This window comes from Gordionus sp. m RMFG-2023, chromosome 3, assembly GCF_954871325.1.
Source record: "Gordionus sp. m RMFG-2023 chromosome 3, tfGorSpeb1-WG-v2, whole genome shotgun sequence".
NCBI classification, from domain to species: Eukaryota; Metazoa; Nematomorpha; class Gordioida; order Chordodea; family Parachordodidae; genus Gordionus; species Gordionus sp. m RMFG-2023.
Genome location: NC_088777.1, coordinates 35949250 through 36066915, shown reverse-complemented (window position 1 = coordinate 36066915; position 117666 = coordinate 35949250). Strand labels below are relative to the sequence as shown.

Sequence of the window (117666 nt, the reverse complement as noted above, 5' to 3'; positions counted from 1 at the left end):
ACAAAAAGACCTATATTTATTTTAGAATTGGGTTGTTCCGATAATAAATGTATTTTTAACTCAGTGATTTCTAAACTTGATCCTTTTTTTTCTAGCCCTTTCTAGACATCTCATGATGGTTAGATCAACCGTTTTATTTCATGTTTCATTATTGCAGGTAAATTCAGATTCTTAATTTTACTCTCAATATTTTCTTATAATTAGTAAAAAAAATGTGAAAATATATTATTAAAAAAAATACTTACCATGATCTAGAGATGACATGGAGGAGCGGCATGGCGCAGCAATAATATCATAGGCATGACATGACATAACGATAACATGGCATATCAATGGTGTGAGGTAGAGATGACATGATGTAGCAATGACACGATATCATAGAAGTGGGAGACAATATGATAGATTTATCTTTCATGGGGAAATCTTATTTTTTAGGGTTAATGATAATGCACCCTGTCAAATTTATTGAATTAATTGAATTGTCCTTTTTGAGTTATGATTTATCGTCTTTTAGTATTTCTCGTATTGTCCATTTCGTACCGTTATATAGTAAATGTCCCTGAAATATTTGTTCCTTTATTTATTTTGGTATATCTTTATAATATACGATTCATGACATACTTGCATATTTATTTATTTTACTACCAATTATAATAGATATACTTAACTTGGCAAATTAAAATAGTTGTGGAATTCCTTATACCATAAACATAAAATTTTATCCACTATGTATTGACTTCGATATATGTATGTAAAAAAATATATAAAATATACAAATAAATACCGAAAAAAACTTCATAGGTTCTATAGAAATTTATTGCCCGTATGTAATTTTTGTTCTCATTCTTCGATTTCACGGTAATTGAGGTAATTGAGCAACAATCCATTTCCAAAAAAAATTTTTATATTTGTTTTAATGGTTAATTGTACAAAAAAACTTGTTTGAGAATCACATTGATAATATAATTAATGCAAGTAAATTTATTTCTTTAATTCCATGTACTTATGAATATTATATCTCTAAACATATGTCATTTTTTTAATAATGCGAACTGAAATAATAAAAACCATATATCAAACGATTTTATGAATTCAATATCTCTTCGATACCAAAATCAACTAACCAACTATTTAAAATTAAAGTCAGTCATACCCAGAGTTGTTAAACTCTATAAAAGTAGCGCGCTACCGCTATCGATTTCCATCAAAAAGGTAGCTCGCTATTAGCTACTATTTTTTAAAAGTAGCTTTGGCTACTTTTTATAAAAAAATTTAGAAATAAATTTGTACTATTTTTTGCTTATAAAATAAATTCATTATTTATAAATATTATAGTTAGTTTTGATTATAAAGAAATTTCTGTAAAAAGACTGATTTATGTAATAAAATAACTATTTATGATAATATTCATTTTTTTGCATTTTAATAATAAAATCATTTTTATACTATCATCCTCAAGTCTAGAGGGACGATCAGAAAGTATAGGTTTCGCCTTACTAAATAATCTTTCAACATTACCAATCAGGCGCGTACGCAGGAATTTGGTCTGGGGGGGGGGGGGGGGTAATAAATTTTTTAAAGAAATATTATTGTTTTTTAAAAATATCAAGCATAAATTTATTAGGACTAATAACCATTCCTAATACACAATTTTAAATTAATGTGAATTATAAAAAAATTATATGCAAAGAATCACTTAAATGAACCAAAATAGAAATTTGAATTTTTTGAGCCTTTACACAAAAAGTTTCTTAGGATAATTGTATTTTGTATGTTATATATTTACAATGTAAAATCCAATCTTCGTTGGGATTGAGCTAATTTTTCAATTATCTCCTCCTTGCTTGTCGTCAAATGCCTATGAATATTCAAAAGATCCAAACCTTTCAATCTACTTTCACATGTTGTACTTCTTGGTATGTTTTTCAGAGACCTGCAGGCTTGGCCCCTGGGCCGGACAGTATTTTAATTTTTTTAAATATACCCGGGCCGGGCCCGTAATTTTTTTAAACAAACACCCAAGCCGGGCCTGAATTATTTTAAAAAAACACCCAGGCCGAGCTGTATTTTTTAAAACAGCCTATATTTGAAATCATTATTATTAGCTATAAAAATCAAAAATAAATATAATTTATTTTAAAAAAATCCGGGCCTGAAAATTTTGAAAAAAAAGCCGAGCCGGGCCAAAAATTTTTTTTAAAAAAGCCGGGCCGGGCCGTAAAAAATCTTTAAAAAAAATAAGGGCCGTGCCCTGCAAATGGTACTTCTCCAAGCCTTTGTTATTCTTTTTAAAAAAGAGAGTGTTCTTTCATTAGTTTACTAATGGGAAGAGTTTATAAACCCTTTTAATACATTGGGAATTTAATCTAAAATGTGTTTGAAATAATGCAGAGCATCCATAGCAATTTTTGGGACTATATCAACTATAGTTAATCTTATAAACATAGTTTTTCAGCTAGTAAGGCATCATAAGATACTTTAACATCTTCATAATAAAAATCTAACAAATATTTTTTTTTCTATCACCATCTGAAAAAGGTTGGGAAGGCCTTTGTGGAAGTAATATTTGCAGATGTAAGTGCTGCATGATGAATAAGAATTCATTTATTTGGGTTATAAATGTATCTGCATCTAAGATATACTCTTCTACTGATCCTATATTAATGTTTTAACGATGAGCTTGCCTTGCTACAAGTCGAGGGAGACAAATTTTAAACACGTATAGCTTTGCTTTTGACTCAACAATAAAATATGAAATTCTTCATCAACATTAGCCCTAATTTCCTCAAGTTCTAATAAAATACTCTCAGCTATTCTCATCTTCTAAATCAAATCAATGTCATGTTTTTGAAAAGTAATACTTAAAATAGTTGTATAATTAAATAATACATTCTAATGAGAAATAAAATTTGGAATAAGCATTGAATCCAATTTTCTTGCTTCTGAGTAGATATTTCCTTCAGGCCATTGTGATATTTCAGTAATAGCAAATAATTGGCCCTTCTAACTCCTTAATAGCTGTTAGTGCTTGATGGAAGAGACTCTATCTCGTTGGACAAGGTTGCAATTTCTTTTTCCCTGTTGGACCAGAAGTTTCAGAAATAATTAATATTTGACTAGAAATTTGAAAATGGTAGATAAATATTACGCCACTAAAAATTTGAAAAGAAAGTAAATATTAGGCCGGAAAACTTGAAATCGAAATTAATTGATAAAATAACTTATGAATGTGATAATAAATGTAATAAAATGTATATTTAATATGAGATACGAATAAATATTAACAAATATAAATTAATATAAACAATAATATTTTTGAAAAATATTTCCGGCATCTGCATTTTTTGGCATGGGGGGGGGGAATTTGTCCACCTGCCCCCCCCCCCGCTGCGTACGCCAATGTTACCACTTGAAGACAAGGCAGTATTTAATTTTATATACATATTTTTAATATAAGAAAAATTATAAAAAATACTCATTTGTATTTTTAGATTTAAAAAAAGCGCCTAGGGGATTTTATATTCTATTATATCCTTTATTTCGTAAAAAATTTTCAATGGAAGTCGTTTTTATGGTTCTAACTAGGGCATTTTTGTTTGTTCTCTCAATCATTAGGGTCTGGCGACAAAAAATTGTTGTACCAGAGGATAGAGTTTTAATGATCATGGTAAATGATGGATTATAAACTAATGACATTGGCTGAACTGTATCAATTATAATAAAATCAACAATAACTTTATCAGCCAGTTTCTGAGAAATATTCGCATGTGCAATATTATTAATCAACTTAGCTTGAATTGATTTGATCTTTTTAAATTTAGTCTCCCCTATACCAAAATTATTAAGATATTTTTCTATCTCTTTAAAACTGTTAGTCTCCTTAAAGCTGTTGGCATGGCCATTTTTACAAAATAAAAATAATATTAGAATTTAAAAATGAATACCTTTAGGTGTGTTTGAGTTTATAGCTATTAGATTTATTTGAAGATATATTTTACAGTTTGAACAAATAAATTTGAACCCACCTTTTGTTTTTACATATATTCAAAAATAAATTTTGGAAATGAAAAATTTGTATTATTGTTATAAAAAATATTTTCTTCCAGGGAACTTTACATTTCATTAATATCATAATTGTCTGACTTACATCGATTAGGATATCCATTTGCGATGACATTTTAAATACACCGATGATTTAGGTTTATAATACAAATTAAAAATATAAATTACAAATTGATTGAAAATTTTTATTTTAAAATTAAATAATTAATTATAATTAAATAATTAATTATAATTAATTATGACATTATATTTAAATTTTCATGTTTATAGTTACATTCATTATATTAAAAAATAGCCCGCTAAAAAAATAAATAATTAGAAAATTAACATGCTATTAGCTATAGCTATCAAAAAAATTGCGCGCTTATCTAGCGAGCTTCTCTAACAACTCTGTCATACCCATTATAGTAATTAAATATATGCGCAGTTCTAGCGTATAGGCTATGCTTTGCCCAATTCATTTTATCCCCGTAGTCGTTTAAGCAGTAGTAGAACTACTGGGGGAAATTAAGTGCGGATCGCCCACAAAAATGTGAAAGGCTCCTCATTTCTTTCCCAATAAAGATCCAGTTTGATGGATTTGAGGAAAATCTAGCATAGGTCTGTTGATTGTCAACACTAGAAGTCTTAGCGCTTAAATCACGTATTACGCAATAATGAAAACTAAGATAGAGGGGAAAAGACAATTGTATAAGTAATAAAGATGGAATATATCATTTTTTATGAAAATACAAATTTCATAAAAAATAAGATAGGAGAATCTTGATATAACTATTGGAAAGGGAAGAGAGAAAATGCAATTTTATAATAAATAAATCAGCGAGTGGATATATTTTCTATGAGGAATTTTTTACAAAGAAAAGAGGAGAATCTTGATAACACAACTATTGGAAAAGGAATAAAAAAAATGAAATATTTTATGAACAAGCGTGAATATACATGAAAATTTTTTTTAATACAATTAGTTTTCCTTTTAGAGGCCCTAATTATATTATTTTCTAATTACTTTTTTATATCATTTTTTATGTATTTTAATTTATTTTAAATAAATCATAAACTTATTTGACACAAATATAGTGTCAATGATTGGTGCAGGTCAGACAGTTATCAAATTAAAATGTCACTTGATAGTATTTAGCCTAGTTCATATATATTCTAGCAAAAATGATAATTCTTGAAATTATTGTGCAATAATGGACTATAGTTCGAATAGTATTGGAAATAACATCACGACATCATCTCAGTGGGTTCGATTAAATGTTGGAGGGACCCTATTTATTACAACAAAAACGACCTTATCAAAGCATATGGACTCTTTTCTTTATAGATTGATTAAAGAAGATCCTAACCTTAGCACGGATAAAGTAAATGCAAAAAAAATTTTTACGGTTAATTTTATCTTAACTATACATTATCATAATCATTTTAAGTAATATAATATATATCACATTACAAATATTAAATAAAATTTTTTAAAAATATATATTAAACTTTTTATTAGGATGAGATGGGTTCATATCTTATTGATAGAGATCCAACATACTTTGCTCCAATTTTAAATTATTTAAGACATGGAAAAATGATTATTGATAAAAATTTATCAGAAGAAGGTTATGTATAAAATTATATATATAAACATATTTAACCCTTAAGTTGTACATGTAAAAATTACAATTAGATTTGTATAGCTTATTATTTTTCATATTTTCAATTGTTCTTCAAAATCCCCACCCCCCCCCCCCCAACCCCCAGTCATACCTTATTTAAAGAATAATTTTATAAAAAAAATCTTTACAAATTATGCAAAAGTTTTTTAGGAAATATATTTAAAGTAGTGGCTTATACAAGTGACAAATAAGTATCAGGCCCAATTGGATTTTGGGCTGGTGAGGGAAAACAACTACACTCATTATGGGTATATTGTAGTGTTGTTAAAGTTACTTTTAAAACATAACTAGTTACATTGGTAAAAATATAACTAGTTACAGTTACATTAGGAGTTACTTTCTGGTTCTTATAAATTTTAAAATGGTCTATTAATTCTAGAAATGGGTTTCTGGTTATGTATTAAGAATTAATGATTTTTTCACTCAAATATTTGCAAATATGATATTTATATAACTAGTTGTTGCAAATATTTATTTTAAACTTATTGCAAATATATATTTTTTAATGTTAATTCAAATAGAACTATATAATATTTGAGTTTTTTTTGTCAAGAAAATTGTGATTATAAGAGTAAGGGAAGGGTATAGATAATTTATTTTTTATTTAATTATATATGCATGCATCATCCTATTGTATAATTTGGAAAACACTTTAGATCATAGAATTTTCCTATTTTTTTTAGAAGGCAATAAAATCCTGAACAAGAGGACCATGAATACCCTAGATAATTCCTTAATTTTTTAAAAAATTAAATTAGCCTATAGAATGAGGGTTATTTCATTTATCTTTTGTTGAAGGAAATGATATTTGATATCTAAGTTTTATGCTCTAATTTAGTAAAATTTAAAAAAAATACATTTATAACTTATGAAATTCCAAAGTATAAATATTGCCAGCAACTTGAGGGCAAAAAATATTGAAAATATTGTGTTAAATTTGTAAGAAAATATAATATTAAAAAATAGGTTTATTACTTGAATTTGGTTGCAAAATTATAAAACCCAGCAATGTAACAATTTAAGAAAAGAAAATCTATTTGGACATATCCTTTGTGAACACAATCAGATATTTAAACAAAATTTAAAACTAATTTAGCACAAAGCTAGTCCCTTGGAACCAAGGTTTATCACAAGCTTGGGATTAAACACTTGTAGATCATTTTGCCAGATATTTTAATGTTAACTCCATCACTAAAGCTGAGAATACAAAAATAAATATAGCCACCTTAATAATCTTTTGTTTGTTCGGATAGTCTCAGACACCTGTGGATCATTTGGACCCCAAGCCCTAAAATTATTTAAAATAATAAGGCAAAGGTTATGTTTCACAGGTGATTTAAAAGAAGGCTTCTACCTACAACAAAGAATATCAGTTAATTTGTCGATCCAACTGTCTATCTATACCTGGGTCATTAAGCCCCACCAACTAAACTTAAAATATATTATTTATTTTTTTTATTTCTCTTCTTTTAATTATATATTTTTATAAAGTTATAGTATATTAATTATAATTTTAATATTCTTTTAATAAATGATCAATTCACATATTAAAAATAAAATAATTATTTGAATATATTATTTAGATTTATACATACATATTTTTAGAAGTAACTAGTTACTTTTGGCAGTTACATTTCAAAAAAGATAACTAGTTACTTTAACAACACTAGTATATTGGGACAATGAAACCTGTTTTCATTATGGATTTAATAATATCAAATGGTTGATATTAGAATTCAAATAAAAAAGGATGAAAACTTTGACACTAATTTTAAATTTATCACTACTATCAAAAGTTGTGTCTAACAACACACCACACTTTCACTATATTTCAAAAACATAGTGTGATAATTATAAATTTTTGTAAAAAAAAATGAAATTCAATATTTAGATAAATTTTATTAATATTTTATGAATAGTGACTTGAATGAAATAAGAAAAAATAAATGCTTTATTTATATATTAAATTATAATAACAAAATAATTTCTATATTTTTGAGGGTTGGTAAGTTGGTCAATTGACCAGAGGAGTATTTGACCTGGTCAAATACAGTTAAATACTCCTATAAAAAAAATTAAAAATATTTTTGAAAAAAGTAAAATGGATCACAATGCTGCTTATTTATTGGGTCCCCAATATCAAGAGTTCTCATTAATAGTGAATTTAATGAAGTATTTGACATAATCAAGAATTAGGCATTTTACAAGGTGATGATGATCAATATATTTCAAGTGATATCCTAAATTTCAGAAGTAAACGTGGCATGTTTAATAGCAAATTATATGGAAACAGTAACTTCCATAAGAAACAAGCCGATTCCGGCCTCAAATTAGTGGAATGTGCTTTGCCCACCATGCCTATGTAGAGAAGTGGCATTTTACTAAAAATTCCTAGTTCTACTTCTTCAGAGAGAAATTGGTCAATTTGGGTTAATATTCTTATTAAAACAGAAATCGACAACATAAAAATTGATTAAAAAATATTAAAGAAAATTGTAATATGAATCAGAACAAGACTGCCACGGAGAGCTAAACTAGTTATTGAATGACAATGAATTTAAAAAATATTATAAAATTAATATTTATATACAAAATAAAGTTAATATTGTCTTAGAAAAACATTTATTTGAATTTGACCAGTCAAATATTGCTCTCAATTGACCAAAACGTATTTGACCAATAAAATACACAACCCTTATATTTTAACCCCCAAGCCTTGAGCAGCTATCACCAAATATAAATTAGTGTGGCTAAATAAACTCAACACTAGCACTTGACATAGTGGTGTGTTTAATTTAATTCCCAAAATCCTACCTTCAGCCTCATCGTGGCAAGGGAGTAGCAACGTCTTATGGCGGCTAATGGAGGTCTAAAAGGTTCCTTGTGATCTGGGTCTAGAATAGGAACACCGTCTCCTCGGCGGGGTGTAAAAACCACTTAAAAAGTTTGATGTCAGGAAGGGCATTTGATTGTAAAATCCTTGCTAAAAAATTCCCCTATGGTTACAACAAAGCATGCGCAGGGTACAGCCCAAAGTACCCCGTGGGCCTCCTCATTGGGAAACCTGGTGGAACCACTATTTATGAAAATGAAACTTATGACGGCCATAAACGACCTGATAAAAAGTGGAGAAACCAGTTTACAGGTGATCGAGTTAGGGTCACGACATGGAATGTTGGGAGTATGACGGGAAGAGTGGGAGAAGACGTCGATGTATTGCACAGAAGGCATGTATATGTGTGCTGCATACAGGTGACTAGATGGAAAGGAAATGAGACCAGAATGATTGGCAAGACTAGCAAAAAGTATAAATTCGTTTGGCAAGGAGGTAATTATGGTAAGACTGGAGTTGGGGTATTGGTTGCGGAGAAATTGGTAGACAAAGTAGTCAAAGTGAGAAGGCTAGACAACCAGATAATGGTTATCAAGATGATTTTTGGTAGAAAGCTATATAATATTATCTCGGCATATGTTCCTCAGGTTGGAAGAAGTGAAGAAGAGAAAGATATATTTTGGGACAGTCTATTGGGGGTGACATCGAGACTGGCAAATGAAGAGGGGATTATCCTGGCTGGTGATCTGAATGGACATGTGGGAGCGAGTAGTGATGGTTATGAAGGAGTACATGGAGGGTTCAGTTACGGCATGAGAAATTTGGAAGGAGAGAGGATTTTAGATTTTAGTGATGCTATGGATATGATTGTCTGTAATACAATGTTTAAGAAAGAATCAGAGGAGCTGGTGACTTATAAGTCGGGTAGTACCAAAAGTGCAGTGGATTACTTGTTATTAAGAAGATGTGATCGATGTATAGTAAAAAATGTGAAAGTGATACCGGGAGAGGAATGTATAAATCAGCATCGACTAGTTGTAGAAGATCTCACTCTTAAAGGTGCCAGGGTCACTAAAAGAAAGTTTGTCCCAAGGCTGAAGGTTTGGAAATTGAAGGAGTAGAGTGCTAGACATCAATTCAATATGGCATTGGCGATTAGGGAGGCGGAGATGGCACAAGCATCTGGGGTGAATGACAAGTGGGAAGCCATGAAGAAAGCCTGGGTAATGACAAATGAGGAGGTATGTGGATGGATAAAAGGGCCGCCTAGACATAAGGAGACTTGGTGGTGGAACCCGGAGGTAGCGAAAGCCGTATAGAGAAACGGAGGTGTTTCAAAGTATGGTATAATAGCAAAGAAAATAGTCATAATGATATTTATAAGATGGCTAAAAGAAATGCTAAGAAATTAATAGCGAAGACTCAAGAAGAAAAAAGACATGTTGCTAAAGAAATGGAATGCACTGATGGAATTGGAAATATGGTTCAAATGGCAAAACAGATGTCAAAAAAGAGGCAGGATGTGATAGGTGTAAAGTGTGTGAAAAATATGGAAGGAAAAATGGCGATTGATGGTAGTGGTATTAAGAACACCTGGAAGATTTACATGATAGGACTTTTGAATGAAGAAAATGAATGGGATAATAAATTAGTTGTGCAAAGGTATAGAAGGTCCAGGGTGTAAATTTGGCAAGGATGAGATAAAGAGAGCAATGAAAAAGATAAAGAAAGGGAAGGCATCGGGTTTAACGATGGTGGTATCAGAGATGTTTAAAGGTTCTGATGATTTAGGGATTGAATGGTTAATGAATTTAGTCAATCAAATTGTCACAGAAGGTACTATTCCCAAGGACTGGCGAAGAAGTATAATTATCCCAGTATACAAGGGGAAAGGTGATCCTATAGATTGCGGGTCTTACAGAGCTATTAAACTCTTAGAACATGCAATGAAAGTATTTGAGAGAGTGTTAGAGAAGCGGTTAAGGGAACAATGGCTATTTTAATTTTTTCAAAGTTTTTCATCACTGAAAAATTAATCATGTTTACACTATATATTTTTATCTATCTGCTTCATTTAAATTGAAAAAAGTTCAAAAATGACGATTATGAAAATTGTCACTTTCCTATGGTACATCTTCAACGATATTTTAATTTTACATGTTTACAAAATATATTTTTACCCATTTGCCTTAAAAAAATTCAAAAAAGTTCAAAAATGACGATTATGACAATTATCACTTTCCAAGGTACATCTTCAATGAAATTTTAATTTAACATATTTACAAAATATATTTTTACCCATTTGCCTTAAAAAAGTTCAAAAATGACGATTATGACAATTGTCACTTTCCTATGGTACATCTTCAATGAAATTTTATTTTAACATGTTTGCTACCCATTTGTCTAAAAAAAATTGAAAAAAGCTTAAAAATGATGATTATGACAATTGTCATTTTCCTATGGTACATCTTCACTGAAATTATAATTTAATATGTTTGCAAAATATATTTTTAAACATTGGCCTAAAAAAACTTCAAGTCTGAGTCGAAAAAACGACCCATATTTTGGGTCGAGGTCGTTTTTCGGCTTGGACTCGGGTTAGGTCGAAAAAAACGACCCAAAATTTGGGTCAGCTCTGTTCGAGCCGACTCGGCTAAGCCGATTAACAACACTAAATACCACCATTCCTACCAAAATTATTCAAAAGAGAAAAAAAATCAAGACAATGCCACATATTACTAGACCTGTGCGCCGACAAAATATCGGCGGCCGGCGCAATTTTTAAAAAATCTAACTGACGACCGGCCGCGCGCCGATTTTCAGCTGCCGTCAACAAAATCGGCGCAGTTATAAATTTTTATGACATTAATTTTTTTAATTGCTTATTATTTAAAAAAACAAACAAATATACACTACTCTATAGATATCTCGGCATATTTTTTAATATTTATTTAATAGAAAACTCATAAATCCAAAATCGATTTCATAATTTTATAATTATCATGTATAAAAATTATTTTATTTAAATTTTTGGGACATAATGATGATCTCCTTGAATTTAACGTCAATCCAGCGGTAGAGAAAACTCTTTCACTAGGTATGCTAGTCGCCGAAATGCAGAGAATTTTTGGCGAGCCTGGAAAAATTGGGAAGTTCACTCTTCTTTTCTCTCCAAAAATTTAGAACGTCCATATCTTGTGAATGTCGTTTTCCAAGAAAACTGTGGCATTCTTGTTCTAAGTCACCTAACTTGGATTCATAATTTATATTTGTGATGTTTATTTGCCAATTTTGTCAAATAACTTGAATTTAAAAGATGTGTTATTATAAATTCTGAAGCTGAGCAATTTTGCTCTATTAAATACTTTGACACAATTGTCAATTTTTAAAATCTTGGATCTAAAAGAGAAGCCAATACTTAGATAATTTTAAATAAAAAATAAAAGAATATACTTATATAATATTACTTGCAGATTACAAACCGGAAATCTTAACGCAAGTTTTTTTAGCATATTTTCCTTAAGTGAAATAATTTCAGAACTATCACTATCATTTACTATTAAATGTGTTTCAATTTCACTACTAAAAAGTAACAAGTTTAAAGTAGGCCCTTTTTGTACTGAAAGAAATTCGACAGTTTCTTTAAATTTTGAAAGAAATGCTAATAGTCTTCTACCAGTTCAGATTCATAATTTGAGAAAGTGCTTCCCATTTCTTTTCAAAACATTATTAATTAAATTCTTATTTAATCCAGATATGCTTTCTAGCATAATTAATATACTAGCCAACGTGTTGGGACATTTAATTTTTTTCATATGCGTGGAATTATTGTTATTATTATCATTGGAATTGCCAATGAAAACGCCTATCCGCGTATAGAAATGCTGTCAAGATCAAACATGTCTGATGTTAAATCTATTGTACTTAGGTATTTTCTTTGATATTCCTCGTATTCAAATTCAACCTCTGCAGTTTTATATTTTAGAGCAGTAATAAATTCTCTAATTCTTTTGCAAAAAATTTCCAGACTTTGGATTTTTTATTATCCAAAGTTAGGATACTAAAATTATTCATAGAATTATTAAAGTAGATGCATCCATTTAAAAATGTAAAATTATGGTAACTTTTGGAATTTTTGATTGATTGAATTCTAAAATGACATCAATATAATTATGATTTTAAAATAGTAGAAAATAAAAATTCATCAAAATCCTGATTGACATTAAAAAATTACAAGAGTGATGCTGACCAATTATTAGAATAAAAAGGTAGAAAGAAATTTCTGCGCCGGCCGTGATTTTTTTAAACGGCGGCTTTTTCGGCGTAACCAAAAAAAATCGGCGGCCGGCCGGCTCACAGGTCTACATATTACTAATATTGAATTGTTATAATATGCATAAAACGGAACAAAAACCTTTAATCTAGAAGAAATTTGTTTAAAAAACTAGTCAAATCCATGGTTAAAAATCAAACAAAAACTTTTAGGTGCTCTGTACAATATTCCACTTAAGATTTTTAAGAGACGATATATCAAGCCTAAAAAGATATCACGAGGTGTTGATTAGTAGTCATTGTAAGGTTTGTCCCCCAAATGAGACATATGAGTATTTTCAAATATCATGACAAAAAAGGTGTCATCATCAAGCTAAATTATGTGTTTAATTTCTTAATTTTTATAATAAATGAGGATTATTTTAATTTTTTCGTTATATTGTTTTTATCAAAACTTATTAATATTTTATAAAAAAATCGTAAATTTTACTTATTATATGATTTTATGTCAGAAAATAAAATGAGTATATGACTTAAGGGTTAACATTATTTAACAATCTCATTTACATACTACACGAGATTTACCGGATCCGATTTTTTCAACGATATCGGTTTTGGTACTGGATCTTAAATTTTTTTAATTGCCCAGCTTATGCTGTAGTACCCGATCTAATATATTTATTAACACTTTATACGCATAATGTAGATTCATTCGATAAACAGAACTTGAAATTTTTTTTTAGCAAACATCTTTGATTTCATTTTGAAAGATTTTATATGCCTGAAAATTACAAAAGATTTTGGCATTTTTGGTAAAATTCGATGAAAAATCTCTTTAAAAAAAGATCTTATAAGATTTTTGCTCAAACTATAATAAAAACATATTTAAATTATTAGTATATTTTTAACAGTAGATATTAATATAATTTATCCAGTGGCGTAGCCAGGATTTTATCATGGTAGGGGGGGGGGGGCTAAAATTTTTGGGGGAGGCGAATTCCTTATATTTTTGGATTTGTTAAAATTGTTTTATATTTTCATATAACAAAATTTTAGGGTATTTTATTATATATTTTACATTCCTTTATTTAATCATGTATATATTTTTATTAATTAAAATATTTTCAAAATGTTGATATTTTATATAATACAGATTTTAATATTAAAAATTATAATGTATAAAGACTCTATTTAAAAAAAAGTAATTTTTTACAATTATATAAAAAATGTGTAATTCTTATGCAAATAATGGTTTAAAAAAATATGATGATATTATCTTATAAATAATATTTTTTTTACAAAAAAAAATTGATTATATATTAAAACTAATAAAATATTATTGCTATTTTTTGATTTGAATCTAAAAAGAGAGATCTACTTTTCTCTGAGATTTCGCTAATTCATCTAGAATCAAATTTTTATCTAAAATAATCTCCTTATAAATATTCAATAGGGCTCATCCATTTAAACGTTTTTCACCGGTTGTGTTTCTTAAATAGGTTTTTAACCTTTTTAAAGTTGAAAAAGACCTTTCATTAGTGCAGGTACTAATTGGCTAGGTAGCTAAAATAATTAATAATGTTTTGATATTAGGCAGGGAATCTAAAATGCAATTACACATGGAAAGGGCCTGCAGAGCATTTTTTGGTCTCAAAGAATACCATATTCTGTCAAGATTTTTATACCAAAATTCGACATCACAAAGTAACTTATATGAACCTACTAAATCATCAGCATAAAACTGAGATTTTTTTAATATCCTCTCGTGTTTCAAGTGTAATCAACAGTTTAGACTCAATCGGCAAAAGAAAATAAAAGCTTTTTAAAATATAATTATGACCAGGGTTGTGCATTTGACCGGTCAAATACAATTCGGTCAATTGACCGATATTTGACCGGTCAAATATGGTCAAATTCAAATAAATGTTTTTTACACCAATATTAACTTTATTTTGCATTTATATAATATTATAATAAATCTATGTATAATAATAAATATCATAATATTTTTTAATTCATTCTATAGTCAATGTTTCACCCTCCGTGGCAGAGTCTTGTTCCGATTCATATTCAATATCATTATTTTCTTTAATATTTTTAATCAATCTTAAATTATGATACACTCTTACTAATTTTCCTGCTGTAGAAGCCTTTAATCTATTTCTGTTTTTCGTGTGAATATTGCCCCAAACCGACCAATTTCTTTCAGAAGAAGAAGTCGAACTAGGAAATGTTAGTAAAATATTAGCGACTTCTCTTAATGGGCAAGGTGGGCAAAATGCATTCCACCAACTTGAGGCCGAAATTTGATTGTTTCTTATGGAAGTTACAACTTTCCACATATTATGGCTATTAAATATACCGCTTTTGCTTCTGAAATTTACTATATTACTCAAAATATTTTGATTATCACCACCTTGTAAAATACCCAATTCTTGTATTATATTACATGCTTCATCAAATTCAGTATTAGTAAGATGCTCCCCTTGATATTGGGGGTCCAATAAATAAGCAGCATTGTGAGCACATGTATTTATATCAGTTTTTCTCTTTTCAAACATAACCTTAATTTTTTTTTCTTGAGATGGAGAAAATATAGAATCATGGCATGATTGTATTATGTGTTTTTCCAAATTAAGCATCTCGTTTTTTACTTGGGCCAAAGTACATTTATCCCCTTGCACTTTCAACAATGAGGTAGCTAAAGGTTGGAGTATAGCTAAAAATTTTAAATTTTTCGTCCAAAATTCTTCGTTTAATATATTATTGGTAATTTCTATGGGACAATTATCACAAACAGCTTCTTCAACAACTGATGCTTTTAGAGCTTTCTTGCATATTTGAATTTGCTCCATACATTTTATTGACGATGCCCATCTTGTTTGGCTAATTGTACTTAATGTAGATGGTATGCCATGAAGATTCTTATTACGGGAAAATACTGCAGCTGGTATGTGTTTATTCTTGAAAAATTTAACAATTTTTTTAATTATTGAAATATGGTCACTGAAGGCGTCCAATCGTTCAAAATCGTGAAAGAATAACTGCAATGTATGCGCTGCACAACCATAACATTGTATATGATTATAAATAGATTCAGATTTTAGAATTCTCCAGGCTGCTTTCATGTTAGCGGCATTATCAGTAACTAAAGAATATACTTTTACCGGATTCAATTCATGAATTACATTTTTAAATTCCTGGGCAATATAATCTGCCGTATGGCGATTTTCCTCAGTATTTAGAAATTTGTAGAACACTGGAACAGGCGTCATCACCATAAAATTAATAATACTCTCGTTTCTAATGTTGCTCCAGCCATCTGATACAATTGATAAGTAAGGAGCTTTATCTATTATATCTGCAACTCTCACCTCCATATCACCTGACGCTTTGTCTAGAAGATATCCAGCCAGCTGCCTTCTCCTGGGTAATGTGTAAATAGGACGTATTTTTTTAAAAAATTCTTGGATGTAGGGATTTTCAGTGATGTGGAAAGGTAAATTGCTCGCATATACAGCCTTTGCAAACAATTGATCCAACTCATTTTTTTCTTTGGGATTAATTCTATCTATGAAACCGGTTATACAAGATTGAGATTTATATTTAATCGCCTTGCTTGTAGATTGATTAGAAATAAGGGAATCAAATTCTCCTGAGTCACAAGACAAAATATTGTTCATTTGATAATCATTCTCACTAATTTCACCCAATTCTTCATTAGAGTTAGACTTAGAAGTATTACAAATTACATTTGTGATATTTTTTGTAGGGGTTGATATTTTGGAATTTGAATAAAATTTTTCCTTAATTATAACAGGGCACATAGTACAGCTGCTTAATAAATGTTTGACCATTCTATCAACGTGGGTGATATAGGACATCTTGCAAAACTTGCACACCGTTTTAACTGATTTACCATCGCGTACTTCTTGAAAATGTTTCCAAACATGATGCTTTGGTTTGACCATAATCCCTAATATATTAAAATTTAACAAAAAATGATTTTGATTATTGTAAAGTTAATCAATCTTAACTATTTTATAATTATCGACCAATTATTCCAATAATTTCTTAATATTATAAATATAATATAATAAACTTTTTACCAGAATTGAATAATATTCCGTAAATCTGACCAGAACAATTAAAATGAAAATTAATTTTAAAAACCAAATATAGCAAGTGTAAGTAAAACAAATGAGAATTTATATAATTTATACTCGGCTAAATATTAAATAAAATTTAAATTTATTAAAAAATAAGAATGAAAAAATTATATTATGATTATAATAAATCAGGTATTTTTATTTTTTTTAAGAAAAATGAATTGAAAAAAATAAAGAAGGCGAGAAACGGCAATGATTAGGCAAAAAAATAATAAGATTGATAAACATGCTTTTAATGCATACTAGTTAATTATATCAAAATATTTATTCGCCATTAATATTTTAGAGTATTTGACCGTATTTGACCAGTCAAATATTCCTCCGGTCAATTGACCAGGCAATTGACCGAATTTGACCGGTCAATTGACCGACATGCCAACCCTGATTATGACTAATAAATCTTTCTTTTAATTGAAATAAAAATGTATCAATAAGGGGAATAAAAATGTATTTTATAATAATCCTCAATCGTAGATGTATTTGATCGATTGTTGTCTAGAGACTACTCTAGGTTTATGAAATGCAAAATAATAAAAAATTTATTTAATAAATATAAAAATAATCAAATGTGTATATCTATTATTATTTATAATAAATTTAAAACATAAAAATCAAGCGTTTATTAAAAATTTATTAAATTAAAATTTAAAAAAAAAAAATTTTTTAAAATAAAATTTAAACCCCCCCCCCCCTATGCCTATGCCACTGAATTTATCAACAGTATCCAATATTTTATATTTCAAGAGATTATTTTAGTGTTGTAAACTGCTTTGTTTATTAATTTTACATATTTTAAACAAAATTATTTATGATTTATAAATTATCATTTTTTAAAAATAAATGCGTTAATATATATTTTTAAATGAACCAACCGGATCCAACGCGGGAAGATCCGGGCCTAACCTTTACCAGGGATATGGTACATTTCTATTAACTATACTTTATATTAATTAATATTTCATTTTATAATTTAGTACTCATTCATTATTTTAGGTGTATTAGAAGAATCCGAATTCTACAATATTACAGAATTAGTAAAATTAATAAAATTAAGGATACAAGAACGTAATTACAAGCCTATTCAAGTAGTTATTTTTTTTATGTAATTCATGTTTTTAACCAAGGGTATCACCAATTTTTTATTGGGGGGTTTTTTCAACCTGAAGCTTAGGCCACTCCAATAATGTCACTGTTTTTAATTCTATTTTCATTATCCTCATTAATTTATGTTTTAATAATTAATAAATTTTGAATATTAAATAGTTTTTAAATATATGTCTCATTTTGTTAAAATTAATGTTATTTCACCCAATATAGGTTTGTTAATCGATCCATTTAACCCGTTACTGGTTAACGGTGCATATATGCACCACCTCCTATATACCTTATTTAACATAGTAGTTTTTATTTTAAAAAATAATAAAAAAGATTTTTATATAGTTTAGACATTGTTAATCAAAACTGGAAAAGAAAAATATGAAAAAAATATTTTTTTATGTCCCTAAGAAACCCTCAAACTTTGCGAATTTATGAAGTCTAAAATGCAAAATTTTCTAAGTGATCTCACAAGCATATTATAAAATTATTTCGATGAAAACTAGTGTGTAGATATTATAGATATATCAATATTTATCAATCATTTTTGAATTTTTAAATAATTAAAATTTTAATAGGTAACCACATAAAGTTGACTGGTGCATATATGCACCGTTAACCATCTAGCAGTATAAATTATTTAAAAAAATTTAAACAAATGAAATTTAACATAATGAATTATAATTTTTTATATTACACTTAAAACCATTACCATCACTAAGGGTTGGGGGAGGAGGGGTGGGTGGCTCGAGCCCCCTAAGATTTTTTTTTAAAAAATTTTATACCCAAAAAAAGACCTTTTGAAAATAATTAAAAAAAAATTTTTAGCCCCCTGAGATTAAATCGAATAATATAATGTTCCTATTATAATTTTTTATCCCGATCAAATTATATGAAATTATTAGGTTCATAAATATTCAAAGTTTAAAATTATTTTTAGCCTCTTCCTTTCTGAAGATTTAATTTTATTTATATAAAATATGCACCTGTTTTGTCAATTCAATCAAAATTATCAAAATAATAGATGACTAATAAAAAAATCAAGATTCTACGAAAATAATTTGTCTAGATATTTAATTTTTAATAAATTTTTTTAATGAAACGTTTTCCAACAATTGAACAAGCGCTTTCTCAACTTTTTGAAGAGGAACCAATTGAAGAAAGAGATATGGTTATAATTCCGCCAAACCCCTCTGCAGTTAGTGATGAAGAAGATTTCGATGAAAATGATTTAACAAATGTCGGAGTTTTGCCTTCAGATACAGCTGTAGAATTGGAGATTCAGTTGATGACGACCTTCCAGAACCATATTCTACAAGAAGCTATTCTCGAATTTCTCACAATTTAAAATGGAGAAAAACGGATGCAATATATTCTTCAAGCCCTTTCAATGGAGAAAAGGAAGATGTAATAAAACTTGAAAATGATTTACATGGTAAAAGTCAATCAGATATATTTTCTTTAATTTTCAACAAGACTTATATTCCCTAATTGTAGAACAAAGTAATAATTATTCTAAACAAATGAATAGACCTAACATATGCATAACCATCCAATATATTCAGAGATTTATTGGAATTCTATTATTTACTGGATATCATTCTCTCCCACAAGAAAGAATGTACTGGTCTAATGATAGCGATATTTCTATTCCAATAATCCGGGATACAATGACCCAATTACAATTTCGAAATTTGAAATATAATATCCATTTGGCAGACAATACTAAAATAGATATACATGATAGATTTTATAAAGTTAGGCCTTACATTAATATATTGAATAATAAATTTCAGCAATTCGGAATTTTCAAACATCATTTATCAATAGATGAACAGATGATACCATATCGAGGAAGACATTCTTGCAAAATGTTCATAAAAGGAAAACCAATTAGATTCGGATACAAGTCTTGGATATTGGCTTCTTCCGACGGTTACGTATTCTCATTTGATATATATCAAGGAAAAAGCGAAAATAAATATGAATATGGATTAGGTGGAAATGTAATCATAAAATTATTAAAGGCATTGCAAAAACCAAATTATCATAAAATATATTTTGATAATTTCTTTACATCATTTAAACTCTTGTCATACTTAAAACAAATGGGATATTTTGCAACTGGAACTGTGAGGGACAATAGAATAGAGCATTGCCCAGTTGAATCTATAAAGGTTGTAGCAAAAAAAGAAAGAGGATATTATGATTATAGGTTTGAAAAATTAAACGAAATATTTGTAGTTCGTTTGAATGATAATTCGGTGGTGACCGTTGCATCGACATGCCACACTATCTCTTTGCTTTCTAATATTTCAAGGTATTCTAAGAAAATATCTTCTAAAATAAAAATTCCTCAGCCAAATATGGTAACTGCTTATAACAAACACATGGGTGGAGTTGATCTATGTGATAATCTAATATCTACATATAGAATAAAAATAAGAGGAAAAAAATGGTGGTGGCCAATATTCACCAATTTTATTGATGCAGCTTTGGTAAATTCATGGAAAATCTGGAAATTCGTGAATCGAGATGACAAGAAGAGTTTGCTTGCATTTAGACGAGGAGTTACTAACTACCTCCTTCGAACGCCAGTAAAAATTGAAAAAAATTCAAGTACAGGTCACGCCAGCCAGTTTGCATTACAGTGTGAAAACCCTATTGATTCATCTGGACATTATTTATTCAAAATTATAGATGGAAAAAGACGAAGATGCAGATATTGCCATACGCACTCAAGATATATGTGCCAAACATGTCAAATCGCACTCCATATTAAATGTTTCAAGGATTTTCATAATATATAAACATTTTCTCGTTTTTATTATAAATTACAAAAAAAAGAATAAAGATATTTGTTGTTTTTTAATCTTATAGTATTTTATATAATTTTTATCTTTTTTAACCTCTTAATGGTTAACGGTGCATATATGCACCAGGCTAGATTTTCTATTTAGGATTATTTTTTTAGAATATCATATTTGAGCATTAATCAATATAATTTGAAAAAATTGAGCATTTTTATCCACTAGAAGAATCTTGACCATTAATGGGCTAAAAAGGAATCAAATCTTTTAAAAAAGAAGTTATTATGTTCCAGGATCTTATTTTTTCCAAAAAAGGATCCCTATCACGATTATTCATATTTTCCCCATGAGATATTTTTTAAATTCTGGATTGCTTATTTTTATAAAAGAAAATTTATACTCTATTCAAACATAAATATTTTAAAAAAAACAAATTAAAAAGCAAATAATGTCTAGAGATAAATATGCTAAAAATATATTATGAAAATACATTATTCTAATATTTATAAACTAAAAACCTTATGAAACTGTATAAATCGGTTATATATTTCTAGCTCATTTTTTTAAAACGGTTTGCTTCTGATTCATTAAAAAATAAATATAAATTCGGTTCAAGTTCATTGGGAGGGGGCACCAAATACTCCCCTCTAATTACTGCCCTGTACATTACCAATAAATGTTCTTTGATAAACAAATTCTTGTCTAAACATCATAAATTTAATCTAATCACACACTTCCTCCGTAAGTATCTTATTATCCAATAGTTTGATCTGGTAATAAGAATTCTAATGAATCTTATTAGGAGCTATAAGATACATCTCCATTTTTACTAAAAGAATATCCATCATTTTATCCTATATATATTCTGTTTGTTAACCGCAAATGCTAGCCTTTTTTAAAAATTTTCAGCTTTTTTTTGTATCGTTCGTTGCAATAAGATTTAGATTATGGAAATAGCAGCCTTGATATTTTGGTTGATTAATGGTGACAGTTATTGAGGATATTAACAGATGAAATATTATCGAGATCTACGCAACTCTTCATTATTTTTTACGGCAACTATATCGTTTTTTACAAAGATTAAATGTTGTATTGTTGAAATTTATATGAAAAATCAACCGGAAATTGATTATGATTTCGGTTGGATACTAAAATAAGATGAGATATATTTTTTTTAAATTTTAAATAATTTTTAATTTGATTTTAAACATTTTATTTTAGGAAAATAATTAATTGCAGTATTTTCATTTTTTTTATTAAGTGTTCTTACCTGATTATAAATTAATGATTCTTCAATTAACAAGATTGAATTAGCTAAAAAGTGTTTTATCATGTTTGTCATTATTTAATAGTTGCATATTTATAATTAAATTTTAATGGTAAACATATTTTATTCTTTTTTTAAAATAACATTTTTTTACTGCACCTGAAATAAATTATTATAGTTCCAACAAAATATTGAATCAATATTTAACTTAATTTCTATAAGAATCATTTTTATTGTTAAAATTTAAGGAGATATAAAAAATCTTCAAATTTATGCCCTGTTCAAAAATTAATTCAGCAATAACATAATAAAATTTAGCGATTTTATCAAAATTCATTGTTCAAAATATAGTAAAATGATTTATTTGAAAACAAAAGCTAAACATTATTTGTTCAATAAATCATTGATATAAATCGCTGTTTAAAAATCAATTTGATTTAATTATGCCAACACTATTTGATATAATTTAAATTTCTTTTTAATGATTGCACCCTTGCCCCGATTTATGTATTGTTTTTAGGCCTAGCTTATGTTTATAATTTTTATTTAGACCCAGGCCAGCTTGGATTTTTTAGATTATACTATTATGACTAAGATGGATTTCAGTATAGGTCTTTAGATCTCTTATATATAATAAAAAATAACGTGCAGATATAATAGTCTGACATGATGATTTAATAAGTCGTTATAGTTTTATGTTTTTAGCGATTATTTTTATATCAAATTTAAATCATATTTTAAAAATAAAGAATAACGTTAAACACGTATATAGAGTGATACATTGTCAAGAGGATGAATTAACTCATACTATTTCCTCTCTCTCTGATGGTTGGAAGTTTAAACAAGTTATAATAATACTCATTATATTACATATATTATAAAAGATTATTTTCATATTATAAATTATTTATATAAAATATATAGGGTTTCCACTTCATATAATTTTTGTTACCTGCTTTTAGTTATGTTATCATTTTCTGCTTATAAAATTACAATAATTTATATTCTTTATGAATTCTATAAAAATTGTGATTTCATATATTTATAGGCAGATAGGTATAAAATATTGTTATTTATTTCTCCAATATTTTCTTCGAAACCTTGCATTTAAAAAAAATATTTTTTCCTTATAATAAAAAAAATTGTTGGACGTGCTCTAGGTCTGCTTAATTTAGATACTTAATTGCTTTTTAGTATAGGCTAGAGAGTATTTGATCGAGAACATCCTATTCGGGTTTATTTATATATTTGGTGGCATTGTTATTTTTCGTATTTTATTCTCGTTCTTTTGGTTATGCTTTTTCGTTTTTTTTAAATGTTATCTTTTGCTTTTTTTGGCTTTTGAGTATTAGACCCACCTAGGACACGGTCTTAGTATGTTATTAATTTTACCAGTATAAATTAAATAATGTCAGTATCTTAAGGTTAAGGCTGGGTATGAAATTTAAGTAAATATTCATTTTTTCATTTTAATATTTGCCAATATATATATATTTTCCTCAATTATTTTAATTGTATTACTAGCAAAATGAGTTCATAAATTAAATTAATTTTTCTGTTTGATATGAAAATAAAAATTTTAATTATTACCATTAAAACGTCTAATTTTTTAAAGTTGTCCAAAAATTTATTAGCTTGGAATATTATATTTATCAGAGACCTGCAGAGGTACCATTTGCACGGCCCGGCCCGGATTTAAAAAAAATCGATCCGGCCCGGAAATTTTTTTCAAAAATTTTTTACGGCCCAGCCCGGATATTTAAAAAAAAAATTTGGGCCGGCCCGGATTTTTTTAAAAATTTTTTTTAGGCCCGGCTATGAATTTTTTACAATTATATTCGACCTGGTATATTAAAAATTGACCTATTTGATATTTTATCATATTTTTCGGCGAGTATTATCATTTAATAAGCAAGCATATTAGCTAATGTTGTTAAACGGCTTGTTTTGATCCGATTTTTAAAAACGGCTAACTCAATATTTTCGCCAGAAAAACACTGACTAAGCCTCGAAATTTCGATACTAAATGTCTAGACCTTTGCTCCCTCTATGAGCAAGATTTTCAGGCTTGCATACTATTTTTCTGGATAAAAAACTGAGTTAGGCTGCATTCATATTGGAGACGGATCCGATTTTTACATCCGTTCCGTCAAAAGTCAATCTCATTAAAAATGATATATATGTTCATAGTGCGTCCGTTCCGATACCTTCCGTCTTAAAAACGGATCCGGCAAATTTTGAAGTCAAAACATTTTGACTTTTTGATCCGGCAAATCTTATAGAGTGTTATAACGTTACTTACAATTTTTTTATAGTCTATGAACATTTATATCATTTTTAATGAGTTTGACTTTTGACGGAACGGATGTAAAAACGGATCCGTCTCCACTATGAATGCAGCCTTAGCCGTTTTTAAAAATCGGCTCAAAACGAGCCGTTTAACAACTATCATATTTTATTTATTTTTTTATTCTAAACAGATATTTAGTATATTACAAATTGATATTATAAAAAATTTGTGTAAATAATATTTTGAGAATATACTATATTAATTGTATTTATAAAAAAAATAAAACTGATATTTTAATTAATAAAAAATATAACATATATTATATAATAATGTTTAATCCTTTGCGTATTTATTCCATGGCAGGAAAACTATAATTTTATGTAATAATAGATACTATGAGTGTTAGCTAGTGTTAACTCCAAACATTATATTAATCATAACTATATTTAATCATTATTACTATATCTAATTTACGAATATAATAATTCATGTTGTATAAATTTTTTAAAAAAATACGGCCCGCCCCGGGTGTTTTTTAGACCCGGCCCGGGTATATTTTAAAAATTTAAAATACGGGCCGGACTTAGGGCCGGGCCTGCAGGTCTCGATATTTATAATATTAAATAACAAACGCCACCTTGCGTATTAAGTATTATAAAGTTGAAATTACTCCAAACATGTTTTTATAGACATATAAACTCCTGAAAAATTCTGAAATTAATTCTAATATTTGGGAGGTGGGTGTTTATAAGATTACACTAAAAGGTTTATGGCATCTATTATTTGACTAAATAAAATATAATTATTAAAATATATTGCTTTATTATTAAACATATTTAGTATTAAATTTAAACTCGTTTATAATAAAAAAATGAAACTCAAATATAAATAAAAATAATTTTTACCTGCATAACCTACATTTTTCCTAGACATTTACAGTTCAGATAAATATCTTTCTAACCTTTAAACCTTGCCCAATAGGTTGATTTTTTGATTATTTTTTTTTTACCCTATACAGAGACATATATCTAATCCTTTAAGCAATCAGTGTGAGGGATTTGCGAAAGGGTGTTTTTTGACACTGAATGACTTATTACTAGATAATTTCATTATTAGTTATAAAGATTTTTTTGCTGAGAAAATTATATTTTAATGATCAGATTTTTTAACTCTAAAATACAGCCTATTTTATATTTAATACTGATATTCTATTTTATTACTAATTAAATTTACTGGTAAAAATTAAAAAAAGACTAAGAATTTTTTTAAAAAGTACTGGGTCAATTATTCGCCGTTATTTATAATTAGACCTGTACGCCGACGAAACTATCAGCGGCCAGAGTGAGTTTCGAAAATCTAATCGGGAGTCGGCGGCGCGCCTGTTTTTAGCCTCTGTCAACATAGGCGTCATAAATCGGTGCATCGTTATAAATTTTTTATAAAATTTTTTTTAAGAAAAATTAAATTATTAGATTTTTATTGAAGAGAAAAATATAAATTCAAAATCAATTTTATAATTGTCATTTATAAAAATGATTTTATTAAAATTTTCCGGACATAATAATGATCTCCTTGACTCTTTCCCTAAGTGTGCTAGTTGCCGGAAACCAGAGAATTTTTTCTAGCATGTAATGATTATGAATATCGATCCTCTTTTCTCTACAGAAATTTAAAACATCCATACTTGTGAATGGCGTTTTCCTTGAAGAATATGTCATTCTCTAAATCACTTAAAGTGGAATCATAATTTGTACTTGTTGAATATTAAGTTTCTAATTTTATCAAATAATTTGAATTTAATATTTTATCTTATTGCTATATTTACTACCTTAATATCATAATACTCTATACGTTTAAGATGTTTTACAATAAATTTCCACTCTGAGTAATTTTATTCTATCATATACATTCACACAATTTTTTATTTTTGACATATTATTTTTGAAATAAAAATAAATTTAAATGTATAACTTGCTGATCGCAAAAGAAAACGTAATCTATTTTTTTAGCTTATTTTCCTTTAGAGAAATGAATTCCGAGCTATCATTATCATTTACTATTAAATTTGTTTCAATTTCATATCTAAAAAATGATACCAGGTTAAAGGTAGTCCTTTTTCTGCTGATAAAAATTCAACTATTTCTTTCAATTTTGAAAGAAAAGCTAATAGTTCTTCTACTAGATCTGATTTATAGTGTGAGATATCCCAATTCTTTTCAAAACATTATTAATTAAATATTTATTTACTCCAGATATGCTTTAAACCATAATTAAGTTACTATTCCACATGGTTGGAACATTTATTTTTAACGTTTTCATATGTGGCATTATTGTTATTATCATCATTGGAATCGATAATTTGAAACTGATATTAGGGTGGAATCGTGTTATCCATATCTAGAATGTCTGATGTTAGATCTATTGTACCTTTTTCTTTAATCTGCCCCTAACTCAAATTCAGTTTATGCCGTTTTATATCTTGGAGCAGTAATAAATATTCTTTTGATAAGATTTTCAACTAAAGGTATTTAATGTCATCTACTGGGTCGGGTCGGGCCTTAGAAATTTTTTAAAATATATCTTAAATTTTTCAATCTTATGTTGAATTTTTTATTTAAAATAAAAATATGTGATTATATTTATAGAAAATAGACGCCATATATAATATATCGTTTATTAAATAAAATCGGGCCGAGGAAAACTTTATAAAAATAATTTCGGGCCGGGCCGAGCTTAAAAAATTAGGCCTGATGCAGATCACTAATGTAAACTATGACCCAAGCATGAGTGGTGTTCATATCACCTAATCAAACACTTAGATATGTAAAAATGGTAACTTTTGGAATTAGATTATTGATTGATTGAATTCATCAAAATCCTGATTGATATGATAATTATGACCAATTTTCAAAATAAAAATGCATAAAATATGGAAATTATTTTTAAAATAATTTTGCCCATCCCATGGGCCGCTGATATGAAAATCGATGGCGCGCGCCTACGCGATTTCCATAAACGACATCGTTTTCGGCATGGCAAAATGTTTATAATTATTATCAAAAAAAAATTATTTGAGAACTAGGGCATTCTATATTTTTTTCCCCCAATATTATGAAAAACGAAATATTTTTTAGCTTTCTTATATCCTCCATGATATTTCTTACTTAAATATTTTGAAAATATACATATCAAGTGAGGTTCATCATTCAAATTATGACGAGCCCACTATCATTTTACCGGGAAAGAATATTTTTAAATTTTAAACTTGTATCCCACCACCAACTTAGAGAGTCCATAATTTTGGATACATTTGAACTGAAGCTCAACTTTGATAATTTTTCATATGTATCAAAAAGATTTTGGATTGGTCCTATTTACTATTCATTTTATAATAAATAAAATAATAGATGAACATCATTAAATCATCAAAGTTACTGAATATTTAATTTTCATAACATTAAGGTAAAATAAATATTTTTTACTTTGTTATCTCTAAACAATTTTTCACAATTTCGGGCCAGAGGCCAGACATAAATCTCAAAAATATTTGCAACAAGGCTAAGAGTAGGATCAGGTAGTAAAATATTTAACAGAACTTTAGTTTGGATATTATAATATTTCGATAATAATAATTATAATATAACACTCACTACTCTTTATTACGCTAGACATAAATTTTTTTTCAAAATAACTAATTATGATTTGTATCTTAAAATTTTATTTAAAAACGTTAATATTTTTTAGCTGATAAGTGTGGGATCGTCTTATAATTACGACGGGACAAACGAATATTTATGCGTAGTTTACCGTGAATGTCCTATTGGTAAATATGAAAATGAGGATTTTGAATTCAAACATAATCACACCAAAATAAATATGAACTCTGAACCAAATTCAAATGGTAATTAAATATTTAAGATTTGTTTCCTTTTCCTTAAAAACATTTTTATAACCAGTTTTTTGGTTCATTTATAACTAAAGGCATCACTGAATTTTATATAAAAACTTATATTTAATTTTTTACAAATATTTTAATTATATTATAGGGATTTAAATTCAATCTAGAAATGATAGAATAATTAATTAAATATGCACACCTTATAGACGATATTTAGCATTTCACTTTATACTATATTATGTCCTTTTTATATATTCGCTCAAACCATTAAGTATTACAAACAATGTATCATGGATTCGCATTATATGCTTTTGTTTTTCTTTATATTTGCAATTTTGTTACATTTATTTATATCCAATTTACTTGCATATGTGTATTTCGAGGATTTAAAAGATGCACATAACATGTGATTTATGAAAAATGCAATCTCTGCCGAAAACTAAATTTTTATGCTCTGAAATTTCAAAGTTATTATAAAATCTTTAACATATTAATTTGAATATGAGAAATAGAAAGTGTATTTTAAAAATATATTACAATTATGTATGTTTAAATTTATTTAAAACTAAGCTTCTAATATATTTAAGATATAAAACAGATATTCTATATTTATTGAAATACCTTATAATTAATCTCTTAAAAGAATCCTAAACTAATGTATAACATAAAAACTTCTTTCGATATTTTTTTTAATATAAAATACTGGAATTTCTGTTAGCTATATCTGCATAATTAATTATCTAGCTGAACCCACAAAATTTAATATGCATAATATTATCTTTGGTTATCACTTAGCACATTTTTCATTTTAACTAGACAATGAACTATAAGTTATAGGTAATACTATATAATTTAAGGCAAATTTTCATACAATTGAATTGTTACATAGATGCTTAATATAAATAGTATGAAACTTTTTAAATTTTTAAACACATTAATTTTATTCTATTTATTTATTTTGAGAACTATTGAATTAATTTTTATGAGTAAGCCTTTGAATTTATATAAAGTTTATCTTAAAATCAGATTAAATTATTATTTATAGATTAAATTTTTATATATAAGATATATTTTATTTTTATAAATTGTGAATATAATCTATTTTAACTGGTAACTCATCCAAAGTTTGATCATGATCAGAAAACATTCTCTAAGTGATAACTTTTTAGTATTTATATAAAGCCATTGTAAAAATATTCCTCCTATTCCATTTTATAGATCAACACTCAGGCTATTTTCAAAAATATCAGATCAATACAATCTAATATTATTTTTTATGATTATATATATATTTAAATATTTTTTATTTTGTTTAGAATTTCCTAATAATAATAAATGAATGAAAGGAACTAAATTTCAATTTATCTTAATTATACTGTTTTAAAAAATGTTGATTTATTTTAAAATAAAAGTAGCTTAAAATTTTATATTAGTTTTACCAGCAAGAAAACACTTTAAAAATATTTGAAGATACAATCATCTATAATATTTTAAATATAACTTTTAGGGAGTAATATTGAAATACAATTAATCATTCATGACCATAAAAAACAGAAAATTTCAAAGTGTTTCTTGTTTTGCCCCATAGTTATTTTTTGCATGTAAAATTTATTTTTTGCATATAAAATATTATTTATTTTATCAAATTGGTTCAAAAATAGATGGGAAATAAAAATTAATCTAAATCTTAGTTATCTATCAGATCAGGTTTGCATCAATATTGGAATCAGCACAGCCTTATAAATATATTTATAGAAAATTACTTTTTCAAAAAAGGTGATTTATAAAACATGAAAATGTAAAAGTTTTTGATGAGTTATTAATTTGATTTTTAATTTAAATTAGAACTTTGCATAAACTGATCCTCCTTAAAATTTCAAATTTTTTCTTCTGCCTATGCCTGGCCCAAAATTCTTAACTTGGCTTAGCCCAGATTTATATTTTAAGTCTGGCCCAAATCTAAATTATTAATTTAAAATGTAAATTAAACGCATTTTTTGGATATAAAGTATAAATCACTAACTGCTTTATTCTTATCACAGTTAACATCTAATTATCATTTTATTTTGATAAAACTAGAGAACATGTGTACATTATTTTTTATATATATTTTTAGGCCCGAGCCTGGTCTAGTCCGAGTTTTAAAAAAAATTTAAGACCCGAGCTTGGCCTAAAATATTTAGCAGATTTGCAGGACTATTAATTCGAGTCCTATCCACCCTAACACTTTTGGTTGGACTCAGAGAGACATTTTTATTTTAAAATTTATTTTTTATCTCGACAAAATTTAATCTAGTAATTTTTTAATATTCATATCAAATTACTACAAATTGTTTATTATTCAATACTTATAATTTTTCCTAAGTTTAATACTGTATTCCTAATTAATAAAAAGAAAAAATTCGGATTAGATTGGGACATATTTATAAAAATAAATTTTCGACTGATATTTTAAAATAAATTTTGGGATCAATCTGACAAAAGATTTCTGATTAAGCGCCGCAAGGCACTAAGTTGGATTTATTTTTGCGGTCGTTCAGTACGAATTCACTTCATGACCTTGATTTTAGACATTGCCAAACATATTAGATACATATCAAAATAAAGAAATAATTACATGATTTTTTAAAATTAAATTTTGAAATAATTGCATGATTTTTTAAAATTAAATTTTGAAATAATCATATTCATTAAAGATAATTTTAAAATGTATCGATACCTATACATATTCTAAACAGGTCCGTAGATACTATGCCAAAATAAATGCATTTTCACCAGAATATTTTAATATTTGCACAATAAAACATTTTTTTATAGTAGGATATATCCCCACTTATTAGTAAAAACATTTTAGCGAGACTGAATAAGCTTTCAACAAATGCGCTGGAAGGAATGGTAGCATTTTAATAAATATTGTAATATTAGGAAAATTATAATAAATAGCGAAAATCTTTACTCTTTGTGCTAAAAAATGTATCACGGTTTTGTTTTATATTTAAACTATTTTCATCAATACATTTTTAATTTTGGATTAGGTTTATACCGATCCGATTCATCAAAATCTATCCGATATTTAGATATATTTTTACTTACCATCTATCTTTAAACCGATATTTTGTATGCAAAAAATTACTATACTTATAGGCAAAACAGAAAACGCTTAGAAATTTTCCGTTTTTTAAAGCCAATCCAATATTTGGCCCATTATCATGAATAATTAATTATATTTTATTATTCCCCAAAATCTATTGATCTCATGTAAAAATGGGTAATGTTTATGGCTGATTGTGACTTGTTTTAAATTCTTTTGCTGCAAAAAAAATATCTTTTTTTTAGCTGCATATTTGCAAAAATAAATAACTAATTTACTGTCTACATTTTTTGCAATACAACGACAAACGTAACCAGTTACTTTTTAAAATTATGTTATATATATATATGTATCATCTATTATCATTATAAGATTATTTCTCAGATTTAAAATTACTGTTTATTAAATATAATGTCTCACTCACATCGGCCGCTCCTGTAGATTAACAGATGTTTGGAACACTGGTAACCACATCAAATTTAAGTACACAAAACCTCTTTCAGAATTTTAGGATACAAAATAACTTTTTTATAGTCCAGGTTTCAAACATGAATTATATATCCAAATTATTTAGTAATGAATCACCTTTCATCAATTTAATTAATCAGAATGTCACAAAATAGAGATGAATTCAGGAATCTGATATATAATACATCCATATAATAAATTAAATAAATGTGTATAAGGAAAAGATCCTAGAATCTTTTTATTATAGTGTCTTCAAAACACTGAAATTATTCTATATATTTAGCCAGTTCCCTAATATCCGCTCAACATTAGACTATTTTTGTGGCTCGAACACTCATTATCTCGCACACAAACTCAGAAATATTAGTCAAATTAGCGTTCATCGAAATGTAGACGTGACAATCATAGGAGGTGGGTGTTTCGGGGCCAGTCTGGCTTACCATTTAACTCAGCTTAATCCGAAGCTAAAGGTCGTACTTCTAGAAAAAACTGAACTCACCGCTGGTTCTACTTGGCATGCTGTAATATATATTTTTTATATAAAATTGAGAGAAATTAAGAAAGAAGTAAAGGAAAAGTATGAAAGGAATATTTAATTTTTTAACTCCAACTTACAGAAAGCGAAAAATTAATTTGCATATTAAAGGCAGGCCTGGTCACCTACTTTCATCCTGGAATCAACATGAAAAAAGTTCATTACGATAGCTTATCTTGTTACCATTCCCTCTTCCCATCAGACACATTAGCTCAAAAAAGTATATAAAAATAGGTTTAGCTAAAAAAAATTAAGCAAATATTCTTTAATTAGATAATTATGACGAGTATTCTGGAGCTTTTCACATTCCTGGTAGTATTAGATTGGCTACCAATCAACTCAGACTTGAGGAAATGAAATATCAGATGAATAGATATTACGCTTGCGCACTGGCCACCAATCATAGAAGAGATGCTAAAAAATTAACGGGTAAAAAGTTATTGATCTATTTAAATTGATAAGAACAGCCATTAGAAATTAATTTTTTTAAACTAAATCAAATGTTTATTATTAAAGATAATCCCAAAGTATGGATTGATGACTCTAGTGTTGAACAGAGATTGATTACCCCTGAGGAAGTCAAGGAGATGTGTCCTATAATTGACACTAAAAATGTTTAAAAAATTACTTTATTAATAATATTATAAATATATTTTATTTTGAGAGTTCATATTTGGTATAAGTAAATAATTTTATTTGATAACATATATTTTTCAAATTTTTGGTTAATCTTCAAAATTTGGAAAATTTTATAGAGGATAAAATTAAAAATCTACCACAATAAATATATTTTCCTTATCTACCTTGTTATTTTTATAATGTTTTTTTATTATTATGTATTGACTATTTTCTCCCTCTTCTGAAAAATGCGTTTCGAGTATTCCAATTCTAAACCTAGGATATATTGTAAATTATTCTTATAACATTTTTCCTCTAGTCTCCGTAACTTTTCATCACATTACTAGAGATCATCCCATCTTGAGTACGCCATTTTAGTGGTAGCGTCCTTAGTGCTAATCTTTTTAGAAATAAAAGTGGTGTTTGATCTTTTCTACAAATTTTTAAAAATTTATTTTATTTTCCTTCAAAAGAAATCATTCATTAGAATATAACATGAAATTATAATGTTATTTTTATAATAATTCTTTATTATTTTTCTTTCTTTATTCTTTTCATTTAACTCCATCGATTATTTTTTTTAAACTACATATATTCCTGGGGAAAAATGGAATAATTTATGGGTAAGTGGATAGCTATCAGACCATAAATCATTAATTTCCATCTTAAAATATTTTAGGGAGATTTATTATTAACAATTACTTTTTTGGAATCCCACCTTCCCATTTTTTTTATTAATAGCGGCTCATTAGAGAAGTTGCCACCAGTGTTTTTAAACATTGCTATTGAAAGCAGCGCCATACCGCTACCGCCATTTTTTAAACAGTAGTGCGCTATTAGCTACTTTTTTAGAAAGTAGATTTCTCTACTCTTTAAGTTACTTTAAAAAAAAATTTAAATTATTTTTTATATATCTATCTAATCTATGTCCACAAATAAAAAAATATGACTAAAAAATTTAAAATATTATTTTCCATAAGTCTAGAGGGATGTTCATATAGGTAGTACAAGCTTTGCTTTTCTATATAAGTTTTCAACACTAAGATTTAAGATCAAGGCTATATTTAAATTTATATACCTATTTTTAATATAAGAAAAATACTCAAATGAGTTATTTTTTGATTTGAAAATTATTGTGTTATTAACATTTATTTCAAAGAAATCCTCCATTGTAGGTGATGTTCTTGATGTTTTGGCTATCGTATCTTATTTTGGTATAAGATTATTCAATATTATCCTATCTAGTTGCCCTTTGGATCCTGCAAAAAGGTGCTTGACAATGTCATTTCTTTGTTATATAATATAACATTCTTAAATTTTCGTATCTTCACCAAATATTTTAAAAAAAATTATAATTTAATTTAAAAGCTGTGAGAAATCCATCACCATCTTGCAAGCTATGTTCTGAATTTTTAAAACCTATGGATGTCAAAAATAATGTCTGTAATCATATCAAAAGACTGACATTCAATTATTATTTTCACCACTAATGTAACAGGGTGTCTTAAAATCTAGCTAATGGCCAGTTACTCCTAAATAAGATCTAAAAAATATGAATATCAAATAAGAAATCAAAAAGTTAATAGTTCAACAATCTACTGTTGTGCAGATATAAGAGATATTTGATAGATCTAACATTAATGACCTTCAGTTCTTGAAAATTAGCCAATTCATGCCATCAATATCTACCTGCAAAATATCTTGGTACCTGGAAATAATATTTTTATCAGATTGATAAACGAGGTATTCTCGACAAAGGAAATTGGTTGAATTGTATCATTTATGAAATTGATCATGACTATCAACCATTTTTTGTGAAACACTTAGTGGATTATTTTAGTTTGAATAAAATTTAATTTGGATGTAGTTTCCTCTAATAAACAAAATGATTAAGTTTTTCAATCTCAAATTTGAGATGTGGATATTCTAAATAAATATGAATAATTTTAATAATATTTATAAATAATATTTAAAATGTTTTTCCAAGTTGAAGCTACTTTATTGGATTAATCTCCGGCGTTTTTTTACATATAAACTTAAACCATGTTCTATTAAGTTCAAAATATTCCGCAAACTTGGGTGAATAAAATTCCACAATATCATTTTCAAGGGAAATTTCATTGCTATCTCTCAAAATTCTCTTACAGATCTATCTCGATTGGTGGCATTTTATATATTAAATTATAATAAATTAGATTTATAAATGCAGATTTTGAAATATAATTTCAAAATTAAATTAATTATGAAATTAAATAATATATTTTAATAAATGTATTAATTTAATATATTTTAATAAATGTATTAATTTATTATATAAAATGGAAAGTAGCCAAATAGCGCGCTACTTAACTACTCTCTAAAAAGAAGCTCACTACCTCTATCTCTATTTTTATAAGAAGCGCGCTATAGCTATCCTTACTGAAGAAAGTAGCGCGCTACTTTAACAATTCTGGTTGCCACCATAAGGAGATAGCTATTAGGAGAAACTTTTGGTCACTCTACATTGACTCAAAATTAAATCTTTTTTCTTTTTCCCATATATATTTTTTTAAATTATATATTAAAATCCCCCCCCCCTTTTTATATATTAAATTACCCCCCCCCCCTTCCGCCTTAAAAAATTTTTATCATCCGATAGCCACTCCTTACTAATTTAATAATTAATTAATTTCAGCCTAATATTTAAAATCTAGTGATTAGCGATAACTCGTATGGATTCATGCGTAAATATTTTGGAACAAAGATAAAATGTTTTGATATAGAAAAAATTAATTACACGTATGATTATAAATGGATCGTCGTATTTCCTCTCTCTCAAAATGGTCGCCTAATTTAATCTCAACATTATTGTTATATATTTATCCTTTTCATATCTCTTTGAGCAAGATTTTAGCCGGCATTTACACGGCTCGAGATGGTCACATAGATCCATATTCCCTGACCCAGGCCCTTGCCAAAAGAGCTAAAATGGCTGGGGCCGCTATCTTGCAAAATTGTCGCGTAACTAAGATTACATACGATGCCAGTGGAAGAGTTTGGGTTGTGACGGGGACGAACACAAATGTGGCGCCACAGCCTGCATCCGGCGAGAAAGTGGAAACATTAGTATGTATTATACAATATTATTTATTGAAATATTGTAAATCGGGTTTTTTAAGAGTTTTTTTTTGTTTTGTGTGAAATGATAAAGCCTTTATCAAAACAATTAATTTTGGAAAAAAAATTCAAAAAAGTTTTTCCCTTCCGTTAAATTAAGAGAAAAATATATCAAATTGCAAGCCGTAAATTAGACAAAATATTTGTTTATCCGGGTTAGAAGGAGTACAATTGGGCAGACACTTCCTCATAGGAATAATTAAAATTAAAGTTAACCAACAATTTAAATCAAGATTAATATATCAGTCGAGCCTATTCAAAATACCCTGTATTGACTGCGATATTAAGGCGCTTTTAAGCTGTTGCATCGATGTTAAAAAATTAAGTCAACTTTTTTATTTTAGTATGTTTTGAACTTAAGTCTTAAAGAATCATCATGCATAGGTTTAGATTTTAAACCCTGGCTCGGATTTTTTAAAAAATATTCACTTTAAAACCCTCCTCGATTTAAAAAAATTTTGGTTAAATTTTTTTATTTTAGATGCTCTGTTAGAGAAACATAGATTTAATATTCGTTTATGATCTCCACTAATTTGAATGATATTATTTAATTTACCTATGTATATCTATTTTACCATTAATCAATAATAATAATAGCAATATTATAATATATAAATTATATTTCAGACTATGTAAATTAACCAATTTATTAAGTTTACTACAGAGGTACCATTTGTGCGACCCTGATTTTTTTAAGATAAATTTTCAACCAGGCCCGTGTTTTATATTTTCAGGCCCCGCCCGGATTTTTAAAATATATATATTTTTAATTTTTATATATAATAGTGATTTAAAATATCCGGCCCGGGTAATTTAAAATAATTTTTTTAGATCCAGCCGGGTATTTATAATTTTTTTAGGCCCGGCCCGTATACCCGGGTCTGGCTTAGGGCCGGACCTGTTTGTCTCTGATAAACATAATCAAATCCCTAACTACCTGAAATTTATGAATAAATTTTTAAGATTTATCACTTTAACAAAACTTCGTTTTAGATTTTAATTTTTAGTTTACATCGATTTTCGATTTTATAATCCTTACACAAATGTTGAGATTATTTAAAGGGGCAATATATAATTCGATTCTTTTTTTCCTTTATAATGCCAAAATGATTGAGTTATATTGTATAATTTGTTTAATTTAAAGTTATCTTCAGACGCTACTTCAGAAAGTGTTAATTACGAAAAAGTGGAATATACTACTAAGCACGTTGTTAATTGCGCAGGTTTCTATTTTTTAAAATATTGTTGATTTCAACTGTAAACTATATATATATAATTAATCTCTTTTTCTGATTTTTATCGCATTGCGAGGTATATTTCTCCTTTTACTTGTCCTTTAGGTAAAGAGATTCTAATTTTTTTGACTGGGTAGTATAAGTAAATTTAGTCCAATCAATTTATCGAAAATTAGATTTAAAAAAAAAATCTTTCTTCAATATCATTAATACTTCATATATACTACCTTCTAGTTTTGTTTAGAACTATTTAAAGTTGCGTGCTGCTCCTTTTTAAACAAGGTAGCACGCTGCCGCTATTATTTAAAAAAGGTGACGCTCTAACCAGATTCAAATTTATTACGGGGAGAGGGGGACTTCTGGAAACTTCCCAATAAAATTTAGGAAATTTCCGTAACAAAATAATATAAGTCACATGTGTTCCTTAAAGAGACGACTTAATAAAGAATTAGTGGCTCTTTTAAGCATTTAACTTAGTCAAATAAAACGAAATCTTTTATCATGGTTTAACTAAGTGCCGGTATTGCCAAAATAATTTTAAAATTTCCCGTGTACGTATTTCTTGGAAAGTTGAAGTTTCTCATTTATCTTGAAATACCACAAAATTCCTTTTCTAAAACGAGAAAAAAAAATATTGAAATTTATCTTATTTAAATGTTTTTAAAATAAACTCATAATTAAATTTAGGGCTATGGGCTCACGAAGTTATGAAGCTTGTCGGAATCGAAAACATTCCTTTAGTACCTATCCACCACCAATATTTGATAACCGAAAGCTTGCCTTCCCTTATAGCATTCCCACCCGAAAGTGGTAGGGAAGAAATAGCCGTTATGAGGGATCTTGAGAATTCCTATTATATGAGACAAGAAAAGAATGCACTTTTGATAGGGCCTTACGAAAATTCGAAAATTATGGAACTTAGAGAGGATTGGATTACGCGGGGAGTACCAAAAGGTTTTAAAAAGTGAAGTGCAAATTCTTCTACATCATAAAATAAAATTTAAGGGGAAAATGCCTCCTTTAAGAGATACAGGTTAAGATGCCACCTATTAAGGAGGGAGCTGTCATGATTGTAACTTTAGATAATTTGTTAGAATTCAAAATTATGTCAATTAGACAAATGGTCTTCAATTATTTGAAGTATTTCAAATGACATTATATTAAGTTAGGCAGGATTTTACCAGTTTTTTCTTAACTTATTTTTTACATAAATTCAAATATTTTTTATATAAAGTATTTTACTTACATATTTCTACTATCTTTAAGATAATAATTGTTCATTGTTATTCGTATATTAAACTCAGAAACATTTGTTACTAAAAAAATCATCATTTTCTGGGTTATTAGATCCTAAATCTAATAGTATTATAGTTTGTACGACTAGTACTAAATTTAATGCTTCTTTTAATAATATATTTGGAAGTATTTTTTATCATCACACTTAATCCATAAATTATTAAAGTATTGATGTGATAATGATGTCAAAAAAAATTCAAATCATTTTCTTATGCCATCTTGGACAGCATTCTTACTAATTCATGTTTCTATAAATTTAAACGATAAAGTTTGCATTAATCAGAGTGTTTTTAAAAAATTAAAATAAATGGGTTTTTTTTTAAATTTAAATCTAATTTTTTTTTCAACTTTGATATTAATATATTAAAAAAATTTTACCATCTTATTTATATTATATCTTTGTTCATATTAAGGAGTTTTATTTATATATATATATTAAAAAGCACATTTTTAAACATTTTACAAATATGAGACAATTACATTTATAATATGAAAAAAGTGGTCTATTTATAAAATACAAAAATGATTTTTGTTACGGAGTAATTACGGATAACGCATAAAACATGTTAAAGAAGGGGTATGTTATTAGTATGAATTCTTATTTTGGAAATATTTTACCTCTTAGATATTCCTGATATATTTAATTTGCTCTATCTTATCTTATCTAGCACTTGGTTACAGACCTTCCCAAAATAAGCGAACGTGAATTTTATGATGTGCCTACCCTCCATATAATTATACCGATTTATTTTCTCAAGGATAGAAACAAACCTTGTAACTGATATATAATTATCAAAATGAGTGAAACTACGCTCTATCCAATTGTAGTATTAGAGTGAGGTATATATGAGTGTGAGAGAGAAAAGGGTAAGAAAGGAAACTATTTCTTCCAAATACAAATAGCTATTTATTTATTTAGTCAAATTTTCTGTTTAGGTATAATAAGTGTTTTGTAATCAGTAAAAGACACATAGTGGCGTAATAGATTATTCTTAGGTTATATTCTAATTTCACTTTGTAATCGGAAAAATTATTTATAAAGTTTCATTTGTTTCTCATAGTTTACTTCTAACTAATAATCAAATTTATATCTCTTAATCTACTAATTTCGGCCAATAAGTTTCCTAGTCATGAAGAATTTTAATCATTAAACTACGGATGATAATAAAATAACATTATCATATACAACAAAAAATAGAAAACTAGATATCATTCGTTTAGAAAACTAGCAGTCAATAGTGTATTAGAGATCTTTTCTTAAAAATAAATTTATTTACCTCTCAACTCAGCAGTCATTTTTCAGATGATCGTAGATTAGACTTGATCTGGTTATCCTGCCGAACCAACTATTTTTATATGTTATAAATGATTTGAGGGATGACTCCTCCTGGGATACTTTGACGAGTGTTTAATATATAAAGTTGTTTGGGGCCTACTAGTTTAATTTTACTATATTATCATTCTATATAATGGGAGAGTTTTTCATCTGGCTCATAGGATATTGTTTGTTGTATTCACAGAGAAGAAAGTTTTGGTGATATATCTTAGACATTTGTTAATAAATGTTTGTGACTTTTTGTTACCCAATTTTGTATCGTTCCATGTTTCAATGCCATAATGTAGGGAAGTGAGTATTAGAATTATAAAAAGTCGAATTTTTAACGGAATAAGTATTTGGTTTGATGACTATATCTTCATAAAGGACTTATATTTGGCTCTGGCTTTATTTAATATAACCATTAAATCTTGTTTGGCTTTCCTTTCCTATCTAGAATTACTCCTAGATATTTTAGGTGTTGTACTTCCGCATGATTGTGTAAAGGAACAAATAATAAATATTTTAGAAATCATCTTTTCGCATCCTAGTAGATATAGTAAACTAAAAGATATTATCGAAGCATATTCAAAAGCCAATACTGCTGAAAATTTATTAAATGTAGAGTTAAAACAAATAATAGTCTCTTCTGTTTCCGTTCGAAAACTCAAAAAGATAGGAATATTTTTTTACTTTAGTAAATCTCGAAAATAATATTGATAGATTATAGGTAAAATAATACTTATATTTCAGTTAGTATTAAATTGTATATTTTCATAAATTGCCAATAAACATTTTCAAATTGATAATATGTTGGATTTTTTTAAAAAACTGAATTGAAATATAAGTATATTACCTTCCCTAACTATCAATCAATATTATACCAATATTATCTTCGAGATTTTTTAGATATAATATAAAAAATTTATAAGTTTTTGGCTTTTTTAATTTCGCATTTTCGACCTCATACGAGTTTGGTTGATTGGATTGAACAATAATTAGATAATTAAAAGCTGAACTCCAAAAAAAAAGCGTCATATAGGCCCTCATCAAAGACGGGGCCGACATGAACTAGGATATGGGGCGAAGCCTCCAGAAATTTATGGACGGGTTCCAAAATTAAATCCTGGATACTTTGCTGATATTTTTACTCATTTGCATTTTTAGGGTGTCAAAAAAATGAAAAGTTTCATAATAAAAAAAATTAAGGCTCTATCCAAAATTTTCTTTCAATTTGGTAAGCTTGGCAAGAATTATGATTTACAACTTAAAAGTCGATTATCTCAGTTTAAACCAGGGTCCTGAAATTTATTTTGGATCGGATCGGACCTGAAAAAATAGGTCTGATTTAGGGCTCTAGGTTGAGCGAAAACACATTTAGAGTACTCGAATAATCGAACGACGAAATGTTTAATTTTTTTTAAACTTTAATAAAAATTTAAAAACTAGATTTTGGAAAACAGCTGTTTCCACCCGATATAGACCGGTTACTTCCTTATTTAGAAGCTGCTATAAAACGATTTCCGGTTCTGAAGGACCTTGGAATCAAGGTTTGTTTTACACATAATTCATATCCTCGAAGGATTAACTGTTTATTTTCAACTTTTGCTTTTAATTATATACTTTAAGAATTAGCTCAAATTAAGAATATCAGAATTCAGAAGTATCTTTATTAAATCAAACAACGCTATAATTCCAATAACATAATTTAAATTCAAAAAATGTAACTCATCGTTATATCTTAATATAAGAAACGATATTTTATTAACTTTTACAATTATCGATAATTTAAATATTTGATTTACTGTTCTGCGGCAGTACACAAACGTACATTGAAGTTAATATAATATAATATTATAAAAAACACTATTAAAATAAAACGTAAATAATATCACTTCATATACCATATTTTAAGGTTTGAGAGGAATAGAGCATAAATGCAAAAAAAACAGAACAATTTATATAATAAGGCGTCTTGTCCTTATTTAAATCTTGCGACATCCATTTCCATCGATTATAATAAATGACCAAATTATTAACAATTTTCCCAATCCAATAATTTTATAGGAAAAAGAAAATTTTAAATCTTAAATTTTACATACCTTTCGAAAAAAGAAAAAATCTTAACTTCTAATTATTAAAACACTTTTCTTTTCTTAATTAAAAGGGGGGGGGGGAGTATATTAATTTATGAGAACTTCATCTCATTAAAATAAATTCTTGAACATCATCGTGATTAATGTTTATTTTTTAAGTAGGTTGGTATTCATGTCCATCTTATTAGCCATTATCTGGATTGTATTGCCAGTCAGCACTGCTAAGAAATTTAAGATTTCTTTTTTATAATAATTATCGGGTTTTTAATTTTGGGGGGGGGGGGGATAAGCAGTGGCGTAACCACGATTTTCCTATAAGGGAGGGGGGATTTTAATAAATTTTGGAGGGCTTTGCTCCCAAACCTCTTTTTACCCGGCCTTCGGCCGGGTTCCTTCTGCAAAAAATTCTTATATATTAATTTTTCGGTGGTCTTTATATAATCTCCGTTAAAGTCCGCTTAACAAGCCTTAATTCTAAAATATGACAATGTTTTGTGCTTTTTAGTGTCTGACTTTAGCCAGTATAAAGGAAAATATTTTGGTACCAAGATTTTGGCCAAGCTTAAGATTAAAAGTGACTGAGCATTTTAAATTTTATCAATGTTTAGAACTTAATTATATATTATTATTCCTTTTGGTAGACAGTATAGAGAAAAAGGAAAATTGCCAAAATAGATAACGTGCCAAAATGGATAATATAAAAAATATATATTTGGCATACGCTAATATTTATTGCTTGACTAGTACTTTCAATTCCTCACTCAAATATGATAACCACAAAAAGAAATAGAGTTATAAACAATGAAAATTTTGACATGCTTTAAGCCTGAAGTGAGCCAAGCTTTTGGAAACACTAATTCTGAAACTTCTACTAAACTATTAAGTGGAACTTTATTAGTATATTTTATTGCTTTGTTCTGTGTAATAGTTGGAGGAAAAGAATTATAGATAAAAATTAAAAATTTTCAAAATTAGCATCATGTCAGAACCCAGAATATAAAAGTTCTAACTATGGTTTGCTTTAATATTTAGTGCCTTATCAATTCTTTAATCAATTTTGCCAGTCATTAAAAAAGTAAAAATTATGAACCAAAAACTAACTGTGATATCACGTCTTAGTCATAAGGTTAGCCAATCATCTGGAAGCATTATCTCGGAAATTTATGTCAATAATTAGTGCGTATTTCATACTTAGTGCTTCAACCCGTTTGGTGGATAGTAAAATGAAAAACATTTTTGGCGAAATAAAAATTTTTTCTAAGATTGGCATTATGCTAGAAGAAAAATTATAAGGCAAGGAACAATATGTAATGCATTATTAGGACTCACTAAAATACCCACCCCCTCTCATGCCTACGCCACTGGGGATCAGGAAATTAAGTAACACTATATAAAATATTAAACTTTAAACAACTAAATTCATGTTATGTTTTATCATCTACAACATCATTGTGGTGGTACAGGTGAAACATTTCAAAATTATTCCGTCAGATAACATTAGACGAACATAAAAAAAATTGGAACTTATTTTCTATATCAATGAAATCAATATAATGATTTTAAAAAAACTTCATTTGTTAAACACGTTAAATGAAGTAACAGCTATGAAAATAATACGAATGAATAAATTTTCATATTACGATTTAAGAACATTTATTCTTGATGGAGAGTATCTAAAAAATTGGTAATAACTATAATAAAAGAATTATGTAAAACTAAACAATAAAAACACAAAAGCAATACACGATTCATAACAAGAATCCGTTTAATAGACTCGTTGTACAATCCTATGATGATGTGATATTTTGTTTATTAATAGAGAACCTGATAATAATATACTGAATCGATTATAGGGCTCGAGGGAATTTAACTTAGATAATCTTGAAACAGTCGTCAAAATTTTTTTAAACTAAAACTGCAATCATCAAAACACCCAATATTACTATTTCTAATAATCCAGTAAACTGTGTCCAAAATAAATCTAAAATGTTAGACAGTCAAATATGACTAATTACAATAAAGGTATATCTGAATTTGCCCAAAACCTATTAATGGGTTAATATAAATATAAATATGGGCAAGGAATTATAAATTAAAATATCTAGGTTGCATACAACAATAAAGTTGGCATGTCATATAAAATAATGATGAATATAAATTTTAAAATATAAATATCGGAAAGATATAAAAACAACAATTTTATTGCACGAAAAAAAAATGTGGTTAAAAGTGCACTAATATTTCCATATCTTTTGTCAAGAAAATAAAAAAAATACTAAATTCTTTTGTAAATAAAATATCTTAGATACCGATTAAAATGTCAAAAAAATACAAAGTTTAAGATATATGTGTCTAAGATAAAGTATTTGCAGTTCTGTATACAATTCATACATCTTTATCATTAGTATATAGTGAATTATTCCATATTAAATCAACCAAAAAGTCGATTTTCAACCCGACTTCCTCCGATTTTCTTAAAATTTTGCATAATGATAGTGTATACTACAAGAAAAAATTTACTTCCTTTTACCCCTTACTCGCTAAGATATAGGTGTTTAAAGAGTGGGAAAATGGTACATTTTTCACAAAATGCACTTCATTTAACTTAATATCCCAAAAATAAATTAATTTAAAGCTTTAATTTAAATTTTACTATATATCTTAATAATGGATCTTTAAATGATATAAAATAAATATGATTGAAGCTTGATTAATACCCAAAACCGGAAGTACAAAACCAGAAATGGACATATAAAAAAATTGATGTATACCAGACTGCTTTGTATTTGTATAAAATCTTAGACTGTTGAACGTGGGGGAGTTATGACAAATGACTAAAATTGATCAAATTTAACATAAATATCATCATATGTAAATTTAATGAATACTTATTAATTTTTATTTAAAAATTATGTCCAAATGAAAATATTTAAAAAATATATTTAGAGGTGGAGGGAGGGATGTATATAATGGTTTGCTTGTAAATTTAGGCTAATTTATCTGAAAAATATTTAGAATATTTTATTTTCGCATAAATCGTAAATAAAAGAGACTTAATTTATTATTTGATGCAAATTCATAGATTATATAGAATTTATTGAAACGCTGACAAAATCCGCCAACTAATTTGTAGATTATTTAAAAAGATTAAATAATTTTGTTCTTCATTCTTATAGCTTCACAAATCACAACCATCCTTATTTCATAACTCATTAAAATCCAATTTATATGCTGGCGAATTATTGGTTATCTAACCCTTAAGAAAATTATGCATTTGCGCAGGACCACCCACAAGGATTCCTATGGACCAATAATCAGATTACTATTCACCTTTGAATGGTTTATTACTGTTGAGACAGGTGAATTAAACCAGTAAATTTTGTTGTTTTATGTGATTGTTTAAAAGACAACGTGTGCATTTTATCTATTTCACGCAAAATTCATCTTATCTTAAAGAAAGATTTAGCAGAGTGGCCAAAATTCATTATTTTATCTGATGGGGCAGTTACTTAATATAAAAATAAAAAAGGTTCATTGACCTCTACAAACAAGGAAATGATTTTGGGATAAAGATTGGCATTTATTTGCAATCTCACCTGAGAAACGTCCCTGCGACAGTTTCGGGAGCGTTACTAAACGGTTGGCAGCTCGAGAAAGCTTGCAACGTTCATATGATCATATATTGACAACAATGGATTTATACAACTATGCAAGAAATAATATCAGAGATAAATTATACATTTATGAGCAATGATGAATATCTAAATATGAAAAATCATCTTAAAAACAGATATTTGACAGCAAAATAAATTTCTGAAACACAAAATTTTCATACTTTTATTCCCATAGAAGAAATAAAATGAAAGTTTATTCAAATTCTTCGGGTGATTTAATATATGATAAATTTTTGATTGTATCACATGTAATTATAAAAATTATTTAGTCAAATAAATTTATAAAGTATGTTTAGAATATTTTGCCACGTAATTTCGAGAGAAAATTAACCAAACTGTTATAAACCACATTGCCCTCCCCCTTATATTATTTTTTTTAAATAATAAAGTAAGGCTAAGGGCCTTTCATTTACACATAATTTTTAAATATAAATTTTTACGTAAGTATTCATTAAATTTAAATATAAGAATATTTATGTTAAATTTGATCAATTTTAACCATATAAAGGGTGGTAGCTCCTAGACCCATGTTTATGCTAGTCTAGGATTTTGTACATATATAAAGCAGCCCTTGATACATCTTTAGGAAAAAAAATTTGAAAAATAAAATAACTTTTTTTCTATGCCCATTTTCGGTTTGGTATTAATTGGAATTTATCACATTTATTTATATGTCATATTAAAGATCCATTATTAAGCTATATAATAAAATTTAAATTATTGTTCTAACTTTATTTATTCTTGAGATATTTGAAAGCTAATGAAGTGCATTTTGACAAAAATGTTACCATTTTTCCACTCTTTAAACCCTTATATCTTAGCGAGTGAGTGGTATAAGTAAACTTTCATTTTTTTTTCTTAGTTATAATATATACAACTAATATACAAAATTATAAAAAATTCTAAGGGGGTCGTGTTGAAACCTTGGTTGATTTGATATGGAATTCACCATATATACATTAGCGTATTTTTTCGGCAATGTGTTATTTTTTCAACTTTTAATCATTTTTTGAGCGCGTTTTTTAAAATATAAAAATCTAATTTTACCGGAAATGTATTTCATCATGTTTAAAATATCTACCCCAGATAATTTTATTATGAAATTTTAATATAATTTATATTAGTTTTCCCAAATTCATAAGATAGGTATTCTAAACATGCTGGAATACATTACCGGTAAAATCAGATTTTTAAATTTAAAAAAAACGCGCTTAAAAAATGATTTAAAATTGAAAAATAACACATTGACGCTAAATATACAAAATACAGTTTTCGTTTAGTCAATTTTATAAAATCTGACATATTTGCCAATATTTTTTAACACTCGATCAAATTTAAATAGGTTTGCGTGCACGGTCCTATTATGTATACCCCAGATGTTCTGCCTTTGGTGGGTCCGGTATCTCATTTACCCAACAACTTTTGGATTGCAGCTGGTTCTGGGTTAGAATTTTTTTCGAAATCAATCAATTAATTCAAAATTTTATTATTAAAAGTTATGGTATCGTACATGCGGGGGGAATAGGAAAATACTTGGCAGAATGGATAATAAATGAAGAACCACCTTACGATTTGATAGAATGCGATCCAGATCGCTTCGATCCTGATAAATGGGCTGATAAGTTTATCTTTATAAAAAAAATAATTATTAAAAGACGGGTGATAAAGGAAGAAATAGGGTTCACTAATCCCACCCAATTTTTTTTAAAGAGATCTAAATCAATATTTTTAATACGATTTAAATTTGATCATGATATTTAATATAGGCAGATTAGTTCAAAATTTAGTTGTTTTTTATTTAATTGAAAAATACCAAATTTTACTAGTGAAATCAATCATTGCTTATTAGATAAAAAAAAATTATATTACTTTTCTTTCATTTTCTATTTTTTTAGCACAATATATAAAATTCGTTATTAATTCTAAACTCAATGTAGCGCGAAATTATTTAATATTCTGACTTTTAATTAATAATTTAAACTAATATCAATTCTTATTTTCTTATAGAATTTATTAATATTGTTAATGTAATACTTCTTTACAATAACAAAAAAATTGTAAAATTAAAATAAAATTACAATATTTATAGATTAAAAATCACAGTAATATCTATGTCCTCGACATTTATATTTGAATTTAATTGATTAAATAATAAAACTAATCTTCATTCCTTTGCAGTTCCTTATAAAATTTCTAAGTTTGAAATGAACCACTTCAAATAATGAAAATACCCTTTCTACTGAAGCTGAATGATAATAATTGTTTTATATTTCTATGATATTTTTATCTTGAATTAAATGTTTTTGTTGCTACACCAATCGATCGATTTACTTTATTTATTATTTTGTTTTAAAACATAATTTTATTGAATGGCTCAGATCTAGCTTTGAATTTTACCAATATAGGTAAGAGATTGTAGTGTATGGAAATTTGTCATGTTCCAATGATATTTTGGTCTCACTGGTTATTAAATTTTAAACATGTTTAGGGTTTATAATATAGGATAATTTATCGGTTGATCTTTGAAAGATCCTTCATGCTATTTCTTAATATTTAATTGACACATTATAAATCGTTGGCTGAATGCTATAGTGTTCTATATCCACTTTTTTACAATGCATTTTTTTCAATTAATCAGTCCTTTGGTACTCTACTTCCTTATCACCAATGAGTATGTTATAATATAATTTGGAAGAATTATTTATTTTCATTATAATAGTGTTATGTATCTCCTATCTAAAATATGAAATATATTTTTTTAAATTCTTTTCTGAAAAATTATCGACTAAATATAATATATAGTAAAATATTTAGCCCTATTTCGGTATTATGCTGGATTTTGACTTTTGAGACCAGCAGATCCTTGCTATCAATATACCATTATAAACTTATAATGTAAAATATGATAATAAATACGTGATAAATTTATTTTTGAATATTAAAACATTTATTCCTCTCAAGAAAATACGTTTTTGCGAAAGCGAGAGAAAGTTATGGTATGAACAACGCCATCTATTTCCCTAGAGAACAAAGAATAGCTGGTAGACCGACTAAAAGGTGTACGCCTTTGGCCCAATATCTTTCAAAGGAAAAAGGAGCCATAATGGGATTTAATAATGGTTAACTAATTTACTATTATTTATAAAATTTCACAATAAATCGAGTGGCCTGCATTTTGAGCTTAGATTAGATAGTTGCTTAAAATTTTGGAAGTTGTAGTTGCTCGAGAAATATTTTATGATAATTAGTTCCGGTGGGACAAAGTTTGTTCGCAACTATGAATAAATCAAATAAAATTGTAATTTTGCAGATCTTTTTTAAAATAATATTACGAGAAGATATATGGGAAATCTATAAAGTAATAAAAATAAATAGGGATATTTGAGAAAATGATGTAGCTTACAAATTTTAAATATCAGGTTGGGAACAGGCTCTATACTTTCTACCCCATAAAATGCGGCGAGACATCAGATGCAACGACTTGATAGCCAAAGAAAGCCAAAATATAAAAAATGACCAAATTTACCATAAATTCCACATGAATCCTTATTACGGCGTTCAATCAGAATGGTTTGACGCTATGAGGCAAGAAGTGCAAGACGTCACAAATTGTGTAGGCCTTAGCGATCTCACACCTTTCGGGAAATTTAGGATATCCGGATTTCGAGCACATGATTTTTTGGATTGGATTTTCGCTAATAAGTTGCCCAAAGTATAAAATGAATGAATTATTTGAGGGAATAAGAAATAAAGAAATTCAAAATTTAGTAATTTGAAAGAGGAAAATTTTGTTTTGGAGTAAACAAAATTTATATTTAAAAAAGATTCATTTATAAACACATATATTATACCTTAAGTATATTTCTTTAAATCTATATTGAATTTCTTCTTCTTCTTCGTTTAATGGCGATTTTCAAGTTGGACAGTTTTCCTTCTGATTTTTCTTTTCCATTTTTGACGGCCCTGTACATCAATATTTGTAAGATTCATTTTTCTTAAATCCGCCGCTATCACTTTTATCCACGTCATCTTGGGATTTCCTCTAGGTCTTGATCCTCCTACTTCCATCAAGGTGAATCTCTTTACCCAGTTATTTTTTGTCTTACGTTCCGCATGAATCTTAATATATATCTTCTCATTACCACTCCAATCACCCTTACCTATTCTTGCTTGCAATTCCTTGCTAGTTTTTCTTCTCTCACATAGATACCCCACACATCCATCTAATTATCCTCATCTCTGTTTCTTCCAATTTGGCTTCGTGGGCTGCTTTCATTGCCCGAAACTAAATAAGTACTCACACAGCTTACGTAAACTTCCCCTTTAACTTCGAAGCGACGTTTTTATATGTTAGAATAGACCAAATCTCTTTTTCTATGCTTGTCTATCCCTTGCACAGCAGAACTACACCACCTTCTGCATTTAACATAGCACCCAAATAGTAAAACTTTTTTACTTTTTCCAGGTTTAACCCATTGCCCACCGTTATCGACGTTATTAGTATTATGTACCCCTTATATGCACATTCTACAAATAAATGTCATTCTTGCTAATATCAGACTTCCTTTTTTCCCGTTACATCTTTTATGCACTCATTTCTGGCATCTGTAAATTGAATTCTAGCAACTCCTTCCCACATACACTACAAGCTCAGTTGCCGGATTCCTTCACTTTCAGATTATCACCACCAACCATCATTGTCTTAACTGCATTCATTTTCATACCCTTTGCTTCCATAGCCATATTCCATCTACTAATTTTATCCCTCAATTCTTTCTCACTGTTTGCCATTATTACAAGGTCATCTGCATATAATAGCTCCCAGGGAAGTCCTTTGCGCATTTCTCTAGCTACCACATTCATTTAAGATAAATGATAATGGACTCAGCACGGATCCCTGATAAAGTCCTACCTTCACATCAAAGCTTTCACTATCTCCATCATCCATACGTACCGCAGTTTGTGCTCCCACATACATTGCCATCACTAATATAACTAATTATTCTTCCACACCTGATTTTCTTCAAGGCCCTACGTGGCACCCTGTCAAATGCTTTCTCCAAGTCAACAAACCCATAATACAGTTTCTTTTCCTTTGCAAGAAACTTTTCTTGTATTTGTCTCACCACAAAAATTGCATGTTATGCCTTTTCCCAATCGATTTTTCTTTGTTCTTATTCACTTCTCTAATACCCTCTCAAAAATCATTACATGTTCGACCCGCAATCTAACGGATCACCTTTCCCCTTGTATACTGGAATAATTATATTTCTTCGCTAATCTTCGGGAATATTTCCTTCTGTGACAATTAGATTGGCTATCATTAACCATTCACTCCCTAAGTCATCAGAACCTTTAAACATTTCTGATACCACTCTCGTTAAACCCGCTGCCTTCCCTTTTTTCATCTTTTTCACTGCTCTTTTAATTTTGTCCTTGCCAAATTTACACACTGAACCTTTTACCTTTGCACAACTAACATCATTATCCTATTCATTCTCTTCGTTCAAAAGTCCTTCCATGTAGATTTTCCAATTGTTCTTAATACCACTACTATCAATTACCATTTTTCCTTCCATATTTTTCAAACATTTAACACCTACATCCTGCCTTTCATTTGCCATCTGCTTTACCATTCGGACCACATTTCACATTTCTTCCGCGCATTCCAATTCTTTAGCAAAATCCTGCCTTTGTTCTTCTTGCGCTATCGCTATTATTCTTTACGCCAAATTGTAAATATCGTTATCACTATTTTCTTTACTATTATACCATTCTTTCAAACACCTCCCTTTCTCGTCCACAACTTTCGCTCCAAATTCCACCACCATGACTCCTTATATCTAGACTGCCCTTTTGTCCATCCACCTACCTCGTCAGTTGTCCTCACCCAGGCTTTCTTCATGGCTTCCCACTTGTCATTTACCTTAGATGCTTATGCCACCTTTACTTCATCGCTAATATCATATTGAATTGACGTCTAGTAATCTCTTTCAATTTCCAAACCTTGAGCCTTGGCAGAAACTTTCTTTTAGCGATCCTGTTAAAAGTGAGATCTCTAATAACTAGTCGATGCCGTTCAATACACCCCCCCGTATCACTTTAACATCTTTTACTATGCTCCTATCACATCTTCTTCTAACAATTAATCCACCGTACCTCTAATACTATCCGACTTGTAAGTAAGCAGCTTCTCTGATTCTTTCATAAACATTGTATTACAAACAATCATAAGCATCACCAAAATCCAAAATTCTCTCCCCTTCCGGATTTCTTATGCGGTAACTAAATCCTCCATGTGCTCCCTCATAACTCTCACTACTCGCTCCTACATGTCCATCAGATCACCAGCCAGAATAATCCCTTCTCCATCCTGAGAAACATATGCCAAAATATTATTGCATAACTTTCTACCAAAAATCATCTTGATTATCATTGTCTGGTTACCTAGTCTTCTTACTTCTATTACTTTGCTCACCCATTTCACTGCAACCAATACGCCAATGTCAGCCTTACCATCATTACCTCCTTGCCTAAAATATTTATACTTTTCACTTCTCCTGCCAATCATTCTCGCGCCATTACCTTTCCATCTGGTCTCTTATATGCTACACCTACCTATCTATATGCTTCTATCCCATGCATCGACCGCTTCTCCCGTTCTTTCTGTCATACTCCCAACATTCCATATCGCAACTCTTACTCTATCCCCTGTAAACTGGTTTCTCTACATATTATCAGGTCGTTTATAGCCGTCATATGTTTCATTTTCACGAATCGTGATTCCACCAGGTTTCTCATCCTTTTCTTTATCGTAGGCAGATGAGGAGGCCTGCGGAGTACTTTGGGCTGTACGCCGCTCATGCTTTGTTGTAACCATTAGGAATTTTTGGAGCACGATCTTTACAATCGATTGCCCTTCCAGACATCAGCTTCTCTAGGTGGTTTCTACACCCCATTGAGGAGACGGTGATCCTATTCTAGAAACAGACCACAGGGATTCTTTTAAACCTCATTAGCCGTCAAAGGACGTTGCCACTTCCCTGCCGCAATGAGACTGAAGGTAGGATTTTGGGAGAGCTGTATTGAATTTAATAGAGAAAACATTTGAATAATATTACATAAAGATTTATTACAATCATATACCGAATAATATATTTCCTTGATATTTATCAGAGACCTGCAGAGTTATCATTTGCACAGCCCGGCCCGTTTTTAAAAAATCTGGTTAACACGTTGAGTTTATGCTAATATATTTATAAAAAAAATTAATATAAAGGGACGAAGATGAGTAAGAGGAACCCTAAGGATAAGGTTTTACCACTCAATTTACAAAACGTGAAGTTAGAACTTTATAATAAAAGTAAAATTTTTGTTTAAATATTTTTTGGTAAACATTTGGAATACTTTTAAGTTTAACCTTACATTTTTTTGAAAAAAAAAGAATAATTTTGAATATTCAATAACAACTATTATTATATATATAACGATAAATTTTCGCAATTTAAAATATTTTTTAAAAAAAGGAAGATAAAAATTAGCATTTATAACACTCCTCCCTCCTCAGAATAAGCTTCATTGGGGAAGGGATTAGAAGAAGAAATGGGTGTGAAAAAGGGACGGAGATATACAAAATCTTAGAGCCTCGCTTCGAACCTATTTTTCAGGTCCAACCCCATCAGAGAAAAAAATTTAAAAATTTTTGTTCTACGAGTTTCTCTCCGAAATTTTAGTTAGAAATAGATCCAATATATTGGTAGGGTTGTGCCGATATTAAATTCGGATCGGATCGCAAAAAATATCGAATCGGGCCGATACCTGTAAAAAACCGATCCGATCTTTTTACTTTTATTTTTTTATTAATAATAGTTTCTAAATAATTTTTTTTTAAACAATGCAACAACACCCCTTAAATTTTATTTATTTTTTTAAATAGATTTATAGTATTTTAAAAGTTTTTTATAAAAATAGAAAGGAACACCTTAAGTTTTATTTATTTTAAATCTTTTTATGGGAGGAATAATGAAAAATTCATTTAATACCACCAATATCCGTAAACTTTTTTTAATTATTGTAGAATTAAAGAAAATTAAATTAAATGCATTTTTGCATAAAAAATATTGATTTTTTAATTACATTTGGTTCACAGGGGGGTGATGTAAAATCAATATAAATATCGGATCTGTTTTGAACAATATCGGATAGGATTGGTGAAAAATATGTGGATCGGCACAGCTCTATATATTGGACATTTGAAAAGGCCCGATATTTCATCGAGATCAGGAAAGTTATAAATGCTTAAGAATAATAACCAATTTTCTGAATTTTTCTTAAAAATAATTTTAATAGTTAAACATTAAATAACAAGATAATTTAGAATTTTTAAATGGTTCGTACCGGTCCAGAATAAATTTTAAAATCAAATACCAAATCCTGGAAAATGTCTTACTGAGTCCTATCGACTTCGATCAGATAAGTTCGTAGCATAATTTTTTTTTGAGTAATTAATTAATTACTAGGAATTAGAATGATTGGATAAAAGTTATTTTACCATTTCGCCACACGGTAATTTTTTTTTCTTCTTCAAATATAATAAAGGTAGGTAGAACTACTATAGCTCATTGTATAGCACCTCAAAGTGGCAATGTGTTTAGCGAGATGACTATATCCCATCTTACACTTAACGATTATTTATTGGTTACTGGAGCTGGTTCAGAGTTGCACGATTTTAGGTTTGTATGAAAAAGAAAGAAGAAAAATGAAAGGAAGGAAATAAAAAAATGGGAGAGATGGAAGGAGAAAGAAAGAAAATGTAGATTGAATAAAAAAAATACTCTTAAAATAAAGGCATGTCATCGGCATCATCAAATTATTTTTGCCTTACCATGTTGGAATCTAACTATACTATAAATATAAACCATATCATTATTTATAATATTTTTTGATCTTATTTTCAAGATGGCTCAGCCATCAAGCATACAACTACGCCCTAGAAAATAATTTCCCGAAATCTAACGTCTTTCCTATTGATAACCAGGATTTATGCCTTTCGAATGTAACCGATGAATTGGGTTGTTTGAGCATAGCGGGTCCTCTCTCTAAAAATGTGATGGAAAGATTGACCGAAAATGGAAAATTGATCGATGATTGGAAATTTATGGAAAACAAGAATTTTAAAGTGGGCAATGACATGAATATCTTAGGCATACGGTTAAGTTATACGGGTGAAAAAAATCATGTTATTATTAATTTTATTATACCTATGCCCTTAGTTTATAGGGTACTAAAATTCCTTCGAATTTACGACCCTGTTTTCACTTAATTAATTTTCGCAAATGCTTATTCCCTTTTATTTTAATAAAAAGCCACGGGTTGCTCCATGATGCTGCTCCGGCCACTCCTACTAACCAACCAAATTCCCCTTTGATTTATCCCCTGTTAATTTACATGAATAATGCTTAATTCTAGGGAAAACGACAGGTTGCATTATGGGCGACTTAGGCCGCGCCTTGCTAATAAATCCCCATTTTCCTTTCTTATTCCCTTTTATAGATTCATCCTAGAAAAGCGCCATCTCTAAAGCCGGGTCGCTAAGTCTTCACCCTTGAAAATCTCGATGGAACGATCGTAATCGAACCCTCCCTCATCCCATCGTTCGGGAGCCTGTCAATATGGCCCCGAAATTTTCACTTGCGCCCAACCTGCATTTAATTATTTACGAGGAGGCCACTTAATATTATAAAGCTTTTTATTCATCCATCGGCATCAAACCGGGACAAAATACTTGTCGTTATTCCTATCTTTATGTGGTCACATATTATATACAAAACTAAAAACTGTATTCATCCTTAAACCGATGTTTGGACTGTCAATGGAAGACATAAAAACCATTATAATTATCAACAATATTAATAAAGGACTAGCAATTAGCAACACGTCTGCGAATCCAACAGGAGATTGAGAATATTGCAAAGTATTCTTAATTATTTATAAAAAGATAAATTTGCATCAGTATGATGCCGGTAGATTAATGAAAAGCATTCTAAATCATGTTCGGTGGCCTCCTCTTGATCGTCGTTGGGCGTCAGTAAAAATTTTGAGGCCATTGACAGGCTCCCCGAACGATGGCGTGAGGGAGGGTTCGATCACGATTGATCCTTCGGGATTTTCAAGAGTGAGGACTTGGGGACCCGGTTTTAGAGATGGCGCTATTCTAGGATGTATAATAGGTCAAAAGAAAGGAAACCGGGATTTATTAGCAAAGCTCGGCCTGAGTCCCACTACGGCGCAACCCGTAGTTTTTCTAGATGTAAACATTATTCACGTAAATTAACACGGAATAAATCAAAAGGGAATTGCTGGTTAGTAAGGAGCGGCCAGAGCCGCACCACGGAGTTACCCCTGGCTTTATATTAAAATAAAAGGGAGATAGGCATTCGCAAAAATTAATTAGAGGAAAGCATCACTCTTTAATTATCAAAATAGATTCCTTTTATTTAATCCAATTCGTCTTTATTAAATTTATAATCGTAAACAAATTTCGCAATCGCAATACAATAATAGATCTGAGAATTGAGCAAGATTTAAAACATTTTACGTAAAATAAAAATAAGATGATCGGTAATATTTTATCTTCTTATATATACAATTTTGGTCGAAAATAACTTTGTTCTCTCAATTACTTATCTGTTTGACTAGTTTATTGAGATTATTTGTCATGAGAAAAATTATATACAATGCACTATAAAACCGTTTACATGATAATTGTCGTGAAAAAAAACATGTAAACAATTTTTTTATAAAAAAGTGATATATTAAAAATAAGATTTCGAAAACACAAAACCTTTAAAAAAAGTGATAAAAAAAGATCTCGAAAAAAACAGTTTGGATTTGTATAAAAAAGGTTTTGAGATAGGTTATGTCCAACCTAAAAAACACATTTGATAACTTTCTAAACTTTAATAAAATAAATACTAAATAACTGTTTTTATTTTTAAAGCTGTGTCCTATATTTAAAAAATATAAATAAATTTATTAATTTTGAAGAAAAATATAACATAAGCTATTTTTAATGTAAAAATAAAATAGTGTTCTAAATCATTTTCCGATGATTACAAAATTTTTTTATTTGGGTAATTTTTATGAAAATTAGTAAGTAATATTAAAGTATTTTACTCTCGTTTTTTTGGGTTTTTTTTAGATTTTTTTTTGTAAAAAAAATAATGAAAGATTTCCGACATGTTTTATAATTTTATTAATTTGCGAAAATTTATAAATTTTGAGGTTTTTTTAAATATATTTAGGACACAACAAAAATAAAAAAGGGTCTAAAAACATATTTTTAGTTACGTTTCATTATTAATTTATGCAGTTTGAAAACATTTATGCACATCATAATTTATATTATAATATAAGCTAGACATAACCTTAATAATATTTCTATTACTCAAACTTATGTTGGATATTTATTTTTGGTGACTCTTTGGGTGATTATAGTTCAAACCTTGTTTAATTAAGTAATTTAACATTTAAGAAAAATTTACAGCTCAAGAATGAAAACTTTTTGGAACAGAGTTTCTCTAAAATATCAATTTCCTCATCTCTCGCTTAAGCACTTTAGCAATATCTTTATCAAGAACTTTTATGAATAATTTATTTGATACCACTAGTAAAGTTATTACAATCGTGCCCCCCTTCTTTTGAATATGTATAATGACGATGCTTCTCCACTCGTTCGGTATATTGTCCTCTGTTGATATTTGTACAAGTTAATGTCCTCATTTATCACTATAAATTTCATATGAATTTTAAAAAATTTATTAATGAAAAAAATGTTACATGAACATTTTCCTTTATTATTTCAACACAGGAGAATTAGGCTGGGAACTCTACCATCCCATAAACCGTACTATGCATCTCTACTCTTTAATTCATAACATTGGCCTTCCCTTAGGTATAACAGATTTTGGTGGGTATGCCACGAACTCCCTGAGGATTGAAAAAGGGTTTAAAGCCTGGTCTCATGAGGTTTAATTCAGTTTTATTATATTTAATATATACGTGGCAAATTGTGAATTGATATTCATAGCGTCAATTAAATTTATCCTATTTTTAAGGTACAGTCAAATAATTTGGGTTTTCTGTAGAAAGGTGTATAAACTTTTGTCTAAATCAATTTTAATATATTCGCTGCTAATTTAGTCAGTCTAGCACATTTAAGTAATAAAAAATTAACATCCGAACGAATAAATACTCGAAACGAGAAATAGATACTTTGTGTTATTTTAAAAAAATTGATATGAAAATTGATTAATTGTATTTTTTCGTAAAACATTTACAAAAAAATTATCCCTTTTTATATTCGCGTCTATGTTTAAGAAAAAAACAAATAAAGAAAACGGAATGAAAAAAAGAGATTTAAAATAAAATTTATCGGACCTTATGATTTTACTTTAATATACCAACCCTTACCACCAATAATTAAAATAAAAACTGTTTAAACTAAGGATATTGCATATTCAATTTGACATAAAAATTTACAATGGCGCTGACTAATTTATTTAATTCACAACATAACAGCTACATCCCGAAGCTTCCACAGATAATCTACCATATTAGAATATAATTGTATAGTATTATTTTACCTAGATTCACGAAAATTCTGAGCATTATTATTTTAATTAAATAATTATATTAGATGAATATGGATAAAAATCCGTTCCAAGCTGAATTGACTCCCTTCATCAAATTGGACAAGGTTTCATTAAATTATTCACATAAATTGCTTAAAAAATGTATTCTGTTATGAGTATATCTTTTAAAAAAATGGAGATTGCCGATTATTAGATTTATAAACAGCAGATTATTTAATCTAGGTGTCTTATTCCATTACTATCCACATACCAGGGATGTGAACCCGGACCCTGAACCCTCGTATTTTGGCTGAACCCGAACCCGGACCCGAACCCTTTTAAAAAGTGGAAGGTTCAGGGTAAAAATTTTAACATATAAATTTTTTTTTTAAATAATGTAAAAATATTATTTTTAAAAAATAATATAAAATTTTGATAATTTTATTAATTTTTTTCGTGGAATCATTTATTTTATATTCGCGCTTTTCTTTTGATTTTCTTCCTGGACTTCATTTCATTTTATTTAGAGATTGATACCATAAATTATTTTCTAGTGTAAGTAATAATATTTTATTATGTAAATTTATTAATATGCTATATTATAGAAATACGTTGATTTTTTTGAAAGTGAATTATTGTAGTGCAAGTAATAATATTTTAATTGTGATAATTTATTTGCTCTTATTAGAAATACTTGTATTTTGATTTGAAAGTGAAATATTTGGAATTATTTTGTACTGCAACTAATAATATTTTAATTTTAAAGACTAATTTATTAATATCTTATGATTTTTTAAGCAGTAAATTTAAATGAATCAAAATTGGCAGTGTTTTGCAAATATATATTTTGTTATAAGTTATTAAATATATTCTAATCATCATATCAAAAAATTAGTTATATGCTGCATCCAAAATATTTTGAAAAAATCTTTAAAATTTTCACAAATTAATAACAAAACACTTGGACACATTTAAGTTTAAAAAAATTAAAATATTCAAAATGCTTGATATGATTCAAATATTAGTATAATCAAAATAAAAGTTTTATAAATATTTAATTTTATATTACCTTTCAGTTATTAAGAACTTAGATTTTATTTATATACTTAATAAATACTATGTTGTGAATAATTATATCAATATTTAATAAACAGTTGGAAAACCAATAATATAACCTATTTTGAAAGATAATCTTTCCATAAAATATATATAAAATTATTATATTTGAGTTAATAAAATTTGATAGAAATAATATAATTTTCCAGCACCTTTTAAATTATAATTTTATATTTTTACCAGATTATAATTTATTAAATTTAGCACAGCTAAAAATTTTGATCATAATTCAAGTTTTGTTTTTCCTATTTCCTCCCAAATTTTCCTATTTTCTACAAAATATCTAATTTTTAAGTCATTTTTGCACCAGAGGTTCCTGTGCACTCTTATGCTTTCCATAATTATTTTCTGACACTAAAATATATTAATATAAAAGGCTATAATCATTTGGGTAGTAAATTTATAAAAATTAACAGCATTAAGAAAAATTGTACTTACTAATTTTTTTAAAAATTTCAATTTGTAAAATTTTTATAAAAATGAAATTGAACATATATTTTATTTTTACATTAAAAATAGATTATGTAATTTTTTTCTTCAAAATTTATTTATATTTTTAAGATTTTGGATGCAGCCATAATAAAAAATATATACATCCTATGTGTCTATACTTTTAAGTTTTAAACAAATTAAATTTTGTTTTTTTAGTATGAAAGTAAAAGATATTTTGTTAGAGTACTATAATGCAACTAAAGGGGATTCTGAGTGCAAAATCTGCCACATGATGATAAAAGGTTCACACAATACTAACCTGGAAAGACATTTAAAAAGACATCATTCTATAATCTTTGAGGAATATTTAAATAGAAAAACCAAATTTTTGGAAGAAGACATTGTTAAAAAGTCTACTACTATCAGTATTGTAAAGAAGGATCAAAATAATATTGAAAAATTTTGCTTAAAAAAAAGCATTCATATTCAAATGTCTGAGGAGAATTTGAGGAATGCTTTAGTTGAGCTTGTTACAATAAATGGAAGACCTTTCAATATTATTGAAGATTCTGGTTTAAAAAAATTATTGATCCTATTAGTAAGGCAATTGGAACATCAATTAACCGTTTTAAAATTAAGGACTTAGTGGTTGATGAATCGAAAAAAATACAAGCAAAAATTATAAAAGAAACAAAAAACAAATTAATTTCATTAAAAATAGATTCCGCCCAAAGATTAGGGAGAAATATTTTAGGAATAAATATACAATATATTAAAGGAAATAATATAATATTAAGAAATTTAACAATGAAGGAGATTAAAGAAAGTTCAACTTCTGAAAATATAAAAAGAATGATAATAGAAACTTTAAATAAATTCCATATTCCTTTAAGAAACGTTTATACCATTACTACGGATAATGGTGCTAATCTAGTCAAATCTATTAAATTATTAAATGAATGTTCATTGGACGAAATGGAATAGATTTCGATAATGATGATAATAATTTTGAGGACATAAGTGAATTTGATATACCGGAGATAATAAAAGATTTTTCCACGAAGATATACTGTATCAGATGTGCAGCCCACACACTACAATTAGCTATTAATGATTCCCTCAAAAATAATATTTTTATAAAACTATAATTGACAAAGCAAGGGATGTTGCTAAATATTTAAGAACTCCTACAATTGTACGAATATTAAAATCCATAAAAAGGCAAATGGCAATATTAGATTGCACAACCCGTTGGTCCTCTATCTGTATGATGCTAGAGCGATTAATAAGTTTAAAAGATTTCTGTGATGATTTTATTGTAGGATCATGTGAAATCATTTTGTCAGAGGATGATTGGAATCAAATTAAAGACCTTACTAGGGTGGTTCCTTTAAAAATTACTACATTACGATTGCAGTCAGAGCAGTTGTGTTTATCCAATTTTTATGGCATATGGGTGAGATGTCGATTAGAATTAGAAAAATTTACAAGTTCCTTTTCATACGAAATATTAGAAAACATGAAAATACGAGAGCAACAATATTTGAAAAATAGTGTTGTGTATGCCTCAATATATTTAGATCCTCGATATCAGGTTCTATTAAGTATTGAGCAAAAGCAAATGGCAATAGACCATCTCGAGGATTTATGGCATAACCATAACTCTATTATTAACAATATACTGGAGGCTTCAACATCTAATGGTTGTAGCGATAGTAATGATGATAGTAATATTGACGATCTCGAAATTTTATTATTAGATAGAGAAAAAAAATAAAATTATCATCAGGATCAGATAGAAAGGAGAAAAAAATAGGGATAAAAATATTTTAACATTCTGGGAGGAAAATTCTCTAATATATCCTGAATTGTATACCTTGTCTCGTCATGGCTGTACCGGCGACACAGGTACAATAATTTATATATTATAAAGATAACTATCTATTTTAGGTCAGCGTAGAACGTGGATTTTCTTCTTTGAAATACATATTGTCTAATTTACGTGGAAATCTCAAGGATGATATTTTAGAAGATATTATGATCGTTCGATTGAATAAAATATTTAAAATTTAAATTATTTCATTTTGAATTATGAATGTGTATATATATTGAAGTATAGTAAAAATGAATGAAAAAAAAGTCTTATTTTGAGTCATTAACCCGAACCCTGGACCCGGGTCCTTTAAAAATTTATTACAGGACCCGAACCCGGACCCTTTTTTTTGTTGAAGGGTTCACATCCCTGCCATATACCTTTTTCTTTATTACACTTCTATTCTACGTATTCCCTCATGGCCTAATTAGCTATTTTATATTTATCAATAACCCAGTTTATTCCATTATATATTTATTTTCAAAAAGTATATATCGTTCAAATAGGATTATTAGAAACTTAAAGCATATATTAGTATATTAATTTAGAATACCTACAGATGGGAATTTTTATTTAACCCTGCTTAGAATTTTAAAAAAAATAACCATTTAGTCCTCTCGAATTTGAGTTTTGTTTATTTTACGCTTCCCGGCCAACTTTGATTTTTACAATTTTTATTTTAATAATTTAGGCTAAATTTGTTAGTTGTTTCCAGAGTTGGGCAGGTCCTCCTGAAAAAGAATCTAGATACAGATACAGATTCTTTGTGAAAAAATGAATCTTAGATACAGATATTAGTATCTTTTTCAAAATATCAAAAAGATAAAAGATACTTGTATCTTTTTTCTAATTAGAGTATCTTAATTACAAGATACTTTTACCAATTAAATTAGAATAGTTAATAAAATACAATTTTTATTATTTATTTGTGAAGAACATAGCATACGCTTATAATAAGAATGAATATTAACAATAATTAATAAAATATTTAATGAAGAGTTAATTATAATAATCAGACATTTTAATATTAGTGATAGCCCATTTCTTAGCGTAGATAGGGAAGGAAGACTAGTATTTTTAATTTTGCAAAAGAATATTTAAAATAGATTCATTATTTTATAAAATAATTAAATTTTTCCAATAATTTATCATTAGTCCTTTGCCGTTTCGGCGTACTTAATATTGTGTCAAAACTAAATAACCTTTCAATTTAGGTACTGCATTATTATATTTATAAAAAATTTCCTTATAATGGAAGGATAATAATTAAACATTTATAATGTATTTCAACTTCCTTTAATATAATTTAAACCTCCAGTTCAATGTTATTTGTATTATTAAAGTCAGTAACATTTGTTTCACCAAAAGAAAAATAATCATCATTTTCTTTATTAGATGTTAAATTTATTGGTGTTATTTTGAGCTTGATTACTGGTACTATATTTAGGGCTTCTTTTATTAATATATTTTGAAAGTATTTTTTTTATCATCTGACTCAATCCTTAATTTCTTAAAATATGGATTTGATATTGATGTCAAAAAAGCCTCATTATATTCATATCACAGGAAAATTCTTTCTTTCTTTCTCATCTTGGGCAGCTTTAATAAGTAGACAATATTGTAAAAATGAATTTTTAAGATAACTCATGCCCCTTTTAACCACACATAAATAATATACTTTAATATGTTTAACAAAATTTGTGTTTAAACCTTTATCAATAAGTAAATGAATGTTAAACAATCCCATTATATTATTTTTCAATTGATTAATTGATAAAATATATATTTATTGTAAAAAAAACGGCCTGACCCGAGTTTGGAAAAATTTTTAGGGTCTATTCATTTAATTTTTTTTATTTTTAGGCCCGGACCGGGTTATAATTTTACTGGCGGAGTTCCGGAATTGGCCTACAGGTCTCTGATATTTAGTTTGAATCAAACCATTTATAATGATTAATGCCTATATTAGAGACATGCAAAATCGATTTTTTTCACAGCTCTAGCCCTCCTACGGCTCAGAGCCATATATGAAAAAAAAATTTCTAAAACTCAAGATAGTTATTTTATTCTTTTATTTTAATGTTTTTTGTATTGAATTTACAGTAATATCTTTGATAATTTAAAGATGTATTTATTACAAATAGGATATGAATAGTAAATATTTCCCATCTCCAGATCTTTTCATTTTATAATTATATGTTCAAAACAGGCAAAAAAAGGAGGAATATGAAGGGATAACTTTAATATTTTATCTGGCCATGGATCGGCCTGTTTTATTGATGATACCCTCAGCCGGTCCTGCTAGATTCTAACTTATAAAACATTTTAAATTAATAAAATAAATATTATTTTTTTCAAAGGAAAACGATTTCTTAGGAAAATCCACGTTAATTAATTTAAAATCCCAATTTTACAAGGACCCGGACAATAAAGTTTTGCGTTTTTTAACAGTTGAAAAGTTAATCGACAGCGATAAAGCGTCTGGAAAAGTATTTCAAGTAGATGAAATAGATCTGGAAGGAAATGAGAGCGTTTGGCACGAAAATAAAGTTTGTTATTTTGTAAAAATACCTCCATTACTAACTGATTTTTTGTTTGATAATAAATTTAATTTTATATAACTAAAATCAAAATTTTTTAAGGTTTATAAAAACTCCAATATCAATCAATCACTATAGTGGTAAAGAAAAATAATAACAAATTTGATCAAAGTTGAATTGTGCTTTAATTATATTTGACGTTGAATTCACCAGATCATTCTTTATATTCTCCATTTTTGTAGCTAAAAATTGAGTTAGACTTAGGATTAGAATCTTTTATCTATTTTCAATTCAAAAGAATTTTTTTAAATTATCTATAAATCAATATTTCTGTACTCATTGCCATTATATATATGCCCATTTTTTTAAAAAAAGGGCGCGATTCTGTAAAATTATATAAAATATTATCCTTTTTTAAAAAAAATAGTATATGCTACAAATTAATATATAAAAATTTATTTATTGTTAAAGATAATATTATAGGCATATATTTTGTATTACCTAAAAAAAATTATGTTTGACTCAATTAAAGAAGGTCAGATGTCCGTCGGAAAGGGAAAAAACGGGTCCCATTTGAGATTAGTGTCAGGAAGAAAAAAAGACTTTAAAAACTGATTAAGAATTTTTTATAAAAATTTATTTTTTAAAAGGTATGATTTTCTAACAATATTATTTATATATTTTTTATAATTGTTTGGAACAATTTTTAAATGGAAGAAAAAAATTTATAAAGGTGCCTTTACAAGTTCAACCTTAAAATAATAGTCAATTAAACTATACTAATAGACTAAAAATAGACTAACCTTGTATATTGAAAAGAAGGTTTATTATTATATATAATTTATGTTTTATAAACTCGTGGACCCATCCATTCTCATTAAATTTATTTTTAAACAGTGCGTAGGTTATACGACGAGTGGTTCTTACAGCTTTGCGATCGGCAAACACATCGCTATGGCATATATACCTTTGTACTTATGCCAAAATGATGATATTGTTAAGTTGAATTTCATGGGCAATTTCTACGAATGTAAAATTCACGCAAAGCCTTTGGTCAAAACCGTGGAACAGCTAAAAAAACAATTGAAGTGATAATTACTGGAGTGCATCGCAGATAAAAGGAAGAAAATATATAGCGTAATATAACCAAAAACGAAAGAACAAAATTATATAATATGCATTATTTATATTGGATTTAAACTATAAAATATTCTACTAGAAATGCTTATTGTAATTTCTAACAAAAAATTATATATTTTGCATTTATATGAAATCGTGATAAATTTATATAATTATACCCGTTATGATATTATGGTATTTATATTCTTTTTTAAACCACTTCGCCTAAATTATTTTTAATAATACACTTATTTACACTTATTTATTTATTCAAACCAAATTTTATATTCTATGACCTAACAACAGTATTATATTATTATTTAGAACAGTTTATGTCAAATTTATAATATAATAAAATTAATTTTTTAAAGTATCACGTAACTTTTACTAATTTGCATGTCATGTTTGTACATAATTTATATTTTTGAACTTGAAATGTATAATTTATATTGTAACTTCTAATTACATCTATAGATGATCTATTTAGTGATTCAGCCATCATTTTTCAACTTGGAAGGGGGCTTGGGGCTCTTTGCCTCTATATTTCTCTATTTTATGCCTTCGCCTAATGATTTCACTCAGGCTTTTGACGCCGGGGTGAAAATGAATTTGGCAGTCCTTTAAATCAGGGATCAAACCCTAATCTTTAACCGGTACTTTTTATCAATCTGAACCGTTAAATTTTCTAACCGACCTGAACTGAATCGCTAAAATGCTTGTGAATCGGTTTCACCTTCATGATTTTATGACTATAAAATAGTGTTATTGTTATTACTAGTATATAGCTAAAATTCTAATTTATATCCGAATTGTTTTAAAGATTATCAATCAGTTTAAATTGATAAGTTACAGTTTTTATAAATTTTTGTACATTGCAATTTTACAACATTTTCTAAATATTTTTAACTTTCTTCTTTTTGCTTTGATGAAATAAAAAAAAAAGTGCTTCTTTATATATAATTCTAATGTTAGTTTGTATACAAAAAAGTTCAAACCTGCTTTTAGAGATTAGAACCGAACCGAGATATTGTTATTTCATAAGAACCTAACCTGAACCCTGAACCTTTATTCTTATCTGAACCCGAGCTTGAACCGATATTCGTTTTGGCTCCGATCCATGCATTAAATACCCAAAATTTACCTAAGAAAATCAAATAATAACTAACTTCATCATTTCAGGGACCCAGAGCGAATCAAACCATTATACCTGTACTAATCTTTATAAATTTCTGAACCGTAACCCAACTTTTATGCCAAAGCGCTAAATGGAGCGAACCGAACCTTAATTTTTTGAAGCAGTGTAAACTCATTTTGTTTTTTTTATGTATAAATTATAACTTGGGCTATATAATATTTGATTACTTACACTTAACTAACTAGTATATTGTGCATTATCTTAATAAAATCATTTCGGTTTTTGTGTCATTTTGTTTTTTATTTAATTTTTTTAAATATAAATAAATATTATTAAACCTGAAAAAACCTTAATAAATTTTTTAAAACCTTCCTTTTTATATTAAGAAACTAAACCGTAACCTTATTAATTTTTTTGCACCATAACCGAACCGGATTCTTTGCATAGCGGTTCGGGCTCCTGTTTTACTTTTTTAATCATGGCACCACAGTTTTTATTAACAAATTTTATCCCCTTCACATCTTAAATTTAATTAGAGTTTGCCTCTGATTTAACTTAGTTATATTATTATAAAATGTTATTTATAAAAATGTTAAATTATATATTCTCTATTATCAAATGACCAAATTTTTTCAAAACTTGGCTTTAAAACATAATTTGCTTCGTTTGAAATGAAAATGACAATTATTGTTGTTAAATGGCTCGATTTGAACCGATATTTAAAAAAGGCTAACTCAATATTTTAGCCAGATAAATACTACTTAAGTCTCGAAATTTTGAATAGATATTCAAACCTTTCTACCATCTATGTCCAAAATCTTCAGGCTTGCGTAAAGTTGTTCTGGATAAAATATTAAGTTATCCGTTTTTATAAATCGCCTCAAATCGATGTTTAATAACACTAATGCCAACTTTAAGAACAACTCAATATAAAAAAAATTTACATTCAAAAAAATGTTGGATTTTGAAACTTTATTATCTCTATCTTTAGAATAAAACAAATAAAAAGCAATAAATAATAATAAAATCATTTTCTAATTTAGCATATTTAACTCATAAATAATACAATATTAATTTATTTAAACATTTTTTATCTATTATTCTTTATTTGCATTCACTCCAAGGACAACAATTCGGATACAATTTGCCTTTCCTAATGCCACATTTGATTATGAAATCAGTAGATCCACATCTGCAAATAATTATTTATATAACATGATTAGAGAAATAATTATTAAGTGCATATTTGTTTTCATTAATTTTTGAGTGATTTTAAAATAGGTTTTAAATTTCCAATTATTATGTTTCAATTTAATTATTTATTACTATGTTGTGTTAACTTCATTCTATATCAAATCTAACTTCTGGATATTTTAAACATAAATGTTTGAAAATAGGTGTTGCAGGAGAACCTCCAAAGATGGTCTCCTCTTATTTGACCCTTTACTACTTTTTCTGGTATAAATGCTTTTGCCGAAATTATTTTATAGATCTACCACCTCTTCAAGCTATGGTAACATCAGAGACCCGGCGGTCAATATTTTATGCCCAGCTCGAATTTTAAAATATTTTTAAGCCCAACCCCGCATTTTTTAAGGCGAGTTCTTCAACCCCCAATAGGTTCAATTTCACAAGATAACGATTTTAAAAATACCACTGGCAACGTTGCTTTTAAATTTTAGATATATATTTAATAAGTTTAGACAAATCTATTTTTTTTCCCTGAAAAAATTTAATCTCTTAATAAATTTGGTATTATAGTTTTCTTAGTCAAAAAAGGTATATGCCATTGAAGTTACTTGCCATATTTTTTTTTGTCACATTCGGGATCAAAAAATATCTTATAACTTTAAAAAATAATTAGTCATGGTGATTAGGGTATATTTTTGACAAAGAGAATTGCAATTCAATCGATTTCGTCGGTAATTTTGAAATTTTACGGTATCTTAGATTTGTCTCTTACATTTTCTCGAGATATGCAGATCCAATTTTATCTTCATCCTTGGTTCTCCAGATAATATTTAAAATATATCCTTTTAATCCCCCCACCCTTTTTTTTAAATGTTTATTCATATATACTTTTGTACTCCGGTAATGGGTTTGGCTGTTTAAACAAGATATTTTTGCGTAATTAATTACAGTGATATTTGCTTTATAAAAATTAAATGAATCTAAGATGTTGAATATTTGATTCTCATATGGACGCTGAAGGTAACTCTTTCTGCTAACCTTTTGGTAATGCTTGCCATCCGCTGTTACGAAAAAATGTCATTACGCTTTTTCCAAAATCAAGTTCATGATGGCTTAGATTATTCTTATATTGAGTTACTAAACCACCAGAAAGAGAATCATTTTTGATAAATTTTGATTTAAGAAAACCAATCATTTTCCTTAGAAAATTGGCCTTAAATCTGCAAAATTTACTAAAGTTCACTTTTATATCAATACGAGTTTCTTTAAAATTAAAATATAATTCCTTATGATTCCACAAAATGAGAATTTTTTTCTATTGGTTCTATCTTTTAACTTTATTTATATAAAATGGTGTTTTTTATGAGATTTTCCAATAATATCTATAATATGGTCGAATTACCAGCCTTTATATTATTTGGATTAAATAAAACACCCTTTTCCTTGACCAATTTTTTTGCTATTGCCATAGATTCGTCACAGAAAATTCTTCTTGTTTTTAGGGTCCAAGTATTTGGTAAAACCGTCAATATCTGAATTTTTTTTCATTTCTAGAATGTTTCAAATTTATTTTTTAATTGCTTAATGTCACATTATCTACTATAATATTAAAATTATCTTCTGAAAAAATTTTCAAGACATCTTTTATGTCAGATAATGCAAATTTTATCGTTAATTATTTATTCTGGTTAATCATCTAAGGAATTACATTTCATAGGCTTTCACAACATGTTTATTCAAAGGAAAATGCTCTTTTAATATTTTATGATAGTTTAAACATATCTTTTGTTCAAATAAAGAATAATTTTATATAGAATAGGTTTGATAGTTATTGGATAATTAAAACCTTTATTATTTTTTAATTTTGTTAAATTTTAGTAGTATTTAAAAAGTTAGTTTTGAGGGTTATATTGTATTTTATTATTTAAGTTTTATATATGATCTGATATTTAAAAAAAATTTATAGGCGCATATACATAATGTAATTATATATTTTTGGTAAAAAAATTAACCATTAGAGTAGAGTACTCTAGGAGAAACACCCAAGACTCGCAAGAACCTCAGGTTATAAGATGATAAAAGTAATATTTTTCGCAAGGAAATATCACATTTAATCGTAATTCTCTGTTTTTTAAATGATCCAAAAATTTAACCAGATTTTTTTATGAAAATTAAAAATTTGATGCTAGTATAAAATAACTTTGTATTTTTAGAAGAATATTTAAATTATCTTGATTGATAATGGTTAAATTCCCTAAAATTAATGTAATCTAAAAGCTATCATTTTATGAAAAATTACTTATTTTATTTCTTAAATATAATAGCCACATTTTTTAAATTTTACCCTGATTTTTGAAGGAAATAAGGGAGTTAGGGGTAAAGCGATTGACGGGATAACAATGTTAACGTGTAAATTCTTAACCCTTAAGCATAAAGACTTTAAATTTGGTGTGAAGATGTATTTTATATTCAATTCCTTACCTATATTCATCCTTTGAAAGACTTTCCCGGTTTGACATATTTTGCCATAAAACTGTTTTTTACCCAAGAATTATAAAAAAAAATTTCTCTGGGTAAAACGGTAACATGTGTGGTTTAAGCTCTAAAGAGATAATTTTTAAATATTAACGTTTACACCATATAAAAGATACTTTTGTGCAAAAATAAACATTAACAAAGTTTCTATTATTTGGAATAAAATTTATGAATATCTCATAGGGAAAGAATGATTTAATTGTACGATGTGCCTAAAATTGGCACATTCAAAATGTACCATTTTTGATATAATTTTTTACATTCAGGTATTGTATTTTATAAAAAGTGATGAATAGATGTCAAAATTGCAATATTTGTTCAATTTGACAATATAATTATGTTCAATTTTATATTAACTCCTCTACCCTGTTACTTGGCACTTTACCCAGGGTATGGGGTAAAATAGGGAAAATGCCATACTTTCATAAATCACAGCTCCTAAAATATAGGTAGAGAGCACACTTTTTTTTATTTTGTTGAGGGATTTGACTACATTAAATAATTTGTTCTGTTTTGTTAATTTTTCAAAGTATTAAGGCAAAAATGCAAATTACCCATTGTTTTTTTTACATCGGTGTCCCCTAATGCTTACTATATTTTTTTTAATATTTAAAAAATAAATCCATGACTAGTATTTTTTTATATATCTTTTAAAACATGTTCATAAGATAAAACATCATTTTTTTACAGATATTTTATTTATCAATAAATTGGGTTAAACAACCATAATTATTTTAAAATTTGTTTATCATAATATTTACGTTTGGCATTCATAAGTGAAAACTTTCCCATCTTTGTTACATACACATTCCATGCAATGCTTGGCTGATGAATATTTATCTCCTGAATTTATTGTTATATTATCGAAATTTCCAGGCAATATACATTTCCCTTCAAATATTAAAATACCAAGATTAATTATAGATATTAATATTCCGTACCTGTAAGTAGCGATTTTCCAGACATCACCGCACTAAAAACTGAATGGTATCGGCTTAAAGTATAAAATGCAAATAGTAATAATAGGTATTTAAACGTTAATATTAATATCATTATAATGTTAAATTAATTAGATTAGATTTTGATTTGGATAATATAATCGTTTTATTTATAATAAATGTTCTAAATAGAATAATTATTTAATAAGTATGTGCGCGCGAAAACACTCAAAATTTGGAACAATCGAGCTAGACCAAAAATTTAATTTAAGTATATACATTTTGATTTAAGAATAGGTCTAATGAGGGAAGAAAAATATAATATGATTAAAATCTATCAAAAATAACACGAATGTGTAAAAACATTGTTGTAGACCCTAACGCAAGCTTTTCCACGGACCCCTAGATTAAATAAATGTATGGCTTTATACACTACTGTTATGGGACCAAAAAATATGCGGTCAGGTCTCTATGCAACATGGGCCCTGTTGCCACATAACCAGACTACCCTGGTTATAATTAGTTTGTTAAAATACTTCGAATCAAGTAACCAAGAGGAGATCCACCCGCCAAGTTAAATTTAGTAAATTTATTAACAAATAAAAATAGATATTGCTAAACCCCTACACCTCCCCCTACCCCCTCTCATATAAAAATGAGCCATTATAAACAATTATCTTTAATAAAATATCAATTTCAGAAGAATAAATTGATTTTGAAAAGGTTAAGACATTTCCCACTTTCCCTTAAGGGTAAGGTGAACAAAGTTCCTCCCATCATTTTGTGCAATCTATTCTAACGCAGTCCATATTTTATCAAAGCAATATCAAATTAGCCAAGGCTAGTTCACATAAAAAAGTAGCGCGCAAGGCATCTTAGTAACGCGCTACCGGTATTTTTTTGAAAGGGTAACACGCTATTCGCTACTCATGCCATGTAAAAATACTCATTTGAGTATTTTTGGATTTAATAAAAGCGTTTAGGGTACACTGTATTATTATCATTTATTTCAAAAAAAATCCATAGTAGGTGACATTCTCTGTATTTTCTATTGTATCTTTGTTTGATATAAGATTACTAAATATCATCACTCGGAAAAATCAAATAATGACAGCTAACAGGTTATCATAATCAACTTCAAAATTTGAGAAGAGAAGAAGAAGAAAAAGAAAAAGAAGAAGAAGAAGAGAAGAGAAGAGAAGAGAAGAGAAGAGAAGAAGAAGAGAAGAAGAAGAAGAAGAAGAAGAGAAGAGAAGAAGAAGAGAAGAGAAGAGAAGAAGAAGAGAAGAGAAGAGAAGAGAAGAGAAGAGAAGAGAAGAGAAGAGAAGAAGAAGAAGAGAAGAGAAGAGAAGAGAAGAAGAAGAAGAAGAGAAGAGAGAGAGAAGAGAAGAGAAGAAGAAGAGAAGAGAGAGAGAAGAGAAGAGAAGAGAAGAGAAGAGAAACGTTACTCATTACTTTATATTTTTTCTTAAAAAATTCAAGAAAAAAAAAAACATATTTTATTGTATTATAAAATTACTTTTATATATTTTTTAATTATTAATATAAATAATTTAATCCGAGTTTTAATTCATATCCAACCACTGCCTTCATTTTTATTTTAAATTCTCGTTGTTAAATTTTCTGTAGAAATTAATATTCAATCAAAATTCAAAGTAAATGTTAATAATGATATTATTATTTTTATAATTTATTTTAAGAATATTATGTCCATAGTACTTACTTCTTCAGATGAAGATGATTTAACTCTTCCCACAACACATATATTTCAACCTAAAAGTCCAGCAGTTCAAACTTAAAAAAGCATTTGAAGGTAAAAAGATAAATTAATATATCATTACTTTAAATATTACTTTAATAATAGAATAATATTTTGAGCTTAATCATGGAATTAAAATATAAGTAGGGCTGTGTCGATATTAATTATCGGGATCGGCACCGATATTTAGAATTTCCCAAAAATATCGGATCGGGCCGATATCTGTAAAAAACAGATCCGATCTTTTTAATTTTCTTTTTTTTGTTATTTTTCTATGTTATGTATATTTATTTTACATTATTATAATATTTTCTAAATGTTTTTTTTAAACAATGCAAATGCCCAACATCCTTTAAATTTTATTCTTTTTTAAAATAGATTTATAGTATTTTAAAAGTTTTTTTTATTAAAATAGAAAGGAACACCCAAAGTTTTAATTATTTTAAATCTTTTTAAATAATAACGCTAATTTTATTAATTATAATTTAAATAAAGAATATTTTTAAATATGGTATCTGAATTATAGAAATATTTTACAAAAGACAAAGATAATTTTGCAAAATGCGTTATCTGTGGAATCATCTGAGTTTACCTTCCGTACGTCAGGGAATATAGATACTCCATATCGTAGAAGCTTATTGCCAGAAAATCTAGAGGCTCTCGTATTTATTAAAAAAATCTAATATACTATAATTTTATATATTAAATTAAATACAATTTTATAATTCATACCAACATAAAATGGATATATTATTAAACATATGTTTTTTGATTTTTTCCATAAAAAATATTGATTTCTTAATTACATTTGGTTCAAAGGGGGTGGTAAAAAATTAATATAAATATCGGATCGGTTTTAAACCAATATTGGAAACTATCGGATCGGATCGGTGAAAAATATGCGGATCGGCACAAACCTAAATATAAGCAATTAAATTATACTACAGTATTGGGCTGAAAACCAACATTAAAAACCCAAAATTAACATAATATTGGTGTTGGTTCAAAGTATTATATTGAGTTTTTTATATCTTCTATTTCCAGGGGCGTCGCTAGCCTTTACAATATCAGGGGGCTCAATTAAATAAATTTTATAAGGGGCGAAGCCCCCCATAATCTCAATTTGCGGGACTTCGGCGGCCGGGTATAATATTAATATATTATACTTTTTTTAAATTTGCTAACTCTAAACAATTGTTCTGAATTTCATATTTTGTCATTTATTATATTTTGCATACAAAATAAACTAACATATAAATGATTAAAACAAAACAAGACATATCTAAAAATATTACCCTGTATTGCATACTGTGTATCTCAAGCCACATACCACAAATTATATAATAAATATTTTATAAATAAATTTTAAATCAATTGCATGGTGTGTATTTGAAGCCATATTCTATATCTTCGATTGGAATTTTAATTTGGGCCACGTGATCAATTATTAATTTTTAATTTCGCATTTTAATAAACCCTATTTTTAAAAATGGCTATTTTTTTATAAAATTTTTCTTCTCAATTTTCTACACAGCGTAAAAGGATAAATAATATATTTGACAAAATTCAAAACATTTAAATTAGATAAATAAAAGGTAAAAATTAATGTTTATGAAATTATTTTATATATATTTATTATTTTTGATAATTATATTTTGTAATAATCATACGTTGCTTTAAAGACACATTATGCAAATAAGGTATTTTATTTGAGTTTTATATTTTTAGAATTATGAATTGTGGTACCATACCTAATGATAGTGAAGATTCAAATTTAAGTGAATCGTCTGATGAGGAGTTTCTGTCAACCCAAAATAATGATTTAGGTATATTTAAAATGTATGCTCTTATATAATCTATAAATATCTAGATTTCAATGAGAGTGATGAATCGGAAGAGGATGAAAATATAAATAATGAAAAAGGAATCGTGAGAAAAATGATTTGGAAAAATTGCTTAACTAATTTACCGTTAGTTATTCCAAAGTGGAAAGGAGAAAACCCAACGGTTGATAAAGTAAAAAAACCAATGGATTATTATAATACATATCTCACTGATTTATTACCTCTAATTGTTTACGAATCAAATATGCAATTCAATGCAATTCCAACAAACCTTTGAATTTATCGATAGATGAATTAGAAAAATTTATAGGAATTATTTTTTACATGTCAATTATTTTACTTCCCAGAGCACGTCTCTACTGGGCCACCAATACAAGACAGGCCAAGGTGGCTGATGTCATGACCCTAAATTGCTGGGAACAAATCAAATCATTCATTCATATAAATGATAATGACAAATTTATTCCACTTGGAAGTGAGGGCCATGACCCACTTCATAAAATAGACCCTTGATAACTATAACCAATAATATACTAAAATCTTTATCGATAGGGGAAAATATTTTCGTAGATGAGCAAATAATTCCATACAAAGGGATGAGCAGATTAAAGCAATATAACCCCCAAAAGCCCAAAAAATGGGGCTATAAAGTCTTCCTACTATGCGGAGATGATGGCCTTCTCCATAATTTTGAAGTATACTCTGGGAAAATACTACCAGCGGAAGGATTGCCTGTTGTTGGAGCAAGTGGCAATGCTGTGCTACGTTTAATTTCTTATATACCGCAGCAAATTAATTATAAATTATTTTTTGATAACTGGTTTTGTTCACCAAATTTGCAAGTCGTACTCGCTCAAAGAGGGATATTTTGCGCGGCCACGGTCAGAGGTAATCGACTACCAAATATCAACTTCCCAACAGATAAGGAGTTGAAAAAAAAGGGCGAGGATTTTTTGTTTCAAAAAAAACAATAATAAACGGGGTTGAGTTAAATTCAGTGAAGTGGCACGACAATCGTGCTGTGACCTTATTGAGCACTTTTGTAGGTGCACATCCTCTTATCGATTGCGAAAGATATGATAGAAAAAAAAGGATAAAATAATGATAAAATGTCCAAACATTGTTAAAGTTTGTAATAAATCAATGGGAGGTGTAGATCTTATGGATTCTTTACTTTCATTATATAGAATTCATACCAAATCAAGAAAATGGTACCATCGAATTTTATTTCATGTATTCGACATGTTGCTTATAAATTCTTGGTTGCTATACACACGATTATAATAGTATATCAATAGCAGGCAAGGATCTATTAAGTTTGTACAATTTCAAAATTTCGGTGGCGGAAGTCCTTTGCAAATATGGCAAATGCACTTCAAACAATATTCCAAAACGAAAATCAGTTCAAACTGGTTATCGGGAAAAATGTAAAAAAGGACCAGCCCAATCTTTACCAAATGAAGAGGTTAGGAAAGACCTCACAGCTCACTGGCCCAAATATAATGATAAAAAGGGTAGATGTAAAATTCCAGGTTGCATATTTATTACAAAAGTATCTTGCAAAAAATGTAGTGTATATTTATGTTTTACGCCCACAAATAATTGTTTTATAGATTTTCATGAAAATTAAAATGTTCAAACATTTAATATTTGTTGTATTTATATAAAATTATATATATATTTATAGTTTAGAGTATAATAAAAATTATTGTGAAAAAATTGAAATTGGTATCCTTAATTGCATAATGTGTATTTTAATCCACATACCGTTCATCTTCTAGGAAATTTAGAATTTTTTTAAAAAAAGTGAGCCATGAGATTATCAATAGTATCGAGAGAAATAAAAAATCTAGTTTGCCAAAAAAAAATTATTCTAACATAGTACATGCAATACAGGGTTAATACAAAATCTATTTATTACAGTATAAAATGTTTTCGATGGTTGATATAAAACAAATTTACGTCTAAAGAATTGCAAGTGATAAAAAAGGTTATTTATACATATGCCTCAATTGACAGAGTTGGTCAGTACCGCGAATACTTGTATCTAAGATACAAGATCCTTTTGTATCTTGTACTCAATATCTTATTGACATTTTTAATAAGATACTAGTATCTGTATCTAAGATCCTTTATTTTGAAAAGAATCTTGTATCTTTTTCATTTTCTTTAAAAAGATACAGATACAGATTCTTTTTAATATTCTTGTTTAAAACACTTACATATCACACAATGTAACTTTATTTTCTTCGTGAAATCTTGTATTATGTTGCGTTATTCCTTTATCTTATTTTTTGTTATTTGCATTTGAACTTTTATTATTTTTGTTATAATCTAATTTTATTTTATAAACGGCGTAACCTTACTTTTTTAATATTATTTTACTTTTTTGTATTTCGTTTTATATTCTAATTTATATGTTAGAAAATGTATAAATACCTTAACAAAAGAAAAAGAAATTAGTTAATAAAATATATTTTTACTGACTCGAACCTCGCACCATATCGTCACCACCCATATTCTTTGCATGGTGCCCTTTGGGTGGTGGACTAGAAAAAGATGACTACCTAATCTGCTGAGATGACCATCTAATCTATGACGATTGCTTAATCCATTGAGATGACTCTATTTATATGACTACCTATTGTGACGATTGTTTAATCCATTGAGATGACTCTATTTAGACTACCTATTGTGACGATTGTTTAATCCATTGAGATGACTCTATTTATATGACTACCTATTGTGTTGATTGCTTAACCTATGGAGATGACTACCTATTATGACTCTACCTTGTGCTTAACCTATGGAGATGACTACCTATTATGACTACCTTATCTATTGTGATGTTATGACTACCTTATCTATTGTGACTACCTAAACTACTGAGATGACCAAGAATCAAACCTTAGTACGTTCTTTCATGCAAAAAGCTTCTTTCTTTATGGTGTCCCGGCTCTGGATGTTGGACTGGAATATAATAGCCAGCACCTAACCTAATGTGACAACCTAGGAAGAACTGATATGGAAGTTGAACGATAGGTTATGAATTCTATTTTGTGAGACCAATGATGGTTACTTATTATTCTAATCCACGTAAGAAGTATTATAAATTAAAATTTTATGCCAGGATAAAGGCATGTTATAAATTTTTAAAATTACTAAAATGTAAAATCATAATGGATAATATTGATATTTTTTGATTTCTTGAATGATGACCAATTGTTGTAAATTAACATAAACCTAAAGATGAATTCTTAAATATAATTAAAAATATTAAAAATCCTAAACAAGAAGATAAAACTTAATTTTAAATATGTTAAAATGTAATTTTTAAATCACATGATTGATTCAAATAACCCTTATAAGTAATACTTAATATGATAAAAAGTTTTTGAAATTAAAAGCTTTGAAGACAAAAAGTTATGTAAAAAAACATTCATTTTAGAAAAATATATTTAAATTATGTGGTGAATTTTCAAAACATCTTATGAAGAATTTTTTTTTTTGAATTAAAATTAGGGTGTGAAATTTAAAATTTTATTTAAAGAGAGGGAAATGTGAATAATATATTATTTGCATATTTTAACCTGGGACATAGAAAATAAACAAAAATTAATTAAACACTAAAACACGAAAAATTAAACGCTTATAAAATATAAAACGCTAAAAATATAAAACGCATAAAACGCTAAAAGTATAAAACGCTATGATTAGCTTAAAAATAATATAATAATTATTATGATTTATCATTAAAATTTTATTCCTTATTCCATAAATTATCATTCCTTATTATATATTTTATTGTTCCAAAATTCAAAATTTTATTCGTGCATATTATTCATATATTTGATTTGATCAACTATTCCAAATTATATATTCCGATTTATTCCAAATTCCAATATTCGACTGGATTAATTATGAAATTTGAGAAATGTGATACAACTTGATTACCAAAATTATAAACCACTTGAACAACAAACTCTCTATGACTTCTCCGATGAAATTATCAGAAGAGGGAGAATGTTGCGTTATTCCTTTATCTTATTTTTTGTTTTTTGCATTTGAACTTTTATTATTTTTGTTATAATCTAATTTTATTTTATAAACGGCGTAACCTTACTTTTTTAATATTATTTTACTTTTTTGTATTTCGTTTTATATTCTAATTTATATGTTAGAAAATGTATAAATACCTTAACAAAAGAAAAAGAAATTAGTTAATAAAATATATTTTTACTGACTCGAACCTCGCACCATATCGTCACCACCCATATTCTTTGCATATTATTTTCTTTATTTTTTCCCGCTATATTTTAAATATATTGATAACCAAAATTAGTTGGAAATGTTATAGGTCATAAAGATAGATAGATTAAAAATAACAACACCAAAACTAAATAAGAGAAGGATATATTTTATATGTAATATTTTTTAATTTGTAAAATGTTTAACAATCATAGTAGTGAAGATGAAATTATGGAGATGGGTTCACCTGAATCAAATCCGAATCTTAAAATTCTAGATGGAAAATTTTATAAAGTAATTCATGTGAAAAAGAACAAAGTACAAGCTGAATGTCAATATTGCACAAGTAAAAAAGTTATTAAAGGTTCAACAAACTCCTTTACAAACTTTGTTAAACATATTAAAGTATATTATATTTTTATTTTATAATTATCAACATAATAATACATATACTTAAGTCCCTCTTAGATAATTGTTATTAAAAATTTTTATAGAAGATGTTTGATTACAAATTAAAATCATTTTGGATATATATTTTTTAGGGGTGTGTCAATACCACTTTTTGGAAGCCGATCCGATATTCCCGATATTAAATTGATATCGGCCGATTACCGATCCGATATCATATCTAATTTTGTATTCTCTAAAGATACCAATGCTTTTAATTTTTAATATACTTTATTAGTATAACATCTATAATTTAACTATACCATAACTTATGTCACTCAAATATATTATAATGATGAGTTATAGTTTATATTCATATTCAAATCAATTGCAATTCTAAAAGTATATAAAATATTTTTATTATTATATCACTTTTATATAATAATAATAACATTAATCTATATACATAATAAGTAATAAACAATTATATTATGAAATTTGAAATAAATATTTAACATTAATATAACGAAGATTTCTTTTTAAAAATACCAATATTTCCAATTTATCAGAGGTCATCTTGCGGCGATAATGTCAATATCACCAGCTTCACTAAAATCAGATTCTGAAGAGAATCTCGCACACCTTTATAAACAGAATGCGCAAAAAAAATAACAATATGGCAGAATATTTATTAATTAATTATTAAACATAATAATTTTCTTTAATGCATTTTAAATTGATTAAATTTTGTAAATAAATACTGTAATGTAATTTTACTTATATTATAAATAAATAAAAGTAACTAATAAAGTTAAATTCTACCTTATTATAATTATTTTATTAAGAGCCTTTTAAAATTATCTAATATTTTTATATATCAATTGTAGCTTAAATATTTTCTCTAATAAGAACTTAAAATAATTATATATAAAATATATTAGGGATGCGCCGATTTTTTATCGGATCGGATCGGGCCGGTTTTACCCATTTTAAAATATCGGTTGTCCGCCAATATTATAAAATTTGATCCGATATAAAATGGCTTCTTTAACAAAAATAAAATGTTATACAATTTTTTAAAAAATTATATATAAAATCATTTATTTTTATAAATAAAATCGAAATCCATTTTTATGTATATTTTTTTTTAATAATAATTATGTATTTAATATTTATAATATAAAGTTGTACATTATTATGATATTTTTTATATATAATTAATGATTTTGCAAGAAATATATAAAAAAAATTTGAAAAGATATTTACATGATATATATATATGATATTACAAACGCAAGAATTAATAAGTCATATTAGAAAATAAACTAATTTAAATAATACATAAAAATCACAAATAAGTAATGATAAATACTTATTAAAGATAATGAATAAAATAAAACTAATATATTTTTTTTAGAGATGCCATTTAGCCATATACTCCGAATATAAGCTATATTTAAAACAACACAGAAAATAACCTGCAATTCTAATAAATCATTTGATTTTATTTTTTTTCTTATTTGCAAATTTTCAACTCCCATTAACTATATTACTCTCCCTTCCCTGTTTAAGCTATTAATAGGTAAAAACTAATATTAAAATCCCTGGTTATTATAATTAATTTATTAATAAATATTTTATTAATTATTGCAAATAATTCTTATATGTGTTTGCTATGTTCTTCACAAATAAATAATAAAAACTGTATTTTATAAACTCATCTAATTTAATTGGTATTTATAATTTAAAAGGATCTTGTATTTAAGATACTCTAATTTAGTAAAAGATACAAGTATCTTTTATCTTGTATCTTTTGGATATTTTGAAAAAGATACTAGTATCTGTATCTAAGATTCATTTTTTTATAAAGAATCTGTATCTAGATTCTTTTTCTGGAGGACCTGCCCAACTCTGTCAATTGATAATGGTTTTTAAAAACCACATAAGGCTTTATAATTCTGAGCAACTTACATTGATAAAAGGTCATGAAACTAAACTCTCTGTTACCATTTTAGACAATGTTTTATAGAATGAACACTAATAAGAAAAAATTTATAGGCCTTACCAAATTAAAAATTCTTAAAGAAGAGAATATAAACGACCAATCCAAATCATAAAACTATATGGTACAGTGGCGTATCCAGGATTTTCTTATAGGGGGGGGGGGGGGGAATTTTTTGGGGGCTTCGCCCCCAAACCTCATTTACCTGGCCTTCGGCCAGCTTTCCCCCGGCCTTGGGTCTTATTTAGCTATTCTATTAAATTATTCATAATTTAATAATAATTATATTTCTATTTTTAACTATTATTTACTAATTCGTGCTTATGGATAGGATATTACAAGCCTCTTTTTATTATTTCAAGTTAGGTATATTATATTTAATAAAGTATTTTTAAATGTAAAGGTTTTAAATGTAAAGTTGAAATAAAGTGTAATGTCATTTTTTTTATAAAATTTGCATTAAAAACTAGCCTCAGCTTAAATTCTCATACAATATAAGTAGAATATAATTTTTTTATTGAAAATACTAATAGTAGTGTGTTTAAAATATTCATTAGAAAATAATTAAATTAACAAGTTTTTTTAACTTCTTATCAAATACAAGATTTTTAATTATTTCGTTTGTCGTTGGAACCAAATCTCTGTGTATATTTAACAGAGCTAACCCATTTAGCCGAGATTAAGTAATTCATAAATATGTTTTCAACCTTCTCAAGTTGGAAAAAGTCCTTTTATTCGTACATGTTGTAATAGGCAAACATGCAAGAATATAAAACAACTTCGAAATATTAGGAAATTGAGCCAAGGTTTCTTTACACCGATTGAGCGCATCAATAAAATGCTCAGGTAAAATAGCTAAACGTATAAATATTTATACCACAATTCGAATTCACTGATTAAATTTATTTCAGTATCAATCTCATAGGAATAAAATTTTTCTAAATATTAAATTTTACCAATAGTGGCATTAGAAAATGAAGAAGGATCTTTGAGTAATAAAACTTGAAGATTGCTAAAGACATGTTTTTTATCTAAAACCCGTACTTTTATTTGCGATAATAAAGTATCTAGGGATGAAAATGGATATATTATAATATTCCTCAGTTGAGCCAATATTTATTTTCATCTCAATAATGGCCTAGGTGCTAGACGAGGTTTAATTAGTGTTATATCATAAAATTTAGCCTTCGATTCAACGTCTAGATAAATATTATGAAACATTCATTCTTATTGTATCTACCTGTTCATGTATATTTTCCACCAAATCAATAACCTGAACCAAATCTAAATTTGGTTTTTGAAATTTCTACAAAGTAGTTAGCTAAAAATAATTTATTGACGCAACTAGCATCAATGATAAACTCTGATTGATCAATTGAATCCAATAATGATATCGCTGCTGACGACACATTACATTTTTTCATGCTCAGCCTTATTTATAAATTATCGTTTGATTTCAATCTCTTTGATTAAATATTTTTCCATTTTATTAATATTTTTGAATAATATGTTGGAAAATTGATATTCAAATATTTGTAAAATTTTGATTGGTGGTGGGGGGGGGGGGTAGGGGGTGGGGGGGGGGGGGTTAAATTTTTATTAGCTTAAAATGATATTTATGAAAACCCCTTTCCCCCCCATTGGTTACGCGCCTGATATGGTAGTTAAAGCTTCCTCTTAGATGACATGATGGAGATAATTAATCGAGAAAATTATTGTGAGATATTAAATTTCTAAAAGAGTATCTTCCATTTTTAATGATATATAAACGACTACACAGTTGAGACCATTATTGCATATCTAAAATATGCAATCATTTGCTCTCAGCAGCTGTAGTAATTATCTTAAATTACAGAGCCACACAAATAATAGATGCTGGTTAATTTACAGTCATAGCCATGACACTCACGATGATTTATTATGTTAGAATTGATGAAACAAAAACACTAAAAATCTTTAGAATAAATATGCAAATATATTGAAGCCTTGAGTAATTTACACGGCAAGGATGACATATTAGAAATGAAACATTTTGTAACTATAAAATAAGAACCAGTATGATATCATGAAAGCAATTAAAATTTTATATATTATTGTCGCACCATCTCTAGTTGGATATTATATGTTAAAATAATAGTAGTTTGTAAAAATATCTAAAATAGATTCGTATTAAAATTTTTAATCAAAACTGTTTTCCAAAGAAGAAAAAAATAGCATTCCTAAAAACACGTAAAAAAAGAGAAGAAAAGATATCTAATTTATTACATACATTGTGGGATAAAAAATAAGATGTTTAATTATAATAATATTTTAAATAAATAGATGGCGTTAAATAGTTGAAGGCAAATTGTTACTTATATTTATTATCAAAAGCATTGATTAGTAAAATTTTAAAAATATTAACTGTAATATATTATATAACTGTCAAATACGTCTGCAAAAGTAACATTTTACCTAATATTTTATAAATAATTATATATAATAGAGGATTATAAACTATATGCCTACTACTTTTTATAAATAAATCTTATACTTATTTGGATTTGGAATAATTTTAGAAAGAGACATGATAATTGAATTTAAAAATCAATAATATTCGGTTAATTACAAATTAAATTTGTTAATTTTCAATTAATTAATGATTATATTAATTTAATTGGGGTTATATAATAATTTAATTAATAAATGTCAATTAAGATTCAACTGTTAATGTTAAATTAATATTTAATGAGTGGATATTGATATATTTTTAACACAGAACTTGATCGCAAGCTAACATAGTGAAAATATAATTTATATGTATTAATCTAATCTAATAATTAAAATAGTATTCATTAAATAAGATAGTCTTATTAATTTTTAAATAATAAAATTAAATCTATATATTACTCAATAAAATTATGAAAGAAATTGTTCAGGGAGCAATTACAAAATTTAATCTTAATTCAAGGGGATATTAAGGAGTCCTTAAAAAAAAATTTTTTGCTTCAGAAGGCTATTCAAATTTTTCAGGGGCGAGCTCCTGCACGCCCTCTCTCCTAGCGACGCCACTATCTATTTCTTGTTTTAGTATTGCTATTGGTTTGACTATAATTGTTAATAAATTTAAAGAATAAAAGATAGTGATTTTAAAAAACTTTGTTTAAATAATAAATATATATGAAATGAAAGAGTGGCGTAGCCAGAATTTATCCAATAACAAAATTTTACAGAGAATTCCATTATAGATTTTATTTATTAAAATACTATATATAACATCCCATTATTTAACCAGCTGAGTTGAGCACTAAGCGCTCTTGTTTGTCTGATTAAAATTTTGAAATCAATTGTTACTAAAAATAAATAAAAAATTGTTACATGATGTTATCTTATAATATATTATTTTTGTATAATTTGATTTATATTATAATTAAATATATGAATATTTTTTTTATAAAACGATCTTATATATTCTTTTTGTATAGTTTTATTTTATTATATATTGTCCGAAAAAAATAAATATTATTTTTGTATATTTAATTTTTTAAGTAACGAGTACCCAGTTACTTTTTAGAAAAGTCAGTAACGCGCGTTTCTTTTTTGAAAAGGTATATAGTAACGGTAACGCGTTCCTTTTTCAGATGTAACGAGTAACGGTAACGCGTTTCTTTTTCAGATGTAACGAGTAACGGTAACGCGTTTCTTTTTTGCAGCAATACAACACTAGTGTTTTTCATAATTGTTAAGAAATAAACTCGGATAATACAAATAAAATAAAATAAAATATAAAAATATGATTGTGTCCAAAATATATATGCATTTTATTATTGATTACTAAAAATATCGATACTGTTACATTGCATAAGAGGGATCTGTATAATTATAGATAACAATTCTGGTTTATTTACCCTATCCGAATGAAATATAAAATTGTCTGATAAATCTCCCTTAATATAATTATTCAAATAATGTTTGTATCAATAAATAATAAGATTTAGGTTGTGTTGATTTACTTGATTGAAAATTGTATAACATAAACGGAATTAAATTTGTAGCCAAGTTATTAATTATTACATGAGGAAAAATTATAAAATATTATATAATGCCAGCCAATATTCGAAAACACCTTTGTATGATTATTTAACTAAATTATCTGCTTTTCAAGTTTTTAAATCATAAAAACAAACTAATATGGTCCTACCGTGAGTCACTATTGTTATTTATAAAAAGATAGAATAGGAGATATATGAAGATGATGTAAGCGTGTTATATTGCATCGATTCAAAAAATTTTGAATATTGTAAATGTTTTTATATCTCCATGGCAAATGCATAATAATTTAACAAATGGGGCTACATCTAATCTTGTATACCATGAAAAGCAAGTCAAAGAATTGTGTGCCTTACATTCCCTGAATAATCTAATGCAAAAACCAAATGCTTTTACTAAATATGAAATGGATTGTTTGTGTCAAAAGTATAATTTTATGAATTCAAATTTAATTTTTTTTTAAACAATATTTTTATTAAATTATGATGTATCTGTATCAAATTATTTAATGCAGATGTAAATTTATGAAAATATAAGTTCTGTGTATATAATAATAAATTAAAAAGGATATGAATTTTATTCTTGTTTATTTTCCATCAAGTAAAGTGGGGTACTGGGATAATATTCTAGAAAACCTATTTTCATATCTTGTTATTTAAACACTATATCAATTCTAATTTTTCACATATATAGGTTGTTTTAGTTGAAATTTATTTATAGAAATCAGCTTTTTATCAAACCTTAATCAATAAATATATTTTAACTTGTAAAATTTAAAACTTATATACAAAAGTATTTTATAAAGCTCATTATAATTTTCATATATTTTAAGACCTCATACTTATCCCAACCTCAGGAATATTTAGCCTAGAGATGAATTATCAAAATTTATTTTAATAAAAATTAAAATATTAATTTTTTTCTAATATAAAATAAGAAAAAATTAGCTTCAATTTAATTTTGAGTTAAGCATTTTTTTAAAGAAAAATATATACTTATAAAAGTATCTTATAAATTTTCAAAAATCTATATAATTTAATATATCCCAAGTGGTCTAGGGGCTAGGATTTCGCGTTCTCACCGCGACGGCCCGGGTTCGATTCCCGGCTTGGGAATGTTTTTTTTGTTGAAATATATTTATTATAATTTTTTTTATATTCTAACACAAGCATAAAAATTAAACTATTTTAATTTTATGAAATTGTTGTTATTTTAAACATTAATTATTGTTTTAATATTTTTAGAATTACACCGGGCAAAGTTTGGAACCCACATTGCAGTCTACTAGGTTTAGGAAATTACGACATAAACGTGATCATGTTAGCACTTCAAAACAAAGGTTATGAATGCGTGTGGTTCGATAAAAGAAAGTAATTCTTATTGTGTAAATTTTTTTTGTTAACGGTCAAAAATACCATTTATATATAATTTTGAGAAATTTTTTTTTTAAAAATGATGACCTAATTTCAAGGCCTCTGAGTTGATACTCCCCCCCCCAAGGCTTCCCCTTGAGCCTTAATGACCCCAGAAACTACCCATCTAGAAAATTTATTTTATCTAAATAGGATTTGGAATTAACATAATAAAGATTATTAAATTACCAAGAAATATAACATAACATATACAGAAAATAATCATTTTTCAAAAATTAGAATTTATTTCATAAATAAAAGGGTAAATTATTTAAAATTCTTCAAATGGTATCATGTAGTCTTTTTTTAAATATTTTAATCTCACTCATCACTCTTTTGTGATTAAGGTGATTTTGTTAAAACCTTGCTTAATCTGACCAATTCCTTTTTGAAACTATCTTGTATTTTAAATCTACAACTATTTTTTTAGTGTATAATTTTTATGAGTGGAGGTCAGCCCAGGAAAAAATTTTGACCGAAACCGGCAACTTATGCATAATTTTACAGGCAGGTGTGCCATTGAAAATCGGCTGTGACTTTCATCTTTCAAATCGCATTTTGAATTTTTTTGCACAATATTCGAAATAGCGAATAAGTGTAAAAAGAAGCGCTCTTAAAATAATCAGCAATTTGGTGTAATTATTATTTATAGGATAACACTTGCGAAAATCAGGGTTGTTAAAAGATATTTTTAAACCTTCATACTCCGGTTAAAAAAATGACGTTAGTACTCGGGTGTTGTTTAATAGACCCCAATTTCAAATGCATATATCTCCAGTTATATTCATTATTTTCAGATATATGATAGATCTAACCTTAAGCTTGATAAAATATTTTTATTTCTTAAGCCTAGATTAAAGATGATGAGGATAATTATAATTGTGCCAAAAAATTTTTTAAAAAGCTTACTTTTTTTAAATTTCTAATATAAAATTAAAAAAATAACTTATCCATCACATAATCATGATAATTCATAATATGGATCTTTATTCTTCAATATAAAAAAAAATATTCAAATATAAAAAAAATATAGAACATTGAAATATGCTAAATTTGACATGCAAAACATTTATTACATAAAATATTATTGTGTTCTAAACATAAATTTTTTTTATATATTTGACAAAAATATTTTGTTTGGGGAGTATAGTTTTATGTTATATTTTGATGGTTTATTTGGCATGTATTGCCTGAATGGGCATTTTCAAAATTAAAAAAATAACTTATCCATCACATAATCATGATAATTCATAATATGGATCTTTATTCTTCAATATAAAAAAAAATATTCAAATATAAAAAAAATATAGAACATTGAAATATGCTAAATTTGACATGCAAAACATTTATTACATAAAATATTATTGTGTTCTAAACATAAATTTTTTTTATATATTTGACAAAAATATTTTGTTTTTTTATAAGGGGAGTATAGTTTTATGTTATATTTTGATGGTTTATTTGGCATGTATTGCCTGAATGGGCATTTTCCACGAAATGCTGGAAGCATTTCATCTAGGGTTGCATATTCTGATATTGTATAAAATCTGTAGCAGTTATCAACAAATTCTTGAAAAATATTTCTAATGTGAGTTGCTTTGTCTGCCATTTTTCTCTCTCCTCTTGTCAATATGTCATCAATATTGTATGAATTAGAAATCTGAATCTTTTGAGTATTATTGTTACTCTAAATATCTCAATTCCAAACCCATCAGATTTCCATAAATCTGACATATTTTGATGATTTGATTTGAAAATTCCAGCTAAATAAAAAATTCCCAATAATGCCTTGAATTCTATTCATCAACTTCTTTAGTAGAACTTTCATATTGATCAGTGTAGTTTTTACTTATAATTTTAATTTTTTCATTTGTGATAAATAATTTCTTCACTCATTTTTGGTGATATAAACAAATCAAACCATTTTCCTGGGGTATCAGCTTCTTTCCCAAATTCTTTTACTCCTGGCATATGAAAAATTAAATTTTGTTGACGTGTTCTTACTCTTTGATTTACAATCCTTTTTCCATTGAGTCACCATTTTTAGCTACTTTTACAGAGAAATAGATATGATAAATAATTCTATATTTACCTAAATAATATTTAAGTTTATTGTCTGTTTCAACTAGCATATCTTCTTCATCTAATTCAGATTGTGTATCATGATCACTATCATAAATAAAATCTTATTCCTCATTATCAATTACATAGTCATAATCACCTCAAATAAAATTAAATAAATTTTTATTTACTACAATCTGCAAAAATCATAGTATATGATAAAAATAATTTGAGAAATGAGCCAGATGGTGAAAATAAGAATAAAATAACTCCACCAAAAAAAAATGTTTAAGTTTTCTTTTTCATATATCTCAATCAAAGTATAAGATATTTAAATTTTGTTTTAATAAATTTTATAATATAGTAGTATATATTTATAATTTTAAAAATTAAAAAAAAAAATTTCTTAAAAAATTACAAATTTACTCTGGTGGGGTCTCACAAACCCCAATCAGTCACAAAATGCTTATATCTTAAAAACTGCTCAACCGAAATATATGAAATTTGGAATATAGATTCTATGATATATTTGATGAAGCTACTGAAGAACCCAGATCATAATATTTTACCGTTTTTATGTATTATCATTTCTAGCATGCCTGGGGTTTCATATACCCCACCAGAGTATTGAAGGGTTAAATGGATCTAGATACAGATACATCATCTAAAAATGGATCTGGATGTAGATACAATTTTTACCATACTTTTATAGAGGGTTTCGCTTATTATGAGAGCTTAAAATATGTAAACAATATTTTTATATGGTGTTGGAATTGAAAAAATATTAATCCTATTTTTATTAGAACAAATTCTCATTTAAATTTAAAAAATTTTACATTGAACTTATAATTTTTTATTAAAAGTCATGGGAATATTTATTGGTAACTCACTGGAACTCGGGGAAATTTTTAATATTATTTTTTATATATATATTTATTTTTTTAATATTATTTTTTAAAAAAATTTATTAAAAAATAATAAATATGCGATCATCTGGATATTGGTAGAAATTTTTTGATGTAACAATAATTCAAAGCTTCATTACTCAAAAGTTTTAAGAATTTCATATTTTTCCTTGTGAAAATTTTTACAATTCTTTTTATATTAAAAATGGACAAGGTATACTATATTATGCTGCTAAGTTAGCATAATTTTTTTTTGTTAAAATTATTAATTCTTTAATTTTACATTAAAAATAGAGTACATTATTTAAAAAATTTTAAAAGCGTGTGCTATATTGGATGCTACTAAGTTAGGACTATTAAATCAAATAGTAGATAATTAAGCTATTTATTTGAATAAACATAATATATAAACTGACAATATATAGATATATACAATTTTAAGGAAAAACATAAATACTTATATATAAAATTATATCATTTAAAAATTTATTTAATTTACTTAAATTTGACATATTTTTAATATTACGAAAATAAGAATATTCACTTATATATAAATGAGTGGAAGATTTTCTTCCAGTTCTGGTGAATTTAAAAAAATATATTACGCCAATTGAACGAAAAAAGTATGTAATACTTAAAACTTTTGAGCAATGAAACTTTGAATTATTATTACATCAAAAAATTTCCATCAATATCCAGTCAATCGCATATTTATTATTTTTTTAATAATAAATAATTTTTTAAATATTTAAACCGATGTTCACTGAGTTACCAATTATTTTAAAAAATTCTAAATAAATTAATTTGCTTAAAATAATTTTGCGCATCAATGGTATTGTTTTTTATCATTAATGGGCATCGTATTCCTTATAAAAATATCCTTAACAATCTTGAACTGATTGATATCTATAGATTTAATTGAGGGGAAAAAAATAATATTTAATGAATATTTATATTAATAATATTTTAATTTTTTTTAATTATATTAATCTGAATATTTTTATGTATTTTTATAATATAAAAAGCTTAAAAAATATATCCACAGATATTTAAAAGGGTGTATCGAGATATAGATACCATTTTTATATATAGATACTTTAACAACTCTGATTAAAATATGTCACCTGCTAAAAAAATTTGAGATGATATATTTTCAAACTTTGCATTAGGATTAAGGATAGTGGCTACTCTCTCTGTTTCCTTGGTCACAAAGAAAGAGATTTTTCTAAATTAAAACTAATCAAGTTATTTGAAATCGTCTAAGAGCCAAGAGCGGTTATCATAATTACCAATAATTTTATAATGAAGATGCAATTTTAAAAGATTTGTTGTTTTTAGATAGGAACAGCAGATTATTGTATTAAACGAATTTAGAATAATCTCGACTTGAATTATTTAAAGCCAACCTAAATACACGATGTTAATTTGTTAAGTTGTACTTCTTTACAAGTATTTTAAAGTTTTATATTACCTATTCAGCATAATACATATTATGAAAAGAAAAAAACTCGATAAAATAATGGTTAATTAATATCACTACCAAATTAATTTAATGTCTAAATTAAATATCTAGAAATATAGACGAACTAGATCTTTCCTCCATTCTAGGATTCATTCTTAACACCCCTTCAAATATGATGCTTGGGAATTTTAGTTTACCCCTTAAAAGGAGACATTGGGTATGTCTGAGACGTAAGTTTATATTACACATTTAAAATGTCTTCTTTATAAAAATGAATCGATATTTAGCTCTTCGTATTTCGGCAATAAAGAAAGTGATCAATATAGAAAACATTTATTAAATTTTTAAATGGTTTTTTTTAACTTTCAAAATTAAAAATAGCTATGGTCTTCATATTGTATTTGAGAAAGAAAAAAAGACTTTTTTAAAAATTAGTTTAGGTTTTGTTTTTCTTCTAATAATTATTTATAGTGTAGAAATGTTAATTTGGACTTAGCATTATATATAAAGTGACAAGGTGCCCAATCCACCTAAATCAAATTATAAAAAGATTAGAGAGGGATCACAAGCCGCCTCCTATACTCTTTTGATTATCTTGTGAAAAATAAATTACCAGCCACCCAACTTTTTAAAGAAATTATGAATAACCTAAAATATATTTTTTTCTCTTTATCCAGGTATCGGCTCAAATTTTTATAACCTCGACTCAAAATTAATTTCCCCCGAAAATCTTGGAGATTCTGAAATCGTTTTCAAAAATTATTTAAAGGAACAATTGACTTGTAAAGACAAAATTTTACTTATAATACCATGTTGCCCCGCTCATTCGCTATTATAAAAAAATGATAAATAGAATCAATAAGTCAAATATCTCTTAATTATTTTTAAAAAATTTATCACGAATTTTATGAAATATAAGAAGCTCTGCTGAATACAAATTAATATAATTAGTACCCACAGTTATAAAATCCATGTATGGATCATATTCCAGTGGATCTCTCGATGAAATAAAATGATGATTCTCTTGTTTCTACCTTGAAATTTACAACTAAATATTTTTTCTTCTATGTATTATTTGTATAAATTCAATAGGATAATGTTATTCTAATTATATTTTCATCTATTTTAAAATCAACTACTTAAGTTAGTTATCGCAACATCGATAATTAGTATTTTATCACTCACTTTTGAATGACAACTCGCGAAATAAGTCTATCATATATTTTCTTTGTTATAGTTCGCCCTACCCTTTATATATTTTTCTACACCTGAATGTAACCCCTAAAAAACTTAAGAAGTCTAAACATCTATAATCCAAACAAAATATGTTAAAAGCTGTTAATTTATCAAACCATCCAAACAAAATCGCGAAAAGTATTATTAGTTAACAAAACAATTACGTGCATCGTAATTTATTTTACCATTTATACTTCGGGCACCAAATCATATATTAACTTTTGCTCATTTTTTAAAAATGTTATTAAGTAAAATTATGCCGTTTTGTTTCAGTATTTGGAGCATTAATAAGCTTTTTAAATTTCTTATTTTAATTTTTCTTGTAATACTAAAATGCATGAATAATTTTTATATTTTTAAACATTTTGACGGGTTTTTTTTTAGAAATTAGAGACACTATTATCATTTAAATTTAATTTACATTTATATTTTATATAGTATATTATAATATAAGTTGTCTAAAATAATGCAATAATCAATATATTATTTATACATATGTATTTATGATGATTTTTTACTTTTATCATTTCACTAAAAAAAGTCATCCAAGAATTATTATAGTTTAAAAAAATTTTGAGAAGATATGCACGAATCTAATTGACGAATAAATGTATGTCTTAGATATATAATATTATAAGTGCTAATATGTGTTTGTTTGAAAAAATTGAATTAAAAGAATACTTTAAATTTTATTTTAAGAATAATTAATTATGATGAGCTCAATGTGTTATGATATATTTGATTTATGATAAATAAGAAAAATTCAGTTCTCAATTCCCCCAAACTGTTATATAAGGGTGATCAAATGATAAAAATATGAATTATTATTGTAAAGTATTATATCAGATCTGATCTTTTAAATATATATTTCTGATAGTATAAAACAAATATAAAAAATTTATTAACTTTTCTGAGAATAAAAATGATGATTTTGATATCAAATCCAAATGGTACGGTTTGCATTAAAAACTCAGCCGAGTCGGCTTCTCGATTATTTATATAATGTTATTATTTGGTTGGTTGTGTAAAACCCAAACCCGAGGTTTGGATCTAAAAATCGACTAAACCAGCTATGAGCACAAACCCCGAGCCTAGACCCGAGGTTCAGACCAATATATTTAAGTTGTTTTTCATTGACCTTATTAAAGTATCTAAATATATGGTTATTACAGGTATCAATCGATTGCTAATAAGATCTATTGAATAAGTAGCAAGCCAAGAGTCATTTCTCAATGGGGGAAGCTATTACTAATGGGGTTAGGAATAATTTAATCAGCACCAAATATTGATATGATGATGGATGGGTATCAAATAAGCCTAGTTCTACCTTAATATGTTGCATATGAGTACGACCTGGGAGAGGGGAATAAAAATAAATATTAGATTTGATTACTCATATAATTGATAGTGAAAAATATTTTTTCGATCATCGAATGGCTCTAAATGGGCAGGTCTAGATCTTAACATTTTATTTTTAACTTAGTACAATATTAAGAGAAAAATATTTGCTAGATTGCCAAATTAGGGTGGACCCGAATTCGAGTTCAAGCAGTTTAAACTCTATTTAACGGAAATTTTGATAACATGAACTTAATCTAAAACCGATTTTCTAAAAAAAGTTTGAACCCTCTCTGATCCATATTACTCCGGATTGTTGTCCATAAATAGGTCCATGTTTGATCTGTGGTCTCAAAATTCCCAATCAAACAATTTTAAATTTCTGAACCTGAATTCGGGTCCAGAACTCAGGACTAATTAATCTTGTAATATCTTGCACGATTATATCTTTTGATAACAATAGGAAAAACTTCTAACTCAAAAAAAATTAACACTCAAAGTTAATTTACAAATCCAATTGTAGGGATTAGCTCACTAATTTATTGGATTTTTCTTTTATATATATTCATGTCCTAGTTGTGTACAATTTATTAATAATAATTTATAATTAATACTTGTTTAATTATTAAAATTAAAATGTTATTTTATAGAAATGCCAATCAAAATTAATGGTTATATAAAAAAATAATGATTTAAAAAATATAAAATTTTGTGATAATTTTTTTACATTTGATCATTATCGTTTTTTGTAATGAATTGAAAATAATTTTTTTGATAATTTTAATTTGTTTTATGAAAAAGGGTTCCCGTTCTAAATCGCTAAAAATTGGGAACATGGCTTATATCTCCTAGAAAATTTTTAAAGTAAATTTGAAATTAATATTAATAGATACTAGGGGATTAAATACTTGTATTTAAACTGAAAATTTTAAAAAAATCGCTAAAATGGAAGAAATATCCAAATCCCCAATTTGATTCCCAAAACTGGGATTTTGGATAATATTTCTTCCATTTTAGCGATTTTTTAAATTTTTTAATTTAAATACAAGTGTTTAGTCCCCTAGTATCTATTAATATTAATTTCAAATTTACTTTAAAAATTTTCTAGGAGATATAAGCCATGTTCCCAATTTTTAGCGATTTTTGTTTTAGCTATTTAGAACCTATCCCAATTATATATAATTTTTTATTATAAATTTTTTAAGAAAAGATATAACTTTTAAATTGGTGCCGTGACCAGGCCACCATAGATGCTCACGAGCCCAAGATTTCATTTTATCCCGACCCTGATGTCCGGCATGTAATAGATCAATAATTTTACACAGCTCTACTGCCTCGCATTAGACAATCATCCACCACGGACAATTCTTTTTCATATTTTTTTTTTAAATTTTACAATTATTTTTCCACGGTTTTTTTTCCGGTTAAAAATAATTTGATTTGATTCAATTCTTTATCTTTTAAAGTATTAAATTTAATAATTACTTTTTTCGTTCTTTTATTTTTCCTTCTCTTTTCTTGCCTTTTTTTCCACTTTTCTTTTTCTTTTCCTTACTTTCTCCTTTCGCTTTCCTCTATTTTTTTCCCTTTTCTTTTACATTCCCTTTTTCTTTTTCATTACCTTTTTCCTTCCCCTTCTTTACCATTTTGTTTTCCCTTCCCCCTCTTCCCTTTTTAATTTCCTTTCTATATTCCTTTTTCTTTCTCTTTTCCTTCCTTTCCCTTTTAGTTTCTCTCTTATTATCTTTCTATATCTTTTCTTTCCCTTTACCTCTTTTCTTCTCCTTTTCACTTTTCCTTACGCATTTTCTCTTCATTTCTTTTTTTTCCTTTCCCTTTCCCCCTTTCTTTTCTTTCCCTTTCCCCTCTTCCCTTATTTATTTCCTTCCATATTCCTTTTTCTTTCTCTTTTCCTTTCTTTTTCTTTCTTTCTCTTTTCCTTTCTTTCTCTTTTAATTTCTCTTATTATATTCCTCTTTCTCATTTTTTTTCATTTCTTCCCCTCTTCCCTTTTTAATTTCCTACCATCCTTTCCCTTGTAATTTCTCTCTTATTACCTTCCCCTTTCTTTTCTCTTTTCCTTTCCTTTCTCCATTTACATTTTTTCTTTTTCTTTCCCCCTTTCTACCCATTTACCTTTCTCTTTTCCTTTACATATTTCTTTCCCTTTTTTCTTTTAGCTTCTCCTTCCGCGTCTTTCCCTTTCCCCTTTTCTTTTCCTTCTCCCTTTTTTTCTTGCCCTTAAAAATTATAAATCTTGCTTATATCTTTTAAATATTTTAAAGATAATATTGAATATAATATTAATAGATGCTATGAAGTAAAAAATTGTATTCAAATTGAGTATTTATTTTTCTTATTTTTAGCGATTTTTTAATAAACTCAATTTAAATACATGAATTTACTCCCTTAGCATCTATTAATATTAATTTCATATTTACTTTAAATATTTTCTAGGATATATAAGCAGAATTCCAATTTTTTCTTTGTTTTTAGCGCTTTAGAAGGAATCCCTTTTTCTGTCCTTCTTTTCTTTTGCTTTCCCCCTTTCTATCCATTCCCTCTTTTTTCCCCCTTTTTCCCCCTTTATTTCCCTTTTTACCACTTTCTCCATTTGCTTTTTTTTCGCTTTTTCTTTTCCCTGCATTTTCTCCTTCCCTTCACCCTTCCTCGTTTCTTTCCATTTCACATTTTCCCTTTCCCCTTTTCTTTTTTTTACCCCCTCCCTTTTCCTCTCTTTCCCTTTTCTTCCCTTTCTCTTTTCCCTTTCCTCTACTTTTTCTTTCACATTTCTCCCCTTTTTTCCTTTCCCTTCTTTTCAGTTTTCCCTTTTCCTTTTCCTTTACCTTTTTCTTTTCCCCTTTTCTTTTCATTTTTCTTTATTTTTCTTTCACATTTTCTTTTCCTATCACTTTTCTACTACCTTTGTTCTTTCAATTTTCACTTTTTCTTTTCCCTTCCCTTTTTCCTTCCCATTTCCCTTTTCCTTCCATTTTTATTTTTCCTTTACTTTTCTCTTACCTTTCCCTTCTTTTTCCCTTCTTTTTCCCTTTTCATTTCCCTATTTTTTATCCTTTCTTTACTCTTTTTTTTCCTTTCGCTTTTTCTTTTCCTTTGAGTTCCTTTCTTTTTTCCTTTTCATTACTCTTTTATTTCTCTTTTTTTTCCTTGCCTTTTCGTCTCCTTTTCATTTCCCTATTTTTTCTACTTTTACTCTTTTTTTTCCTTTCGCTTTTTCTTTTCCTTTGTTCCTTTCTTTTTTCCTTTTCTTTACTCTTTTATTTCTCTTTTTTTCGTCCCCTTTTCATTACCTTTCCATTTTTCTTTCCCTTTTCTTACCATTTTTCCTATTTCCTTTCTCTTTCCTATTTCCTTCGTCTTTCTATTTTTCTTTCGCTTTCCAATTCCTTTCACTTTTCCTTCTTCTTTCTATTTTTCTTTCTTCCTATCTCGGCATTAGAGTTTTCATTCTTATAAAAATTTTAATTGCAACTGATTCTAACTTTTCATTTTCTCTAGCACGAAGTTTGACCAAAAATGAAAAGCTTCTATCAAAAAAGGAAAAGATCCAATAAAAAGGGAAAATTTCAATTCAAAAAAAAATCGTTATTTTTTTAAATATTTTTTAAAAAAATTATACACTATGACTGGCCTTACAATTCTTGGATAAAAAATTTTTATACATTTATTCACATGGGCCAAACAAAAATGAAGATTAACTGGTATACTATAACTTTTTGTATGCAATCTAGGATTTCGATTAATATACGATAATATAATTTTAAAGTCATATACTTAAAAATCAAATATTTGCATGAAAAATACAATAGCAATAAACGTGTTTCCCAAGGATCTTTGCGTCATTAGTTTTTTTGAGTAACGTACGCGACCCGCCATTTATATTTATGGCGTATTTTATCATTTAAATGATATATTTTTCAATCATTATTTTGATATTAGGATAATATTTAAAAAAACTTTTTTTATTATTCTTAAAATGGATAGATATATCACGATTGGCGTTAAGCAGGGGGCATGAGATGGGCTCAAGGTCTATGTAAACTTGAAAAATTTTAAATTTTTTCTAAAGAATGGGTTTCCTGATTTGCTAATTCCAGATAGAAACTTTTTTATGCTTATTTTAAGATCTTTTCAAAAATGAGCCCCCTCAAATTGTAAAAGCTAACGACGTCATTGGAAATAAACCTATTAAAGGAGTTTCTCTACATCTGAGTTAATCAAATATGAATCTCTATGAGAGGCGGGGATGAAAGAAATGTACGATAACTCACCATTCATGACACAATGGAGTATACTTGGGTCAAATAAAGTAATGTAAGTTGAGACATTCAAATGAAAAACTTGAAAATTGGAAAGGTATTAAATGAATAAATCGAATAGCTACCTCTGCAAATTAAAAAGGATTGTGAGAGGAAGGATTAAGAAAATTGGGAAGCGTGGAACGAAGGGAATGAGAAATCACCAATCAAAATTTGAGATAAAATCTAATGTCAGTTTTTTATATAAAACGGTTTTCTGCCCTTGAGCCCCACCCCTTATATTACCCCACTGGCTTGAATAACTCATTTTATAAATGAAAGAAGAAAAAATATATAAATCATTTTATCTGAAACTTAGTATTGTTAATCGGCTCTGATTGAGCCGATTTTTAAAAACGGTTAACTCAACATTTTATCCAGAAAAATATTAGGCAAGTCTGTAAATTTTGCTGGCACAAGGGATTGGATAGTTATTAGCCAAATCTCGTGAATAAGGTTATATTTTTTTATTACAATATTGGGTAAGCTGTTTATAAAAATTGGTTTAAATCAAGCCGTTTAACCAGCTTCTACATGATAGGATATTCATTAGAAGCAACCCCCCCCCCTTCCCTCAAAAACCTCTATTTATCCACCTAAATAATTTATTATTAATTATTAATTATACATTTTTTATTCATATATTTTAGAAAGAATAAATTAAATTATCAATACTCTATATCCAACTATCAAAAAGTTGTGAATATAAAAGTGTTATTTTTTAGAAAATGAATTAAATTATCCCCCCCCCCAACTCCCTCTCCTCATTTACAATGAATGCAATATTATAGTATTTTGGCATGAATTTGAATCAATTAATAGAATCTCTAACCCTTTTAAATTACGTTTTAAAAGTTCTAGAAATTATTCAGAAATAAATTTTATTTGAAAAATAATGATTATGTAAGTAATATTGGTCGATATTTAGCAATCTATTTATCTTATGTTTAAAATAAATTATAAATTATCATTGCATTACCTAATCTATAAATCATTCAAAAATGTAATAGAAACACTAAATGATTATACCCTACCCCCCCCCCCCCCTATCACCCTTTAAAAGATTTGGATGCAAACTATCCCTACCTATACCCCCCCCCCCTTTTCATTTATGTAGACGCACAACAAAATTATTTTGTTATTTATGATTTTCAAATGCAAACGTACAACATAAGATAAATAAATTTTTATTGTCAATTATAAATCAATTATTAATTTTTTATTAATTAGAATATTAGATGGCATCTAATAATTTAGTATTGTTTTAATTTGTTTAAGGGCAAATATTTATTAACAAAAGGCATATTTCTTTTTTATAATTTGTAGAAAATTAATACCTCGATTTACCACCAATACACTTTACTATAACTTTAAGTTTCTAAAATTATAAAGAATTTGTTTATTAAAAGAACTATAAGATATAATAAAAAATATAATTATATATATAAATTATTTATAATATATTTTTGTAAATATGATGATTATTAGTCGGATTAGTCATAAATATATTGATGAATTCTTTACTAAATTCTGATATTTCTATTTTATTTATCGAGCAATATATTTAATAAACAACTTATCTATTCAGAACAAAATTTACAAATAACATATCAATATTTGTAATTAATTTTTTTTAAATTATGAGATGTGTGATAAAATAAATGTATATTGATAGTAACTATTTTTAAAATTCCTAAACAAAATTAAAATAAGTATTGTAAATGGTAAGATTATGCAATAGGTCTCTTTTACATCTTGTGAACATCTATTTTTATATAAGCACAAGTTTATCAAAAAATAGCAATTTTTTACAAGAAAAAACAATTGAAAAACTTTATATCTGATAAAATGGCTTTCTTTTATGAATTTATTTTAAAAATAAATGTTTAAATTTTATCGTAGCTATGCTAAGTAGAATATATGAAAAATTAGTTTTAAAAAAAATGGAATTATTTGTTATTTATTTATGAATAATCCATTTTGATTCGAATATGTAAAAAAATTTATTGTAATGATTTTGATAAAAAATAAATAGTAATAATTTTTATTTATATATCTAAATGAAAGATCTTATTATTTAAAAAAAAAATAGAGGGGGGGAAGAGGAGAGTTGATTTGTTTAACACTTTGGTTAATTTTTTTTCGAAAATAAGTAGCAAAATAATTTCTAAACTTTGTTTACCTAAATAATTTCTATGATTACATGTTATACAATAAAAAATTTATAATATTATATGAAAAGAAATATAAAAATATAATGTAATATAATAAAACAATAAAAGGAGAGGAAAGGAAAGGAAAGGAAAGGAAAGGAAAGGAAAGGAAAGGAAAGGAAAGGAAAGGAAAGGAAAGGAACGGAAAGGAAAGGAAGGGAAGGGAAGAACTAGAAGGGAAAAGGGAGTGTTTCGAAGAAACACTTGTAGTTCCCTTTTAAGATTTCGAATTGAATTTTTTGTTTGAGGGATAGGGACTCGTTTTTAACCTCTGTCCTTATTAAAATTTTTCTACACAATTGTTTAAAAATTTTAGGGATTGGAGAGCGGGGTTTCCCAAAACGCTAAAAATTAGAGGAATAAAAATAAAAGAATTAAGAAGGAACCTATATTTATTGCATTCATTGATTTCTTAAAATTCCAAGGGGTCAGTGTTTCTCTTAGCCGGAAATGAGGTAGCGCATGAGACATCCCAGACAAGTCTTTTGCCGCAGTGCCAAGATGTCAAAGACATGCCATCGGAACGCTTACCATCCTCATTTAGGAAACGGCTCCAAGCTATTGGGGAAACCGGCCGAAATCAAAGATTTTCCGATTAACCTTAGGTTGTCATGTCTCAGAAAACGGTCACTGACTTTGAGACAAGAAAAACATGTCTAGAAAATGGATTAATTTTTTTTTAAATATACTTTATTTTGATATAGCTTATATGGTATCTTATTTTATAAATTGTTTTGTAATTAAAATAAAAAAGTCATATCTTTAAATTAAATATTAATGTAAGTATATTTGATTAGTAGTATACAAAATTGATTTGAAATTTAATAGGTATTTTATTTTGTTTATTTTTCATTTGGATAGATACTGCCGAATTGGGTTATAATATATATTTAAAAAATAGTAATTTTCGGAGCCTCTGTAGATAAGAGCGTTGTTTGCCAATCCTATGTTTCTGGGTTCGGATCCAGGATTGTATTTTTTCCAGCAAACTTGATGGGTATCCTTGGGGGAATGCTATATAGTAGATCGGACTTGAGTATGTATTTCCGTTAATATCAAAGACCTGCAGTGGTTTCATTTGCACGGCCCGGATGGGGTTCTATATTTTCAAGCCTGGCCTGGATTTTTAAAAATATAATACATTTTTTATTTTTATTGCTAATATTGGCGATTTAAAATATTCGGTTTTTAAATATACGGTCCGATGTAACGTGATATTTATACTCCGTAAAAAATATATTCAAACATTTAGTGATATTGGCATTTATAACTGACATGTATAGATTTAATAAAATAATTTTAGTGATATTGACATTTATGAATGACGTGTATAGATTAAATATAGCATTTTAGTGATGCTGACATTTATGATTGGCATGCATAGATTTAATAATATATTTTGAACCATACTGACATTTATGATTTGTAAAAAATATCTTTTGATTTTATTGACATTACTATAAATTAGTATTTTTTAGTTTAATTGATATTTTATAAACTAAAAATATAATTATGATTATTGCAATTAAATAGATTTTTATAGCAAAATTACAAATGCTTTATTTTCTTTACAAAATTTTATATATTTGCATTTAATTTAAGTCAACTTAAAAAATGTCTATTATATCAAGGTTTATATAAATTTGACAACTTACATTATTTTGTTCTACCTTACTTCTCAGAGTTAAAAATAACATAATAATTTGGAAATATTATAAGCACATAAATTTTATTTTATAAAAAATGAATAAAGACATCGATTATATATTATAATATAACAAGATCTTTTATAATTTTTTTTAACTCACATATTTTCAGAAAACTTTATATTTATTTTTTTCTAAAAATGTTTATCAGGTATTATTTTTTTCATAGTATATAATATGTATATATAAATATGTTTAAGGATTACAAAATATATAAATTAATACAATATATAATATCTAAATATGATGAATTAAAATTTATCATGCATTCAAAATTATCCTGATAAGTTTTATTTTTTGCAATTCACATTCCTCCAAATGCTAGCTAACAATTTCTCCCATAAATCCCTCCCCTCCTCATCATAAAGATAATACAATGCTTTCCAAGTGTCTTTTCTTATGCATCTATAAATAATTTAAATTTTGTAAATATATATACCAGAAGGGCAATTTTCATTGCCAACTTTATTTTTGGTTAGTCAAGTTTGTGAAAATTAGGGCAAACTTCACTAGAAACTTGTGTCCTGGTTTATTACGTTGAGTTGAATAATATAAATACTTTATTATACAATTTATCATACTTTTGCCCTTCCATGTAATCGTAAAAATGAATATAGAAAATGTGCTACTGATTTGGCTGTTTTATCTTTAAAAGGCATAGCTACAATATATTTACTGAAATAATCAACTACTAGAGCAATATATTAAAAGCTAACCTCACTTTCTGGTAGGGTGCATAGCGGTTTGGGGTTATACCTTGTATTAATATTATGTATATAATTTTGGAAATGGGAATCAACTTTTTTAGATAAATCTTAGCCCAACATATGACAATTTATTTATAAGCAAAAGCATTGATTCCATTATACAGGTGCTATTTTTATCTAACCATTCAGTTCGAAATAATTTTGGATGTGGAGACCAACCTTTAGATACATTTCTATAAATCTCAGCTCAACTTATAATAATTAATTTTATAGCTGTGCCGATATTAAATATCGTATCAGATTGACAACGATATTTAGCGTTTTCCCAAAAATATCGGATCGTCCGATACCTGTAAAACCCGATCCGTTCCGATCTTCTTACTTTTCTATTTTTCGTTATTTTATGTTATCATATAATTTTTTCTAAATATTTTTTTTAAACAATGCATATGCACAACACCCCTTAAATTTTATTTATTTTTTAAAATCGATTTATAGTATTTTAAAGTTTTTTATAAAAATAGAAAGGAAAACATCTAAAGTTTTATTTATTTTAAATATTTTAAATAATAACGCTAATATTATTATTTATACTTTAAATAAAGAATTTTTTTTAAATATGGTATCTGAATTATGGAAATATTTTATTTTAAAAAAATCTAATATATTATAATTTTTTATATTAAATATTGCAATTTTATAATTCATACCAACTGGATATATTATTAAATATATTTATTTTATCTATTATAATATAATTTTTTTTTAATTATTGTAAAAATAAAAAAATTAAATTAAATGCATAATTTGATTTTTTACATAAATATTGATTTCTTAATTACATTTGGTTCAAAGGGGGGTGGTAAAAAATCAATATAGATATCAGATCGGTATCGGTTTTGAACCAATATCGGATCGGATCGGTGAAAAATATGTGGATCGGCACAGCATAATTAATTTTTAAACAAAAACATTGAATTAATTGTCCTATTTCTTGCATCTAATGCATAGTTGATGCCAGCTGTAAGTAGGCTGGGAACCAATGTTGAAAAAACCCAGGATAAACTATATATTGTATTGGTATTAGGTTTAAAATATTGGTAATGGTTTAAACAATATTTTATATTTCTTGTATTGGTATTTATTATAATAATCCTCAAAAAACGTCAATCAAATTTAGCCAATAGTTTTCTTTTAAAACATATTTGTCCAATAAAAATGATTATAGCGTAATCGGTCCAATAGTAATCACCTTACCAAGCTCAGCATTCATACACTTGCCATTTCATTCACTTCACATATCAAAGCAATGGTATCCAGCAACCAAGTATAATTTTTTCAGTTTTTATATATAATTATATTATTTTATTAGATTCTTCAACAAAACCCAACTACCAATATAAGAAAAAACAAACCAAGTTAAAAAGCAGAATAAGCAAAATGCATTGTTACCATCATTCCAGAGGTATGTGATGCTATATGGAAAACTTTAAAAGATATTCATATGCCAGTTCCAACTAGAGAACATTGGGGGAAGGTATTATAAATTTAGATATATTAATATATTTTTAGATTGCACAAAAATCTATTGACCTGGCTCATTAGATGGTAAGCACTTTATATCAAAGTAAATTTTTAATATAATTTTTAATTATTGGTTGCCAATATCAAACACCTTAAAAAACTATGAAACCTTATCCTATGAAAAATACCAGTCCAGAAGCAAAACATTATAAGTTAAGTAGTGATTGAATGCACATTTGGCATAACTACTGATAAGTTTGCCATTAATTTTAAATCTATAAAGTGCTCAGTTAAAAATGCCTGTAAAATATATTATTGATTATGAAAAAATTGAATAAACACCTAATATTATACCTATTCCTTAAAATTAAGGGATCAGTAGAACTTTAAATGCATCAAGTACCAATTCAAGAGGAATAAGATATTTATTTAAAGACTATTTTAATTCTTGAATTTATGTATAAATTTAACATTTGATATCATTATATAATAAACTAGCTGATAGCCCATCAAGATTAATGGGGAATAATTTTCTCCTTTATTCAATGATGGATAATTAGAAATTTTCCTATTTAATGGGATCTTATTCAGAAATTTATATTTAGATCATGGGTTATTTTAAAATTTTTCTAAAATTGCAAATAAATGAATAAAAATTTAGTTCAAATGATTTTTTATTGTGCACATAAATTAAAATTACTAATGATGGGCTAAATATAATTAGCACTGCCTTACCTACTATTGACTCTTAACCAAGTTCAAGAATCTATGAGTCATAAGTATGGATTCTTCCTTTTATCTGACTATTTAAATTTTTAATTTTTATAGGTAAATTTTAACTATATAGATGAATAACAATAAAAAATACAAATTCTCTTTCACCTAATAATCCTATCCTTTTAATAAAAGAGGTAACCTTATTTTCCATATTCTTTTTAATTTAATATTCATTTTTTTTTAAATTCAACCAATAAAGGATATGTAATAATTTGTTCCTATTAAGCACTAACAAACCTATCATTGAACCCTTAACCAATACAAAAATTTTCATGACTCAGTTATATATTTTTCATTTTATCAGACTTTAGATTTTTATAAGTAAATTTATACCCTATTTTTTTGTGACATAATAATTTACTATGTTATTTATATATTAAGTTATCTATATTATTTTATATAGATAAGAATAACAATAAATTCTCATATACCTAGGAATCCTATCTTTTCAAAAAAATATGTTATTCTTTTTTATACATTTATTTTAAGATAAGTCAATTTAAATTATATCTCACAACAGAGAAAGAATCAAATTCAATAATATAAAATTTACATCTATTATTCTATTCAAACAAAATAATTTAATTACTCATTTGCTTTCAACTATTCTTTTGTAAAAAGTTATATTTAAAAAAAATAATATTTTAAATAGCAATAAATAATAATTAAACAAAAAAGTTAAATTTAAAAAAATTAATATTTTAAATAGCAATAAATAATAATTAAACAAAATATAAAACCTTTTTAGAAATGAGAATAGTTGGAGGCAAATGAATAATATAATCATTTTGTTTGTATAGATGTAAATTTTATATTTTTAAATTTGATCCCTTCTCTGTCTCTGTAAGATTTAATTGAAATGGACTTATCCTAAAATAAATAGAAAATAAGATTGGATTCCTAGGTATATTGCTTATCTATATAAAATAATATAGATAATTTAAAAAATATATAAATAACATAGTAAATTAATATGTTACGCAAAATTAGGGTATAAATTTACTCATAAAAATCTAAAGTCAGATAAAATTAAAAATATATACTTGAGACTCATGAAAATTTTTATATTTATTAAGTGTCAATGATAGGTTTGATGGTGCTTAATAGGAAAAATTAATTATTACAGATCCTTTATTAGTGGGGATAATTGAAATAGACTTATAAAATAAATGAAAAAATAATTTAGGAAATAAAGTTACCTCTTTTATTATTGAAAGGATAGGATTATTAGGTAAAAGAGAATTTGTATTTTTAATTGTTATTCACCTATATAGTTAAAATTTTATAAAAATTTAAAATCTAAATAGTAAGATATAAAGAAAAATCCATGCTCATGACTTATAAATTCTTGGACACTAATGACCAGTATAATACTTACCCCTTTTAGACCCCCAGCTTTATAAATATACAGTTATATGTTTTTAAGATTGGTTATTTAAATAAAAAGGCATTTAATAGCTATTCTATAACACTTTATTATTATAAGATAAATCTAATATGATTCGTGCTTGCTCTAGAAGATTTAGGGAAAAAATTCAAAATATCTTATTATCAAAATAAAGGTAGAAAAACTGGCCAAGATCCAAAATATAAAAAACTTACAGACAATCAAAAAATCGAAGGACCCGAATGAGGGAATTTACAAAAAATCCAAGAGCTTTCTTAAACACAAAATTATCAGAACAGTAGTAATCTTTAACACTATTTTGAGAAATTTCGAAGAAAAATTTTATTTAAAAAAAAAACTTGAGAAAATAATTGTAAAAATTTCATTTATTTTTCTTTAGCATAAAATCAAGTATATTTTTCAAAATTTAATCACACAAAAATTGATGTCGCATAAAAAAATTAATGCTTAAAAAAAATCATTTTTACAGAAACGATAAAAAAAATGATAATCTAAAAAATCAAAGTTATTATTAAAAAATGATTGATATTTCTATAAAAAATAAAAAGAAAACATTGCAAACTGCAACATGCCACCCCTTTATGGGCCAGTGGCATGCGTATATAAAAAAATGTAAATAATTACATACTAATCAAATTATTTTATGTAATAAGCGGTAAATCTGGCGGGATTTTGTGTAATTATGCCTCTTGATTATTAATGATATTAAGAGAATAACGAATGTTCATGGTCCTACAAAGGTATGCTATATGGACATCTTCGTGTAACTTGTTAGGACGGTAATTGGCTAATACGAATCCCCATATTTTATCATATTCATAGCGTAAAAAGATTTGATCTCTATTTGTCTACATTGACGTCATATTTATGTAATCGGGGCTTGGTTGTCATTGCTCCGAAAGGTTGAGTAAACGATAATCTTCTATGAGCGTTGGCTTGATAACTAGCTTGACAAGAGTCTTCATATGTACATTGGACTGATAATGATACGTTTCATATGTGATTATGAAGATCTTTTAATGTTATATCAGTACTTTGGCAATTTATTTAAATTATTATTTTATTTTTATTTTTTTTCAAAAATTATTAAAATACATAAGTGAAATACAAACACACAAAAAAAAATATAAAAGAGAATAAATTCATAAGTGACCGTAAAAAAAATACTAATGATATTTATGCCACAAAAAAAAGGAAAAATATTTTATCCACAAAAACAACTAACCCAGTCATGTGAATCCCCAGGTCAGTATTATTCATTCCTTAACATTAATTACAAAATTAGAGGCAACTTCCAATAAAAATAAGTTAGGGAAAAAAAATATACAACAGAAGGGCTGGGGAAAAATTTAACAAAAAAATTTTTTTTTTTACCATCATATATGTTATGAAGCACCATAATAAAAAAGTCATTTACTAAATTGATACTGTATTTTCTTTCCAACAATTATATATACTTTTATGTCTGACTACAACATACAAAAGCCATATAAAAAAAATAACAACTGGCAGACTAAAAAAAAAACTTTTTATCAGTGAATATAATCAAAACATAGACATGACCAAACAAAAACTTTTTAATACAAAAAGAAAACTTTTCTATTCACATATTAGATCAATCAGGCGAATCCCCCAATCCTTATTCATTTCTTCTTTAATTGACTTAATTTACAAATTTTTCTTTTCAATTTTTTTTTTAAAATTTTTCTTTTCAAATCACCATCTACCCTGGCATCTGGTAGACAAAGAAAATTCCTTAACGAACGAAAAAAAAAAAATTTTATTAATATCATTAAAATGGTGAAAAACCTTTTAATTGACCTGTCTGAATTGAACCATAAATTGGACCGAAATTGACCACAAAAACTTGTAGAAATTGAACAATATAAAAAAAATGATCCAATATAAACCGTTTAATTAATACCTTTAAGATTCATTCTAAAAAAAAGAATCGAGTATATCTTCTCATAATATTTGCCCCTTCTTATTTTCTCCTAATTTAGTGTGATCGTGATGACGGAATTAACAAAATTTCACTTAATTTCGAACCTCGGTTTAATACTACCCGACCCCTTTCCCACTTCTTTTCCCGATTATCAAATAATCTGGCCCATACCTCCTGGCCCACTAAAAATTTTACCCCTAATTTTACTCCCACTGAGGGAATAATTTTCCTTTTTGGTTTCAATAAATCTAACGGACCCCGTACCTAAAAATAACTCTAGAGGCGTAACCCCCTCTCGATTGCGAGAATTAAGGTAATAAAATTGAGACATGTAAATCTCATCCTTACGATTACCAGCCTTCCTAATCCAATTTTTAACAATTGCTACCATCCTCTCAGCTTGTCCATTCGAGCTGGGATGATACGGCGGCGTAAGAATATGTTGGGTCTGTGACTCAGCCAGCGTCTACATGACAGGATTTTCACTGGATGCAAACCTCCTTCAAAAACCTTTGCCTACCCCCCTAAAAAATTCCCGCCGCCTATCATTATTTTCGCCTATTTATTTATTGATACTCTTTTCAAAGAATTTATAAAGGATAACTTAAATTAATCTATCTCTACTACCAACTATCGATATTTTATGAATATAAAGAATTTATTTTTTAGATAATAAATTCAATTAAAACCTCCATTATTTACAATGAATTAATTATTATGACATTATGAGCTTGCTGAAATATCTAAACCTTTTAAATTACATTTAAAAGGATAGTTTATTTGCAAAACAATGTGTATTATTGTTTGCAATATATAGATTTGGTCGATGAATTGTATTATAATAAAGTATTAATTTTTACAGCAATAAATTTTGTCCTATTTCATCTCAAAATTTAATAGATAAAACCCCAAAAAAATTATCCTACCCCCTCAAAAAAATAGGATGCAAACTGTTCCTACCCCTCCCGCTCATGTAGACGCTGGACTCAGCACAAAAATGTTTGAACTCCTCACTGACGAAGGCGGGACTCAGACACTATCGTGTCGGGAAAACTGAATCGGGCATATAATTCCCTTAATTTTTTGATAACTACTTTAGTGGTATAACCATGCACTTCTGCATATTCTATCCACTTGGAAAATGGGAATCGTATCCACTAAAAAATATGATTTCTTTGATCATAGGTCAAAGAAATCATATGTGGATACGTTCCCAAGGTTCATCTTTGATCTAGGCCAAACTTGCCCTACTTCTTTATGGGGCATAGGAGCACACGTATTACAAGGAACGCATTTCCTGGTAATCCGTTCAATATCATTGCCCATACCAGGCCACCATACATATTCCCATGTCCGGCATGCAATAAATTCATGATTTTACTCCGTAATTTATAAGGAATTACGGCCCTGTTTTCCCTCATAATACAATCATCAACAATTGACAATTCTTTTCGTATTTTTTTATAAGTTTTATATTTGTTTTTCCAAGGTTTTTCTCCTGTTAAACTCAATTTTACTTGACTTAAATTTTTGTCGTTCACAGTATTAGTTTTCAAATCCTCCCAATTGCTAGGACCTCCTTTTAAAATATATGACAGAGTACGCACTAAGGCCTTCTCCCTATCAATACTTATCTTATCACTTATTTTAGGATCTGCACAGCCAGAACCTAACCTAGACAACATATCAGCCAAACAATTCTCTTTGCCTCGACGATATCTAATCTCCACGTTAAAACTGCCCACTAATAATAACCAACGCTGCAACCGGGGAGATAACATTAACTCCATATTATCCTTTCCGAATAAGTGGATTAACGGTTTGTGGTCGGTAAAAATTACAAATTTTTTACTAATCAAATATTCACGGCATTTTGTGAAACCGAAAATCACGGCCAAGGCCTCCTGTTCAATCACAGAATATATCGTTTCTACATCTCGAAAAACTCGCGAGAAAAACAGGATGGGTCTTTCCACACCATCAATTAAATGTAATAAGGCTCTTCCAACACCCTTGTTAGATGCATCAACAGCTAATATGATTTCTAAATCATTGTTGAAACATACTATTGGCTCTTCCCCAATTTTTCCCTTTAAAATTTCAAACGCCTCTTGTTGTTCAAATTTCCAATTAAAATGAACATCTTTTTTTAATTACTCATACAACGGGGCAGCTACCTTTGCAAAATCCTCGATAAAACGATGGTAGTAATTTACCATACCCAAAAAGGACTGCACTTCAGCCTTACTATTAGGCTGCTTCAAATTTAATATATTCTTCAAATTTTTTTTTAATGGCTTCGCCTCAATCACATTTATTTGATGGCCTAAATATTCTACCTCCATTACGCCCAAAATGCTTTTCCCCTTACTGGCTCTCAAGCCTTTATCACGAATTCTCTTAAAAACTTCCTCCAAACGTTGACTATGCTGTTCAGGCGTCACCCCTGTAATCAACACATCATCCATATAATAAAATACCCCCTCTAGTCCTTGGAAAACGGACGCCATGGTACTTTGAAAAATAGGGGCGGACACGCTCAACCCAAATGGTAATCTACAAAAAGCAAATAACCATTTAGGAGTCGTTATTGTCAATAATTTACGAATTTCCTCCCTCAAAGGTAATTGTAGATAGGCTGACGAAAAATCAACCGAAAAATATATTGCTCCCTTTAACTGAGCCAAAATTTCCTCAATTCGAGGCAACGGATATTTGACCTCTGCTACCCACCGATTTAATGTTACTCTGAAATCAGCACAGAGCCTCAATTTACCATTTGATTTCTTAACCGGTACCAACGGGGTTGCCCAGGCACTATATTCCAAAGGAAAAATAATACCATCCTTTACCCATTGATCCAACTCTTCGTCAATTTTCTTTTTCCATTCAAAAGGAACTCGTCGACACGCAAAAAAATAGGCGAGAATCCCTCTTTTAATTTTACCTCCACTTGTTAATCATTAAGACAACCTAACTTGTCTTCGAAAATTATTTCATATTTCTTCATTAAAAGAGATATATCCTCACGCATTTGTAGAGCGTTAATTGATCCTTTAGAATCTTTAAACAGCATACCAGCGGAATAAACCGTTCGTGAGTTATGGGCAAAATAAAAAAGTGTTGGCACTTTGCCAAAACCGAAAATAAAAATGATCATGATCTGAAACTTGGCAGTTATGTAGTATTCAAAATGTACATTAATAATCTGCAAACCACATATCCGTATCACTAATCGTAACCGAGTTATAACCGTTTTAAAAACGTGAAGTTGTGGAATTATTTAAGCTAACGGAACGACTTGAGGATCAATTATCGAAACCTATACCATTGTGTAGCCCATTAATTGATCCTAATTGATCCTCTATCCGGAAAGCAGCAGAATAAGCCGTTAGTGAGTTATGAGCAAAATAAAAAAGTGTTGGCACTTTGCCAAAATCGAAAATAAAAAAGATCATGATCTGAAACTTAGCAGTTACGTAGTATTCAATGTGTACATTAATAATCTGCAAACCGCATATCCGTATCATTAACCGTAACCGAATTAGAGGTCGCAGGCCGTGAAATTAGGCGTGACCCATCGTGTCACGGTAGGTCACGGCGTGAGTGTGAATAAATTTTGAATTCCAAGGCGTGACTGGGCGTGACGGGCCTTCCTAAAATTTTCCGCGGGCGTTATCGGGCGTGAACATAAATTTCCTGTGTATCACGGAAATTTTAATTTTTAAAATTGTTTTTTATAAATATAAATTTACTATTTTATAATAATATTATATATTTTCTTATTTAATTTCTTTTTTAAAAAAGAAAATTTATAAAAACTAAAAACCTTCTGCATTTTATAAACAACATCCGGTATAATTTTGTTAGTTCTATTTTCTTTTTATGTTTAGTTTGTTATCGCGAGACTTTATGCTAAATTTTGCTTAAATTTTTTACAGGAAAGTCAGTTATATTTTATTTGTAAAGTTCTTCAATCTTTAAATGCAACAAAAAGTGAAGGATTTTACAAGCTAGGCCAAGAGATAAATGTTGGTGTTACAAATGGATAACAAAATATAAAAGTTGTGAACCGGAAAACTCTCATGAATACTATAAGTCCGAATTTATACCATAAAATTTAAGATTAAAAGCATGATCATTGTCCATAATCACTGATATTTGGACGGATGACTATAAAAATCTAAGTTTTTTAACCATTATAGGACATATTATCATTAAGGATTTTAATTAAAACATTTGCTTTGGCCACAAGGGCAATGGATGGAAAAAACGTCAAAATTAAAAGTGTAGTCAATTCAATTTTAGGAGAATATACAGAAGTAGAAAATTACTTAAATAAATGTATAGTCAATTCATTTTTAGGAGAATATACAGAAGTAGAAAATTACTTAAATAAATGTATAGTTGTGAGTGATAACGGAGCAAATCTTATAAGTGCATTCAAAGATGACGAAACGCTAGCATGTATATGTCATATACTAAATAATATTATGCATTATATTTTTGACAATTGTTTAACTGAAATAGCCTTAAATATAAATGGTGTAAAAAAAATAGTACAATATTTCAAACCCAGCTAATAGCAAACTAAGCCACACCCTTGAACAATATGTAATAGCGAGAATAACGAGATGTAACTCTGTATATATCATTATACAGAGTTTCTTAAAATCATATTCTGAAATACAGGTGTACTTGTTTAGCAAGCAAGAATTAAATAGATTAGCCACAATTGATATCAGCATCATACGCAAGTTAGATAAATTTTTATCAATATTTAAAGAATGCTCGGATAATCGGAGAGCAGATTCTCGTCCCACAATAAATAAAGTTTGTCTATGGAAACAAAAATTAATAAAATTTTCTTAACCTTCTGAACGTGATACAATAATAATCAAAACCTTAAAATACAGAACAGGATTTCATTTAAAAAATTATTATGCAGCCACAGGCTTAATTCTAGATCCGAATTTCAAAAGACTTAAGTTTATAATAAAAGAAGAAAATGATATATATAAAACAATCTTAAAAATGCGAATGATATAAAATTAGATGATATGCATAAGTCGATGCCAACTACCATTTATAACTTTCCTAACTTATCCTAAACTCATAAAAAACCATATATTCTAAATAATCAATCCAACTATCACTTTCCTAATTCATCATACACTCATAAAAGACGGTATATTTCTAGATGATTCTGATGAAGCATCAACATCACCGATGAAATCTGTGAGGATGAACTTAAAAGATTCATATAAGATAAATAACAAGACAATATTTTGAAGTTTTGAAAGCAGAAATATTCATTTCCTTTTTTGAGAAAATTATCGAGTAAAATTTATCAGCTGCAAGTTCGACTTCTAGTGAAAGGTTATTTTCTGTAGCCAATTTCTTACTAGAGGAAAGGCGTACACAATTGAAATAAAAAAAGATGGACATTCTTCTTTTTCCAAATAAATTTCGATTTATAGATTGTATTTATTTTTTGTTATTAATATGGATTATGAAATTAGAGGAATAAATAGAATGAATTAAAAAAAATATAAAATTATAGCAATAGTTTTGAAAAATTTAAAAACCCCGTGAATATTCGGGCGTGACGGGCGTGAATCAAAATATTGCTTGTCGTGAGCGGGCGGAACGGGTCGAAAATTTTTTAATGTTAAGCGTGAATGGGCGTGATATTTTTTTATTACCACCGTGAGCGGGTGGGCCGTGAATGAAAAATTAGGCCCGCGCCCACCTCTAAACTGAGTTATAACAGTTTTAAAAACGTGAAGTTAACGGAATCGTTTTTAAAAATTGAGGAACAATTACCGAAAATTATGCCAAATTGTAGAGCGTTAATTGATCCTCCAGAATCTTTAAACAGCATACCAGCGGAATAAACCGTTCGTGAGTTATAAGCAAAATAAAAAAGTGTTGGCACTTTGCCAAAACCGAAAATAAATATGATCACGATCTGAAACTTAGCAGTTATGTAGTAATCAAAATGTACATTAATAATCTGCAAACTGCATATCCATATCATTAACCGTAACCGAGTTATAACGGTTTTAAAAACGTGAAGTTAGCAAAATTTTTTTTAAAATTTGAGGATTTCCGAAAATTATGCCAAAGTGTAGAGCGTTAATTGATCCTCCAGAATCTTTAAACCGCATACCAGCGGAATATACCGTTCGTTAGTTATAGGCAAAATAGAAAGGTTTTGGCATTTTGCCAAAATTTAAAATTCGAGCAACCATTTTTTAGTTAAAGCAAATATTTAGTGTTTTAATTGATCCTCCGAATTCTTCAAACGGAATGTCAAAAAATTAAAGGAAAGTGAGTTATCAACAATAAATATTTCAAGGTCAAATTTCGACCTGACAAATTATGGATATGAAACTTATATCATTTTTTAGTTCTCCGTTGATAATAAGTGCTTAAGAAGTTTAATAGCCGAAATTAAGATGTAAAAGTTAATAACAAAATTAATAAAAACAAATTACGGCTAAAACAAAATCTAATGCAGCGACAGACATTCTATTATTTTTGCCATTATTTAATGATTGTAAATTTTTTTATGAGCTTACTAAATGTTTCAAGGTCAAATTTATAACACTGAAATTATATATGCACTGTCCTATTAAATTTTATCGATTTAAAAGGCCAATGATAAAGCTCGAAAGCCTATTATATTACTCTTATAAAAGTATATTCCTTTTTTATTGATAGATCTTAACTATTTTAAAAAATATTAGAAGAATGTATTAGTAATCTTGAATTACCAGTAGCTATCTAGAAAAATTATGTATTATTTAATTTAGCCAAGTATATCGGCCTTTATGGCTTTTGTACTTGTCGTAATATTTTAATCTAAGCCTAAGATTTTTTATGTAATATAATAGTGAAGGAATGGTGAATAATAATATGTACGAATAGTAATATATTAATCAGAAAATCAACAACAGTATATTTTGTTTTAATCACGATATATATTTATTATAAGCGTGGGGGCGTTGTGTTCTAATTAATTAATGTTGTTGAAATTTTTCTGCTTGAGTACCCTTGGATATTTCATAAGAAATATGTGGAATTGATTGAGATTTCATCCAATCGTCAGGTTGTTATTATTTCAACAGGCTTTGAATCCGAAGAGGGATATCTCTTAGTTGGCTTGATCACTAATTTATATGCGCAATAGAGTGCATAGGGATTAAAAAGTGGCGCTGCTTAGGTAAAGACACCGACATATTATCATAACCCCAATAGTACGATGAAGTTATTGGAAGCGTCAACGTAGACAGGGTTTACGGAGTGCGATCTTAGCTTGATGGGATGCTGAAGAGCACCAATGATAACTTCCACTTTCTTGAAGGCGAGGTAAGTGTCTATCATAAGCGTAGAGCGATAAAAGTCTAGACATCCCTAGAATAATATATCGTTATTAAAAATATATTATGATGGCACTTTGTATCGAAAACTGGGCATCGGACTTCCAAGATATTATTAAAAATAACATTCATAATGACTTCTATTTAATCTTACTTTTTTATACTAATAAATTTATAATAAATTGCAACTGTGAATAGTCGCTGTGCCGAGCTCTAAAATGGCATACCATAATTTATATTTGATATAATTAAATTAGTGCAGATCCGGATTAAAAAATGGTATGAATTTATGAATCCGGAACAAAATAAAATAAATCTAGGCTGGCCAATATCATTACTTATCTTAAATAATTGGGTATATATTTCTATTCTTATACAATAATAATTTAATTTAGAAATATATATCAATCAGAGACCTGCAGGTATAATTTTAAAGTATACCTAGGCCGGGCCTGAAATTTTTTTTTAAATACCCGTGTCGGGCCGGGCCTGATAAATTTTTTTTAAAAAAATACCCAAGTCAGGCCTGGGCCGTAAAATTTTTTCAAAAATTTTTTACAAAATGAATTATTATATTCGTCAATTAGATATGGTTAGTTCTCAAAACGAGCAGTTAAACGACAAATATGCTTGCTTATTTAATGATAATACTAGCCGAAAAATATGATAAAGTACCGAATAAGTAAAATTTTTGTATATACCAGGTCGAAAATAATTTATAAAATTCCGAGCCGGGCCTAAAATATTTTTTTAAAAATCGGCTCAAAACGAGCTGTTTAACAACATTAGCGAATATGCCTGCTTATTAAATGATAATACTCGCCGAAAAATATGATAAAATATCGAATAAGTAAAATTTTTGTATATACCAGGTCGAAAATAATTTATAAAATTCCGAGCCGGGCCTAAAAAAAATTTTTAAAAATTCGTGCCGGGCCCAAAAATTTTTTTCAAGATTAGCTAATATGCCTACTTATTAAATGATAATACTCGCCGAAAAATATGATAAAATACCGAATAAGTAAAATTTTTGTATATACCCTGTCGAATATAATTTATAAATAATTCCGATGGGAGCCTAAAAAATTTTTTAAAATACGGGCCGGGCCCAAAAAAATTTTTTTTTTAATCGGCTCAAAACGAGCCATTTAACAAGATTAGCTAATATGCCTGCTTATTAAATGATAATACTCGCCGAAAAATATGATAAAATACCGAATAATAAAAATTTTTGTATATACCATGTCGAATATAATTTATAAATAATTCCGATCGGAGCCTAAAAAATTTTTTAAAATACGGGCCGGGCCCAAAAAATTTTTTTTTTAATCGGCTCAAAACGAGCCATTTAACAAGATTAGCTAATATGCCTGCTAATGATAATACTCGCCGAAAAAAATGATAAAATACCGAATTAGTAAAATTTTTGTATATACCAGGTCGAAAATAATTTATAAAATTCCGAGCCGGCCCTAAAAATTTTTTTAAAAATTCTGGCCGGCCTCAAATAATTTTTTTTAAAAAATCGGCTCAAAACGAGCTGTTTAACAACATTAGCGAATATGCCTGCTTATTAAATGATAATACTCGCCGAAAAATATGATAAAATATCGAATAAGTAAAATTTTTGTATATACCAGG

The 117666-nt window shown here is 27.3% G+C and overlaps 3 protein-coding genes and 1 non-coding gene across 9 annotated transcripts; all 4 read left to right on the top strand.

Annotated features, from left to right (window-relative positions):
• The first annotated feature begins 5180 nt into the window (after positions 1–5180).
• Positions 5181–28653, top strand: LOC135927407 (BTB/POZ domain-containing protein KCTD5-like). Its single transcript, XM_065463379.1, has 6 exons — positions 5181–5426; positions 5564–5672; positions 17997–18088; positions 22925–23020; positions 28210–28366; positions 28512–28653. The coding sequence occupies exons 1-6, from the start codon at positions 5256–5258 to the stop codon at positions 28517–28519; spliced, it is 633 nt and encodes a 210-aa protein (XP_065319451.1). The 5' UTR covers positions 5181–5255; the 3' UTR covers positions 28520–28653.
• Positions 28654–28759: 106 nt separating this feature from the next.
• LOC135927405 (dimethylglycine dehydrogenase, mitochondrial-like) lies at positions 28760–65792 on the top strand. 6 transcript variants are annotated; one of them, XM_065463373.1, is made up of 19 exons: positions 28760–28830; positions 32206–32443; positions 32569–32677; positions 32731–32886; positions 32974–33071; positions 35962–36180; positions 37376–37454; positions 38154–38420; positions 41527–41627; positions 47190–47290; positions 47344–47469; positions 48809–48966; positions 49267–49559; positions 54446–54579; positions 54806–55071; positions 57717–57874; positions 58545–58604; positions 64261–64449; positions 65338–65791. In XM_065463373.1, the coding sequence occupies exons 1-19, from the start codon at positions 28784–28786 to the stop codon at positions 65530–65532; spliced, it is 2994 nt and encodes a 997-aa protein (XP_065319445.1). In that variant the 5' UTR covers positions 28760–28783; the 3' UTR covers positions 65533–65791. The 6 variants fall into 6 exon arrangements, with proteins under 6 accessions (XP_065319445.1, XP_065319447.1, XP_065319450.1 ...); XM_065463375.1 differs by lacking the exon at positions 65338–65791 and adding an exon at positions 63764–63814 and having other exon boundaries at positions 64261–64386; XM_065463374.1 differs by lacking the exon at positions 28760–28830 and having other exon boundaries at positions 32307–32443; positions 32573–32677; positions 65338–65792.
• A 19868-nt stretch (positions 65793–85660) lies between these two features.
• LOC135925984 (josephin-1-like) lies at positions 85661–93223 on the top strand. The gene is made up of 4 exons (XM_065461604.1): positions 85661–86053; positions 86872–86997; positions 91579–91697; positions 92145–93223. The coding sequence occupies exons 1-4, from the start codon at positions 85905–85907 to the stop codon at positions 92303–92305; spliced, it is 555 nt and encodes a 184-aa protein (XP_065317676.1). The 5' UTR covers positions 85661–85904; the 3' UTR covers positions 92306–93223.
• Positions 86671–86742, top strand: Trnae-cuc (transfer RNA glutamic acid (anticodon CUC)). Its single transcript has one exon. It is a non-coding gene; the product is annotated as a tRNA-Glu (tRNA).
• Positions 93224–117666: the final 24443 nt, after the last annotated feature.

Bases quoted from the DNA above. Each gene is read 5' to 3' on its own strand.
- LOC135927407 (XM_065463379.1), top strand. From the start codon at position 5,256: ATGGACTATAGTTCGAATAGTATTGGAAATAACATCACGACATCATCT. The intron at 5,427-5,563 runs GTAAATGCAAAA...ACTTTTTATTAG, and splicing joins CTAACCTTAGCACGGATAAA to GATGAGATGGGTTCATATCT. The intron at 18,089-22,924 runs GTAGTTATTTTT...TTAAAAATAAAG, and splicing joins GTAATTACAAGCCTATTCAA to AATAACGTTAAACACGTATA.
- LOC135927405 (XM_065463373.1), top strand. From the start codon at position 28,784: ATGCAATCTCTGCCGAAAACTAAATTTTTATGCTCTGAAATTTCAAA. The intron at 37,455-38,153 runs GTTTCTATTTTT...AATTAAATTTAG, and splicing joins GCACGTTGTTAATTGCGCAG to GGCTATGGGCTCACGAAGTT. The intron at 55,072-57,716 runs GTGAAAAAAATC...ATTTCAACACAG, and splicing joins CATACGGTTAAGTTATACGG to GAGAATTAGGCTGGGAACTC.
- LOC135925984 (XM_065461604.1), top strand. From the start codon at position 85,905: ATGCATAATAATTTAACAAATGGGGCTACATCTAATCTTGTATACCAT. The intron at 86,998-91,578 runs GTAATTCTTATT...TTAAATATCTAG, and splicing joins GTGTGGTTCGATAAAAGAAA to AAATATAGACGAACTAGATC. The intron at 91,698-92,144 runs GTAAGTTTATAT...CTCTTTATCCAG, and splicing joins ACATTGGGTATGTCTGAGAC to GTATCGGCTCAAATTTTTAT.